General features: G+C 40.8%; 2 protein-coding genes and 1 pseudogene across 5 annotated transcripts; 1 reads left to right on the forward strand and 2 right to left on the reverse strand.

Annotated features, from left to right (window-relative positions):
- Positions 1 to 1,187: 1,187 nt before the first annotated feature.
- dus4l (dihydrouridine synthase 4-like (S. cerevisiae)) lies at positions 1,188 to 7,575 on the reverse strand. 2 transcript variants are annotated; one of them, XM_052118330.1, is made up of 7 exons: positions 7,537 to 7,575; positions 7,226 to 7,268; positions 7,023 to 7,144; positions 6,528 to 6,645; positions 5,480 to 5,602; positions 4,886 to 5,112; positions 1,188 to 2,038 (listed from the first exon to the last, which is right to left on the reverse strand). In XM_052118330.1, the coding sequence occupies exons 2-7, from the start codon at positions 7,240 to 7,242 to the stop codon at positions 1,788 to 1,790; spliced, it is 858 nt and encodes a 285-aa protein (XP_051974290.1). In that variant the 5' UTR covers positions 7,243 to 7,268; positions 7,537 to 7,575; the 3' UTR covers positions 1,188 to 1,787. The 2 variants fall into 2 exon arrangements, with proteins under 2 accessions (XP_051974290.1, XP_051974289.1); XM_052118329.1 differs by having other exon boundaries at positions 1,191 to 2,038; positions 7,226 to 7,564.
- A 233-nt stretch (positions 7,576 to 7,808) lies between these two features.
- Positions 7,809 to 107,495, forward strand: LOC127637518 (conserved oligomeric Golgi complex subunit 5-like; annotated as a pseudogene).
- Positions 22,820 to 27,228, reverse strand: LOC127637320 (G-protein coupled receptor 22-like). 3 transcript variants are annotated; one of them, XM_052118328.1, is made up of 3 exons: positions 26,950 to 27,228; positions 25,011 to 25,993; positions 22,820 to 24,736 (listed from the first exon to the last, which is right to left on the reverse strand). In XM_052118328.1, exon 3 carries the CDS (start codon positions 24,730 to 24,732, stop codon positions 23,440 to 23,442), a length of 1,293 nt encoding a protein of 430 aa, XP_051974288.1. In that variant the 5' UTR covers positions 24,733 to 24,736; positions 25,011 to 25,993; positions 26,950 to 27,228; the 3' UTR covers positions 22,820 to 23,439. The 3 variants fall into 3 exon arrangements, with proteins under 3 accessions (XP_051974288.1, XP_051974287.1, XP_051974286.1); XM_052118327.1 differs by having other exon boundaries at positions 22,820 to 25,990; XM_052118326.1 differs by having other exon boundaries at positions 22,820 to 25,993.
- Positions 107,496 to 115,473: the final 7,978 nt, after the last annotated feature.

The raw sequence follows: 115,473 nt of genomic DNA on the forward strand, positions 1-115,473 counted from the left end.
GGAAGGTGAAAATAGGGGGTTTTCCATAAGGCTACAATATTTTTCCAAAATACTTAACAGTGCTATGCACTGGACAAACACATAGCTCAATCACCTCAAAATTGCAACCTAAACACAACCCTTCCAAACCAAAATTGTTCCACTCACCATCACTGGTGTTTGAATACAAACTTCTCCTTTCCATGAACCAGCACTGGTGTTTGAACCCAGACCACTCATGTTTGAGCCAAGGTTGCTCATGTCTGAAGGTCATAGCATTACCCACAGAGCTACCACCATCTCCTGTGGTCCCCAAGTCTTTTTAATGATTTTGAAGAGAAAATAAGTAATTATTTGTCTCAATTAAGGTTTGAACCTTGATGTCTTTGGTTCAAAGACCATGTTTTTACACACTGAGCTATCAAGAGATCATGCCTCCATAATTCCATGTTTTGAAAGGGGTTTGAATCCAGACTTCTCTGGTTTAAAAGCCACACCCTTCCACATTGAGCTACAAACTGTCCATGTTGGCTCTTGTTCTGTCTGAAGATGAGATAAATATTTTGAACACTGTATTTTTTGGTCTAAAGGCACCGTCCTTCCACATTGAGCAAGCTACTGGTTCCATGTCTTGATTAAAAAACTAAAAAACAAGGCTTGTAGCCTATCATAACCGTTATTTGCTGGAAACTGCTGAAAGTACACTTATACACTTTGCAACTTTGGCTGCCGCCAAGTTTGTGTACAATAGATCTTATTCACCATATCTTTTATTTTTAATGGGAATGACAACTAGGCCGTGATGGATACTTTCCATCTCTTCAATGGCACGAACGACAATATACATCGCTGTAAAAAGCTCCTAATCACATCTTATTTTCCACAACTCATGTTCTTAATACATATATTTCAATGTTTTGTCCGAGGAACGATCCAAAAACTCTTTAAACATCTGTACAACCTATTGAAGAGTCTACGTCTATCCCTCGCAGCCTCGCTGTAATTCCCGCCAAAAATCAAAGATGGCGCTGCTGTGTACGAGGGCTCCAGTGAGAGGAAATCTTTGCATTACATTATTTTGCATTGATTTGAATAGATTTTTAACTCTGTGATTACTCTGCCCAACAGCTAAAAAACTTAAGAAACATAATATAAAATCAGCACATTTTAACTGTGCTGCTTTTTATTATATGTGATTACTTTTTCCAATAACAAAAATTAAATAAAAATAAATAAATAGCTACTTATTTCAGTGTCAAACTCCAGTTAAATAAAATAGAAAATGCTAAACATAGATTTAAAAGATTTTTAAAGTATCAATTACTCATTCAAATAAATAAAAAATCCCAAAATAAATATATATATATATATTTAAATAAGTTAGAGGACCTGTAGTGCTGTGTGAATAGAGCTGTTCAAATGTGAAAAAGTCTCATTCACCATGGGGCTTTTCCTTTGGGTTTTATAATGGGGTTTTGAACTAGAGTAAAATAAGGTCTGTGGTAAACATTACTTGATGATACACGGACGTTTTGTTCCACAATACTTTCATACCACAACCATTCATTTTTAAGCCGTATTGAATTACACTTTTTAAAAAAACATACAGTTGCTTCAAAATTCACATTTGAGGTATGACTGTGTGTAATTTATGTTGATCCAATTGGTCTTGACAAGGTAAATAATTTATTCAAATTCTAAAATCCCTCATTGAGCATAAAACAGGTCTGTTTTCAGGCAAATATAAAGATGGTTGTCATTTATGATTTTATTACAGATTTAAAAATATAATGCATTCATTAAAAATACTATGAGGAGCCATAAGTATTCTGAAGGTAGTCAATGACTGCAGCAGTGCTGGACAGGTTATTGAACACCCTCCGCTCGGGCTGAGACATGATGCGTTCTAGCATGTAAATTAAGTGATGGTGGAAACAGGTGAAGGGGGTCCCATGTTCTATAGCGATGTTCACCCAGTCCCACACACACTGCAGCGGGGTCTCCTCGTACCCTGCAAACATGCCAGGATTGGCCAGCAGTCCACGAGCGACCATCACGCCTGCAACAGATCAAACAGAAGACTAGTCCAGTGACATCACACTATAAAAATGCCCAGTGTGTGGGGGGTTAGCATTTATGTGGGGAAGTAAATCAACCAGATTGCAAATTATGGGGTGGTTTATGGTGGCCAATTAAAGCTTAACCCCACCCGGTGGACATCATAAGGAAAGGTAGGGGGGACTTACATTCACATACATGTGCCTTAATATACTACTGGTGCTTGGACTCCTAATTCTGCATTACAGAGCTTTGCAGATGCATTTATGAAACCCAAAATCTAGATATCGCACTAACCAAAGACCCACATGTGTCGCTTGTTCTTAAAAACTTGTTTTTTTATGCAAATAAATAAAAGGTGCATTTCTAGTTTCAACACTAATTGTACTTAAGACCTTTGTTTTGTTGGACAAGATGAACTAGCTTCTTTTCATGTGACCCATATTTGGTTTTCGACCATTGAAAATGGGTACAACTTAACAATTTACACATGGAGCCACATTTTTTTGCTCCCACTATTGGCATATAATGCAACAAAAGGTGCTTAAGTCAACAGATTTTAGAAATAGACCTACCTATCATCTCTGTGTATAAATAATTATAATGCTGCCACCTTTCTAAGGTTATTTTTTGACCTGCATATTTGCTCCTAAGTAGAGATGTCCCGATGCCCTTTTTTTGAGAATGAGTACAATTACCGTTACTTTAATTTGGTTTTTTACTTCATTTGGTAAGTTTACTTCAATTTTATCATCAAAATGGTGCTTAAATAAATGTATTCATTAATCTTAATGCATAAAACTAATCAAACATAATCAAATGAAAATATAACAACACCGGCTCCACACATTCACAAACACACACACATTTGTAGCACGCAGCACATGCAAACTATACATTTATCTAATTAAATCACCGCTTTTGCGATTAAATTCTCATTTGGACATAACCTGATTTTAATTAATGCGCTTATTATGTTATGACATTCATATGTCAGATGGTATCTGTTTTTGTATTTTTACGAGCAGAGGTGTAGTGGTAAAAAAAGAGGTGGGTAAACTATAAATTCTGGTGGACCACGACGTGGTCACCCGGTAAGGTGGGCCACTGCCTACCGGTGTATGTGTATCCTGATGACATCGCTATAGGCTATCATTTGATGGTACTACCAAGGGTATCACTGGTTGTTCCCTCATCATAGGTCACACAATCACTATTCAATTCATACATTAATCTATGTTCTTGTTAAAGAGACCCAAGAAGGAATAATATGGTTGAAATCTATAAAGTTTACTAAATGACAAAACAGAGAGAACAAAAATATTTAAGAGAGATAGAGAGGGAGGCTTATATCCAGGGCTTCCAATGCAATGCACTTGTACATAATGATTAGGGATTTGGGATTATTTTCATAGTCGTTTAATGTGTTGAATATTTTCTCGATTAATCAATTATTTGTTTGGTCAATAATATGTCAGAACAATGTGGATCAGTGTTTCCCAAAAGCCCAGGAGGATGACGTACTCAAATGTCTCGTTTTGTCCACAACTCAAAGATATTCAGTTTACTGTCACAGAGGAGAGAAGACACTAGAACATATTCACATTTAACAAGCTGGAATCAAAGAATTTTTTACTTTTGTCTTAAAAAATGACTCAACCCGACTAATTGATTATCAAAATAGTTTAGATAGTAAAATAGTGCAGATTAATGACAGAAGAATGAATCTGATGCCACATATTTTTAAAAAAATTGCCGGATATCCATTTTTACATGAGACGTTTGGGCTAGTGAGTGACGGATGAATCTTGATGCAGTCTGCTGCTTCCTGCTGATTGGTTAACACTGACAGTAATGCAGCCAGGGTTTCCCATACGTTCATTTATTTGTGGCGGCCCGCCACAATATCAACGCTGACCGCCACACATTGATTTTCGATTTATTTTTGATTTTTTACTAAGCCTATTTAAAATCGTATTTGATTGCAGAGAGCCGTAGCGCATTCGCGCAGCACTAGGCTACCTCTCGCTCGTCCCTCTCTCTCTCTCTCTCTCTCACCCGTACCTCTCGCGCTCTCTCTCCGTCATGGAACACCGCTGCATAAATCTGTCCAACACAGTACTGTCAGTTATTACTTATTAGCCAGCATGCAAGGAGCCTAGCTAATAAGGAGAGCTAAGTTATTGTTAGAATACAGCTGGATTTTTGAGGTCAGCACGCTGTATATAGCTGGTAGTAGTCAATATCGATGCACGCGCATGGGAAACACTGGCAGCAGCGCATTATGAAAGACTTCGTCTTAGGTTTAACAACCTATGAAACTAATAATGAACAATATGAAACTAAAACGACATAAGCTTAATTTAAAATGGCTTAGGAACTATCTATTTAGAGGTGGATAAACCCACTTTGGAGGTGGGTAAACGCTATTTCCGAATTTTGGGAGGTGCGTAAACGGCGTTTACATGCATTTAGCCTCCACTACATCCCTGTTTACGAGCACAAGTACATGAGCGTGATATCATTGTATTGGGGCATCCCGAGTGAAAATGGTCATTTTGACCCTCCTCTACAAAAATAATAGATTACTCAGTAAATATTGATAGGTGCCATTTAATATGTAGGCGTTTATCATCATTTATGTTTATCTTTCTACAGAAAAATTATTAACAAAATCTCAGAATTGTTTCTGAAATTTGGTTGATTTAACATTAAATAAAATAATTAGTTAAAATCTGTTAAAATCACCTTTACTAAAGCAGCACATTTTTCTTAAACTGAATAGAAAATAACTTATTTTAACACCAAAATTTTGGAACCTGACATCTGTCAATCAACTGACACACACCATCCACCCCTGTATGGTCACAGGTGGTTTCCACATTCTGCATGCTCTTGATGTCACCATTGGCAATGACTGGGATGGAGAGGCTGTCCTTGACCGTCTTAATGGCATCGTAGTGAACCGGCTGGTGCCTCTCGTCAGCTGTACGACCGTGGACTGTAATCCAGGAAACCCCTGCTGCCTCCACCTTCTGACAGAGGTCCACTGTCTTCCTCAAATCTTTATTAATTCTGAAGACAAGAAAGAAATCGATAACGTGAGGGAATGTGATGCTCCCTGCAAATATGAAGACTTCCGGCACACTTAGAGCAAAGAGTTTGATGTAATATGAAAACAAAATTGTCCAAAAGAGCACTTTTTGAAACCAAGATGCAAAAACAACTAGATCTGAAACAACTGGATTTCTGACATCAGAAAACCAAAACAGCAACACATTTCCACTTCAAAAAACGAAACTACTAAGAGTCAGCGAGGATAGAAAATGAACATGGACAATTGTATTATGACTGTCTTTGGGGCAAAAAACTTAAGTGGACAGGGAAAAATAAATGATGAAATGTCTTATAAGACCACTAAATTTGTCAAGCTTATGCTCACCTAATTTTAATGGACACCGCATAGTTGGGATTGTCTATTTGGTTTCGAACGTGTCTCACCATGTCTCTCACGAGCTCGGGTTTGTTGATCAGACACGCCCCGTAGCCTTCAGACATTGCCCACCTGCAAATACACGGCACATCAGCGTGACTGCTGTCAAAGGATTATAATGTTATTAAAAGTACAGGCCTTATGAAGAATATAAACCAGGCTAACATGGAATTTGCCCACAGAACTCTGGAATACCCATCATTCCCAATATTACATTTACTACATATTCCTCAACCTTTGTGTGTGTTTGTTTTTATAATATTTTGGCTAGTTTGAGGATACATTCAGCAAAAAATAACAGTGTAATAATAAAATCAGTGCAGACAAATCACAATAAATACATAAAATAAGATTGCTTCTGGGCCTGCACAAAAAAAAAACATTCTTCAGACAATTTTCATCCTTTAATAGAGCTCCATACCTTTCTAAAGCAGTATGTGAACTGTCATGCATTCATAATATTGTTATGTAATCTATGTACACAGTACCCTCCAATATTTTCATTCTTGAAAGAAACTGATGCTTCTCTTCACTTTGGATACTTTACATTTATCATGAACCCTACCTTAAATATTAGTAGTGTGGTTAATTATTATAAAATAACCATTTTATGTTTCTATTTATTTTAAAATGGTGCCCTACAAGTGATTACATCTTTGGGCAGTGTTGCACAAAGCATGGGATATACAATAACCTGACCGCTAGAATGTCTGTGGTGAAATAAAATATTGTAGAAATAGTCATTTTTTTAACATTATAAATGTCTAAACTATAATCCTTGATTAATTCAAAATATTCTTGGTTAATAAAATGATCATTTAATTTCACAAACATAAAAATTTTTATTGTTTCCAACCCTTTGAAGGGCAGTGTGTGTTTGTGTGTGTGTGTGTGTATATATATATATAGCTAATGTTTAAGACAGTAAGTGAAATGTCATGCAATGTTATGTATATTTTGTTTTGTTTTTGTACTGCATGCTGAATGTTAGTATTACCTTTGCGGACAGCCACAGTTCAGATCCACCCCATCTGAAAAAGGGGAGACAACGCACGCTGCATCTGCCAGTGTCTGTGCATCCCTGGCAGCAAACTGGACAATCAAGGGTCGATCAGCTACACGGCACACAAATGTTACAATTATACACTCGTATATAGTCATTAAAGGTGCACTCTGTCATTTTGTCAGGTTTACTCCTCAAGAAAATTATAATAATTAAAACAAATATGAGCACTTACATGAGATGAAGACTCTATTCATATCAGTAACCTTATAAAAGCTGTTTTAGTCTACATGGAGAGGGTCCCCTCATGGGGGCTGCCATGTTTGGATCACATGACTAACCGAAAATACTTGCCCTGTTATTGGACACTTTCACTCATGGAATAAATGTATCAAGGCTAATTACCTTACAACTTACATTTTCTTTGCCTAGTACCACATCTTTTCTACTCTCCCCTACAGTAAAACTCAAACGTGGAGTATGACTTACACTTGTTGGTGGTGAATTCACTGTCTCTGGCTTTTGTAGAACGCATGAAGTCAGCAGCAATGATCATGGGAGTGAAGCACATATCACAGTCATATTTCCTTACCAAACATCTGAAAGGCAACCTGAAAAGAATCGATATGATCGAGGAACCCGCTTACAATACACATACACTATAATGTTGAATTAGATATTGTTGCACTTACTTTGAGTAGCGAACCATCGGGGCACAGACCCTGACTGGTCGTCCTATATTAAACAAGTCCATGATATTCCCACAGTCCATTATAATATTAAAATCAGGCACTTTTATTCATGTTGTATGAACTTGTTAGTAAAGCACGCACAGTTGATGTCAAAGATAAAACTCCTTATTAAAGTCTATTCCATTGTCGCCTGTTAAAACATAAAGCTACTTGCTAATAATAACAAGCATTCCCTATAAAACACGTAAACCAAATAGTACACATTCCGTTAAATTAGGCTAAAAAGGGATTGTTTACAAACTGCTTCTTACAATTCACATGCACGCTAGATTCGCACTTCCGGATTAGCGTTCAGTGGGCGTGTTTAACCTTTGAACTCAATTCCGCAAGAAACTAAATTAATATTTATTTTCGATTAATTAATTTACACAAATGTACAGTCACCTGAACATCTTTATTAAACGGAATAAATCAACATTTAAATAAAAATTGTTCGCGTTAGCGAATTAGTCAGAGCAACGTCAGCGTATCTACTTAATATTCAGGAGCTACCACTTCGCCATTGGCTGTCTTTTCGTACAGCGACGTACGTTATACTCGTCACTGACGAAGTGGCAGCGATGGAGTCTAATGCGGAATCAACACTCCTGAAAGATGGTAAATCACTTTTGAAATATATTTTCTATCTAAGCTTGTGTTTTTACTGTGGGCAGACAGATTAATCACCCCGCGTGATCTTGATCTGCAATAACAGCACAGTAACACAGTAGTCTGTGTGATCAGTAACTGTTTCTAATGTAAGTGGATCTCTTAATGTGCTCAGCTGTCATGTGTTTTATAGATGCCATTTAACCTGTCAATTTCCAGAGTGCTATGCTGATTTTCTTAAAGAGGAATTCGATGTAAAGACATACACAGCTCAAGCTATTCATCATGCAGTCATTGCAGAGCAGCTGGCAAAGCTGGCAGAGGGCATCAGTAAGCTGGACAAAGAGTTGCACAGTCAGGTGAATTGCTCCTGTCACTTGGTGTCCTATCGGGACACTGGCGGCTTCAGTTCTCACCAATGGAAAAGAGCGAAGGGGCGTCGTCCATCTTTTTTTACAGTCTATGGTATGAACAGTTAAGAAGTTAAAAATGAGTTACAATATGTTTTTAGATTAAAACAATTGGGTTATGAATGTTTTATAAGCTTAAATTCCACCGGGTCAAAATTGACCCGCTAATGCACAAGGGTGTATGCTGATAGCGAATGCAATAGGAGGGTTAAAAAGTCAAATGTGAAGAATTGTCATATAGATGCAAATGTACATGCAACATCACAGCTCCCCAGCAGGGGGGTCTATTGCCACATCTATCATACTTCCAAAATGTTTGTGGTTTTGCTCTTCTGTCAATGGAATTACAGATTTGTGTTTTCACGCAGGTGTCTTACGAATGATGCAGACCAGGATTGCAGCTCTGCAGAGTGTTGTGGACAGGTAAATGACTCCAGTAATGATTTTTGGAGGTACTGTATTAGTCACAGTATAATTAAGGCTTGAGGATAAACAGGTAGGGATGTCCTACAGTAAGCACTTTATTATTTACAAAATAAATACATTTCTCTATGGTTTTGCTTTCTCAGGATAAGGACCAAAATCATCGACCCTTACAATAAGATTGTGGCACGGACTGCCCAGCTCGCCCGCTTACAGGTGATTACTGTTAAGTAAAGCTATTTGGCTCATCTCATCTCTTTCTAACCCTGGATATTCCTACAGAGACAATGAGATTGGCTGTCTGCCGAACTATTACCTCTCGATTGTCTGTCTTTACAAACACTGTGTGCTTTTGTTCAGAGACTTGATTTCCATGTTTACTGGCTCGACGTCTGATAGAGATACAGTCCGGCCTTCAGACATGTTTGCAGTCAAGTCAGATTTTGTAATGCATCCGAGATGGAGAAAATCATTCTGGCAGAATAGATGTTTTTGGATATTGATATATGTATGATACCCCGCTGCCACTGCAAAACAAACCAACAAACGAAATTGGTTTCCAGAACATTCTAAAGGTAAAATTAGCATAATCTTGGATTTGTAACCTGTTAAAGGAATAGTTCACCTCAAAATTCTGTTATTATTTAGAAACTCTCATGCCGTTCTGTAACACTCAACTGTTATTTTTGAAGAGTCTTCAAATGGCTCTTTTACATACAATGACATAGTTCAAAAAGCACCATAAAAGTAGTTCATACGACTTGGGTGCTATATATGTTTTCTGACGTCATGTAATAGCAAGTTGAGTCTTTAACGAGTCCCTCCGTAACTCTTAAATATATTTAGAAAAAATGTTGCACACAGGAATGCACATTGCACATATGTTGAGACCCAAGTTGCCTACGTTTCCGCAAAGTGCATTTGTTGGGTAATAATACTCATTCTCCAGTGTGGTACTGTATTATTATCTGAAGGTTGCATTAAGGCTCTCCAGGCAAGAATAATTATGCAGCTTTTACCATGTCCACATGATGTTGTCATGAGTAAAGCTTGAAACCTGGGGGGAAAAATAATCTTAAAATCAATTTGTCCGGAAAGGATGGTTCCCTATCACTCCATCGGTCACAGAGCTGTGTGAAAACTAGTGGCCCGCACGACACGTCCTGTGGATTTACAGTGTCTTCCGTCCCGGTTTCTAGTGGCTTTACGGAATTGTTATTAAATCCAATTACAATCCAGTCCTATCCCATTTGTTTCTATTTCTATTAATTTGTTTTAATATTTTTTTCTTATTAGTATCTCTGTATAGTTGTGCACTGGAAGCTCCTGTCACCAAGACAAATTCCTTGTATGTGTTCGCATACCTGGCAATAAAGCTGATTCTGATTAAATATGAATGAACTACAACCGTGGAAATGTCAGGGTGATTATCAAATACTCAAAACATTTTGCTACCACATTTGTTTTCATGTGTGGCTTTATTGTACGGATAAAACACATATTAACATTTGTTATCATAACAGCAGCATCGTCATAAGCTAGTGATTGGATAGTGGTTTGCTCACATTGTTTTAATGCAGTTGTAGTTAATCCATTTGCATTGAAAAATAGGTAGTTCTTTACTACAGTGAATATTTCTCCTGATGCAAAAAAACAAACAAAGAAAAATAAAGCGTTCATTTAACATTGTTCTTTGTGACAAAGATGTGTCCATATTGTAGGGAACCAAGAACTGGTTATTGTTCAGAATGACTGGATAGTTTTTAAAATACCAGACTTTCAGTAATCTGATTCCCGAATGATTTACTCTTAATGAACTGGTTCTTTTGAATATACAGTGCAAACATACAGTGCAACCAGTGTAGTCTGATTCCCAAACTAATGTCTCTAATGAATCTGTTCCTTTGAATCTACAGTGCAAACATACAGTGCGACCAGTGTAGACTGATTCCCAAACTAATGTCTCTAATGAATCTGTTCCTTTGAATCTACAGTGCAAAAATACAGTGCGACCAGTGTAGACTGATTCCCAAACTAATGTCTCTAATGAATCTGTTCATTTGAATCTACAGTGCAAACATACAGCACAACCAGTGTAGTCCGATTCCCAAACTAATGTCTCTAATGAACCGGTTCTTTTGAATCTACAGTGCGAAACATACAGCACAACCAGTGTAGTCCGATTCCTGAACTAATGACTCTAATGAATCTGTTCCTTTGAATCTAAAGTGCAAAACATACAGCGCAACCAGTGTAGTCTGATTCCCGAACTAATGACTCTAATGAATCTGTTCCTTTGAATCTACAGCACGAAACATACAGCACAACCAGTGTAGTCCGATTCCCAAACTAATGTCTCTAATGAACCGGTTCTTTTGAATCTACTGTGCAAAACATACAGCACAACCAGTGTAGTCCGATTCCTAAACGAACCGGTTCTTTTGAATCTACAGTGCGAAACATACAGCACAACCAGTGTAGACCGATTCCCGAACTAATGTCTCTAAACGAACCGGTTCTTTTGAATCTACAGTGCGAAACATACAGCACAACCGGTGTAGTCCGATTCCTGAACTAATGACTCTAAACGAACCGGTTCTTTTGAATCTACAGCACGAAACATACAGCACAACCAGTGTAGACCGATTCCCGAACTAATGTCTCTAAACGAACCGGTTCTTTTGAATCTACAGTGCGAAACATACAGCACAACCAGTGTAGTCCGATTCCCAAACTAATGTCTCTAATGAACCAGTTCTTTTGAATCTACAGTGCAAAACATACAGCACAACCAGTATAGTCTGATTCCCGAACTAATGTCTCTAAACGAACCGGTTCTTTTGAATCTACAGTGCGAAACATACAGCACAACCAGTGTAGTCCGATTCCCAAACTAATGTCTCTAATGAACCGGTTCTTTTGAATCTACAGTGCAAAACATACAGCACAACCAGTGTAGTCCGATTCCCGAACTAATGACTCTAAACGAACCGGTTCTTTTGAATCTACAGTGCAAAACATACAGCACAACCAGTGTAGTCTGATTCCCGAACTAATGACTCTAAACTAACCGGTTCTTTTGAATCTTCAGCACGAAACATACAGCACAACCAGTGTAGTCTGATTCCCAAACTAATGTCTCTAATGAACCGGTTCTTTTGAATCTACAGTGCAAAACATACAGTACGACCAGTGTAGTCCGATTCCCAAACTAATGTCTCTAATGAACCGGTTCTTTTGAATCTACAGTGCAAAACATACAGCACAACCAGTGTAGTCCGATTCCCGAACTAATGACTCTAAACGAACGGTTCTTTTGAATCTACAGTGCAAAACATACAGCACAACCAGTGTAGTCTGATTCCCGAACTAATGACTCTAATGAACCGGTTCTTTTGAATCTACAGTGCGAAACATACAGCACAACCAGTGTAGTCTGATTCCCAAATTAATGTCTCTAATGAACCGGTTCTTTTGAATCTACAGTGCGAAACATACAGTGCAGCCAGTGTAGTCTGATTCCCAAATTAATGTCTCTAATGAACCGGTTCTTTTGAATCTACAGTGTGAAACATACAGTGTAACCAGTGTAGTCTGATTCCCAAACTAATGTCTCTAATGAACCGGTTCTTTTGAATCTACAGTGTGAAACATACAGCACAACCAGTGTAGTCTGATTCCCAAATTAATGTCTCTAATGAACCGGTTCTTTTGAATCTACAGCACGAAACATACAGCACAACCAGTGTAGTCTGATTCCCAAATTAATGTCTCTAATGAACCGGTTCTTTTTAATCTACAGCAAGTCACACTATATGGAGGAAGTTGTCACAATTGTAACCTGCTTTTTACTGACACCTTTGTGTGAATATAAAATATTATAGTAACAAGCCTCTTCACATGTGACAACTTGCCCCCACTTGATACGCTCAGCCTTTCGTATTACTCGTCCTCGTGTCCTCTACTGTTAGAGGAGTTTTATGTTAGATGATATTTGATGGCACAGATAGATTCAGAAGTGTAGGACAGTGTATGTTCTTTGTGTCTGTCCCATCAATGTCACAAATTTAAATATCTATTTATTCACATTTGGAATAAGAGCAGACCTGTTGATTGGGACACAGCTGGATTTTTTTGGTGTAATTTTTCTGTCACAGTATCTGATGTTCTGTCACTCCCGGATAAAGTAATCAGACACACACACACAGTCACAGATGTGTCTGTACCTTTAGGACGGTTAAGCTGCACCTATTAACTGAAACCCCCCCCAAAAAAACCCTGACCTCTCTGAGTCCTTCATGTGACGGCTGTCTGCCCACAGGCTTTCATCGTCATACTATACTGAACGTGTGGCTTTGTGGAGTGTTTCAGGACAAATGCACTGGCAGAAGAGTGTTTCTCATTTCTTTTACAATATGGGAACTGCTAGTTTGGAAAGGGAACCAAATCTTAAACTCACGTTTATACGTCTGTGAAATGCCTTGATGGGTTATTCTAGAACTCTTAAAAGCATGTGATCGAGATTTCTCTTTGGTTTAATTAAGAAGTACGAAAGGCATATCAAATAAATAGTCATCCGACTTTGTCGCTGCAGGTCACCAGTGGCTGGCGGTGAAGTCGCTAGTGGGCGTTCCCACTACTGGTTGCCTAGTAACGTTTATAAATGACATTCCATTGCTGTTGACAAAACAAACATTTTGGAGGGAAAAGACTAAATATAAATGGAATCAGTACATAAAATGCTTAATATCAGATACACCTTTCCTTGTACGTGGGAAGAGATGTATTATAGAGCGCTGGAAAATTGCTAACAGCAAGAATTAGCCTTTCATCCATCTTTCCGTTACTGCAGGAGCTGAAAGAGAGAGAGAGAGAGAAGGATCATGTGAGCTCTCCCGTCTTCGCTCCTATTGGCTGTCGCTTCCGTTAGTCGCTCTTCATTTGAATAAAGTTTAACTTGTCTCAACTTTGTCGTGTCGCTGGACACGCCCACATCTAGTCGCCAACGGTCGCGACAACTCGTGTCGCCGGAAGTCGCTGTGCTCTCATTGAAAATTAATGGGATGGTGTCGCTGTCTCGCGCGATGTCGCTGGCAGTGTGTACGCAGCTTTATGGGGCTTTTCCACTGTGGATAGTACCTGATACTTTTTTTAGTACCACCTCGGTCGAGGTTCCAAGCGAGCCGAGCTGATACTAAATGTGATGTAAAAATCCTGCAGATCACTGATTGGTCAGGGAGAATCGTCACTAACAGCGCCACTGGATTCCCGACACGCGACATCAACCCGCTAGTTTTAAAGTTAGCAACAGCGATAACAGTATCATGTGTTTACTCGACTTTCGATTGTAAAAAGAAATGGCTGTGCGCAAAACCACGCCGTGGTCAATAAACGAGGTGCAGACAGTCCACTCTTTAGCGATGAGCGAAACGAAAACTCAGGAAGTGTCTCAGCTGTTGGCCGCACACGGCTACCACCGGACCTACCAACAGAGTAGGGAAAAGTTAAAAACTTAAGCGACTACAGAACCATGAAGGACCACAACAGCCGAAGTGGTTCAAACAGAAGACAGTGGAAGTGGTTCGACCAGATAGACGCCATCTATGGAACTAGACCGGCGAGCAATGGGAGGTAGAGTGCCCGGGACTCGGCCACGGCGTTATTTGAGTCCACGATGGAGGATGGTACGTTTTGTTATGGTAACTCTATAATCTGCTTGAAAGCTTCAATTTATTTAGTCGACCAGCTACTGGAAAGCTTCTAAAACAAACAGGCCAATTTAACTGTTACACTTGTGTAAAATCACCATCAACAACTGCTTTATGCAGCACAATGAGCTAGTAGCTAACAGCTAGCGGTTGTGCTATTGTTTATGGTCTGTAATGTTTGTGTCGCGTTTAAGATGATGTCACGGCAGTAGAGGCGGTGCAACTATGACCATCAACCTATAATCCCACCCACATTGAGGCGAACTAGGCAGTGGAAATGCAAGCTCAGAAAAGTAAAGCGAGCCGAGTCGATTTGAACCGTAACGTGCCGTGGAAAAGTGCCATTAGTGCCTTCCTGTCCTTTTTTTTTTTTCACCCAAAAAAAATTTATCAGATCTTTTTTTTCTAAAATGTTTTTTCCCCCGCTCTTTTTTTATATCCTCAAAAAAACACTTGATAATTTTTTTTTCTTGCTAGCTAACTAAATGTTTTGCTGAGAAGGTGACCGAATGTGAAGGTCATCAAACTAGCATAAATAACTGCAGTTGTGACAACAAATGCATTATGAAACATGTAATCTGAGGTATATTCATTCAATTGTGAGATTTCGTGTATTCGAAACCTCTCTAACATTAAATCTGTTTCTTAAGATTTGCAAAACATTCTTGTTATTGTTCAACATAGGAAGTACCACAGACATCTCGTCACCTTGTCAGCATAAGATTTCACGCCTGTTGATAGTGGCACACTTGGTGGCCAAGGTTGGTACAACATGCTAATTATTAGCTAGCAAGAAAAAAAATCTCAATTTTTTTCTTTTTTTTTCTTTCTTTCATGTACATCTGATGCCTTACAAGACGCCTAAGAAATAATTTTTACCTAGTGATTTTTTTCTTACCATGTGGTTCAGGGTTTCCATAGTTACTACTGTAAAACCCTGAAACTACAAGTAGTGGCTAAAACAATACATTTCCTGTGCTTTACTTGCTCCTGTTATGTTAGGCCTTTGACGAACATCTCATTCTTTCTGTCAGGTGGCGTGTGACCTGTTGAGAAGGATTATCCGCATTCTGTACCTGAGCAAACGACTGCATTGGCAACTGCAGGGGGGCAGCAGAGAGATCACCAAAGCGGCCCAGAGCCTCAATGAACTGGGTGAGTGATCCATCACGACCAGCGTCCACTTCACTGTCCCTCATGTCCTTCAAAACATTCAATCACAATAAAACTCTCGGCATGAGTGGCGGCACTTTAGCTCCTTTGTGTTTATTGGGATGTATCACTGTCACCATCTGAATGCAAACTGGTTTTGCCGATTGTTTTGTAGGCACTCCTGAAGTGCTACTTTTTCCAGGTCAGCCCGGTTTTTCTGGCCTAAATGTTGTGCTGAGTTCGCAGTGCAGGTGCGAGAACTGTCGGAAACTGGTGCCGGAATTGTCTGGCCTGCTTTGGAGATATTTTAGGTTGCGCTCCGTTAAAAACCCTCTTGATTAATGTCTGACCTGAATAGCGTTTACTTCAGTGCCGATAGTGACCAGATTACATTATATTAATCTCAGAGAGCTTAAAGTCAACATGACATCCAAATTGACTTTCTAAATACACATTCCTGTTCCTATTGTGAAATCTTTCATCCAAATAACTTTCAACCCTTCACCTCCAACCACTTGTTAATCTTCACCATCCAATCAATTCCCAATTGATAAAATCAAGCCCCTTCTCTAAATAGTTGAATATCCAGTTTCACTTGGGAATGCGTCACATATCGTGTTTTATGTTGAATTTAAGGGTGTTGAACTTAATGTTGCTCTGTAATGTCAGAATCGCACCAGGTCTGGAATTCCTGCTGTTGTGGACCTCATCTGAAATGCAAAACTTGTTTTCGGTTCTGGGTTTCATTGGCTGTAATATCAGATATATATCGTCCCATACTCTGTGACCCCAGTGTTATATTTGCTCAGATGCCGTACGGACCACAATGCAAATTCAGCATGCTATTTTTTTTTTTCTCCAAGCTGTAAGTCAATCAGTAAACACAAGGCTTCATTATTATGTCGCAGGCCCTCTAGGATAGATTCCAGTGAATATCGGCGAGGTACTTTTCCGTGGTTTATATTTGCATATTGTTCTCGAGTGAAGCTAAATGAGTGCAGACACAGTAGTTTCTCATTGTGCATTTGGAGGGCACATATTTTTGTGTCACCTACATGCATATGTATATGCTGTGACCAGAAATACCAAGTATTCCTGTCTGTTTCTATTATTCGTAAAGAGTATGTATATACTGTAAATAGTTACAGTGAGCTGCCTACCTAGACAGCATTTTTAAACATGCATGCTTCTGACGCAAAGGCTGTTTCAAAGTATACTTATATTTCCTTAAACTCAATATGAAAACAAAACTGACCCTATTATTTTTTCTTCATTGTCTTTGATCTAAATATAATAACATGCATCACCTCTGAAACATTCCAATCACTTCTCAATGGATAAAATCAAGTCCTGTCCTACACGTTTCGCTTGAAAATAGTAAAAGTGCTTGTGAATGAGATTTCACCTTGACATTAGCGACACTTTCTGATACATATAAAGTAGTCGAATAGAATTAAAAATTGACTATATTATCCAAACTCTATTTATTATTTATGATTTTATTTTATCCCCTTTTCTCCCAATTTGGAATGTCCAATTCCCACTACTTAGTAGGGCCTCGTGGTGGCGCGGTTACTCGCCTCAATCCGGGTGGCGGAGGACAAGTCTCAGTTACCGTCAATCCGTGCATCTTATCACGTGACTCGTTGTGCATGTCAACGCGGAGACTCACAGCATGTGGAGGCTCATGCTACTCTCCGCGATCCAAACGACTTACCACGGGCCACACTGAGAGCGAGAACCACTAATCACGACCACGAGGAGTTTACCCCATGTGACTCTACCCTCCCTAGCAACCGGGCAAATTTGGTTGCTTAGGAGACCTGACTGGAGTCACTCAGCATGCCCTGGATTCAAACTCACGACTTCAGTGGTGATGGTCAGCGTCTGTAAATGTAAACAATCAAAATGGCGGCCCACGTTGTAGCGGCGCTGTTGTTCACTTTGATAGCGTTGTTAAAAGGTAAAACTTTTTACAACATTCACATTGCATCATTGGCAACGGGAATTTTACGCGCTATCTGGCGACAGAACACAAGGATAATAGCGTTTCGGACCGTACATGGAACGGCAATTTTTCGCATGAGTAGTACAGGGATTTAAGAGTTTTCAAACATTTCTGTGGACAAGCAACTTTTCAGTGGTGGCTCAGCAGTTAAGGCTCTGGGTTACTGACCGAAAGGTCGGAGGTTCAAGCCCCAGCACCGCCAAGATACCACTGTTGGGCCCTTGAGCAAGGCCCTTGACCCTATCTGCTCCAGGGGCGCTGTTTCATGGCTGACCCTGTGCTCTGACCCCAGCTTAGTTGGTATATGCGAAAACAACTGCATTTCATTGGCTCTGTACCTGTACTCTGCACAATGACAATAAAGTTGAATCTTAACCATGACCGTAAAAGCCTTAGCAGCCTATGTAGTCAATATACAGCTAGGCTGCTCACTTTGTTTTGGAACAGAGCTGTAGCTCTATAGTCGTTCTGACACGTTAAGATTCAGTAAAATGTTTTCCCCATCTATTTAATTATTTATCATTTCAAAGTGAGGATCATATTTGGGTTCGCCTCAAACCGCTAATGGATTACGGAGGCATCTCTGCATTAGCGTCAAAGTCAAGACAATTAGACTGCACTAACAGCACCTGTCCTTTTCACAGAATGATCGCTTTAGTGCCTGCCCTTCCACCTTTTTAAGGCATAACATGAACTGCTCGAGTCTGATGTGGGATCATTACCTGTTTGTCCACCTTTCTACGGTCGCATTTAGTGTGGAAACTGTCTTACAGTTTGTGGTGGCGTAGTGGGCTAAAGCACTATACTGGTAATCAGAAGGTTGCTGGTTCGATCTCCACAGCCACCACCATTGTGTCCTTGAGCAAGGCACTTAACTCCAGGTTGCTCCGGGGGGATTGTCCCTGTAATAAGAGCACTGTAAGTCACCTTGGATAAAAGCGTCTGCCAAATGCATAAATGTAAAATGTCCTATTTCCTATTAAGCAACCGTGAATGTGTCAGAATTGTCTACACACTGCCTCAACCAAACACTGCTGTCTGTAGAAGGGCAGAAATGATTTTGGGCTGTCTCTAGGTTTTGACAGAATATTTTAAGACTCGTGCTAGATCACATTTGTCTTTTTCCAGATACAAAGGATGCAGCTTTGAAGCCGTAGAAGCAATTAAACGCCTTGCTTTGTTTTGAAGTCTAGAGCACACTGTCTTCAGATGCTGGTACGAGAAACCTGACATCACTTTGGATGCAGGACTTGAGTTTATGGTACCACTGATAGCATCATGTGATTTGGATTGTAAACAAGGCAATCAGTAAATGATAATGGATTCTTCAAGGTTTAATTGGCAAAACTCTTTCCTGTTTACCATGTGACATATCTGTATGGGGCATTAGCTGCAACATCATTATTTTGTGACAGTGTAGGGCTGATTGGATTGCCAGTATATGCTGTGTAATGGTATAAATTGGTGAAGCGCTTGATGTTTTCTTTACCATTTATACTGCGGTGGTCAACAACTTTGGGAGCGTGTTGAAGCAGGTTTCACCCAGGGTGCCAAACAAGCTAGAACCACTACTGGAAACAATTGTCCCTGTAATAAGTGCACTGTAAGTCACCTTGAATAAAAGCGTCTAAAAGCGCTAGGCACAACATGTAGCAGAGTTTCGTTGCTTACGGTTGCCGAGCAATGTCGTAACTTGCTGCGATATTATTGAATTCAATTATTGTCCGTCACAGATTTGCACATATCACCAATTTTACTATGGCTTTGAATGTGGATCGCCCAATTACAATTTAGTAATGGTTAAATTGGTTATCTAATTTACCAGTTGAAATGCCAACTGGTTGAGGGACGCCGCATAGTAGGTAATGCGTGTTCCATCAGAGGTTGCGCTTCAAACAATCGTTATATTATCATTATATTAGTTTTATGCAACATTAGTTACTTTGGCGCATTTTTGCTTTAAATGTTGCCCTTGGACATGAGCTTGCTTGGATTGAAAAACAATGCTGATTAGATCAAATAGATGAGTGTTTTTCTACCTTTAGTACTCCCACAGCAACATCAGGAAGACTCAAGTACCCCCTCATCGACACAAAACCAAGATGAGTAGGCTAAATATACTTTATCGTTATCATTAATATTGTAATATAGCAAAGTCCAAAATGAAAAGATGAAGTTGCCAGTTATGACAAAACGTTTTACCTAGATTATTTTAATATCTATGCATCATTTCACATTTTATTGGAAGTCAGGACCATAAAAGCAATTGTCCCAATCGGGAGCATCTGTTGCCTTTATGTTCTGTTTGTGATGTCACAATCTAAATGCGACAAAAGATAGGTTTATATTACATGATATTACAGCTTATAAAGTCTCAAAGGTATTTTTTTCTCAGAGTTGTTACTTGATATTTATTATCAAATTAATATTTGATAGTCTTGTGCACAGTAAATAATCATATTTCATAAGTTATGGAAATGGGACACTTCTTATTTGTCAGCTGATTAAAAAGCACCTGAGAAGAGTTGGTTATATTGCCTATATGTATATGTTAAGTCTCTAAAACATCACCCATTTATAGTGTTTGTCAAGCGAGGTATAGTTACTAAATCATTTGATGATTTGTTTTTCAGCATGGAATTTGAAAAGCATGCCAAAATATTTATTTATTATTATTTAAGCGCCTCCAGAGCAAGCATACAGTATTTTTCTAATGTATTTGCTCCCTGCAATACAGGCAGCATGTATAATAAATAATATGTAGCCTACCTAAATGTTCACTTCCTACTTTTCTCCCCAATTTGGAATTCCCAATGTGCTCTAAGTCTTCGTAGTGGCGTAGTGACTCGCCTCAATCTGGGTGGCAGGGCTGGACTGGGAAGAAAGTTCGGCGTTCGCTGTACTGCATATCGTGCCGGCGTTTTACGGTCCGTTCTGCATAACGCGACAGCTCATTTTTGCTTGTCACGGCCGACCCACCAGTCCGATCGGTTCTCCTGATGGAAAGTCCGGCCCCAAAGTGAGTCGCCCACTGGGAAAATGTCCGGTATGCCAGATTACCAGTCCAGCCCTGCTGGGTGGCAGAGGACGAATCTCAGTTGCCTCCGCGTCTGAGACCGTCAATCCGCACATCTTATCACGTGGCTTGTTGAGCGCGTTACCACAGAGACATAGCGCATGTGGAGGCTTCACGCTATTCTCCACGGCATCCACACACAACACGCCCCACCGATTATAGCAACCACGAGGAGGTTACCCCATGTGACTCTACCCTCCTAGCAACCGGGCCAATTTGGTTGCTTAGGAGACCTGACTGGAGTCACTCAGCACACACTGGATTCAAACTCGTGACTCCAGGTGTGATAGTCAGCGTCAATACTCGCTGAGCTACCCGGGCCCCTTGAACTCGTTTTTAATAGTACAATAATTTAATAAATACTTGTTTATTTATGAATGTGCAAATTAGCATTTTGGCCATGTAATCGCAGAACTGCAGATACCAATGCAGAACTATAAATGCAAACCGACGCGTTGGCCACTACGCCGTAGGTTCAACGCAGAAGCACAAATCAGCCTCAAATTCGCTGCATATGAGGTTACCATTGGCATAAAGCAATCTTAAGGACTGCCACATGATTTGTTTGCATGGTGCTCTGTAAATTAAAGCCAAAAATTTGCCTCTGGGTTTCTGGTCCTTATGGCAGTTGGGACGGATTAGTCTATGTGTGGGTTTTACCGGTGTAACTAACTATTTTAAGAGACATAAAAGACACGCATCACTCATGCACTCCACAAACGCCCACATGCTATTGTTCTGCCACGGTGTGTAAGTTACTAACCTGGCTCTCTGACCCTTTATCTATAGATAAACTCAAGAACGTAGCATTTTAGAGTCACTTGATGGTATGAACTGAACGTTTAATAATCAATAATATGTTGCTCCTGACAATAAGAGACTGCTGTTATCAGGAATCGACTGTCAGATGGTTTTTCAAACGGGTTTAAAGCGAACCCAACTGAGCTGCGCTTTGGATAACTGCCAATACCTGTGCATATAATTTGTCTTTTTCATTTTGAGACAGTGCTTAAAATTTACTGAAAGATTTAGTGTGTGAAAATGTTTTAGAGCTTAAAAAAAGCTGTTTAATTTGATAAAAGTATGTTCAGTAAGCAATTATGGGGTCTACCAGGGATGGATTACCGACCGGGCCAATGGGGACAGTGCCCTGTGGCCCTTGACTGCCCGGGGCTTTAAGGTTGCGCAACTTTTGAAGGGGGGCCCTTGGAGATAATTTGCCCCAGAGCCTTTACAAGTCCTAATCTGTCCCTGGGGTCTACAGTAGTCATATGTAGCCACTCTCAAGTGATCTCACTTGTATTATCAGGATGCATGACATCACAATGCTTTAGAGCTTTATTTAAAAAAGTGGTTACAATAAAGCACTTACAATGGAAGTGAATGGGGCCAGTCCGTAAATGCTAAAATACACACTGTTTCAAAATTATAGTCACAAGACCTACACATTATACATCTTAATCAAATTTTAGAGTGATAAAATCACTTCCCAACTTTAGTTATAGCAACATGGTGATTACAGGGTTTCATTGTCATAACAGCTAAATTGTAATACTGGATATAACTTTACACAGATAAGGTTAGTAAGTGCATTTATCACACTACAATCATCTTAACATGTATAATGTTAACGTCTTGAGGCTATACTTTTGAAACAATGTGTATTTTAGCGTTTAGCAACTGGCCCCATTCACTTCCATTGTAAGTGCCGCACTGTAACCGCTTTTTTTTTAATAAAGGAGGGACGAGTCTATATATTATTTTGTGGAAACCAACATTATCCCAAAAATGCTGTTAACTCAACTTGAATGTAAACGCACTTCATCTGTTCCTGAATTTGAGTGCGTTAACCCAATTGGGAATCAACCTGTTTTCAACACTGTGTGCAATGGTATGACTTTGCCTGCCCCTACTGCCAATCAGTGTTTGACCTTCCATTGCTGGAATAAAAGGGGGTGATTATTTATCATAGCCTGCCAAACGGGACAATTATCACCCTCTAATCCAGCCTTCCTAATCAAACACCATCAGCCTAGTGGGCATCACAAGGTCAAGTATTTAGTCAACACCCTCTCATTGACACTTGCCAACCACTTCAAACCCAAGCACCTTTATTGCACAATATGCTGCATACCCTCACCCCTATAAAAATAGATGATTATCATACCAGTTTGGTTTGGAGGGTGATTTTGAAAGGAAGCAGACCGAGTTTTGGCTTTGAAAGTCCACCTATGTTGACCCAGTTGTAGCATAGATGTCCTGTTCTCTGTTCGAGGGCAAAAGGTGCCATTGAACAGAGGGGCACAAAAGTGGATGTCCACTTAATCAGACCCATAGTTTGAATTCTGAACAGCAGTGATCTTATATCAAAACTCCCAAAGGAAAACAAAGACGTATAACCCCTCATCACAGAGTGAAAAAAGCAGTCTTTACTTCTGAAATGTGTTAGCATTGCTAAGCATTTAGGTAGGGTTCATCCTGATAACAAAAGAGCCCTTCAGATGTTTTGGGGTATTTAATACAAATGAGCAAAACCAGGAGCATCAATATCTATGTCTGTACATTTGTGGTTTATACTGTCCAGGACTACTTCAACTAAGCACATGCAGGATTTACACTTCATCGTCTATGACACCTAGTCACCATCACAATAAATAGTAATAAATTATTCCTCTTGCGGTATTGTACAGTTAAGACACTTAAATTCATTACTGCTTTGGATTAGTGGTTTCCCTTTTTAACGCTTTTGTACCCCCATAAGGATATTTGCTTTACAGTGTCTTAGTAGCTCATTCCACATCCTCCGACGAGAGACATTTTTGCCTGACCTCGGTCTCCTCAAAAGTCACCTTTTTGTTCCTTTTTGGGTCAATCCATGAATTGTGGATGACCACGTTATTAGGCATAGGGTCAGCCTCAACAACTGAAACGACACGTTTCTTCATTTTGCTCTTGAGAACCTTCTGAAATTTCTGCCGGGTGAAGGCGTAGAGCAGCGGGTGAAAAATGGTCGTTCCGTAAGCCATGACCAGAAAGCCCAGTCTTAGGCGCGTTGTGAAGTTGCTCGGCCCAGCACTCAATATGACCGTGTTGAGCACGGTGATTGGTGTCCAGCAAAGCAGAAATGTGGAGATGATTAGAAGGGACATGCGGAAAACCCTCTTTTGTCGCTCGCGGCGTTCCCTGTGCCGTTTGACTGCCCTGCGAAGGGCGATGATCACGGAGACCGAGGTACGCATGGCCAACGGCGGATTGCGGCCGGCACTGCTCTGCGAGGCGTCGGTGGACTCTGGCTGAGTCAAAGTCATAGAGATGGCCTTTTTCTTCTTTGGCTTCTTCTTGGGCGCCGCATGGAAACGAGTACCAATTCGGATGTTGAGCGCCTGGAGAATCTTGTAATAGGTAACCAACATGACCACGGCTGTAAAGAAGAAGATTGGGATCTGTGCCAGCAAGTGATAGTACAGGCCCGGTTCTGTAAAGTATTGGTTTGGAGGTTCTTCATCTTCTGTTTGATTCCTTTCATTACCCGCCTGGCTAAAGAAACCTTCTTCTATAAAGGGAACCAGAAAGCTAAAGAATGATAGTGCCCAAATGGATCCCAATAGGGCCACTGCCCGTCCCATTGTTAGAACTCGATTTGCTGGCCGTACTGAGATGTCGTAGCGGTCTAGAGTGATGGCCAGGACATTGGCAGCAGTAGCCACACTTGCAAAGGATACACAAGCCTCGTGGAAGCAGCAAATTAGTTCACTGTTGCCTTCCAATGGCAACAGCACCACTACAATCGTCAGTGGGATGCATCCCACGCACACCAGCACATCCAACACGTGCAGGTTCATGGTTACAATGTTGCTGACAGAGCTCACCAGGTTGGACTTCATGCAATAGAGAGCCAGCACAGTCAGGTTGCTGCTGAGACCCAGCACAATCTCCAGCATGAGGAACCCTGTTAAAGACACCTGGAAACTGACAGGATAAGGAGCGTCCAAGTCCATGTCGACGTCAAGGGGTTCAACGTTATCGAGGACAGTGACGTTGCTCATGATGGCCTGGAATCCCAGCACAGGAGGGGTATGCATTATCCTACACAAAATAAAACACATATGGCTATTGTTTAACATGTCTCTTGGAGGGGCATAAATTGCTTTTACCAGAAAGTTGTTGTAGAAGCATTTCCTTGGCCTGGTTTGTCCTAACGCCAGAGCTGATTAGCTAGTAACATGAAGTGAATTTTGCCGAATTCTTGCAAGAAGGTAAGTGGAAGGGCCCAAAGTTCAGGAGGAACCTCAGAAGGATGACATATTTGATCTGTACTTCACATGAACATAACAATTGTGCATAGACTAACGAAACTCACCCCTCCCTTGTGTTCACCGTCCTTGTTAGGAGTTTGTGTAGCAAGTGCGATCAAAGAGCTGATGTGTTGGCAGGATTTCATATGCGCCAACCATATTGCAATGCCTCTTTACCTCAGCAGTGTCCTTTTGGCCCTTCGACACATTCCGTTTTGTAGCTACTCCGTTTTTAGGCTTTGTGAGTTGTTGATTTAGTTGTCTCTGAAAGCAGTGATTTGAAATTGGCTAAAATCGAACCAACGCACCAGCTAAGGCTGTCCTCGGACCCAGCATGGTACAGACCGAACAAGGGAGAACACCCTGGTTTCCACTCTTTAGGGTTGATTAAACACCATCCAAACAGGTCATAACTCATTCCCTTGCATCCTCCGATTTCTGTGGGAGGGTGTGGGAGATGGAAACGCTCTCTGCTCTTCCTTCTCTGTGTGTGGGAAGGGGTTGTGCATTGTAATATCCACGTGGTCCTGACATGAAAGCTGTGTTGTATTCAGTCTTATCTTTAGCCTTTTGTCCTTTGTGTTGGCCAAACAGATCTTGCAAAATCGATCAGAGCCAGTGCCATGTCCCATCCTCGCAAGTGCCCTCTCTTTTCAGTCTGTATTCAAAGACTACAACCAGAAGTGCCCCTTCGTTAGAGGGGCCGGTAAGGACTGAGATTCTCTCCTTTTGCCATCGAACACAAGTTGTACCATTCCCATCCAATCTCTATGGCCCCTTGATAATATTTACCGCCCTTTGTATTCCAATAGAGTAATCACACTCCCACCTGCTGTGGCCTCAATACAGCTCCAGGAGACCAGGCAAATAGACAGAAGTACACAGTAATCACAACAAGGTCACAGGTTTCCAGAGGGAAGGAGGTAGTCAGGCTGGTAGATGTGGGCTTTCTGTGCACTGCATGGTATATTTTTGCTCACTTATTCACAGAGCTCATGTGGGACACCAAAATAAGAGCTCCATCCTCGGTAGTTTCACACTCTTGCTGCTAGTAGATACAAGAAAGTGAGAGTTAGATTTATTTTGCTTGTCTTACAACTGGAGTCCTATATGACCTTGAAAAATGTCCTTGGTGTCCATATAAGCTATTTTAAATAACCCCTCTTGCAAGTATAATACATTTGCATTAAAGGTGTCAGTTTTGTAAAGATTTAATAATGTCAGTAATGTTTTCTGGTTGTTCGTAGACCTTCCCGAGATTGTGCACCCCTCCTAATTCCCTCTAAAGAGAATTCTTATCCCCAGTGAATTAACTTTTTATCTTTAAAGGTGTCTCTGGTGTAATTTGTTAGTCAAAAAGCCTTTAGCCTAATAACAACTCATCAGACTAATGTTCTTTTGGTTTAATGGATTCCTACAGCTACAGTGAGTGGTCCTTTGCAGCGCAGATTTTCAGTACTCCCACACCATACTTGTAAGCTACATGGGCTGTACTCCATGTATGTAGAACAGAAATACAGTACTCATGAATCTCCATGCGTCTTTTATTCTGTCTCCCTTTTTCTGAGCTACGAGGCAGCTTTCAGTACTAACTAGAAGCTGTAAAAGGGGACAAGAGTGCTCACATCTTCCCTGTAAGAGGATAATGTATTACATGGCTTTCAATTACTCAGTTTTTCAAGATGATTTGCATCAAATGTGTCTCTTAATATGTTGACCACTGGAGGAAATACGCAAAATATAGCATGCATCTTTTTTTTGCACAATGCAAGTATCAAAGTAAGACAGTGAACAGCTTTTCAACGCATGCACAGACTGTTAAATCAATACTGTCACTTAGAATTGCTCACATAATCACAATTTGTTCAACCCTAACATTTATTTGCTTTATTTTTAAAAAGTTTGTTGGATTAAGAAGTTGTGGATCTGTTAAATAGCATGCATTCTACTTGGCGGATGCTCCAGTTGTATGTGTGCTACAATGTTGAATCCTGAAGCTTTTACCTCTCAGTGCTGCCATAAGAGTAAGTGACCTGGTAGCCCATATTTTTCCCAGTTTAAGTGGAGCCATGCCAAGACGAGTGATAAAGCACATGCTTCGTAGAGGGATGCTTTCTCGGAGTGCTGCCTTGTCTGTCAGGAGGGGCAGAAAAGTCAGATGCTCTAGGGTGTAGCGCCATGCATCTCGCTTTGAGTACTGCTCCTCTCCTCTTCCCTGTTCCTTCCTTCCCTCTCTCTCTCTCTCTCTCTCTCTCTCTCTCCATCCCTACAATCAGCGCTTTCAAAATGCCCTACCTACTCATCTCTCCCCTCCTCCTCACTCTCTCTCTTCCCCTCCCACCTCCCCTTTCTCACTCTCGCTTTCCCTCCCCGCTGTGGTTTATAACACTCTTCTAGTTCCCAATTGGTCTCCTGTAATAGTGGGTCACCCTTCCTTACCCTGTTGCTCCAAAAGGGCCTTCCTCCAGAGGGGAATTTTACTCTCTTTACAGAGTTGATATCAGACCTTGTCACAAAATACACAATTTCCCTTTCCTCTTAAATTCTCTTTAGATCCACGGTTACGGAGTGAGCGACAAAGGAAAGGGCCGAAATGTAATAGCCCTGAGCATGGATGTGGGCGAGTTAACTTTGAAAGCATGGGCTCTCTACGACTCTTCATAATGCAGACATGACAAACCTTGCATGAGGCGTGATTTAGGTTCAGTCTTTACTGCTGTACATGTGTGGGTGTATTGGTGCACACTGATGCAGTAGAGGAAGACTAGGACTAATTATGGAACATCACTTTCTTACCAAATTCAAGGATACCGCTTCAAATTACAAAGCTGAATGTACTTGTAAATATTTCAAGGTGCACATTAATATTTTAACTTTTAATTCAAACCCTGTCCCAAGACACTTCTCGGTAGATGCTTCGCGAGATGGAGAAAGAGTGTGTGCATTTTTTATTGTTATTTTTAGACAATTCCTCATGCCCCAAAGCTCAATTTCCCTTGTTTCAAAAAGCCAGCGAGCCTACAACGATTATGCTTAAGCCTACAACGTGTGGTCACGTATAGTCTGAAACATAGTCTGCTTTGTTATGTTTCCCATTTTAAGTTGCTTTGGATAAAAGCTTCTGCTAAATGTAAATGTAAACAGCTGTTTTTTATTGGCCAAAGGTAATAAATGGTTTATGCTTAAACTAACCGAACCCGTTTACATGCACACCAACACGCTGATCACTCTCTATATTCAGCTTATTTAAACAAGGCAAGAAATCCGGGTTAACGTGACATTTAAAATAATCGCATTATTCTCTACTTTTGACATCAAACCGTGAAGAGGCATGCGCTCAACACGTGCGCACAATGGATTAGCTGGTAAGGTGTTTACATGGCACGCGAAATCGGTGTAATGGGCAAAAATCTACCCTCATCGAGCAGATTATCCATAAGTTGTTTATGGCTTTTATGGCAATAAAGGAACCCAGTTTATTGCATTTACATGACCGCACGTGTTGCCGGCTTATTAAGCATAAACGTGCATGTAAACACAGGTAATTATTACCCATTATCCCAATTTAGAGTTGCATGTAAACGCCTTTACCAGTGTTCTTAACAGCTTATGCAACCCTAGCCTAACCCTAATGTTTGTAAGTGTTGTGCATCTTCTTTACGGATTGACATCAAAAGCAGAGAAAAACTCAATTATTTCAAAGTTTTCTTGCTTTGTCCGATTTTTATTTTTTTTATTAGCTTTTTTTGGGGGTGTTATCAGTGTATTGTTGTGCATGTTAACAGGCTCACTGTCTCATTCACCATCTGTAATATCTGTCTTTAATGACCACTTTCATTATGACGTTATCTCTCTCACGCTGTATCAACCGTCGCATTGAGCGTGTTTGTGTGCTGCTAGCTTGATAATGCCGCTGTGATTGATGCTCATTGAGTGGAAGCAGAACTCCAGTATCCCTGTGTGAATTAACGTGCGCTTAGCAACAGCAGGTTTCAGCAGCGGAAGGTAAGGCGCCAGGTGCCAGCTTGCGGAGAGAGGCGTGAGGGATGAGGGGTCATGGAAAATCTGCCACTGTGCTCCCTGGAGCAACCTCTAAGAAGCGAGCATGCCCGCTGGGTCACTGGCACGACGCTCTGGGATCTGGTCTTTCAGTTTGCCATTGCTCATCCGACTCCATAACTTTTTGGTTCTCTTTATTCTTTCTTTCTTTAATACCTTTCCATCAGGAGAAGTGTTATGGATGGTTGCTTACTGGCCCGAGTTGAAAGCCCACCCCCAAGTCTCTATGAAGTCCATGTATAGGAAATAATATGATATATATGATATAAATCCATAGATGAGACTTGGATCTCTTTGTCAGTGCCATAATATTTTGTTCAAGAATGGTTATTTGCACTTGAGTCCTCTTTAAAAAGAACCAGACTAAATAAAATGTAATATCTCAAACACCAAACCAGCACAAACGCTTGTTTTGTTTGGCAAAAATGCAGCACAAACTAATAGTATAGATTTGGTTATTCAATTATATGTTTTTGTTTGGTATAAATCTATTTGTGCAATTTAACGACCCCCCCCCTTTTTCACTATTGGGCCAGTTCGTCCCAGGGCTAACAAATGGCCAGCCGGAGCAAATAGCCTCGGACCTCAAGCCACAAGCCCAAAATCAATCTGCGTTACCACCATCGGGCTAATAGCCAATCCCAGCGTTGCCCTAAAACGCACCTTTAATATGCCGCCCTGGTGCCAGAGCTACACACCTCACCCATTTCACAAGCAAAAGGAAAGCACAAGCTGAGGTATCATGTTATCTAGTAATCTACAAAATCGAGTGTTTATATTGAATGTAAACATTAGCTAGCTAGCAAGATAAATTAGCGATAACAACACTCACTGACTGTAACTGCCTGTAAGGGGGTTAAGATGGGCAACAAGGAGGCGAGAACCGGCTTGTCAATATAAATAATAATTTAATGAAAACTTAAACCAAAAGCACAAACATAAACACACACATGACGGACATGCCCGTAATTCTCTCTCTCTCAAACCGTCGTCACCGGCCGACTTTATCCCTCGCGCGCCCCATCAGGCCGATTGGGGACCGGGCGTGCGGCATTCTAGCCTGGCCCCGCCCCCCTCCGCTCCACACTGCCATAATGTACCGAGTGCTCTGTCTACTAACAGTGGGACGATGTCCCAGCACACCATCTATGAAAGTTCACCAAACCATAGAAAGGCACCGCTTTTTATCCCGAACTTGTACCGTTATTCTTGATGCATATCCTGACATGTTCTGCAAAACACCGCTTTTGACATTGAACCCAAGCTGACCTTGTTTGGCCCAAGGCTAATTGGCAAAAAAGAAACAGAAAGCCCCGAGGAGGCACGATGAAGCCCCGGAAGTGACAGTGGGAACGCAACTGGCCCTGGCCAGTCATTTTTGGAACAGATACATTCTGTAAGATTTATAGTAGAATTAAATAATAAAAGTAAAACATGTTTCATTCTATGAACTCTGTGACATCCTAACGATGAGAATGATTGTTGATATTAATCAGGACATTTTCTTTGATTGTTCATGGTTTAATGGTTGGTTGGGACTTTAAATGTTATGTATGGAGACAGGTGTGTGTGTGTGTGTGTGTGTGTGTGTGTGTGTGTGTGTGTGTGTGTGTGTAGATCGGCTCTGAACATGGTTTATCCCATCTATTTTTGAGCCAGCTTTTGGACACAAGATTGGTGTAAGCCGTGGGTCATGCCTCTTTTTCTGGATCTGTTTTCAACTCTCTTTGTACTCTCTTTGGCACTGTTGCATCTCATCTGGGCCATGTGGCAGGTAGGACAGGCCTGGCAGCTTTATCACAAAGAGATTTGCTTTCCCTAGGCAGTTCTCTGATATCTGCCAGTACATTTAAAGATACTGTATTAGTACATGCTGCTAACTTTATCAAGCATGTTTGACCAGAGGCTTGAAGACTACGAAAAACTGCCACTAGAAACCAAAGCCAAACAGGAAATTCTGCTTTGCTTGTAATGTTATGTTTTCTTGGCTCACTATCCCCCTGTGCAGAGACCCTGGACACCATGGAAGATAGAAGGAGCTGTTCTTGGTCACGTTTCCAGTGTCCCTCAGGGCTCTCTTGCATGTGGACATGAGACAGACCAAGATGACAGAGCCAGTGGTTGTAGTCGCCTCTGGCAGTCCACATTCCCAAAAGACCTTAGCTGTTCCTTCTCGCCCCAGCGTTATCTGCACATCTGTTTAGGACTAGAAGAGCTGGGTATAAGTATGACCAGTTTTCCAACGCACTTCAGTAGGACAACATTTGGAGACATGGCTGAAGTGACTTTGGAGCAGTTTATCCTGTCAAACTTACTTGTGTTTGACATTCACAGGCCCAGAACGTGATGCAAGTACTCTAGGGCTGGTGCGATTATTACATAATCTCCTGCTTGTGATTATTTGATCTAACCGCGATTATTGTGCATTTAAAATTTGAATAAAAAATTGTTTTCACAAATGGGAGGATTCGGGAACCGGCTGAACAATCCGGGTGACGGTGGACGAATCTCAGTTACCTCCGCGTCTGAGACCGTCAATTCGCGCATCTTATTATGTGGCTTGTTGAGCACGTTATTGCGGAGACCTAGCGCGTGTGGAGGCTTCATGCTATTCTCCACAGTATTGACGCACATCTCGCCACACGCCTCACCGAGAGCGAGACCCACGAGGTGGTTATTGTGACACTACCCACGCTAGCATCCGGGCCAATTGGTTGCTTAGGAAGCCTGACTGGAATCACTCAGCACTCCCTTGATTCGAACCCACGACTCCAGGTGTGGTTGTCAGCGTCTTTTACTTTCTAAGCTACCCAGGCCCTCCAACCACCTTTTATTAAGAAAAGGAGGGATGAGTCGAAATAAATGTTTTTTGGTAATCAACATTATGCCACAAATTCTGTTGATGGAGCTTAACTTGAATTAAACCCGGAATATTCCTTTTTAAATGTACATTTTTTTCAGTATTGAACAGATTTTTGAGCCTTCGTGCAACCAAACGCATACTAAAAATAGTGTCCCAGCATGTGAGGTGGTAGGGTGCATTGTTTTTATATCATCAATTCTGTTTATCAGTAATTATGCACAATACTAGGCCATGATAGACTGCTTTTTCTCCAATCAACTGCTAATATGGTTAAAAGTCCCTGTGGGAATTGAGTCTGGCTTGCATTAATCAGATTCCAAAGGTTTTAGTTGTCCAAACAGTGTCACGTCCCCTCAGCTTCTACAGGGCTAACACGTCACCCTGTGATTCTGGGTAACACTGTTAATGTGAGTTTGGCTCCTCCACATCGAGTTTTCATGGTGGCAGACTATCGGGGACACCCTGACTGTGAACGTCTGCTAACGCTTGTTGCTCCAGCTTCGCTTTAGCTGTCCTGATGGGATTCTGTCCAATCCCAACAATGCATTCAGAGTTAAACCACTTCCTGCCGGTGTCCAGAGTGCTGAGATGTTACATGTGGTGTTAGATGGGGGAAGGGAAGGCATGGGAAAAAGCTGTCCCCTATGAGAGGGGTGACCTTCAGAACGATCTGTTGCCTCCCTTCAGTCTCTGGTCGGAGTCAAGGAGTCACTTTCATCTGATGCTGTTGGAGCCACTCTAATGCAAACAAAACAAATATTGTTCATCACTGGTTGTCTGTTTTGTTTAAGGGGCTGAAAATATGTGACAGACTGTTTTTTCATCGTCTTGCACTGTAACGGCATGCTTTTTAGATGTCATGTCTGGTCAAAAAGAACGTTAACTTTGAAAAGCTTGTCTCGGGACATGTACATTCTGTTTTAGGTGTTGCTAAAATTCATGGGATTACCATTTATCTTGCTGGAAATACTACACATACATACAGGAAAATGCAATTAAGATATAAACATAAGAAGCTGCATATGTCCTGCTCGTGCCTTCATACCTGTTCTTCAATTTTAGGATCTTTCTCAAGCGATTCTGCAATAAGTCTAATATTTTCCGCCACAGTAATAGACCTGCCCAATTAATAATAGATATACTCTATGAATACGCTCACCCAGTTTGAATGAACTTTTGAAATAATGTGGTATTATTGAGGGAAATATTAAATGTAATGGTAATAAAGTACAATAGGCTACCCAAAATATGAATGAATAAAATAAAAAAGGAAAAGTTGTGCAAGATATGCAGCCTAATAAAGTAACCAGCAAAATGTTTAATTTTACCTCTCAGAATATTCAGGCTGTTTTCACACGTTCACCCCCCTTTTCTATTCCTCGTCTAGCATGCACAAGGATGGGAATAATAAGGAATTGAACCATCCGGATTCCTCAACGGTTCCATTAACTATTCCATTAGTTATTTCGAGGAAGAAATATTTTAACATTTTTGACTTTTTGATTAAGAAAGCGGTTTTATTTATTCATTCCTTTTCAAATACCACTAAGTACAACAAAACTCAAAGGGCCTCATTCGTGAAACACGAGCAGGATGAATTGTGTTAAGTGGTCGTAAAGACGTTCTGACAAAAAAAAAAAAAAAAGAAATACAAATAAAATAAGCTTTTTAAATCATAGGCTATACTTGTATAGAAATGTTTGTTTGCTGCTTTTTTCCTCCAACTCTTTAATAATTAATAATAATAATTCCTTGCATTTATATAGTGCTTTTCTAGGCACTCAAAGCGCTTTACATAGTATAGGGGGAATCTCCTCAACCACCACCAGTGTGCAGCATCCACCTGGATGATGCGACAGCAGCCATAGGGCACCAGAACTTCCATCACACACCAGCTATTGGTGGAGAGGAGAGAGTAAAGTGATGTAGCCAATTCAGGGATGGAGATTATTAGGAGGCCATGATAGATAGGGGCCAATGGGGGGAATGACCAGGGTTACACTCCTACTCTTTACAAGAAGTGTCCAGAGATTTTTAATGACCACAGAGAGTCAGGACCTCGGTTTAACATCTCATCTGAAGGACGGTGCCTTTTTACAGTATAGTGTCCCCATCACTATCCTGGGGCATTAGGACCCACACAGACCGTAGGGTGAGCACCCCCTGCTGGCCTCCCTAATACCACTTCCAGCAGCAACCTTAGTTTTCCACAGGAGGTCTCCCATCCAGATACTGGACCAGGCTCAACCCTGCTTAGCTTTAGTGGGCATCCAGGCAAGAGCTGCAGGGTGATATGGCTGCCGTCAAGATATGTTAACGTTTAGTTAATGGAAAGACGCTATTTGCATTTGATCCTCCCGAAAAAAGAAATGCCCTCTAACGTGACTGGTTGGACGTTGAGCTCTATAATTTAGGCAAATGGCACTCTGTTGATAACGTATGGTCAATGCTAATGCTGTTAAACCTATAAATAAATACATTGAGTACACAATACAACCCTGGAAATAACAGAGAAAAAGCCCGCACACTGTCGTATAGCTTGCATATCTGTAATATCTTACAGTGTTTCAGTCAAAGATCTTCTTCAGGCATTCTGTTAATTTCTCTGAAGATTCTTCCAGTTGCAAGTACATTATATCACTATTACGTCATGAGAAATGATGCTAGCGATGCGCTGTGAACTGAACCAGTGTAGGTTAACGTTGGTGGGCATCCATCATCCTTTTTACACTCATTTCAAACCATTTTTATTGACTTCTTGAACTGTTTGATTCACAAAAGAGCAAAAACATGCTATGACAGTAAGTGCTCACTTTCTTTGAGGCGATATTATGCTCGCTAAATCAACATTTTACAATGTTAATGCACGTCATTCATAAAAAGATGTAATTACTGTTCAACATAGATGTTAACAGCATTTACTAGCGAGTCTGGTGACTTCCTTATATGGCGTTTTCATGGCCGTGGATTATGATAATTGTGAATGAACGTGCACATGCCCCCTATTATGAATATTTGGAATTCACTAACATACACACGTTTTACTAACATATATGGGCAGTACGAAGCATTTATGAATGGGGCTGCAACTAATGAGTATTTTGATAATCGATTCATCTAACGATTATTCGACGATTATTGCAACGATTAATCATTAGCTCTTAGCCGATTATTCAGCTTGTGCCCCAGCTTAAAAGGTTGTATTAAATGTGTTTACTAACAATAAAGAGGGAAAAATCATCTTTTAAAAATAACTCTAAATGACATTCACTGAATTAAAGGGGAAAAAATACATTTTATTAAGTTTAATTCAGTAAAAACATTCACTGTAAAAAAAACCCTATCATAATCAAGTGTTTTTGTCTTGTTTTCCATTTAATATTGCCAAAAATTCCTTAAAAACAAGATACATTTACTTGAGAAGCAACATATAAGATATTTATACTGCTTTAAGAGAATGAATCTTAAATATATAATAAGTGTATTTTATATATAAGTGTGTTTTTCACTTTGTTATACTTCTGCGAGTGCAGTAAAGACAAAATATACTTATATTCAAGATCTGTTCTCATAAAGCAAGTCTAAATATCTGATATGCTGCATCTCAGGTGAACGCATCTTTATTAAAGGATTTTTAGATCATTTAAAATATTTGTATTTTTAATATTATATTCAATATTCTCAGATAACTAGTTTGTTCTTCTGCAGTAAAGCTGCTTAAGTAAATGTACAAAGTTTTAATGGAGTTTTAGATATTTCTATTGGAAAACAAGCCAAAACAAAAACAAAATCATAAACATATTTTGTTGCAGTGTACAATGGGGCGAAGAGTTCCTCTCTCACCTTTCTGTTCACTTCAATCCATCTTTAACTCAAAAACAAACTCTGTCTTATTAATAAAGCTGTGTATGGACAATTTTCTTCATGATTAGAAATGCACAGTGACATATATTATGATTCAATAAGTCACGAGCAATCATGTTATAGTCTAGCTGCTCTAAGCGAGCGCACTCGAGGGACGAGCGTCCCGTGACAGAGTGCGCATCAGCAGGGTGCAGTTTCAATCTCTCCCCCTCAGATCGGGACATTTGCACAACACATAGAAGAAGTGCCGACTGCACTTTGAACTTTTACAAAGCTGAAACTGCATTAAAGATGTAATGACAAGTTGTTTCTTTTAAAAGAGCTCCATCTCCGCTTAATCCACAACGAGAGTGCTTCTGTATTTACCTATTTGGTATTTTTGTATATTCCCTCGTGCTTTTCGATCTGGTACATCTGGACTGTGATCTGTGTTATTCTTCCTCTCCTCTGTCAGGCGCGAGCTGCAGTGCTGCTCATCATTAGAGTTTAGCGTGATCTCGTTATGGTAAATGAGATCAAACGACTATTTGACAATGAAAATGTTTTATTGTCGACGTTGTTGATAACGTTGACTAATCGTTTCAGCCCTATTTGTGAATCCGACAGAACGTTTTCAAGAAGGTCCATTTTACATGCAAATTACTTGATTACATCTAGTCAGCAATTCTTACAAGCCCTAAGTACACACAACAAACCTTTACGCTAACTCTAATGCTAAACATAAATGCACATAACAAACCTAACCCCGAGTCGGACACGACAAAATCAACGACTTGCTAGTGAATCAAAACTCTCTGATCTGCAAGGACAGGCTGATAAGAGTGATTCGTTTGAGATTTATGCTACACAGTTCGCACTGTATGTTTCATGCTGCTGATTTAGTAGCGTTGTCGACGTGCCGCTGAGTATTTTAGCACGGTGTCATCTCTCGCATTGGCGGAAGAATGCACGTTCGAGAACCGTGAACGGAACCGAAAGACATGAAAATCGTACTGGAAAGGAAACGGTTCTCTGTTCCCAACGCCAAACATGCAACAGAAATGGTAGCTAGAGCGTGAGCACGGTTAATTCCTTTATCGGGACAAAGAGATGTGCGAGGACAACGATTGACCTTTTAAATGTTATTTCAGCGTCCATCTAGCAAGTCGGGAGTCCTATAAGAAGCCATAAGTGCGACGTTGTCACTTCTGACCAGTTGAATTGTTTGCATCGCATATCGTAGCACTGAAGCGTGCAGGTGAAAGGTGACGTTTGGTCTGGTGGGAGAGGAAGAAGCCTTTTGACAGAGACATGATCTGAGCTTGCTTTGAATCTGACTGACATGCAGTGGTGCTCTCACGTCCCAAGACACTGATTTAAGCATGATTGCAGAAACATTGGTTTGCAGTTCTCATGACAATGTCTAATGTGCTGTGCACTTGCTGGAAAAAAAAAACTGTAGGATCTGTGTGCATTTTTGGTTTTATTGGAGTCTGAAAACAGTTTCCTCCACCGCTGTATGAAACAAAAAATAATGAGGTCCTAAGTGCTACAGTTTTCTTTGTAATGGAAACCATCAGTCAGTGTTTTTTTGCTCTTCTAGTGTCATCATCCAGATTCACACTGCAAATGTTTTCAGTTGTCGAAAACAAACATAAGGCACCATTTCTTTTTCAAGAAAGCTGTTTCAACTCTTGCTGTCATTAGACATTTTCATGCTCTAGCTTGTAATTTCAGAGTCGATTCTATCTACGCCAACAGCAATTACCTTTTTTCGGTTTCCTTTAATCTCAAATAAATTGAGTGCCTCGCTTAGCTTAGCTCGCCTCCTCCACTCCTCCTCAGACGGACCCCATATTGAATTTACACTAATGTTTCTTATCGCTCTTCTTTTTTCCACCGTAATGGGAAAAAATAGCATTTCCAAGGTCACAGTTAGGATCATTTTACACTATATTGCTCACTGTACCTTCTCTCTGTGGATTGACCGTTGTGCTTGTTGTAGATATATGCAGGTAATAACTGTGATTGATGCCGAGCGAACGCTCCTCCAGTACCTCTACAAGACCGGAGAAGATAGAGAACGCTATTATATGAGCAGCTTTTTTCTGCTATTGCAAAAATGTTGGTTCAAGAACAGTGATTGAAAGAGCACCTATGCCACTCCACACGGTGTACCCGCTGACCTTCATGACCCTGACAGGAGGAGCTGTGGCTAAAGGGGCTTTTCCACTGCACGGTACAGCTCAACTCAACTCGACGCAGCTCGTTTTTTGGGGGTTTTCCACTGTGGATAGTACCTGATACTTTTTTTAGTACAGCTAGCTAGTTTTAAAGTTAGCAACAGCTATAACAGTATCATTTGTTCATGCGACTTTCGAATTGTGAAAAAAAGAAATGGCTGTATGCAAAACCACGCCGTGGTCAATAAACGAGGTGCAGACGGTCCACTTGTTAGCGATGAGTGAAACGAAAAAGACTTTCAGGAAGTGCATCAGCTGTTAGCCGCACACGGCTACCACCGGACCTACCAACAGTGTAGGGAAAAGTTAAAAAACTTAAGTGACTACAGAACCATCAAGGAAAAGTGGAAGTGGTTCGACCAAATTGACGCTATCTAAACTGGTGAGGAATGGGAGGGAGAGTGTCCTGGACTGGCGTTGATCCACGATGGAGGATGGTATGTTTTGTTACGTTAACTCTATACTCTGCTTGAAAGCTTCACTTTATTTAGTCGACCAGCTACTGGAAAGCTTCTAAAACAAACAGGCCAATTTAACTGTTACACTTGTGTAAAATCACCATGCAACAACTGCTTTATGCAGCACAATGAGCTAGTAGCTAACAGCTAGCGGTCGTGTTATTATTTTGGTCAGTTTGTTTCGTGTTTAAGATGATGTCACGGCAGTAGAGGCAGCGCAACTATGACGATCAGCCTATAATCCCACCCACGTTGAGGCGGCACTAAACTGGAGTGCAAATGCAAGCTCAGAAAAGTAACGCGAGTATAGTTGAGGTGACACTAAACAACCGTCATGACGCAACGGTCAAAATCGTCCATCTAGCGCATGTGGATATGAGTGGGAGGTCTTTGGCGGTTGTGTCATGACTATGCCTTGCTCTCTTATCAGCGTCTCCCTGCGTAAGCATTCGGCACGTACACATAAATGTTTTGAATGAACAACATTGTGTACTGCCGGTATTATAAGGCTCGAGTCTGTGGTATTAATACGGCACTGGTATAGGCTACTGTGCAACCTATACCAGTTGTGTAACTCTAAGAACCATATATTGAAGCGGTCATTTTCTCATTTTACTTTTATACTTAAAGGTGCTGTAAGCGATTTTAGCCAATCTACTTCCACGAGACTGAGCCGATGGATTAGCCACGCCCCCTATTTCCAAAACCCAGCACACCAATGATACCAAATGAGCTTTATCGAGACGGACATCGCGCAGAAACGGTTGTTAAAAACAACAGCAGCACAATAGCGCCCTAAACTGACAACGACATTGTCAGTTGCACGAAATCCATTTGAATGGGAAAAACATTTCCAGAACCAAGATGGCTAGAACAGTGAACAGTCAGTGTTGCGCACTATCGAGAGTCCCCCTTCAGTGTTGCGGTTTTCTAATTTAACAGTGTAATAATTCTCGCACTCTGGCACGGCAAAGCAGCAGAGGTTTTTGAGAGGGTGAAAATGAGGTGAAATAAAATTGCTCTGTGTCTCAGAGACTCCTGGCAGGCATCATGGATTTTATTCTGGCTTTGGGCCTACCTGTACGAACTGGAGACAACCTTCCTGTGTAGAGGCCACCTGTTCTCAAAACGCTTTTGTTCTCCCCAGTTTTTAGGCTATAAACTCCGGGTCGGATCTGAGCATCTGGGTGATACACAATGGAGTCATTAGGAGGGGTCAGATATCTTGCTTGAGGAACGTAAGATGGCGCTGGGTTATTTTGATATCTTTGCTAGCGGCCGACGAATCAAGTCATGGAGTAGTCAGCTGGTGTGTGTGTGTGTGTGCCCTCAGAAGTCGCTAATGAGTGGATCTATGTAGTGACATTGTTCTGCCTAGTGCCACTGTATCTGTATCTCTCAGCATCTCTGACTCATGTGCTGTCTGTTCGAACGGCTGTTCAATATGGTACTCTGTGTTTAGAGTCTCCGTCGTTTACTTGCAAGAATGTTTAGGGTATTTATTTTATTTTTATGGTATTGTTTTATTGCATATTTTATTGTTTGGATTGTTGATGTCCAGCACTTTGGGGTCTACTGTGTAGTTTAAAAGTGCTTTATTAATAAATGCCTGTAAATTAATGCAAATGCAAATGAGTTCATATTAGCCAAAAGTGAAAATTCTGTCATTATTTACTCACCCTCATGTCATACCAAACACTAAAAAATACATTTTTCTAAAATATTTACACATTTCTTTTCCATACGACGACAGGTCATGGGTGTTTATAGACTTCTAGATAGGAAGCTCTGGTTAAAACATTTTACACACTCTTACTGTTTTTTTTTTTTTGTCTGCTAACAATGTCCATCAGTGTGTGTACATGCAGCCCTGGAGATTTATAGTGTGGTATTTTTTTTCTCTCTCTCTCTCTCTCTGAACGTCCTGAAAATTCCCATCAGTGTCATTTCCAGCACATCTCAAATTCTGTATTTTGTCTATTTTTAACCTTTTCTTTCTTTCTTTTTTTTTTTTTTTTTGCTGACTGCTTTGTCTTGTTTAGGAAACATTTTATGTATCCTAAAGCCACACAATTAAACATATATTATTTCTACACTTTTTGCATAATTTGGCAAAAATATTTTGCACCCAAGTGATATACCTTTTAATTTTCTTTGTTTTCTTCAAACATGACTCATAACCATCACCTAGTCTCACATTTCACACTTTTGTCGACTTGGTTAACAAGTAGAATAACAAACTTATTTGAATGTAGAAATATATATATATATATACACATATTTCAATAATTTCAAATAATATATATATATAATTGACCTGGTTGCTAGGGAGGGTAGAGTCATATGGGGTAACCTCCTCATGGTGGTGATTAGTGGTTCTTGCTCTCAATGGGGCGTGTGGTGAGTTGTGTGTGGATCGTGGAGAGAAGCATGAGCCTCCACATGCTGTGAGTCTCCGCGGTGTCATGCACAACGAGTCACGTGATAAGATGCGCGGATTGACGGTCTCAGAAGTGGAGGCAACTGAGACTTGTCCTCTGCCACCCGGATTGAGGTGAGTAACTGTGCCACCACATGGGCATTCCAAATTGGGAAAAAAGGGGATAAAAGAATATATATAAATATATAAATTAGGCTGGTGGTTTTAATGTTGTGGCTGATCGGTGTGTGTGTGTGTGTGTGTATGTATGTGTATATATATAATTGTTGAAATAGATTTTATACTGTAATAATGAAAGTCTGGGACAAGGCTAAAACAATCCAATCGGTACGTAACACAAAAAAAGTTTTTAATATATGGCATGCAAGTTGACCTGTTATTGTATGGAATATAGACGTGTGTACATTAAAAACAAATACATAAATAAATGATACTCCAGTTATATTATACTACAGAAGAAGAAAAAAGAAAAGGGGAAAACTACATGAGGAAACTACATGAGGGTGAGTAAATGATAACTTTTCTTCAAACATGAATTTATGCATCATTGTCCCATCTCTTTTAGATTACCTGTCTCAAGGTGTGGATCTGTCAGGTATTGATGTCATTGAGAATGATCAGCTGTACATCAGTCGAGCACGGTTGGAGGTGGAGAATCAAGCCAAACGTTTACTGGAACAGGGCATGGAGATTCAGGTAAACGGTACACCAGTGTTTGCCAGAAAAATACTACTGGTTTGTTTTTGTTTATATATGTTATACATGACCTGATAATTATCTAAAATATTGTGTGTGTTTAGAGTCAAGTTATTAAACCGAGTATGCTTAATAAGCAGATGATGTGTAAAGTCACGTAAACGTGTTCCTTTATAACGATGAGGTCATAAACGGTTTTATTTACTATAAGGTTCTTTTTGTTAACATTATTTAATGCATCATGTATCAAGAACTAATAATGAACAATGATTATTTAAGCATTTTTCATTTTGGTTAAGTTTACTAATATAAATACTATTGTTCATTGTTTGTTACAGTAGTTCATGCTGCATTAACAACATTTTTTCAGCCACGGCACACTTTTTACGACTAAAAAGTTCTACGGCACACCACTAACCCACATGGGCTAACCATCATCAACATTTTTTCAGGAACTTTCAAGAACTTGTCCATGTTTTCTGTCTGTCTTAGTAGCATGTTTACTTGTTATGTTTGAAATTCGGCTGTGCAAAAAATAAATAGATAAATAACCAAATTACATAGGTAGGCTCAGGGCTGGACTGGTAATCTGGCATACCGGGCATTTTCCCGGTGGGCCGACGCACTTTGGGGCCGATCAGGGGCGGACTGGCCATCGGGTATGCGATGACCCTTTAAACGTATAAATATCACTCACTTCATAGACTTCAATGTGTTCTGCAGAGCTGACGCGAGTCATGTGATGACCATTTACTCGTATAAATATCACTCACTTCATAGACTTCAATGTGTTCTGCAGCGCTGACGCGAGTCATGTGATGACCCTTTACTCCTATAAATATCACTCACTTCATAGACTTCAATGTATTCTGCAGAGCTGACGCGAGTCATGTGATGACCCTTTACTCGTATAAATATCACTCACTTCATAGACTTCAATGTATTCTGCAGCACTGATGTGAGTCATGTGATGACCATTTACACGTATAAATATCACTCACTTCATAGACTTCAGTGTATTCTGCAGCGCTGACACGAGTCATGTGATGACCCTTTACTCGTATAAATATCACTCACTTCATAGACTTCAATGTATTCTGCAGAGCTGACACGAGTCATGTGATGACCCTTTACACGTATAAATATCACTCACTTCATAGACTTCAATGTATTCTGCAGAGCTGACACGAGTCATGTGATGACCCTTTACTCGTATAAATATCACTCACTTCATAGACTTCAATGTATTCTGCAGAGCTGACACGAGTCATGTGATGACCCTTTACTCGTATAAATATCACTCACTTCATAGACTTCAATGTATTCTGCAGAGCTGACACGAGTCATGTGATGACCCTTTACTCGTATAAATATCACTCACTTCATAGACTTCAATGTATTCTGCAGCAGCTGACGTGAGTCATGTGATGACCCTTTACTCGTATAAATATCACTCACTTCATAGACTTCAATGTATTCTGCAGCACTGACGTGAGTCATGTGATGACCCTTTACTCGTATAAATATCACTCCCTTCATAGACTTCAATGTATTCTGCAGAGCTGACACGAGTCATGTGATGACCCTTTACTCGTATAAATATCACTCTCTTCATAGACTTCAATGTATTCTGCAGAGCTGACACGAGTCATGTGATGACCCTTTACACGTATAAATATCACTCTCTTCATAGACTTCAATGTATTTTGCTTGCTCCATTTTTCAAATGTAGCTTGAAATGTTTAAAGGTATCTTAAATTATGAGAAGTGCGTCGCTTTGGCAAGCTACAGTTTCAGAGTCGCTTCCAGACACTAAAACATTTGAATGATTTAATGATCATTAATGATTTATTTGAATGTAGTTGATCAAGCCACAGCTGACCGAGAGCATTCACTGGATGAAAGCAGTGTTAATATTCTTGTTCTTCTCTGTTTCTCAGCATGTTTGTTTGTCACACACGACACACTCGCACACAGCAGATGGACCGCACTGGCCTTTTCTCACACTGAACTGTCCACTCATATTTCACAAATTCAGCTCCCACATGTGGTCGTCTGAGCGGATGAAAGATGCTGAATATGTCCGTATTTCAATAAACAACCATTTGAAATCCCTTCCCAAAATAATCAAGATCAAGATAGGCTTCCTCACGGATCATAATACAAATGCGGGTATGTTATCTCCTTATTTGTTTTCTTTTCGACTGACCATTTCATTTTACTATTACGATTGCAAGCTCTACTTTGAAATTGCGGCATAAGTGAAACGCAGACTGCAAGGTCCATCATTGATTGATTGATCGATCGATTTATACTGGTACCTCTTATGGGCAATCGAGTATCTTCAGAGCATGTCTGTTCAGTTGGTAAAGTTTTAGATATGAGCAGCTTTAGTTTGAGGTCATCGGCAGTCGGTCCGGCCGGCGGAGTCTCTTTGTACTACCTTTTATTTTAGCTGATTTAAAAAAAAATTAAATGTAAATTGGACAACAGCATCTTTTTTTACTGATAGTAAAACAACTGTAACAACAGTAATGAGAGTCATTGACGAAGTATAGAAAATCATCCAGATGTGTTGTGGTATAATGGCCAGGCTGGAATCATGCACGCCCCGGACCCCAATCGGCCTGATGGGGTGCGCGAGAGATAAAGGCGGCCGGTGATGACAGTTCGAGAGCGAGAGGAGAGAGAGAAGAAGCTCACTCACCTGTTCTCTGATGCGCCGTCGAGTGGTCCCCGATCACTCCTCCACACTCTCAGGCGGACGACAGCCGCTCCTCCCTGGGCGGACCGGAGTCAAACCTCCGACCCCCAGCGGACAGAAAGCCCCTCCGCTTTTCTGGAGGCACGTGGGGACACTCCTCCACCCATGGCCGCCAGGCGGTCGGGGAGCTGCTTCTCCTCCTCCCCTAGTGGACGGCGGGCTACTCTCGACCCCTCCGCATTTCTGGGGGACAACAGGGCACTCCTCCACCACTGGCAGGGGCTCCATCGCTCCAGGCAGTCGGGGATTTCCCACTCGTCCCACGGACGGCGGCCGTTAACCGCGTCCAGGCCGTCGGGCTACTCTGTCACCCGGAAGATGGCAGCGGCGCTCCCCTGGGTGGACAGCAGTGTTGAGGACTCTGCGACGGCCATCCCTCCACCTTCCCGGGATTCGGTACCAGTGTAAGGGGGTTTAGATGGGCAAGGAGGAGGCGAGAACCGGCTTGACAATATAAACAATATTTAATTAACTAAAAAGACACACAAAAACACATACAGGGCAGCTGCCCGTAATTCTCTCTCGAACTGTCGTCACCGGCTGCCTTTATCCCCCGCGTCTGTGATACATACTAAATACTTTGCAATTTAAAAATATATAATTTTACCATGTTGTGGTAATGAGAATCTAATAATGACCATCTTTTGAGCGGTAATGAGGATTGGGGGCTAAAATGTACATAATTGTCAAAAATATTGTAACATTGTAAAAAATCTAAATAAAATAGGCTTCATTTTCTAAATGCGAAATTTGATTTCTTATGTGTTTGGTTTGATTTTAGAGTAAAATAAGACAAGGACATTTTCTTAACTGGGTTTGTGAGAATCACCCATGTGATCTCTTTTAAAGGAAGATGAAAATACTTTCTTTTCATTTTCTATATAGCAAAAAGCATATAGTGACCAGGACATGACCGAGGTCCAAAAAAGCACCATAAAGGTAGTCAGTGCGACTTCTGTATTCCAAGTCATGTGATGGCTTTCTGTGAGGAACAGTCCAAAATGAAAGTGGTCTTGCCCTGTGCTGTAGATCTGTAACATATTCCATACAATACAAGTTGAGCTCAATCGACAGTATTTGCAATACGGATTACGTCAAAAATGTATTTTGACTTGCCCCTCCTTTTCTTTAAAACAAGAACAATCTGTGTTCCAGTGAGGCACTTACAATGGAAAGTAATGGGACCAGTCTGTAAACATTAAAACACTCAATGTTTCAAAGGTATAGTCACAAGACGTAAACAATATTTTACTGTGATATAATGACTTACTAACCTTTTGTGTGTAAAGTTATAGCCAATTTTACAAATTCAATGCCATGTCAACAAACCATTATATCCTAAAACGACTCCAAAAAAGATGATTCAAACATCTTTACAGCTCAAATAATACACAGAAAACTTTGTCCTTTTTTAAATTTATACGCTTCGCATTTCTGCCTTTTTAAACCCTCCAAAAACTGGCCCCATTGACTTCCATTGTAAGCATCTCACTGGAACACAGATTTGTGCTTTTTATTTTAAATCGCCTTTTCTCCCCAATTTGGAATGCCCAATTCCCACTACTTAGTACGTCCTTGTGGTGGTGCGGTTACTTGCCTCGATCCGGGTTGCCTCCGCCTCTGAGACCGTCAATCCGCGCATCTTATCACGTGACTCGTTGTGCATGACACCGCGGAGACTCGCAGCATGTGGAGGCTCATGCTACTCTCCACGATCCACACACAACTCACCACACGCCCCATTCTGAGCGAGAACCACTAATCACGACCACGAGGAGGTTACCCCATGTGACTCTATCCTCCCTAGCAACCGGCCAATTTGGTTGCTTAGGAGACCTGACTGGAGTCACTCAGCACGCCCTGGATTCAAACTCGTGACTCGGGTGTGATAGTCAGCGTCAATACTCGCTGAGCAACCCAGGTCCCCGATTTGTGCTTTTCTTTTAAAAGAAAAGGAGGAACGAGTTTAAATACATTTTTGTGGTAATCAACAGTATGCCACAAATGCTGCATTTCAGCTTAACTTGTATTGAACCCGGAATATTCCTTTTAAAGGTGCCACTTGATTATTAGGGTTTTTCTCTTCCTAGAATCAGAAATGTGACCCGCTATTTCAGCTTTATTGCTCTACTCTGTGCATCTCTAACAAACTCATTCTTTGCCGTCTCCCGTCTCATTTTAAACCCAAACGATGCAGATGTCCCCTGACCTCTGCTCATGCATTCGCTGTTTTGAATCTTATCGTGTAGTTTATTCCCCTCCTCCAAGGCCACGGTCCTGCATCAGTATATTTAGAATTGTGTGGGTTACATAAACCGTGCTTCCTGAGCTCATGTGGAGAGATGGCCCGCTTCATTTCGTTCTTTTATGCTCAACAAACAGATTTCAACCAAGACGTCTTTCGACCGCTCAGATGATTGGATATCTGTATATATCAGAATGTTCTGGCTTCAGTAGAGGTTGAGCTCAATGTACAGATTTCCACAGACATTCATTTCGACACATTTATTGTATTGGACTTGCATTAAGCACTGATTATGCATCCATAATAATAATATTTTTAGAAAGTTACATTTGCTAAATTATTTCCAAGATATGATCGATTCAAAGCTGTTTACAATTATTCGCCAGGTTACAAAGTGCATTTTTTAAACTTTAAATTTCCCTAAATGTACAAAACGTGGACAGTGAGGCACTTTATGTCAGTGCATTCTAGTTTTGAAACCATCATCGGTCCGAAACATTGCCGTATCATCAGAAGGGCTCTTGAAGTTAGAGAGCGCTTGAAGGTCACAATTAGAAATTGACAGGCAGTGAGGCAAAACAAAGGCACGCTCATATCAGATGGGGAGAGAAGAGGAGATCTCCTAAATTTTTTATCCATTGTTTCATTTTAAATCTGTTTTTAATTCCCTGATAACTCATACATTTATATATGCTGCTTAAGTGGAGTGTTTTCACACTGAAGGTCACGAGAGGTGGCACTATCGAGGGGGGGTGAAGGAAGAATCATGTTTTTCTTTCCTCCTTTTTTGCCATGGAGGACGGGGAAGAGGTATTTGGAAGTGGATTCTGATTACCGTTGTGATTATTTCTGGTTAATCAGCCAACTTTGGTTGGAGGACATTGAAAGGTCTAAATGTTTGGGAGCACATTGAAAATCTGGAATTTTAAAATCTAATTTTTTACCTGGAAATAAACAGATTTTACTTTGTAATGGCCACTCCAATACCTTGACATTGTCGTCCTTAAGCCATTTTGCCACAACTTTGGAGGTATGCTTGGGGTCATTGTCCATTTGGAAGACCCATTTGTGACCTAGCTTTAACTTCCTGTCTGATGCCTTGAGATGTTGCTTCAATATATCCACATCAGTTTCCTTCCTCATGATGCATCTATTTTGTGAAGTGCACCAGTCCCTCCTGCAGCAAAGCACCCCCGCAACATGATGCTGCCACCCCCTGTGCTTCACAGCTGGGATGGTGTTCTTTAGCTTGCAAGCCTCATCCTTTTCCTTCCAAACACAATGATGGTCATTATGGCCAAATAGTTTAAAATGATTTAATTAGACCAGAGGACATTTCCCCAAAGTAAGATCTTTGTCCCCATGTGCACTTGCAATCTGGCTTTTATATGGCGGTTTTGAAGCAGCGGCTTCTTCCTTGCTGAGCAGCCTTTCAGGTTATGTCGATATAGGACTCGTTTTACTGTGGATCTAGATACTCGTCTACATGTTTCCTCCAGCATCTTCACAAGCTCCTTTGCTGTTGTTCTGGGGTTGATTTGCACTTTTTGCACCAAACTACATTCATCTCTAGGAGACAGAATGAGTCTCCTTCCTGAGCGGTATGATGGCTGTGTGGTCCCATGGTGTTTATACTTGTGTACTATTGTTTGTACAGATGAACTTGGTAACTTCAGTCATTTGGAAATTGCTCCCAAGGATACACAAGACTCGTGGAGGTCCACAATTGTTTTTCTGAGGTCTTGGCTGATTTCTTTTGATTTTCCCATGATGTAAAGCAAAGAGGCACTGAGTTTGAAGGTAGGCCTTAAAATACATCATTAGCCTATCAGAAGCTAACTGGCTAAGTGTTTAAATGCTTGACATAATTTTCAGGAATTTTCCAAGCTGCTTAAAGGCACAGTTAACTAAGTGTCTGTAAACTTCTGACCCACTGGACGTGTGATATAGTCAATTAAAAGTGAAACAATCGGTCTGAAAACAATTGTTGGATAAATGACTCATGTCGCGCACAAAGTAGATGTCCTAAACGACTTGCCAAAACTATAGTTTGCTAATATTAAATCTGTGGAGTGGGTAAAAAAATGGGTTTTAATACGTCAACCTAAGTGTATGTAAACTTCTGACTTCAACTTTAAATCATATAATTATGTTTTAAGTGCAATTACATACCACCTACATAAACAATCCGAAATGTATGTAAATGTTATTTTCATTTACAATTTTTATGCTGATGGTATATTTTTTTTTTGTAATTTTTTTATTATTAAATTTAGAATAATGCACAAGAGAAGCATTTTCACCAGTGGTCTCAGACTTTTGGAGCCCACTGTTTGTGCTCTGATTTCAAGATTAATAACCCTTTAAGCTCTGAAGGTGTATTTAAAGAGTCCCTGTTTCAGTGGCAAACCCAAAACTAAAGACTTATAACACAAAAAAATATTAATTCATCATTTGAAGACGATTTGACATTATATATTTCTTGGTGTAAATAAGGTGCCTCCGAAAAACTGCCTTTCTGTTGTTCCCAATCATGTAAACTGTATCTGGGGAATTTGTTTTGTTGATACGACAAAGCAATAAAAAGTTATATCATTACAAATTATTAGTGTCCAAAAATGTCTCCATGTGTCCAAAAGCCTCACCAAACAAATAAAACATAATAATTGTCCATAAGAACTAAATGCACATGCAAACACAACAATGACTAAAGGTTTGCATAGCATGCAGACATGATTTTAGTCATGAGATTTCACAGAATGAGTTTCATTCTGTGTCATTTGAGTCATTATTGAGTCTGTGTCATGTACTTGGCGCCATCTGCTGGTGGTCATATGTAACATTGTACCTCATGTGGATTATCTAATGATCTACATCTGATTATCTTGTGTGTGGACTTGTTTGAAAGATAATCACCTCCTCTAAGTAATGGTATGCGAAAACGTGGCATTAAAGTAACACCAACATAATTGTGAAATAACTCTTTTGTCTGTGAGCAAAACAATTAGGCTGGTTGTTTTCGACTCTTTGAGAGCTTTCCAACAACATATGACACATGGCTATATGATAAGTTTGCTGTTTTTACTAATTGCAATAATATGTACAGTGCAATTTGTGTTATAAATGATCAAAACGTAACACTTCTGATTTGTCGGCAAATTTCAAAGCAGTTGCTCAGTTTTGGTCATAACGCCAACAAGCATTGGAAAGTAGAGCTTCTAAGTTTCACCTGCGCATTTTGTTTTGTCCAAGACTTTAGTTAGTAGTATTTTGACAATTATTGACAATTAAAGTTTTCTTTTTCTTTTGGGCCGGCAGGCCAATCCGAGCTTAAAGGGTTAAACCATTCATCTCTTAAAGGGCTCTGAATTAACTGATTGGATTTTGCAAATTATTGTGAAAATTAGGACAGAATATTAGAGACTTGGCTCCTACCTACCGGACCCAGAAAAGCAGATTACTCACTGGGCCAATGTTCTGTTTCACATGCTCGTGAGGGAATGGACAGTGTTGCAGGCTTCTGAAATGACCATCTCACCACCCAGAATATGCCTAAAAATACTTATGCCGTCTCATTTTAAAACCAGGGCTTGGGGCGAAAGTGCTAAAACATGCCCGATATTTTCTGTAAATGCATTATGTTATGTTATTTACAGCAAATTTTATATTCAATGTTAATTAGATTTTCATTTAGGTGACAAAAACGTTCTTGTGAAATCAGGCGATGAGTGTTCAATCAAAACATTGAGGCATGAACTTAGGAAATAACTGACCCGCTACACATATGTAAAAATGGTAAGTTCACTAAAGTATACACTAAAAACGGGGGGTTGATGGTACAATCAATTACAGGAAGGGAAAGAATGAGTCTGGGTCAAATTTTGCCTCCACATATTGAATTTCAAGGGAAGTTTTGTCACTTTCGGTGGCATCTAACCCTGGTTCAGTTTACTGTTAGCTTTATTCCCTGACTGTTAGTCAAGATTCACTTTTATTGCTTTTTTGGTTTTGACTGAAGTTGTTTGGATGACACTTCTTGTCTTTTGTTCGCCTCTGTCCGTTTTGGTCTGCAATGTGTTTCGTTTTGTCCAATATCACGGTGGGACGTGATTTTGTCATCCACAGCCTAATAGACCCATGCTGTGTGGCATGCAATTGATTTGTCTCTCGCTCGCCGTTGAAAAGACGAAACAAAAATATGTTGCCCGCCTTGGGCCAAACAAATACTGACAAGAATGTTAAGTGAAACCGCTTCAATTTGTGTCTTTTGTCTTGTCTCTTTTTCCTACCACATAACAATTTTACTCCATTCTAAGTGCCTTTAGCGTATGCTGGTTTACTTACAGTATAGATATCCTGACATCGCTAATACCTTCAGTTTTGAACTAAATGCATGACTCAAAATCTATGCAAGATGGTGGTTGCCATTCAAAAGTGTCTTGTTAGCATTGTTGAAATAGCCTGTCACTTCATTATTGCTGTAAATTGCAGGGCTAAAAGTGTGTTTGGCATTTGTAAACTGTCTGTGTGTTTTGAATGGCGCTCTTTTGACCAGTTTTTGCACGCTGACATTCTAAGGTGAGAGGAAATGGTGTTGCCCTTTAAGGGTGTGTGTGTGTGTGTGTGTGTGTTGTCAAAGATCTGATCTGTGTAATATTGCGCTGGGAAAAGCAGGATGCTCTGTATTGTTATCTGACAGATGGGCCTTTATCTGGAGAATCTGGCGCTCTGTCAGCTCCTCACGCTGTAGTGTGTGTGTTGGGTTTTGTGCCATTCAGACTTGAATTAAGACTGCCTTTTAAATTCCACTCAGCAAATAGGATTTGGGGAAGTAGAATTGAAGTCGAATGATTTTAAAGGAATGTTCCAGGTTCAATACAAGCAAAGCTGAATTGACAGTATTTGTGGCATAATGTTGATTACCACAAAAATAAATAAAAAAATAAATGCCCCTATTTATTTAAAAATGAAATGTGGTTGTTGCAAGGCACTTTCAATGGAAGTGAATGGGCCTAGTCCATAAATATTGTCAAAAGTATATTCGCAAGACAAACATTATACGTGTTAACATGATTTTAGTGTAATAAAATAAGGGATTTTTTGGCATTACAGCGTTTACCAGACTACAGGTTTTACCAGCATTAAGTCGGCATGGAAACAAAGTTGTAAAATTGGATACAACTTTGCATAGTGATGTTAGTTAGTGATTTTTTTCACACTAAAATCAAGTTAGCATGTATAATGTATATGTCTTGTGGCTATACTTTTGAAACGGTGTGTATTTGTATCAAATTGGGGGAATTTTTGGGCTGCCGTCTGCAATTTTTCACACCAAATTGATCAATATTTTCAGAAAGCACCCCAAATAATAATAATAAAAAAAAGAAAGACCAATAATTCATAAATAATATTGCATATGATAACAATCTTATAAATATAGCTGCAAGCAGCAATGCGGATTCCTCCTCAGCATAGCAAATAATTAAAAAATTGATCAGCAGAGGGTTTGGGTTAAACCCTCCCAATGGAGAAATCCTAAAAACATGTGTTTCTGTCTGAATCCTAAACGAAAATGTTTTAGTGTACAGGAAAATCCATCATGCTGGACCTTTGTTCCCCATGAGAAATGAGGCATGCGCACCAAGTTTCAGAAGAATTGGGCAAATGGTGTGGAAATGACATCACTTTGAATATAGGACATTTGGGCGTGGCCTGTAGCGCCCCCTAAGGGCGAATGTGGGCCATTCTTGGTGTGGGGGTACCAGTTGGCATGTAGTATCAATGTGCCAATTTAGAACATTTTTGACCAGTGACTTTTTGAGATATTGGGGCTCAAGGAGAATAATAATAATAATATTACAAATAAACTTTTTTAACAATGTGTTGTTGTCCTAACATTGTAAGCATGTAATTCTGGTTCTATTCACTCTATCGGCCTACAAAAGGTTTTATTTTATTCCAAAAGTGGGCAGCAAGTACTTGGACTAAGATTTGTATTTCTGTCACCTTCCATCACAATATACAGATCTGAAAAGTAGGTGGTGCTCTAATGCATTTTAGCCCTCACAGATCTGCTCGTCCATAGACATTCAGTCTAATTTTCAGTTCACGCACCACCTTTATTGTTTCGTCAAATATCTCGGCCTCTGAGTGGACTATAAGCTCAATCTAGGTGTCTTTGGAAAGCTGAGATCCTCCCCTTGGTGATGATGTAAACAATAGTTAATAACATATTTGGCCGATGATTTGTTTAGCATGCTTTTCCTGATGGAACGCCTATTTTGTTTTGGACATCTAAGATATATCATTGGAATATTCTCCTCACAGACAAGTGAAAAATGGCTCATTTTGTAGAAACCTGCCTAAGGTAAGAGCAGATATTAGGTTTTAGCAGCAGTTATTGCTGCATAAAAGATACATTTGTATTTGATCTCATACAGTCGCATTCCTGAGATTAAGAGCTTTCATTTTATATTTAACTTGTCAATTTAAGTGCTACTTGAAAGACTTGATCATTCATAATTCATATTAATATTGCTACTTCATTACCTCTAGGTGGCGCTGATTTGCGACATAAAAACATAAATGCAGAATTGATGGTTATCAATGAAACGTTCAGATCCTAAGGTTTCAAATGATACCACATATGCCTGAGTTATGTGTCCGAGGACTTATTTAATAAACGTATTTCATGACTTGGTACCCCCTTTGGGGTGTTCAGTGTAGTTTTAAAAATAATACAGAAGTTTTCAGTGTGAAACTCCATTTTAATTTTCTCTTAATCAAGACACTCCCACATTCAGGTGGTCACTCATTCTCTCACATTCTGCTGGTCACATAAAGATTACTCCGTTTTTGGAGCCATATATTTGTGTAACCTTTACATGAAAGAGAAGGTCTCTCCGTCTCTCAGGAGGAAATCATTGGCTTTGTGTGCGCCAAGTCTTTTTTTCTCACTTTCCTTTCCTTTGCCACCTCTCTTTCTGAAGCTTTGTGCCTCCCTGTCCTTTGCCTTCTTTCTACCTTCAGATGTTACATCTCTCTCTCTCTCTCTCTCTCGCTCTAAAGAATATTCCCATGAATACAGAATATAGATGAGCCGGATTGCTCGTGTAGTTGACAAGCTCTCAGCAGGTGTGGCTTGTTCCAATCCAAGACCTGACAATATGGCTGCTTTTGCCTTCATAATGCACTCTCAGTGGAGAAAAGGCCAAATGTATGCTTGAAATGGCTTACTACCATACTACGCATAATATTTTTGCAGTGAGCAGAGCATGTATGGAATACCCGGATGACCTTCTACATTTTCCAAAACTTGTATACTGTATCCAAAAATGCAATGTGCTCAACTTGACCTTCCATTTCCAGTATGATGAATGAACCGGTAACCATATCAGACATGATGTTTAACATTTTATTTTTGTTCCCCTCATTTATTATGCAAATAAAATTATTTATGCAAAAGAAACTGAGATGATAATAGAGGGCAACAGTCTAGTTCCGGGGGTAAAAATACCGTTTATTTTCTCCACAGTGGAAAAGATATTTAACGATTGCCTATGAACCGTAAAAGACCGGCCTACCGTGAGTTTCCTGGTAGTTAATTGATGGTATATGCCTCTGTTGATCAGTTATATGTGGTACTTGTTTAACGCTTAATACTGGAATTCCTGGTGAAGAACTACACTACCCATAATCCTGAAGAAAACGATCCACCAATCAGAGAATCGCTGTGAACCGAGTGCGCCAAAAGAGCTCTGCAGCGACCGCCCACTTCTATTGACACTATGAATGATGCAGTCCCTACACTTTCCATTTACTTATATATTTGTATATGTCAATATTTTGCAATTGAATTATGTTCGATATGTATAATGAACAACTTCATGGGACCCCTCGTCCACATGCGTGGCTTCGTTTTACGCGTCTCATAATTTAAATGAATAAAAACTGACTGAATACTCTTCACAAGACTCTAGACTGTCATTTAAGTGTTCAACTACTGCCGTACCGAGTCACGTGACCCAACATGAATTATTTATACAGCTTTTCGGTAAAGCTGAAATGTCTGTAATGTCGCTACGCTTCAAGGGATTGTAGTTCATTCCTTCATTATAGATGTTAAGTCTTGTATCTTTGACTAATTATCAAATACTTTTTTTGCTTGAAATAAAAGTTTGTAATGTTGCGATTCACCTCGGAGCTGGTTGGTTCGGGTCATGGCTTACAACTCTCTTATAAAGGATTTTATATAATTCAGATGAGATGAATTGGTTCGCGACGTCTCGTGTACTGGTACAGTGTTGCTGATCACAGACCAGTTAGCGACTGCCTCCCATGTGTGCTGATTAGCGCGTCTCGTTCTTGCATCTCGATTCCTGTCACCCATTACCAATCAGTGGCACAGGCACCCACCTGACAAACTGCTGTTACCATGGAGACCATATGCCCATGCTTTTTAACATCCTTTCTCTGTGATGTTCGTTCTTCACAATTAAAAGAAAGTCACATAAAGGTTAAAAGCACAATAATACAACAGTATTTATATTAGTTGCTGTTACTATATTCGTATACCATGAAATATATGATCATCTAGGTCCAAAATAACATTGTTTATATTTTAAGGTAGTACCATGTAATTCTTTTGTAATGGTACAGCTTCCTGTTGTTTTCAGCATCATTGTACAAATAACTGAATTGCACTGAACTTTCATCATTTTTTTGCTGCCATCCCCCCCCCTCTCTCTCTCGCTCCACCTTTCTCTCTCTCTCTCGCTCTCTCCACCTCTCTCTCTCTCTCGCTCTCTCTCCCCACCTTTCTCACTCTCTCTCGCTCTCCCTCTCTTGCTCTCTCCACCTCTCTCTCTCTCTCTCTCTCTACCTCTCTCTCCACCTCTCTCTCTCTCTCGCTCTCTCTCCCCACCTTTCTCACTCTCTCTCGCTCTCCCTCTCTTGCTCTCTCCACCTCTCTCTCTCTCTCTCTCTACCTCTCTCTCCACCTTTCTCTCTCTCTCGCTCTCCACCTTTCTCTCTCTCTCACTCTTCACCTTTCTCTCTCTCGCCACCTCAAGCTCTCTCTCCACCTTTCTCTCTCTCTCCATCTTTCTGTCTCTCTCACTCTCTCTGCCTTTCCCTCTCGCTCTCTCTCCACCTTTCTCTCTCTCTCACTCTTCACCTTTCTCTCTCTCGCCACCTCAAGCTCTCTCTCCACCTTTCTCTCTCTCTCTCTCTCTCCACCTTTCCCTCTCGCTCTCTCTTGCTCCACCTTTCTCTCTCTCTCTCTCTCTCTCTCGACCCCTCTCTCTCCACCTCTCTCTCTCCGGTTTCTCTCCTCCCTGTCTCTTGTAATCTCCCAACTGGCTAAATATGTTTTATTGGAATGACATTGTTTTCTTTGCATAATTTCCTTTCATTTTGTTTACTTGTAGTGTGTCGGCCAATTTAAGAGCTGGTTTCTTTGTTAAAAAAAAAAGTGTTTTGCATGAACAGAAATTGGTTTTCTACCTTCACAGCATTGAATAGACATTTGTTGTGTTGCTTAAAATAAGAATGGTTTTTATTCATAGTTATGCACGTTGTCCTATTTCTCACGAGGTGAACGTGCACCCTTGATTTTTAATATTTGACTACCTTCTGTACTGGCTGCACAAGTACAAAGGCTCATTAAATAATGATTTATTCCATCTAAGAATGACTTACAGTTGATCAGTAAAAGATATTAGTTGACTTTAGATTTCTCTTTCGCCGGAGTAGTTCTCACTCATTAGTTATGCCGAGCACACCTCATCTCTCACCTCTCTTCCCATAATCATCAGTTCCCTCCTAAATTGAGTTCATTTCTTCCTTGTCTGGCATTGCATTGACATTTACAAAGTGCATCTTTAAAGGCTTTAATCGCTCGACGTCCTGTTTGTTTTTGGGTTGCTTTGGAAACACGGCACGAAATTGAAGGTCTACGTGATCCATCATCTTTTCACCTTCTCACACTCACTGTCTCACTTTTGCCGCATGGCCACATGACACTTCAGTAAGTGTGAGCAAACTAACTCTTCGTGTTCTGATTGGCGAGTACAGGCTGTGTTTGCTGTTGTTTTTGCTGTGGAATCATGACTGGACAAAGACGAAAGATTAAAGGAATATATAAAAGTTGAGCTCAATCGACAGCATTTGTGGCATGACGTTGATTAGCACAAAAGAAAACCTGCAAAATATCGAGGGTGCAGTGAGTCACTTACAATGGAAGTGAATGGTGGCCAATTTTTGAATGTTAAAATACTCTCTTTTTCAAAAGTATAGACACAAGGCGTAAACAATATGCATGTTAACATGATTTTAGTGTGATAAAATCGCTTATTAACCAAAAGCATTTTTTGAGTTTTTTCTTGATATAGTCGTACGGGGGGTTTTTCCATTCACCGCCATTGTTTCCTCCCGCTGATGGTCACAAATATGGCGGCTGCGGGGAAAAAGTGCCGTCACTGAAACAGGTCAATTGGTTAGGTTTCTGTGTTTGTTTAGGGTAAGAATGTCGGTTTTGTTCATCTTTTAGGATACTATCGGTGAGTGGTGGTGGTGGTGTAGTGGTCGAAGCACATAACTGGTAATCTGGTAATCAGAAGGTTGCTGGTTCGAGCCCCACAGCCACCATCATTGTGTCCTTGAGCAAGGCACTAACTCCAGGTTGCTCCGGGGGGATTGTCCCTGTAATAAGTGCTCTGTAAGTCACTTTGGATAAAAGCGTCTGCCAAATGCATATATGGTTAGGTTTAGGTTAGGAAAGTACCTTTTACTCATTAAAACGTCCATCTAATATTCTCTAATAAAACCTTGTCCGATTACAACATAATTTCAATCGCTTTTGGCGCCCCCCAATGGACATTTCACTGGGAAACTGCACTCAAATGTGTAATGAAGTTAGAGGTCGACCGATAGCTAATTTTGCGCATAACATTGGACTTTTAACTATTAACAAGCTCGAAATACACCAGGGACTTGGCTCCATTACAGTGCTTTATTTACAAGTATTAGCAAATTTAAGCTTTTATAGCCTCAAATTTTCACCAGTTTGTTTGTATATATATGTAAAGGGAGCCAGCTGGTAGATAACTGTGCAGTGTGTAAACCTTAACTTTAGCCTCCTTGTTAGAGCACCCGCCTCCCACGCCGGAGACCTAGGTTCGAGTCCCGTACGGAGCGGGTAGAACAAGAGCGTCACATTGGTGCCGTGACCCGGATGGGAGTGAGGTTTAGGGGGGTGAGTGTAACGGGAGCCAGCTGGTAGATAACTGTGCAGTGTGTAAACCTCACTCTCCTGACCTCAAGAGGTGCACTAGCGACTGCTAGAGGCTGTGACCTTTAGCCTCCTTGTTAGAGCACCCGCCTCCCATGCCGGAGACCTAGGTTCGAGTCCCGTACGGAGCAGGTAGAACAAGAGCGTCACATATATATACACACAAAACTGATAGTTCCAAAAGGAAACTATCAGCACCGATTAATCGGTAAAACCAGCGCTGGACTGTTAATCTGGCATACCAGGCATTTTCCCGATAGGCCGACGCACTTTGGGGCCAATCAGGGGCGGACCGGCCATCGTGAGAACCGATCGGTCCGGCGGGTCGACCGCGAAACGGGCCGCGATAAGCTAAAATGAGCCGCTGCTTTATGCAGAACGGACGGATACGCAGAAAAGGCCAGCAAACCGATATCTTGGTCAGCCTCTAAATGAAGTGCATAATTGCCATTGCCACGTAAATTTAATGAGATCAGTCTGCCTTTGTTCGTTGAAAGAAATGTTCCGGGTTCAGTACAAGTTAAGATCTATTGCACAAACAATACAAGACACTCAATACAAAAACATTAAAATACACACTGTTTCAAAAGAATAGCAAGACGACATAAACATTATACACGTTAACATGATTTTAGGTCGATAAAATCACTTACTAGCCTTATCGATGTACAACTTGTTGCCATGACTACGTAAAGGCCGGTAAGCAATTTTACCGCACTAAAATCACGTGAAGACATATAATGTTTGCATCTTTTGGCTATACTTTTTATACATTTATGGACTGGCCCCATTCACTTCCATTGCAAGTGCCTTACAGTAACCGCATATGATGGGACGTGATTAAATAATTTCTGTATTAATCAACATTATGCTACAAATGCCATCGATTGAGCTTAGCTTGAACCCGAAACCTTTAAAAAAGTTAGTTTAGTATTTTATTGAATATATTACATCATGTATGGGATGTTGAATATTGTACTGCATATTAGGAATGACTTGGGCACAGTATGTTGGCACACAGACCCCCGGTGTCACCTTCTTACTGGCTATTGGTTTGGTTTGACAAATATCCGAGCTGAGACTTCCATATGGTGGCAAAACAAACAGAAGCAGAAGCTAATGATACAGTCTTGGTGACCAGGTGTTCGTATGAAAGAAAGCAATTGGCTGGAAATGACAGTGTTGCTTTTCTCTGTAAGGTATTGCATACCTGTGTGATGGACCATGATCCCGTCAAGGTGACATATTTAAAGGAATAGTTCGCCCAAAAATGAAAGATCTGTCATCTCCTTCTCCTTCACTAGTCCTCCTTTTCTGTTCCATGGAATAAAGAAAGTCATACAGATGCAGAAGGACATGATTTTTGGGTGAACTATCCCTTTTATATCATTGCCAGCTCCCTCTTTGGACAGTGTATTTCTTCTTTTGTTATTGCTCAGGTAAAAGGACATCTTGCCAGAGCAGTCATGCAGAACGAGGATTGACCGAATTGAATTCTACCAAGCAGGAGAGAATTTAATCAAGCCCCACACATCACTTATAATAGAGGCAATACCATCAGAGCGGTGAAGTTATTACAGGTCCAGGCGGGACACATGATGCAGGCTGATATAACTGTGACCCAGGGATGATCACCAATATTCGCCCGTAATGTGACGCATAGGGCTGTCAATTAAGCAGAGAAACAAAATACATTTTTTTAACTTAAACCTTTTAAAAATTTGAATAATGTTCTAATTTTAAAGTCAGCTGATTTTTAAATTGACATTGTTTCCATAGTCCACAAGAGGGCGCAATAAATACATAAACCATACAGAACCGTTATATTATTGCTAAGAACATTCCTATCCTGGCTGTTAAAGAAGAGCATTTCATTTTCAACTAATGTGCATAAAATAAATAAATACAATTTTTTAGTCGGTCCTTATTCTCAAATTCTCAAGTATAATGAGGGGGGAAAACTCTTGCACTGATGCCACAGTATACTACCCCAGACACAAGCTATAATAACAGCGAAATGCCACATTGTTTTTTTATTCAGTACAGTTGTATGTGGAGTAGCAATAGTCACAGATAGCAAAGGTATTTGGCTGAACTCGGTGGTGAAGTGGCTCAGATTATGAGCCCAGGCAAGGGGCTGTTCAACAGACTGGAACCGAACGCGAGGATCACGAGACACATTTCCAAGCTGAAGATCTTTCCTGACAAAGTGTTTAAAAAAAAACTCAATTGCTTAATCTGAGAAATGCTTATAAGAGAGCAAGACGCAATGGCCAAACCCCTGCACCAACAGTAAGGGGCTGTTCACTCCGAACGCTTTTGCAACCATCCATTTATTTTTCTATGTAAACGCACGCTAGACGTACGTCTTTGTTTCGTTTTGTTCGCGCTGTTTCTTTAGATGCCGTGTCTAATTAAAAATAACTTTAAAACTCCAGCCAGGTCTCCTAAGCAACCAAATTGGCCCGGTTGCTAGGGAGGGTAGAGTCACATGGGGTAACCTCCTCGTGGTCGTGATTAGTGGTTCTTGCTCTCAATGGGGCGTGTGGTGAGTTGTGCGTGGTTGCGGAGAGTAGCATGAGCCTCCACATGCTGTGAGTCTCCCCGGTGTCATGCACAACGAGTCACATGATAAGGTGCGCGGATTGATGAAAGACAATTCCACACAAGTATGCCTGGTTATAATGCTCTTTTCTATCATTTGATGAATTACTTCTGCTATGATCAGTAGAGAATGTAAACAGCCATCTCTTTCCATAGGCAGTAATTATGCAATGTTAATTGCAAAAGGCGAATAGCGCTGACTTTTGTGAATAAGGTGCATTCTCACCAAAACAATCCTCACTTGCACAGAAAGTAAAGGGTGTTATGGGGGTGGGGTATAATTGATTTTGGCAGTTTTCTGCATATTGATGTGCATGTAAACACATTAGCTGAGTTTCCATCAAAGTGTTAAGCACATTTTAAAAAATGTGACTAAAGAAAATAGGAATTGTTGTGCGATTCCATCCACTATGACATGCGCGTTGTCGTAAGGGAGCTTCTGGGAGAGTTTTATCTTCAGGATTGGAGCAGTTGTACCTCTTTTATTCAATGCTGCCAGGAGACGCCACAGAATAAGTGTAATATCTGATATAATACACCACAAGTCTTCGTATACCAGCGAGCGCCCATGCTCAAATCTGTTCTAGCGGATTGTGAAGAACCACTTTAATGTCCAGCTGTGAGTTAAACACTTCCGAATGTCAAGGGCTATGTTCGAAGAATTGTGTGCCAAGGTCTGACCTTTCATTGGGCCAGTCACATCAAGCTATCACAGACACATAGCACGTGCAAAAATGGTCAAAACAGGCCACCGTTTTGCGAATAAACTATTTCCATCACCTTAATGTGCATTTTAACTAATGCGTAACTCGAGCGAATTTTGAGAGTTTATTCACATGTCAAGCGCAATTTCAAAATGATCAGCAAAATAGTTGGATTGAAACCCAGCTATTGACTAAATATGCATGGTGCAATTCTAAGTTCCATGGTGCCTTCATTACCACAATCGTTTTGTGAATTCACCCCCAATTTTGCTATTATAAACGTCCTATGCCGATTCTGTGGAATGCAAAAGTTACCCGTGCATTAAAAGAACAAATAGAGAAAGCCTTAAAATGCCTTTCCCATGCTTTTTGTCTCCTACGTTCCCCTGGAGAAACACATCTAACTCATTGGCATGCCCCAAACCTCCATGTACATATGATCTTCAGGATTCACAGTAAGTATTCGACAAGCGTACCAAATGCCATTTGCAATTATGTAAGGATTTCTTGGCTACAATGAAGTGCAGATGATGTGCGTATCGTTTGTGACCTTGACTGCTCCAAATGTGTCAGATATTAAGCTTGAGGGGTTATCTAATATAAATATATTCATTTCTCAATCTTGAAACATAATGCTCCCAAGAAACAGATCAAGAAATAGTGCTACACTGTCCTCGAGTTCATACAATCCCTTGGACAGAATAAATTTCACTTGTGATGGACTGGAGATGCACTGAGACTGTCAATGGGGTGACTAAACCGACTGTATAAAATGTCTCACTTTTTGCAACACAAGGCCAAAACTCTCAAGCCAAACATAATCAACATGGAGCTGGGGTGTATTTTTATATGCGTTTCACCTTCATCATAGATAACGGTCTGTTTTTCCCTCAAAAATTGGCCTCCTCCAGAGTTTAAGCTTTAAAGCATTAGCTCAAATATGCTTTTTCTCCCATCTTGCCAGTAAAGAAAACAATCGTTGGCCACCTGTTCCAGCTAAGTGCTAATTCTGGGAACAAAAGCACGGTGCTCGTCTGGATGTGAATAATGCGAAAACACCTCAGTCGCAGTTGGCGACTGGCCATCTTGGGTCAGCGGCTTGCTCTGAACTGATCAAATCCATCTCCACGGTGACTGTGCATGTCCCTGCTAAACCATTATCTCTCCGCAGCTCAGGGTAAATGAGGGCTAGTGCATTACATGCTGTGAGTGAACCTGCCACAAGCAATTAGCTCTGTCTCAATCCTCTGTTGTCCTTCGCCAGCGATTCATATCTGTTTTTTGACAACTACACTCAACTGTTGTGTAAGCGACCCCCCCCCCCCATGGACCACGCAGCCAATCATGGCAGAATGCAGTTTGTGAAAGCTGTCAACTAGGGATGGGTGCTATTAAAAATGTCTTCATATTATTCAGGCATTTTACAATGTTCAATAAGTAAAGGATAATGTACCGTTAGCCGATCGTTATTAGGGCCCCCATGTGGAGCGGAGGTCTTTATTTTGCGATAATGATCGGATGACTAGATTTTCCTGCTTATTACACAGCTACAGTGAGGGGAAAAAAGTATCTTATCCCCTGCTGATTTTGTACGTTTGACAAAGTGACAAAGAAAATACAAGTCAAAAATGTTATAAATTGAATTGCATTTTAATGAGGGAAATAAGTAATATTCGACCCCCTCTCAATCAGAGATTTCTGGCTCCCAGGTGAAGGACTGAAATCCTGCAGCGCCCGCAAGGTCCCCCTGCTCAAGAAAGCACATGTACCGTCCCGTCTGAAGTGTGCCAATGAACATCTGAATATTCAGAGGAGAAATGGGTGAAAGTGTTGTGGTCAGATGAGACCAAAATCGAGCTCTTTGGCATCAACTCAACTCGCCGTGTTTGGAGGAGGAGGAGGAATGCTGCCTATGACCCCAAGAACACCATCCCCACCGTCAAACATGGAGGTGGAAACATTATGCTTTGGGGGTGTGTAAAGTGATCAATGGAAAGGAGGCGAGAACCGGCTTGACAATGTAAATAATATTTTAATTACCCACTTATACAAAAGACAAACACACACATATGACGGACGTCCGTAAACGATCTCTCTCTCCCGCACGATCCTCTGCAGTCGACCTTTATCCCTCTCGGGAGGCTTGATTAGCCTAATACGGGACCGGGTGTGTAGGATCACGACCTGGCCCCGCCCTTCGCCCTGCCACATTCCTCCCTCGTTCTCTCAGGATGGGGAGCCCCCAGCATGACGTACACACCCCCCTTTCCCTGGGGGAGGGTTGTGCCTTAAGCCCTGTCTGCCGGCAGGTCATCCCCGTCTACCTGGAGGGAAACAGAAATAATTAAAATGGGGGGTTTGAAGGGGCAGAGAAGCGGAAGGGTCCTCTGGACCGGGGTCGGGGTGGGCCTCCCCACCTACGAGGAGCCGGAATTGGGTGGGAGTGAGGGGAACGGGGAGAAGGGGCGGGAACAGCAGACACAGGGGGTGGACAGAGAGAGAGAGAGAGAGAAGAAATACTGCCTTGCCGCCTCCTGTGAACGCCGCCATGTAGTCCCCTGCAGTCGACCCTTATCCCTCTCGGAGGCTTAATTAGCCTAATACGGGACAGGGTGTGTAGGATCACGACCCGGCCCCGCCCTCCGCCCTGCCACAGGGTGTTTTTCTGCTAAGGGGACAGGACAACTTCAACGCATCAAAGAGACGATGGACGGGGCCATGTACCGTCAAATCTTGGGTGAGAACCTCCTTCCCTCAGCCAGGGCATTGAAAATGGGTCATGGATTGGTATTCCAGCATGACAATGACCCAAAACACATGGCCAAGGCAACAAAGGAGTGGCTAAAGAAGAAGCACATTAAGGTCCTGGAGTGGAACGCACAACATGAAAACCACCTGCCTAATATTGTGTAGGTCCCCCTCGTGCCACCAAAACAGCGCCAACCCGCATGCAATTATCTAATCAGCCAATCGTGCAGCAGCAGTGCATCAAATCATGCATATACAGGTCAGTAACTTCAGTTAATGTTCACATCAACCATCAGAATGGGGAAAATTTTGATCTCAGTGATTTGGACCGTGGCATGATTGTTGGTGCCAGATGGGCTGGTTTTTAGAAGTTCTGTACCTATTTTTGAACAACATTACAACTCAAATAATACACAAGCTCAATGTGCTTTTATAAAATGATAAGCTTCACGTTACTGCCATGAAACCCTCCAAACAAATGGCCATTTGTTAGTGTCTCACTGTAACACAGATTTTGTTTTTTTAAAGTTAGGTTTTTGATTCTGTCGATTGAGCTTAACTTTTATTGAACCTGGAATATTCCTTTAAAATCCTGGTTAGGTTTTGGGGTTTAGGTCCTAATAACATTATTTGTTGTTTGGTTTATTTTTCTCTATAGGTGTAAAAGTCACGCGTTTTTATACGTGCCAACTTGTACAATTTCTTATGATTTTCTCGTACTATTATTAGGACATTGAGTCCGGGTTGGCAAAATACTGTAGTTTGATTTGGACGCACGTCCTTTGACGTCATCAAAGTTGATAAGCCTATTTATTTTGCTACTCTAAATGCATAACTGGATTGGTTCGTTGCATATATCTATATATATATATATATCAGTACCCCATTTTTGGGTCACCACCCACCAGTTGAGAACCACTGGTTTAGAGTATAAGAGTGGAAAGACCTTTTTCAGAATTGGCACATTTCGTTATCTATTTAAGTAGAGGTTGCAGCCCTGGCCCCATTTTGCCTTCACGTCAAGTGTTTTTGGAGAGCGAAAAATGTGTGTCCTTCACTTCCGTGATTAGCGCTGGAAACCGCTGATTGCTGCAAGTACTTAGCCACCACCAATGGCTTTTATCCCACCATCCCTGCCTAGTGCACTCAATCTGTGCACCATTAGTCAAGCACACACAGACAAGAAGGCTAGATTTGCTGGATTATCGCTTCCTCTTATCTGCCTTTTTGGTTTTGCTTTGGTTTTACACATCCGCCGCATGCATATCCATTCACGTGTGGTTTTCCATGTGCCGGCGACTGATCCTGATCCTCTTTGATCCACCCAGATTAGATTGAAGTTGGACGGGGTCTTGAAACAGGTGTAATGCTTGGCACTTACATCCTGCGAGATTATATTAAAAGCCAGATCACGGATCAGGACGGTCTGGTAGAAGTCGCTTTACATGCAACACTCTAGAGCCCCGTCCCGTAGACATTGCTAAGCTGAGACAGTCAAATTTGAAGAATGTGGATTTGACATGATTCTTTAAACATGTGCTCTGGCATAGAGCACACTGACGTCAATTGGTAGCTCTCGCAGGAAGTGCTGCACACAGTCTGTGAACCTGTCAATCAGAGAAGTCTCTAGAAACTAGTCTCGGGTGTAAATTTGACTTGGAAGCGGAGATGCAGACTTTATTTGATACATTTGGACTTGATTGGATGGAAACATGTTTGGCAATAATATTAATACTGGTCAATAATATTTTTCCCGGGACATTTAGTAAGAAAGTATAGTGACCGTTTTTTATTTACATTCATGCATATTGAAGAGGTTGCCAAAAGTTTATCATACTGAAAAGGGAACAAAATCTTCATGTTGTTTACACTATATATGAAACTAGTATTTTCTTTTTTAGTGACGTCACTTGTTGTTTTGATTGATGTTTTTGTTTGTTTATCCATCAGAATCCGTCTCAGGTGGGCACGGCCCTACAGGTGTTATATCTCGGCAGTCTGAGAGGAACCATAAGACACGTTGTAGACGGGCACCGGGCATCTGTGCAAGAGAACGTTTTAAAAGCTCTGGACATTAAAGTTCTCACTCAGCCTACCAACACTAGAGGTGTGTAATTTAGCACATTTACAGCTGTGTTGAAATATGTGTTGTGTTTTAGCGTGTGTCTTTTGTGTCTACTGCATTCAGGTGCCCCGGGCCGAGCCGTCGTGCCCACTCCTGGAAACACGGCTGCGTTTCGCGCTGCTCTATGGACAAATTTAGAGACGTTAATGGACCAGATCTGTGCCGCTTGTGGTCAGGTATGCAAACATTAGCAAACTAACACAGATGGTCTATTTGATAAATGCACTAAATTCCATTAGGCAAAGCAGCAATAACTCACAGATGTCCCTGGCATTAACATGTTCCTATCTATTATGTATCGTGTTTACCGTTAAGACTTTTTAAAGTGTATAACTATTATTCAGAGCTGTGCACTGGTTGTGCATGTGCTTCAGATGTTGAGCTGTGGTGCTCAAGAGGGTCATGCATGTTCAAGTTCAGTTAGCGACATAATTCCTGTCTGTCTCTCTTTCTCTCTCCAAATCCACCAAAATTAGGAAACAAGTGTATACATTTGTTCAGTAGTGTGCAAATGGTCAGCTGATATTTTGGCTGATTTTCTGTCATGTTCCTGAACAGGTACAGCACCTGCAGAAAGTGTTAACCAAAAAGAGGGACCCAGTGACCCATGTGTGCTTTATTGATGAAATCATCAAGGTGAGATGAGATTTATGACATGGTGTGTATTGTCGCATTCATTTTTGCATATCGGTTAATCTCACAAAGAAATGCATGGGGCAAAATTCAAATTTCATCACATTTTTATCAATAAAAAAACAACATTTACATTTATGCATTTGGCAGATGCTTTCATCCGAAGCAACTTACAGAGCCCTTATTACAGGGACAATCCCCCCGCAGCAACCTGGAGTTAAGTGCCTTACTCAAGGACACAATGGTGGTGGCTGTGGGGCTCAAACCAGCAACCTTCTGATTACCTGATTACCAGTTATGTGCTTAGACCACTACACCACCACCACATTATATAGTTATATTTTTGTACTAAATGTAATTGAATATTACGCCTGTATTAAACCTAACCAATCAAACCTGAAAGGAGGCTTATTTGCCTTAATGCAACATATGATTTATTATTTTGCCATTAGATTTTGGGGTGAAATATGACCAGAGCATTTTCTTGACAGTTTTTGTGAGATTCACCCATATAATATGCATATGCATAAACAGCAGCATGCACGTTTTCCAAAGAATGTGTGTCAAGAGCTATCCCATGTGTAATTGGTTTGTCCTTGATGCGTAGTCATTTATTATAAAGTTAGTGTGTGTGTGTGTGTGTGTGTGTGTGTGTGTGTGTGTGTGTGTGTGTGTGTGTGTGTGTGTGTGTGTGTGTGTGTGTGTCCTTGCCTCTGTCTGGCTGGTGTGTGTATAGCCCCTGCTGGTTTACATGCTGCTGGCACAGTAACAGTAAATGACATCCTAATTGGTGTCTGCAGGTGTCTGGACTCTCTGTGACAAGGTTATCAACACCACACACACACACACACACACACACGCATATCCAACATCAGGCATTTTCGACCATACAGTGATAGGGCACTTTTATCTACATTCTCTGACTGACTCTTGGGGAGTTTGTGATGGAGCAGGAGTGTGCGTACATGCACTCGCTGTCAGAGGGACAGGGACAGTGTTAACAAAGACATATGGGGTGCGTTTCTCCTCTGGTGTCCCGGTATCTACGGCTCAGCATTCCGTCAGTGGTGAGTTTGGCTAATTGCAGCCGGTAATTGAGGCGTTATTTTGTGCTAAATGAGGGCTCAAACTGTGAGAGATCAGAGGAAAAAGTAGTTTGGCAGGGTGCTAAGATCTTACAGATGGGTTTCAAAGAGAGCTCATAATGCTGGAAATTAGAACTGGACTGTTCCCTAATGTGTGGCATAGATTAGGATATCTGAAGCAGAACTGTGATGTAGGGTATTTTAAAGGGTTAGTTCACCCAAAAATGAAAATGATCCCATAATTGACTCACCCTCAAGCCATCCTAGGTGTATATGACTTTCTTCTTTCAGCCAAACACAATCAGAGTTATATTAAAATATATCCCATCTCTTCCGAGCTTTATAATGGGAGTGAATGGTACCTTAGATTTTGAAGCCCAAAAAAGTGCATCCATTCATCAAATGGGTAATCCATACGGCTCCAGGGGGTTAATAAAGGCCTTCTTACAAAGTGATGCATTTTCGTAAGAAAAATATCCATATTTATAACTTTATAAACTATAATCACTGGCTTCCGGTAACGGCCGTCCGCACGTGCACAAGAGAGTCGAGTTCCGGTATATGACGCAGGCGTAGCGTAAGCTCTGGTGAGAAGTGACGAACTTTGTTAGTATTTGGTAGCATTGCCTTTAAATTGTTTAATTTGTGTCAAACATTTTGGGTATCCTTCCACAAGCTTCACACAATAAGTTGCTGGAATTTTGTCCAGTTCCTCCTGACAGAACTGGTGTAACGGAGTCAGGTTTGTAGACCTCCTTGCTCGCACACGCTTTTACAGTTCAGTTCAAATTTAGGTCAGGACTTTGTTATGGTCACTCCAATACCTTGACTTTGTTGTCCTTAAGTCATTTTGCCACAACTTTGGAGGTATGCTTGGGGTCATTGTCCATTTGGAAGACCCATTTGTGACCGAGCTTTAACTTCCTGTCTGATGCCTTGAGATGTTGCTTCAATATATCCACATCAGTTTCCTTCCTCATGATGCCATCTATTTTGTGAAGTGCACCAGTCCCTCCTGCAGCAAAGCACCCTCACAACATGATACTGCCACCTCCATGCTTCACGGTTGGGATGGTGTTCTTCGGCTTGTAACCCTCACCCTTTTTCCTACAAACATAACGATGGTCATTATGGCCAAACAGTTAAATTTTTGTTTCATCAGGCCAGAGGACATTTCTCCAAAAGTAAGATCTTTGTCCCCATGTGTATTTGCAATCTGTAGTCTGGCTTTTATATGGTGGTTTTGGAGCAGTAGCTTCTTCCTTGCTGGGCAGCCTTTCAGGTGATGTCGATATAGGACTCGTTTTGCTGTGGATCTAGATACTCGTCTACCTGTTTCCTCCAGCATCTTCACAAAGTCCTTTGCTGCTGTTCTGGGATTGATTTGCACTTTTCGCACCAAACTACGTTCATCTCTAGGAGACAGAATGCATCTCCTTCCTGAGCGGTATGATTGTTGCCTGGTCCCATGGTGTTTATACTTGCGTTCTATTGTTTGTACAGATGAACGTGGTACCTTCAGGCATTTGGAAATTGCTCCCAAGGATGATCTAGACTTGTGGAGGTCCACAATTTGTTTTGTTTTTCTGAGGTCTTGGCTGATTTCTTTTGATTTTCCCATGATGTCAAGCAAAGAGGCACTGAGTTTGAAGTTAGGCCTTAAAATACATCCACAGGTACACCTCAAATTCAGTGCACCTCCTATCAGAAGCTAACTGGCTAAAGGCTTGATATCATTTTCTGGAATTTTCCAAGCTGCTTAAAGGCACAGTTAACCAAGTGTATGTAAACTTCTTGCCCACTGGACGTGTCATATAGTCAATTAAAAGTGAAACAATCGGTCTATAAAAATTTTTGGGGGGAAAATGTATCATGTCATGCACAAAGTTGATGTCCTAAACGACTTGCCATCAGTGGATTGGTTAATAAATTAGTTTAAATACGTCAACATAAGTGTGTGTAAACTTCTGACTTTAACTGTGTATATTTATATAATAATATTTATTTTTCGCAGAACAGTAATGAAAATGGGATTATTTTGCATTAGATTAATAAGAATAATGGGGGGTGCTTGGTGGGGGGTCATGAAAATATTATCACAATGCAAACAAAAACTAATATATATATATATATATATATAATTTATAAAATATTTTTCATTTTCGTGAAAAATTACCTGAATATTTACCTTAATTTTTTGTGATTAGTTCAATATTTTTACACAAAATGATGATTTAAAAACTCAAAATAACTATTTCAGAGATCATAACGTGATGGTGCTCGGGGAATTAAACACCATAATGATGTAATGTGACAACAAAGTAACGCACTACTGTACTGTTTTAAGTGGTTATCGTTGCATCATACTATTACATGCACGTTATTTTTGTTGTATGCTAGTGTTTCATTCTGAATGTAGCCGTGTCTGTGTCAGAGACAGAAATGGTCGGTCAACAAACCTACCATCTCTCTCTCTCTCTCTCTCTCTCTCTCTCTCTCTCTCTCTCTCTCTCTCTCTCTCTCTCTGTTGGTTTTCCTCTCATTTTCACTCAGTAAACAGTTTCGGCGGAGATGAGTTGAGCGGCTTCTAATCACCTCTTGAAAATAGAGATTTTTGGCCAGAAGATTGAGGTCTGCAGAAATGGAGAGGGCAAGTGTGGGCGTTCCCATGGCAACACCCCCCTCCTTCCAGCACCTCTTCATTTAAAAAATGAAGGAAAACAAGTTAGATCTGCAAGATGTGTCCACTTTTCTCATACTATAATTATGTAAGAAAAATGGCATCTCTTCAGCGTGACGAGGAGAATAAAGACTGATGAAATAGTGTCACATCATTCTCATACTTTAGGGACTGTTATTTTATCATTTTCAGGGTCTAGAGAAAATGCTCAATGACTGTCACGGGGGACAATATGAAATTGAAACCACCCTGAATGATTGGCAGAGTGTCACCAAGCACACAAACAGCCTTCAGTTGTACATGATAGAGTCGCCCGTCGTTTAAAAGATATTGCAGAGTGAGAACTTCTCTTTAATCCCCAGAAAGCCTGCAAAAAGCAGTTCAAATTTCCATAGTGCCTTTGAGGATTCGGAAAGAGACGGGGCGCATATGCAGTATAGAAAAACATATATACAAGACTTCTGTGCCCGCGTAATTGTATAGCTCCACAGAGCAGCGGTCGGGTTCCCTGGAGATGTGAAAAGGTGGGTGAATGCCATGTTTTGTGTTTTCTTTCTCTGCCTCCGCTTCAAAAGCTGTTGTTTTCAAACTCCCACAATTTCACACCTTTTATTTGTGGCACAACCCCCCCCCCCCCCCACACACACACACACACACATAAACACCAGTTGAAAAACAAAACTGCAAACAGCCACATTTAACAGTTACACAATTAAAGCAGACATTACAGCTCGATTCCCAGCTGCTTTCATGGAGCAAACAAACCTTCTGGCTCACAGGTATGAGAGAGCTCCACAGAGCCCCACTTGTTCACTTCAAGTGTCATAAATGTGAAATAGAACTAGAGAGAGAGAAGTACTGAATTATATATGAACAAAGAAAGAAAGGGAAGCCAAGATTGGTTGCATTTGACAATCGTATGTATACACACACACACACACACACACACACACACACACACACACACACATACACACATATTCAAGTGTTTCTTCAACTTCTGCATTTTTAACTCTGGTTAAAATGACAATCCGGGCCATATCTGCCCTAGACCGTACCCGAGATGAGAATTAGATTGTAGTATGTGCAAATGAGTGACCCAGAGTTGACCGGATGGTTTACTATTTCTGGTATTTTTTTAAGTATGGCTCTGTGAGGTAGCCTGGGTATCTCGGCGAGTATTGACGCTGACTACCACTCCTGGAGTCGAGGGTTTGAACCCAGGGCGTGCTGAGTGACTCCAGCCAGGTCTCTTAAGCAATCAATTTGGCCCGGTTGCTAGGGAGGGTAGAGTCACATGGGGTAACCTCCTCGAAGTCATGATTAGGGGTTCTCGCTCTCAATGGGGCGTGTGGTGAGTTGTGTGTGGATCGTGGAGAGTAGCATGAGCCCCCACATGCTGTGAGTCTCCGCGGTGTCGTGCACAACGAGTCACGTGATAAGATGCGCGGATTGACGCACTCAGAAGCGGAGGCGACTGAGACTCGTCCTCCGCCACAAGGATTGAGGTGAGTAACAGCGCCACCATGAGGACCTACTAAGTAGTGGGAACTGGGCGTTCTAAATTGGGGAGAAAAGGGAATAAATAAAAAAAATACTTTTTCGGCTAATGTTTCCCACAATACCTCGTTTGACCGTTCGCTTCAGAACTACAATTGTCACACTTGAAAAACAACAAACATGGCGGTCATCATGTTTTTACAACATAAAACCACATGGATAGCGATATTTTGCAACTTACCAATTTAGCTATTTGCTTTACGCCACCACCACTCCAAGTGGTAGTGGGCTAAAGCCCTGAGCTGGTAATCAGAAGGTTGCTGGTTCGATCCTCACAGCAACCACCATTGTGTCCTTGAGCAAGGCACTTAACTCCAGGTTGCTCCGGGGGGGATTGTCCCTGTAATAAGTGCACTGTAAGTCACTTTGGATAAAAGCGTCTGCCAAATGCATAAATGTAAATGTACTTAGGAGTGTTTAAAAAAAGAGGTAAAAAAGCTTTTTTACCGTTCAAACTCTAAATAATGTTCTTTAAAAATCTGATCTGTTAAAGGACAAAGAGAGCCACAGTGCAAGATAAAAACATACAAAAGATCCCCAAAATGGCTAAACATGATAATCGATATAGGTTTTTGCATTTTAAAACAGTCTTAGGTTTAGCAGTCGCACAAAGCCATATTGTGATTTCAATCTTAATTCAATCAATCGTGCAGCATTAATGGATATCAAACCGATACCTCAGAAGTTAAAGTCGGCTGGTTTCAAAGCGTCTTGGATCATGTAGTCTATAGGTAAGTGCCGTTCTCATTAGCCTGAGAACGAGACAGAATAAACGTAATATTACATGTTCATAATAAATGGAAACCCTTCAACAGATTGTGGCTATTATTATTTTTGGATTATGCATTTGAATTCACAGTTCTTTCATCCTTATAACCAATATGCCAATGGTTTCAATTAGGTTAATAATTGGACAATAAATAGGACAATTGGACAATTCCCAATAGGTCAGATATCAACTGCAACACATTGTGAACGTCTCACACTAACGATATAGAGATAACGATAAAGTTTGATTTGCATGAACTACTTCACGTGCATCAGTATATCAAAACATCAGTGGCTCTCCACACAAAACACCTGCGACAGAACGACACACTGTTGCTTCTCCAATCAAGTAGGAAGCATTGTAGGGTACACAAATGACATGCAATGAATGAATGATGGTCAAAAATGTAATGAGGAGCATGCATGTCATCATACATCTGTAACGGGATGATTGACAGGCCGGTGCATGGTGGCAGGATACACATTGCAATGCGACAGAAGGGTCTTTTGTTTCAAGGGGTGATTTAATGAGGTTATGGTCCCAATACTTGCACTTTGTTTTTATACACACTAATAAATAGACACTTTTCCAATACAAAAACAGTGTGTACTTTAAGAGCATAGTATAAGTAGGCAAACTGAGACGCAGCACATTCAATAATTGTTTTAATTGGTTTAAAAGTCTAATAGTGTATGTACATGCATCACTGAGATTTATGTCACAGCGTCATTACCGGCACATCGCACATTCTGAATAGTGTATAATAGAAGACCGTGATGGAAATTACATTTCTAATGTTCTTTTTTAATAAATTGTTAGATTTCTTTCTTGCTAAGGCTAATTGCATAAGTAAATACACAGAATTAATTCATATTTTGGCTCAGAATAATAATGGCAATACTAGATAGGTACATTTCCTGAAGAAAATGTGAGTGGTGCTTGCCGTGGCAAAACTCGTTAAATAGTATTTTCTAACTTGTTGCTAAGCACTAAAATAATGGTCATAGAATGTTGCTATCATGTGTTTTTCATGATGGTAGCATCTAGGTGTTATGTTTGTGTTAGCATGATGCTAACATGTTTTAGTACGTTGCTAGGTGATGCTAGCATGTGTTAGCAGGATACTAGCATGTTTTTAGCATGTTTTAGCACTTCGCTAGGTGATACTAGCATGTGTTAACACGTTTTTAGCTTGTTTTAACACTTCGCTAGTTGATGCTAGCATGTGTTAGCCTGATGCTAGCATGTTTTTGCACTTTGCTAGGCGATGCTAGCATGTATTAGCATGATGTTAACACGTTTTTAGCATGTTTTAGCACTTCACTAGGAGATGTTAGCACGTGTTAGCACGTTTTTAGCTTGTTTTAGCACTTCGCTAGTTGATGCTAGCATGTGTTATCCTGATGCTAGCACGTTTTTGCACTTCGCTAGGCGATGCTAGCATGTGTTAGCATGATGTTAGCACGTTTTAGCATGTTTTAGCACTTCGCTAGGAGATGCTAGCATGTGTTAGCATATTGCTAGCACGTTTTTAGCATGTTTTAGCACTTCGCAAGGCGATGCTAGCATGTTTTTAGCATTTTTAGGGTGTGGCTATGAAGATTTTAGGTCATTACTTATTGGCTGCTTGATAATATAAATCCGCGCCAAACTTTGTGTGCAATAATAATAAAAAGAAGAATAATAAGTATGCAAGAGAACAATAGTGATGCCTTGCCTTTGGCAAGCACCACTAATTACAGCTTGATTGGAAATGACTGCAAGTAAAAATCTGCTCAAGTAATATTTAACTTGATTTGTTCGGTTTTTTATTTTCCCTTCAAGCTTATATTTCATGTCAAGCAAGCTCTCACTGAAACTTGGTGAATAAGTATGCTAACTTTATTAGGGGCTACATTTTTGGCATAGAAATGACACCACAACTGTGGGACAGTCTGAATTTTTAGTTCGTTTTAGTAGAAATCAACCCCTTGCACATGAACGTACCCGAGGTTGAAGAAACAAACGTTTATGTATTTTAATTTTAATTTAAAGGGACAGATCACCCCCCAGTAAAAATGCGGTCATCATTTACTCACCCTCATGCCGTTCCAAACCTATATAAGTCACGTTCTCCTGTCTTGTTGCCGATTGACTTTTGGTCCCCGATGTATGTATATACTATTAATATGTTCCACTTTTAATGTTCTCCTCTGAAGACATTCTTCATCTTGTCACATTTTTGTTCATTGGAGGATTCTCACATTTTGTAGCGACAGAAATTGAGTCATAATAGACAGCCATTGAATCACAGTACAGTCACTGAAAAGCCCTTTAGGCTGATGTACGGTGAGTCATCGGGGACATACGGCACAGGTGATTTGTGAGCTGTATGGCAGACGCTGTGCCCTTTTCTTTGACAACTTAAACACTATTACTGGTTGATTTTGTTCTCTCCAGCAGTACAGCAGAAGTGATGAGGTAAGGAAAGTGTGAAAGGGTCAGGGTTAGGGGGAGAATGACCTTTAATGACCTTTGAAACGCCTACTTTTTACAATCCAATAAATTCCAAATGGATACAATTTAGTCCCTACCCTTACTGAATGTCCTTCACCCCAAAGTATGTCAGATTACGGAAGTAAAATGGGTTGCCAACGTTCATGATGTCATTAAGAGTCGGAGAACCCATCTATTATACAAAACATTGATTGATTGTTTTGTGTGTAATAGCTGTTTATTAAGAGGTGAGAAGGGCTGTCCTAGCCGGTCCTGCGTGTTCACTTTTGACGGCTCACTTTCACACTCAATGCTGTCGCGTAACACTTACACACTGACAAAAAAAACACAAATTGTGCGTCTTGATTAGCCTAGGGAAGAACAGACTTTATTAAAACACCCCCCAGTCTAGCCGAGTGGTGACAGGGTGAAGATCGGGCGAGAAACCTTCACTGCTGCTCTAATTGGCTTATTCAGAGACACACCAGCCTCCTTACACACACGCACACACACTACACACGCACACTACGCACACACTACACACACTGCATGCACACTACGCACACTGCACGCACACACACTACATACACACTACGCACACTGCACGCACGCACACTACACACACACACATACTACACACGCACACTACACACACACACACACAGACACACACGCACACTACACACACACATACTACACACACACAAACTACACACACTAACACTACACACACACACACGCAAACTACACATACATACACACGCACACACCACACACAATCACGCAATACGCACACACAACGCACGCACACACACTACACACGCACACTGCACGCACACTACACTACACGCACGCACACTACACACACACACATATACTACGCATGCACACTACACACACACGCACAATACACAGTCACACACACACATACTACACATGCACATTACACACACGCACGCACACTACACACACACACACACGACACGCACACTACACACACACGACACGCACACTACACACACACACGACACGCACACTACACACACACACGACACGCACACTACACACACACGACACGCACACTACACACGCACGCACACTACACACACACTACACGCACGCACGCACGCACACTACACGCATGCACACACACACACACTCTCTCTCACACTGACACACACACAACTATACACACACACCCGCACACATTGTAGGTCCGTACAACTTTGAAGCTCCAAAAAGCACATAAATGCAGCATAGAAGTAATTCATCAGACTCCAGTGTCATCAGAAGTGATCACATTCATGATTTCAAGCTTGATTACACTTTCTAGTGCTTGACGCATGTGCAGAGCACTAGATGGCACTAGGAGGTGTAATCAAGCTTGAAATCATGATTGCCAAGGAGACAGCAGATGCCAAGATTTATAGTGAAAAAGGAGTTATATTATGGTCTGTTCTCTTCCAAAACCAACTGGATCGCTTCAGAAGAAATGGATTACACCTACAGGAGTATTATGGGTTACTTTTATGCTGCCTTTATGTGCTTTTTGAGCTTCAAAGAGCTTAAATATTCTTCTCAACAGGGCTTTCAAAGGATGCCAGGGGGGCGCTGAGAGCAAATTAGTAGGGGGGGGGGCGTTTATAAGTCATAATAATCATATCTATCGTCAAGTTCCTGTTTGCATTCAAATGTTTATCTAAACTCCATTATACGGGTTGTCCATCATCATGACATATGGTAAACTTCAGCTATTGCAGGTGAGTGTAATGTGTGTTAAAAGCGTGTCCTCTTTCTGCCTCTCTTTAGGATGGGCGGCCTGACATCTTGCACACCTTCTGGAGTTCAGTCACTCAGACGCTCTCAGAGGAGCTGAAGAAAGCCACAGCTGGTGAGTCTCAGTCTGAGGGTTTTGTTTAAGACACTGCCCCGTCATGCATCTCAAAAGCTCATTTTGTTTGCGAATGAGTTACACATCCTCCCCTCCTGCGCCGCGTCTCTATCCTTTCCTCCGCTCTCGCTTTCATCACACTGCAATCGGATTGAATCTCTTATTACCCATGTACAGTATTCTGCCTTTGCACTATTAACCCTTTCTCTTTCCAAGCCTGTAAACTCTCTGATATATTTCTCTGCAGTCTGCACTCTCAACACTTTACCTGGGTCTCGGTGGCTCCATGGAGAAACGATTACACTCGCCTCATCTCCAATTATTTACAAGGACGTGCTGTGTTTCATGATATAGATTAAACAGAATTTGGTCATTAGAGACATTAGTTTGGGAATCGGACTACACTGTCACACTGTATGTTTTGCACTTTAGATTCAAAAGAACTGGTTCATTAGAGACATTAGTTTGGGAATCGGACTACACTGGTTACACTGTATGTTTTGCACAGTAGATTCAAAAGAACTGGTTCATTAGAGACATTAGTTCGGGAATCGGACTACACTGGTTACACTGTATGTTTTGCACTGTAGATTGAAAAGAACCGGTTCATTAGAGACATTAGTTCGGGAATCGGACTACACTGGTTACACTGTATGTTTTGCACTGTAGATTCAAAAGAACTGGTTCATTAGAGACATTAGTTCGGGAATCGGACTACACTGGTTGTGCTGTATGTTTTGCACTGTAGATTGAAAAGAACCGGTTCATTAGAGACATTAGTTCGGGAATCGGACTACACTGGTTACACTGTATGTTTTGCACTGTAGATTCAAAAGAACCGGTTCATTAGAGACATTAGTTTGGGAATCGGACTACACTGGTTACACTGTATGTTTTGCACTGTAGATTCAAAAGAACCGGTTCATTAGAGACATTAGTTTGGGAATCGGACTACACTGGTTACACTGTATGTTTTGCACTGTAGATTCAAAAGAACCGGTTCATTAGAGACATTAGTTTGGGAATCGGACTACACTGGTTACACTGTATGTTTTGCACTGTAGATTCAAAAGAACCGGTTCATTAGAGACATTAGTTCGGGAATCAGACTACACTGGTTACACTGTATGTTTTGCACTGTAGATTGAAAAGAACCGGTTCATTAGAGACATTAGTTCGGGAATCAGACTACACTGGTTGCACTGTATGTTTTGCACAGTAGATTCAAAAGAACCGGTTCATTAGAGACATTAGTTCGGGAGTCAGACTACACTGGTTACACTGTATGTTTCGCACTGTAGATTCAAAAGAACCGGTTCATTAGAGACATTCGTTTGGGAATCAGACTACACTGGTCGCACTGTATGTTTTGCACTGTAGATTGAAAAGAACCGGTTCATTAGAGACATTAGTTCGGGAATCAGACTACACTGGTTGCACTGTATGTTTTGCACAGTAGATTCAAAAGAACCGGTTCATTAGAGACATTCGTTTGGGAATCAGACTACACTGGTCGCACTGTATGTTTTGCACTGTAGATTCAAAAGAACCGGTTCATTAGAGACATTAGTTTGGGAATCAGACTACACTGGTCGCACTGTATGTTTTGCACTGTAGATTCAAAAGAACCGGTTCATTAGAGACATTAGTTCGGGAATCAGACTACACTGGTCGCACTGTATGTTTTGCACTGTAGACTCAGTAGAGGAGTAGCACTGCCACTGAATTGTGATGCAGGAAACATTGTCAGTATTTTACTATGATGGTCCATTTCCGTTTGTGGAAAATTGCATATTCTTGAACCGTCACAGGACCGAAAGTCATGAACAATCAATAAAAAATGGAACAGGTTCTCACTTCCCAACCCTATTCATGTGTGAAGTGCATTTGCCTCCAATGAGGTTCAACCAAAGCAGAGGCTTTTATTCCTAAAAAGCATTCAAATTTTGTTGGGATGGATTTCATTGACTGTCCTGTACTTTGTTATTGGCTATATTTAATATTTTCCATAGTCTATGGAATTTGTCTTAGCAACTTTTAAGCATTGTCGTCATAGAACAGCACCATGAATCTATTATAGGCTTAGTTCCCTGTAGCAATCTCCACTTTGTCGAAAGAGCCCATCCCAAGACAAAACGTTGTTGTAGATAAGCTAATTGCTTCTGCCAAATGAATACATTTGAATAGCATTTCTGACTTCATCACTTTGGCACTTTTGTGTCCGTATTATAGAGTGCATTCTCAGATACAAAAGAGCCTCCTCATTTAACCCCTGCTCACTTGGTGCCCATCTTAATTAGAACCGAAGGATCTCAGTTGGCATGTCCTCCCTTCAAAAACGCTGTAATTTAAACCCAGGCCTCGAAGGTACAGCCCTATTGATCGCTGCCTGTTATTACAAGCTAATGACGATCTGTGCTTCTCTCCCTCGGATCAATAGGAATCAAAAAGGGGCTTTTACATTACTTTCATTATCCAAATGTTTGTGCATTATTCTCCTCTAAGCCTGTATCAAGCCCTGTTTGAAAAATGATATTCACCAGACCCAAGTGGGCTTGCATTGCACGACTTTTAAAGGGATAGTCCACCCCAAAATGGAAACTCTGTCTTTATGCTGCGTTTTACCAAAGAGCGACTGTTTATAGTGACCACGGCTCCAAAAAGGACCATAAAAGTTGCCCATATCACTCATAAATTACAAGTTTTCTAAAGCCATACGGTAACTTTGTGCGTGAATCAGGAATAGACTTGTGGAGCGGAGGGGGGCGGGGCCGGGCTAGAATGTCGCACGCCCGTCACCAATCGACCTGATGGGGTGCGCAAGGGATAAAGGCGGCCGGTGACGACGGTTCGAGAGAGAGAGAGAATTATGGGCATGTCCATCATGTGTGTGTTTATGTTTGTGTGTTTTGGATTTGAGTTTAATTAAATATTATTTATATTGACAGGCCGGTTCTCGCCTCCTTCTTGCCCATCATTAACCACCTTACATTGGTGCCGAAACCTGGGAAGGAGGAGGGATGCCCGTCGCAGATTCCTCGACACTACCATCCACCCAGGGGAGCGCCGCTACCATCTGCCGGGTGACTGAGTAGCCCGACAAGCCGGTTCTCGCCTCCTACTTGCCCATCATTAACCCCCTTACAAGACTATAGACTAAAACTGAAGTTGTTAATAACAGCATACAGGCTTGTACCGAAATCAGGGTGATTTTGATCATAATGACAGAAATGTCAATATTTGGTGCACTATTCATATACCTGCCAAAGATGCTCTGCTTAGAGGCCGCCAGAAAACATTTTAGTTTTCGGTCGATTGTTATGGACTCAACTGCTCCCCAAGCCATCGAAGAAGATCTTAAATGATTTATCTCTCCCTCTTTGTCCTAAAATACTTTGTGACTGCTGAGAGCTTCCTTGCCTCTTCCCAGAATTCTTTCCCGAGCTGTTTGCCTTTCAAATAGCAAGTCAGAGTCAGAGCAAAAGTCTCTCTGAATGTTCGATATGAAGCTGTCTTTGCCTGTAGCATTGTTTTAACCCACGGGACCCATATGAATGAAGTCGATAACAGTCAGAGTGCTGCTGTGGTTTATTTTATTTTATAGCTTGAGTTTTGGCTCTTATAACCTTATGTTCTCCCAACTTTAGCACGTGGCTCATCCTGCACCGCTTGTGCAATGAAAGTGCATGATCAAATCTCACTTTTTTCCAAGTTATATGATTTTCACCTGACAAAAACATCCCAACACTTATCTATAAGCCATATCTAGAGACTAGAATATCACAGAGACTTTTCTCCGTTCTGCCACATCATATACGCACCTCACCTCCGTCCCTGAGGAAACGTTTCCTGACAGTCAAACATGTTTGAGTAGTTCGGTTTTGAAACATACAGTGCATGACCGTTTTATAAAGTGAGGAAAGTTAAGCTTCACTCACAGATATATTTTATAAACGTCCTTTTAACTCCTAGTTGAACGAACGTTCCTGTGGTGGCGTAACAAAGGTTGAATCCTATTTTAAGAGGCTTGCGTGCTGAACTGCTCAATTATGCATTAGTCAAATCATCTGCGTAGGGAACAGTGTGCATAATATATTTGTTATGAGCATTTACTCACCGGTAAAGTTATTACCATATTAATGAAAATGCATTTTATTATATTTCACTCTGTCATTTTGCCATTTGTATTCTCTTTATTTGATGATGTTATTGTCAGAGTGGTTGGAGATTAGGGATTTGTGCTTTTTAAGCTCACTGAGGCTCAACGAGAGGATTTCATAGCTGCAACAACTTGGCTCAATTCTTTTGCAATATCGATTTTCTTTTTCCATTCATTGTTCAGAAACCCTTGTTGTTAGTGACACCTGTGGCCGTTGCGTGAACTGCAGCAGCTACCTGTTGCTCGTGCTCGTGCACACACTCCATAGTGACGCGAGCAAACGTGCATCGGACAAAACAACGACTTAACGTTCAAAGAGGCTGAATGTGATTCACCGGCATCATGCTGACAGATGAGGTAGCATAATTAAAATTACACAGTTATTATTGTTTTACTACAAACTCTCCAGTGCTGGAACAGGGCTAAAACAAAGTGTGGATATCGGAATGACTATGCGAGACTGTAGTTTGAAGTAATCACTTTTCTTTGCATGATGCATTGACTGCATTTATACGATAGCCTATGTCGGCGTTAGCTAGCTAGCCAGCTTTATCAATAGCGGTTAGCTAAATCTGGTGGATGATGACAGTAGCGGTTTATAAAATAAGACTGTACATTATAAATATGTTGACACAATTCAGTATTGATGTGATTCCTTCACAACTGTCTTTTTGAGATATTGATGCACTATTGTTTTATAATAACAGATAATTGTATATATTTCCTGTATAACCAAGTTACGTTCCACTAATGAATGGAGCTTTTTGCATTATCTTGAACATTGTCTAGTATTCATTTAATGTATTATTCTAGTTTAGCTTGCTGAATAATTACAGATTAACATTGACATTAAACTGACTTTTAGTATAAAGAGAAGATCGTTGAAATTATTTGAAAGTTACGAAGCAAGGTAGCTTGCAATTCATCAGCGTTAGCAGGCAAGATCTAGTTAGCTAAAATGACACAGATCCATCCTAATGGCACTATATTTCACACGCTTTGCCGTTATCTAAGTTTACCTGTCCAATAAGATTCAATTCAACCATGATCACGTTTCCACTTAGCCAGACGGGATTCAGTAGATACATTTTTTTTGGCTAACTCTGAGTTTGTGTAGGAGTCGTGTTGTTCTGGGAGCCGGACAATTGCTGGATTGCATCTCTAAGATAATGTTATGTAGTGTTGCAGTTTGTTGTCGCTGTTGAATAGCGGAAGAGAAGCTACTGTCTGAGGCTCTCGGGAGCATAAACATCACATCCTTTGGATTTTCCCGCCAAAAGCGACCCGCAGCCTTCACATGAAAATCAGTCTACAGGCTTTAATAGGCAACCTAGGAAGTCCAGGAAGGGCTCATTTTTAAGTTGCATTACAAGCCGTTCACACATTTGCAAAAAAGAGACAAATATTACATGAAAATGGTATACATAAAATATGGTCAGTTTCTCTTTAACCTCTTCAACTCTGCGGACACACTTCTATATTTATGTTACATAAAATAACAAAATAAGGCCTAAAAACATTTGTGTCCCAAATCAGCGCCACCTAAATGGCATGTCTTTCAAATATCATGTAAATAGGCAAATCATACTGTATAGCAAAAGAAAGCTCTCATTCTCATGAATGCGACTGTATAGTTTATTCTGTTGCACTAATACAAGTTAAAAGATGAAATATGATATTTGTAAGACATAAAATACAAGCGTCACTTTAAGGCGCTGATCACTGCTGCTGTAAGCACCAAATAGCTAATTTTACCTTAGCAAGTTTTCAAAAGAATTAGCCATTTTTAACTTGTCTGTGAGCATGCTTGTGTGAATAATCCAATTTTATATCTTACATGTCCAGAACAAAATATGCAACCCAGCAGTAAAGCATTTTAAATAAATCATCAGACATATATGTTATCGACTATTGATGATGAACTGTTGTACATCATCACAAAGGGGAGGATCTCAGCTTTCCAATGACACCTAGATTGAAATTGTAGTCCACTCAGAGGCCGAGATATTCGATGGAACAATGGGGGTGTTGCGTGAGCTGAAAATTATACTGAATGTCTATGGACGAGCACATCTGTGAGGGCTAAAATGCGTTAGAGCGCCACCTACATTTTAGATCGGCATTTTGTGACCGAAGGTGATAGAGGAAATATTATTTCTTCTATAACTTGCTGCCATCTAGTGGAATGAAATAAGACTATTTGGAGAGAGATGGAGTGAACAGAACCAGAATTACATGCTTGCAAATAAGAAAAATAAAAAGTTTTTCGCATTTCCCCCATGCTGGCGTAGCACTGTTTGGTCGGAGAAAGGTTTACATACGTGTCTTGAACAGCCAGATGCATTTATGCTAGACCGAGTAAACCTCTGCAGGTTTTTCTATCTGTCTCGAATCCGTCTTGAAGGGTGTTTAAACCAAGTCTTTTTTGAATGATCGCATTTCCGCCAGCATGGGGAATTTTCTACCTGTTAGCGAGCTGAACGTTGCATCAGTGGACCCTGCCCTGACAATCGCGGTGGCCAAGAACGCCGCCAAGACAGTTCAGCTCTTCTGCGTGAAGTCAGAACAGTTGGTAAGACACACAGAAATAATGAGCTGGGCTGAACCCGAGACTCTGTCGGCTCTCATGGCCCTCAACCCCGCCGCGGAGGTGACACACACACACACACACACACACAAACGACCAGCGACTGAGCTCATTATGAGAGCAGGGGAAGGGCAGGGCTTGTCTAAATGAACGCAAGAGAATCAGAGCGCCTGCTGAGAGCCGTGACCTGGACAAGAGGCAAGGATGAACCAAACCTAGCTAGTTAAAGTCGCTAGTTGATTTGGACTCAAAATAGCGGCTCAACCGATCAGGCGAAGGTGAGGATAAGGAGTGAGGTCACATCAGAATGCAGCGGTTGGTCGGTAGATGCTCTGTGACATTATAAGTGGCGTTTGCTACAAACCGCTTACCCCAAGAATTAAACTTCGGCAATGAACTCAAATCGTCTGGCATGTTGAGGATAGGTGTGCTTTTAATTTTCGAAGTATTCAGACTTTTTCTTGATAAATGTCCCTAAGGTGTTCAGAGTGTTTTTACCCCTATTGAACTTTCAAAGAGATGGTTTTGCTCAATGTACAGAAGTTAAATGCATAATTAGTGCTGATTTTTTTCTGCTCTGCTGTTTAAGTTAAATGTCCCAGCTTGTTCATCCAGGGCGATCTTCGTTCTCTCTGAGCTGGAGGTATGATTGATTAAGGCTGGCCAGTGAGTGTGTGTGATTGCATTAGACCGGTGTCTGTCCTAGACTCACTGCTACACTCACTCTACCTGTCTTGTGTCAGCAGGCGGATGAAAAATGAGAGTCTGGTTCTCATACAGATGTGTGTGAGGGCCAATCCAAACCCTGTGAACTGCATTAACAGTCAAACTCAAAGGCAAACCTTGAACTTTCTTGAACGTCCTGACTTGACATGACTGTATTAAAGTAGCATAATGCATAAAACTCTTAGTCAGAAATTTGATGAGGTCCTCACAACAGCAAAAGTCTCTTAAAGCCCTGTTATACGTCCGGAGAAGTTATTCTGCATTCGTCTTTCAGGGGTAAAAACACGTTCTAGGTGGGATGCGTTTAGAGGAGCATTTAAATATGAGGACGCTACATGTAAAACCTTAAAAATGTGTTATCCTTAATGCCTCATTCTATGCATATAACTCACATGAGGTCAGTAAAAGTGTTGTTTTCACCAATCTATGATGATTTCAAGTAATATATATGCTGTAGAAAATTTGTAATTTGTCTTGTTTACATTTTTAATTGATGACGCTAGTGCTAACACGCTATATGCGCCGGTTACAATTCATGATGACACCAATACTACTGCAAAGATGGGTGTAAAAATGACTTTTAATGTTCAGAATACAGACAAAAGAATGATGATTGAGGCACATCTTAATTTGGGCAGATGTGTGAATGGGTACTCGAGTATTTCAGTAGATTTGATTACTTTTAGACTCATTAAAAATCACATGACATGGTCTTGAAAAATGTCTCTATGTGAACGATTGTACCGATGTAGGTACGTACATTTGCACCAGCTCGCTAATACCTCTGAATACTGACTGAACGATGTAAACAAATTAGTAGGCGGAGCTTGAGGGCACACCTACCGATGATGTGGACCAATAGCAATAAGAAGGTGTTTAGCAGCCGGTTAGAAGTTTTCCTAAAAGTTCACCCAGGTGAGATGTTACGAACCACCGAAATGAATGCAAAAACCCCTTATTTATGGCCAGATTTTGTTCTAAATGACGCCGATTTCGTATAAAGTATATCTAAGCCTTATAGTCTTATATATCTTTGTTCAAGGGGTAGTTCAATCAAAAATCAATCATTTGCTCACCCTTCTCATGTCGTTCCAAACCTGTTTGTAAAACACCAAAGGAGAAGTTTAGCAGAATATCTGAGCTGCATTCTTCCAGACAATTGCAATTGATGGGGACAAAAAAGCAAACTAAAACATCATAAATGTAATTTACATGACTCAAACACTATGGGGTAATTACACTTGGTCACTTCATGTTTTTTAACAGATAGGAGAGATATCCCATCATTCAAAAAAGACTTGGTTTAAACACTCTTCAAGACGGATTCAAGACAGATAGAAAAACCTGAAAAGGTTTACTCGGTCTAGCATAAATGCATCTGGCTGTTCAAGACATGCATGTAAACAGTGCTACGCCAGCATGGGGGAAACGTAACAACTATTAGAGAGTAATTGCATAGGGTTTGTGTTGTGCAATAAATAATAACAAATCAAGAAAAGGATGTACGTTGTAGGAGAAACCGAACATTTTTAATAAGCACAGCTATCATGCATGGACATATGTAACCTAACCTAAACGAGGGACAAAATGCACAGCACACACACGCACACGCACACGCACACAGACACACGCACACATACATGCACACTGTGCAAAGTCACTTGTAATAAAATCACAACTTTTAAATTCACTGCCCTGCATTTTTTGCATAATCACAGAAGTGAACTCTGTTTTATTTGCATATAGAGCGGGAATTGAAGATCTGATTTATATCCGTTTGGAGAGGATACATTCATGTAGCCAAGAGTTTATTCAATCAGTTAGCATTAGATCAGTAAATACAGATGACCAAGTGCAAATACCTCCTACATGGTACTTAAAAGATACAAGGGAAAGTAAATGATGACAGCGTTTTCATTTTGGGGTGAACTATTCCTATAACCCAGATTTTAGCTTCTTTTAATTTAAAGGAGGGACGAGTTGAAATTACTGTAACTCACTGTAATTTCAACCCCAAAAAAACAGTCAAATTTAAAAGAGAGGGAAAGGCCAATGCAGAGCGGCACCGAGAGAGAGAGAGAGAGAGAATAAAAAACAACACTTACTCGCCAGTTCTCCGATACGCCGTTGCTTGGTCCTCGGCCACTCCTCCACCCTGTAATGGACGACAGACATGCTTCCCGGGTGGATCGGAGGCAGTCCTCCAGCCCTTGGCGGATGGAACGGCCCGCCTCTCGGGGAACAGGAGAGTCTCCATGGCAGCAGTTCTTCCGCTCCAGGCAGTCGGCCGGGAGCCCCTCCCCGCTCGTGGTCGTCACGACCCCACAGCGTTCAGCGGCTGGTAGGGGTCTCCTCCCGCCCCTGGCAGTGGTCGGCTAGGAGCTCCTTCTCCCCTCGTGGCCGGCGGCCATTCATCTGCTCTCAGGCTCCTCCGTCCCCCGGCAGATGGCCACGGCCACTCAGTTGGGGTGGATGGTAGTGGAGAGGACTCTACTACGGTGCATCCCTCCTTCTTCCCATTTTTCGGTACCAGTGTAACGGGATTAATGGAAAGGAGGAGGCGAGAACCGGATTGACAATATAAATAATGTTTAATAATAAACTGAGACACAAACACACACACACACACACAGGTGTCGGACAGCTGTCCGTAAATCTCTCTCTCTCTGTCGCACTGCCGTCTCCGTTCGCTCTTATCCCTCTCAAGGGCTTAATTAGCCTGATTAGGGGCCGGGTGTGTAGCATCTCAACCCAGCCCGGCCCTCTGCCCTGCCACACACACACACACACATATATATACATATATATATATATATATATATATATATATATATATATATATATATATATATCAAAGGCAATGCTTAATTTAACCATCAGGTGTGAGGGAGCAGCCCACCTCGCTAGCGTTACTTCACCTCGCTTGGCATCTCCACACCTGCCACATGAAAAGTTAATTAAGCGTTGCCTTGCCATTTTTAGACTGTTGCCATAGTACCTCTTATGCCACTATCCTAGGTGGCTTTTCCTCGCAGACAGTGTGTGATTCTCCTTCAATTTGATTTCCCCAACCCCCCCCCCCCTCCCCCCTCCACCACCTACTGTAAGAGGTGTGATCTCTTGATGATTGTGTTTCTTTTTTACAATTTAGTGTTTTGATTTTGGGTTCTGTTTTAAGCTGTCTGTAGCAGCAGTGATATTGATAATATATATTTTGTAGTACATTGATTGTACCAACTTTGGTGGCTGTGGCTCAGGTGGTAGAGCGGATCGGCCACTAATCGCAGGGTTGGCGGTTCGATTCCCGGCCCACATGACTCCGAAGTGTCCTTGGGAAGACACTGAACCCCAAGTTGCTCCCAATGGCAGGCTAGCGCCTTGCATGGCAGCTCTGCCATCATTGGTGTGTGTGTGTGAATGAGTCACAGTGTAAGGCACTTTGAATACCGCTAAGTTTAAAAAGGCGCTATATAAGTGCAGACCATTTACCATTTACTTACTCCACCATTTAGTCAGAGAGCAGTGCATTCACCCCAAAATCCAACGAAAAAATGAATGATTGGCTGTTCTGAGGACCATTAAAGACCCTGTTACATCACTTGACAAGGGCATGCTATGTTCAAAATAGCATGCTACTTTTAAAGTATCATGACATAAAGACAGTGTTGATGTACGGCTTCTCCTTTCCATAGTCTTGCATCTGTGGATGCTGCGGCGAGTGGTGTTGACTAAGAAAGGTTTACTAAAGTAATCCCAAGCCCATGTTTATGATATCAGTTACAGATGAATGATGTTTTTTAAGACAGTGACGTCTGAGGGATCAGAGGTCACATGCATTCAGAAATGTTTTTTGTCTTGCCCTTTTCGCACCAAGATTTGACTAGATTCCTTGAATCTTTTAACTCTATTGTGCACTATGGAGGGTGACATGCCCAAAATCCTTCCAATTTGTGTTTGGGTAACATTGTTTATCATTGATTATTTGCTGAAACATCTGTTGGTCATTATCCAAGATTTACTGCTTGCTAAAGTTGGAGGGAGAGGAACAATCTCATTCTAAAGAGCATTTGATTGGATAAAAATCTGTTTAGTGCAACATGAGTCATCATCAATATTTTTGGTCTGCTTTCTCAGCAGAGAAAGAATGTGCATTTTAAATCTGGTAAAAGTGAGTTTTGTCAGTACATATGTCTTTAAAGCTTTTAGACATGGACCTAAAAGCCACAAAAATTTTTTTGCATTGTGCCATATATTAAGCACAATTTCTTAAATTCTGTAAATTCTTATTTGCATCTTACCATGATGCATTCAGACATTTTTATAAGTTTTTTTTTTTTTTTGCTGTATTACAGCTACAAATAATTCAATTATTTTTTCATTTAAATTACCAAAGGCAGTTCAGCCAATAATAATAATAATAATAATAATAATAATAATAATAATACAGCAATTAAATTATTTTAATTGTATTAATTTATTTTTATTTTATTAATTTAAATTACCAAAGGGAGTACAGCCAATAATAATAATAAAGCAATTAAATTATTTTAATTGTATTAATTTATTTTTATTTTATTAATTTAAATTTCCAAAGGGAGTACAGCCAATAATAATAATAATAATAATAATAATACAGCAATTAAATTATTTTAATTGTATTAATTTATTTTATTTTATTAATTTAAAATACCAAAGGGAGTACAGCCAACAATAATAATAATAATAATAATAATAATAATAATAATACAGCAATTAAATTATTTTAATTGTATTAATTTATTTTATTTTATTAATTTAAAATACCAAAGGGAGTACAGCCAACAATAATAATAATAATAATAATAATAATAATAATACAGCAATCAAATTATTTTAATTGTATTAATTTATTTTATTAATTTAAATGACCAAAGGCAGTTCAAGTTTTTTAATATATATATATTCATTTAAATTATGAAAGGCAGTACATAACATAAAACGTAAAAGTACAGTAAAAAATAATACTGTAAATTTTTTTTTTTTTTTTAGTATTTTAATTTAAATGACCAAAAGGGAGTACAAGAAGTACAAAAATACTGTAATTCAATATTTTTTATTAAAATGACCACTAAGGCAGTACAACACATGTTCTGTATTACAGTAAAAACAATACTGTAATTCAATGGCTTTTAAAATGTAAATGAACTTTAAGGCAGTACAACAAAAATACTATAATACATATTATACAATTTAAAATGTATAACAAGCATTTAAAAAAATAATAATTTAATAATAGTGTATTGGGATGTGCTTAATTGTAATGAAAATAATGTTACAATGCAAAAGAAAAAAATCATAATGTCCAAAAATTGGACTTTATATAATTTTTCATCTTTTGATTTTGGGATGAAATATGACCCGGACATACCTGGTCCAATTTAATTTCCTCAGCTGTGCCACTTCTTTACAATTCCGAGTTTAGTATTATTTGTTCTTTGAGTCGTTTGGGCTGTTTTGTGGACAGTGTTGCAGCATCAGAGCTGCATGAATACGTGTTTGTTTGCGGCTGTCAGCTCATGACCGAGACAACTCTCTGCTTGTTAGTTCCTGTGGTTTTGCACTGAGCTAGACAAATCCACCTTGTTTCTCCTCTCCCCGTCGCTCCCACAATACCAGCTGCCTCTGCTGTCCGAGCTCCATGGCGACAGTCATGTCCCAGCACGCTGACCGCTGTGCCACCACTGAGCCCAGCGCCTCTGTCCTCAAACGAACGCCAGGAGATCAGAGGAAATTAGAGGCAGCCTGCGGTCGCCGCGCATTTGATGTTTACTCTGCATTTATTTACTCCAGTTTTTAGTCTCGACTCTTAAAGAGATAATAAATCTCAGTCTCGTAAATCATTTACCCACCTTCATGTTGTTCCAAACCGGTTTAGATCAACATCAGGATGAGTACACGATTACAAAGTTTTCATATTTTGCCGAACGATTCTTTTAATCTTGTTAATCTCTCCTTTTTTCTCCCTTTGTCTCAGCTGTGTATGCAGGGTGATGCCAGTCAGGTGATCGGGCCTCTCACGGAGGGCCAGAGGAGGAATATTGCGGTGGTGAACTCTCTTTACCGTTTGCAACAGGCCGTCGCTAAAGTAAGGACGCCACCTCTCATACAAGACATTATAGTTCTAAAAACTGGCTATGTAGCACCGGTTGATGTAGTTCCCGAACTCCCCCATTAAAAAAACATGTCAGCCAACAGTGTCGGTGTGATTAATACGGTAATAAAAAGAGATTAGTCTGTGATTAAATATTTATACTGAACGGGATCAAAGTTTTACTGGTGAAAAGTGGAGCCGCTTGTTTCAGTACGATTATTTTATAGGGCCTTTACGGTGATCTTAAAGAGAAATTACCATCCAATGTTCTGATGGTGTTTAAATATGCTGACTTGTGTGTTTTTTCAGGTAATATCTGGGATGGGCAACATCCCTCCGGCCGCAGAACAAGCGCTCACTGCATCTTTAGAGGTAAAACGCCGTTCAACAACAATAAATGCACTTAAATTAGGGGTTGAAAATCGTTTATCATGGTATGGGTAATTTTATGTCTGTGGAGCAGCACTGTATATGTCATGAAATGGCTGAAAATGTAACAAAAAAATAGGTCACATTTTAATATCCATGTGGTAAAACAGTAAAACTAACATTATTAAATGGATGTTACTAACACGAAATTCTGATTGTATGAGCCACATTTAAAGATGTTGTAAAATAGCTTATAAACGCACACCAGCGACCACATGTCAGTTCATTTGTTATATATATTAATGCTTGTTTGTTGGTTTTATGGTGCGTTCACATACAACGCACAGCGAGCGTTTCGCACGGCGTGATTACATACAAAGTCAATGCAAAGATGCGAATAGACTCGGATTCACCAGGCGGCACGAATGAAGCGAATGGTGCGACTCGAACGTATTCGTGCGAGTTTACATGTTTCGACTCGAGCGAAATATCCGCATTGTCGCGAAAGCCTATCAGCATTGAGATTGTCCGGATGTCACTGACGTACTGATGTAGTACCAGAAGAAATCTGGAAAAATAGATGAATGGTCAAACATGTACAGAGATGAAAAAAGACATCGCTTGGAGGAACGTGAGCGAGGAAGTTGGACTACCTGGTAAGTTCTGAAAATATGCGCGTCTACTTGATTCCAGCTATTGGTTGAACTTTACCATGAACCAAGTCGTAGAAGCCCCGCCTCCTGTCCTTTTCCGGAAGAGAAGGGGGAATACTCGCGGATTCGCGTTACTCGCGCGAACGCGAGTTTAAACAAAAGTTTATAATCCAGCGGTCAAACTCACGCGAGCGATGCAAGGCGAACATTTTCTTTGCGTTGTGTGACGCAAACCTGAACAAAATGTGCCTTTTCATAAAAAATTTTTAAATATTGACATTTAATAAATCAATCAATCAAACTTCACACACAGTTTTGTAAAGAGATTTTCTCTGATTTATGATTTTTGTCACAACAAAATTTCTGCCTAGATGTTGGTTGCACCACATATTGTGCCACCATATATACAAATATACATCCAACGAGCGCATTTCGCCCTGCAGCCAGCATTGTTTTGGATGTTCGGTGAGTTGCATCAAGAAATATACGTCATAAAATATGTCCAATCAGGTCGTGACTTTTCCCTGATTCCTTTGGTTTTGTATCATTAGTTTTGGTGTTAAAAATGCCAGTGTGAACATCAAGCGAACCAGGACTAAATAAATAATTTTAATTTTTGGTCTTGACCAAGTGTGCCGCACAAGCCCTCAAAAGTGAAGCCAAAACGTCTCGATCGCCCCCCGGTGACTGGTCCTAGTATAGATCATAAACCCCGCCTCCCCATGTTATTCAACGGGACGTGAGACCAACTAAACAATTAAATTACGCTTCACATATCTTTTTTCCAAAGATAGTTTCTGTCATTTACTGTCGTTTCTATCACGTTGATGTCATTTCAAGTGTTTGTTTTTAGTTCGTTATTTGATGCTATAAAAACGGTGCTGTGACATCATGATTGACAGCTGTGATTGACAGTTTCTCTGAGCGAAGTAGTCACTGAAGCACCAACTGACTTTTTTCGGTATCTTCAGAGGACTGAGGAGATTGGAGCTTTAAATTTAATATCTAAATTTCTATCATTATTTCACACCGTCAAAAGTCAAAAGTGCAGGGGCGTGTGCTTGCGATTGATTCGGCGAGAGTGAGGGCGGGGCCTTGATTTCGCAGCTTTATTTCCTGCTCACTACTGCGCAGGTCTGGTCCAGAAATCGCAACTGCGCAGACTCAAGTCCCAAGATGTCAGCGCCATATCGGGACACTGGCGGCTTCAGTTCTCACCAATGGAAAAGAGAGAAGGGGCGTCGTCCATCTTTTTTACAGTCTATGGTCTTGACCAAGAGAACCGAACTACAAGTGTGAACACACCCTAAATCCCTAAATAAATCAATAAATTCCTAAATAAAGTTTAGCACTGTTCTTGAGTGATAGCCATTACCTTGAAATTGAAAAGACACAAAACTCATGCTTGATTTGTAAAATCAACCACAAAAAGTGCTAAAATTAAATGCAAGCTGCATTAATTGGTTTATTTAGTGATTTAAGGATTGAATCGTTTTTCTATGATTTCATTATGTATTTGTTTTAACATTTAAGGATTTAATTTGGAGTAATTTGGCCCTCCATAAATATCAGGTTGCAGCAGGTAATGTCCTTCACATTCAAAACATTTATCAGTGTTGCCTGATGCAACACAAGGTTTTTGGTTTTTGTTTGTGATGGAGAGTTTAACAGGGGCGCACAAGGGACATTGAACAGACTGAGGGGCAGAATTTTGATATAGATGCTGCTGACACACACACGCACACACACACTGAGTCTGGAGGTGGTTTTGGAAAGTAATTGGGTAAACATTGAGCTGCTCTGAATTCAGCGCTCTCTCGCTGGAGTTAAATTGGCTATCAGATGAGTAAACCGGTCATTCTGTTCCCCTTCTTCGCTTTTAACAAAAACCTGCCAGCTGTATAGAGCAAAGCGCGCACACACACACTTTAACCCTTGATCTTTGAGTGTAAGCACAACAGTCCAATGTGAAAACATACTGCCACACTTTAATGGCCAGCGTCCTCCAGGAAGTGTGTCGGTTCACTCCTCTGCCATGGGATACTTCATCTCACTGGCCTGGTCCAAAATGGCTCACTTGATGAGGACAAACTGTCTTGTGGCCTTCGCTCATGCATTACCTCAGGAGCGCCCTCAATGCACCAATTGGCGAAGGCAATGCAAAATTCATCTTGACCAATCTGCATAAGTAGAGGGCGAATGCATGCACACAAATATGCTAATAACTACCAAAATCATCTGGTTGTTCTCTGCTTTTCATGTCAATGCGTGAACTAGCATTCGCACTACTGCTACCCAGTTGCCGCACTGGGCAAGGAATGTTGGTAAACGTTGAGTCTGCCAAGGACGCCAATGTTACTTTGTTCTGAAGGAGTTTAGAGCAAGAGATGAGTGCTGGAGATTCATCTTTATCTCCTGCTCGCAGGGAGTTTCGCAGATGACCTGCGATGATCGCTCCCAGAGACCTATTGTGTTTGCATTGATGTCGCGCAGATATGGAGAGCTTGATAAGAGGCTAGGACGCGGAGGGGGAGGGCCGAGCAGACTGCTCCGCTCCCGTGACACGCGCGATGGTCAGACTGATGTCCCATCAGCAAATGTCAGCCAATCACATGGAAAGAGAGTCCATGAGAGATGATGATGATACGAGTCAATGCCCTTCAAGAAAGCATGAACTCCATCATACGAACTTACAAAAGCGTCTGACTGACTAAAATCGAATTGGATGAGCCACGTTCAAAGATGTTCTAAAATAAGCCACTCAAGACCATGTGCTACTGTAAGGCATGGCGTCTTTTATGGCTTATTTCTTTAATCAGTGAGCGTGTTTACATGCACAATTTTAAACCAATTATGCTTAGTAAGCCGACATTGTGTAAGGTCATGTGAAGGCCTTAAACGTTGTTCCTTTGGCATAAACCTGTGCCCTGTGCTTCTCGCCTGGTGTGCAACCGCTTTAACGGAGTACATCTAACAGTGTTACGTATTCAGAATAACCAAGGGTGTAGATTTGGCTTAAACATTGGGGGGGTTGCAGCACGAAGCATTTACATGTTTCCATTGATCATGGTATAAATAATTGGAGGTTCATATCATATGAATTAATTCACTAAGAAATCTAAAATTGACAATTAAAAATGAGTAAACGAATCAAAAGCACTCAAAAATGGGCCTGGGTAGCTCAGCGAGTATTGGCGCTGACTATCACCCCTGGAGTCGCAAGTTTGAATCCAGGGCGTGCTGAGTGACTCCAGTCAGGTCTCCTAAGCAACCAAATTGGCCTGGTTGCTAGGGAGGGTAGAGTCGCATGGGGTAACCTCCTCGTGGTGGTGATTAGTGGTTCTCGCTCTCAATGGGGCGTGTGGTGAGTTGTGTGTGGATCGTGGAGAGTAGCATGAGTCTCCACATGCTGTGAGTCTCCGCGGTGTCGTGCACATCGAGTCACGTGATAAGATGCGCGGATTGACGGTCGCAGAAGCGGAGGCAACTGAGATTCGTCCTCCGACACCCGGATTGATGCGAGTAACAGCACCACGATTAGGACCTACTAAGTAGTGGGAATTGGGCATTAAAAATTGGGAGAAAAGGGGATAACATTTTTCAGATAATCAGATAATCCATAGATTTCAAGTCTCATGTAAACACAGGTTTCTTGCGTTGTCAGTTTTTTTTAAATAAGATGATTTTTGGTAGTTATCAGCATATTGGTTGGTGTGCATGTCAACAAGCTCAGTGTTGGTTTTATCCATCCTTTGTTTATCTTTTATTGTGTTTGTCTCTTACAGTCAGTTCTGGCTCTGATGAGAAGTGCCGTTCAGCCCCTGCTCAATTCGGTCACTGACTCTGTTGAAGCTATACTCATTACCATGCACCAGGAGGATTAGTCTGGGTAAGCAAACAACATACACACACTATGGTGTGTCTGTGGAAATGTAATACTAGTCTACAGCTTAATGCATTCTGTGCAATATACACATTACAGTATGCAATGATAAACAACAATAATAGAATGGCACATTTGTCACATGACCTCAACATGTTTAATTGGAAATAAATCTCCCCCAAATGTGTATAAAAATGCTTTCCCTTTAGTCCTATCATAGATCAAGTCAAAAAGGTCATTGAAATGGAAGGTTAAGTGGTGCGCATTGGATTGGGGGAGACAAATTCCACACAATGTGGACATATGTATTTTTATATGCTATCTTCACTCATAAGTAGATCATCTGACTAACTCATGATACGGTCACTTGTGTGTCCGCTGGTGCTGCGTCTATTTTCTGACGGTCACATATAAGCAGCGTGCATGCATGCCAAAGTTTGTGTGTTCTCCCCTCATGGGCTTTTTCACAAGCATTAACGTGACGTTTACTTTCGTACCATGTGAGCACTATTTATTATTGTTACTTTCCAGTTATGTCTTTCTTGTCTCACCTTATTTCAACATTCAATGCATTCAGAAATAATTAGTTTTGTCTAGTTGTTTTATGCTATTGCAGACAACTTTGATTGAAATGAAAGTTTTGCCGGAGCAAAAAATAGTAGCTACACAAACAGTAGCTTATAAATAAACCGTTGTTATCGTGCACCTGTACGATGGGATATTTTGAGTCTTGGGTACCACGACACTTGAGTGGCATACCGTGCAACACTAGCGCAATTTGTTTAGTTCAGTTTTCAGAGAAATGGCCCACAGATCTCAGAGTCATCAGTAAAAATGTTATTCTTGTCAATTGCATGTTTGGTGTTAAATGCATTAATTTCCATTAAACTACAAAACTTGTTATAAACAAACTTCTAAACTGTACTGCTGAAAAACTAATGTATTTCTGATGTTATGAGCTAATATTGCGATTATATCATACTGACAACAGGAAGTGTGTGTGTGTGTGTGTTTGACTGCTATAAAGGACACATTTCCCAGTCCTCTGTCCTTCATTCAAGTCTTGTTTTCTCTCATTTTGTTCTGCGTCTTTCAGTGGTCTGGGTTGTCTGGTGAATAGAACAGGAAGGGCTGTGCCAGAGTTTGATAACATTTAACCCTTGTGTGTCAATAAAAAAAAAAAAGGTTACTCAGAGGTCCTTCGAGGACAAAAAACTGCCATAATAATATTATAGATTAATATTACTTTCCACTTTCATTGTGTTAATTTTCTTAACCAACATCAGTCCTGATCAAACCAAATATGCATTCATTTTCAGGATTTAACCCTTTAAATGCCAGTCAGTTTACATAATGCCACTGTTGTATCACACACAGACACACTCTGACATCCATACCAACACATCCACACAATTTTAGCTGCATCATTTATTCTATTGTCCTGCAGTGCTCTATAATACAGCAATCAGAAAATAGGGAAAAAGCTTGTATTTGCTCCATAGGTGAAATATGAGAAAAATGGCGCCATCTGGTGGAAAATACAAAAATTGCAATTTTGAAGTCAGGGCTCCGGAATGAAAAGCATAAAATCATAGAATACATGATTTTAATCTTTAATGGCACTGGGATCAAATATTGCCGTTTTAATGGGTTTCAATGGGGACATTTTTGTCCTGAAGGTCCCGAGTGTGACTATTTTGTGTGCACAGTGTATTATAGCTGTATTATAGGAACTGAGGTTGAAATATCAAAATTTATGCTGTGGCATTGACACAGCCAAAATGGTGACAGCCAGGTCTCCTAAGCAACCAAATTGGCCCGGTTGCTAGGGAGGGTAGAGTCATATGGGGTAACCTCCTCGTGGTGGTGATTAGTGGTTCTCACTCTCAATGGGGCGTGTGGTGAGTTGTGTGTGGATCGTGGAGAGTAGCATGAGCTTCCACGTGCTGCGAGTCTCAGTGGTGTCATGCACAATGAGTCACGTGATAAGATGCGCGGATTGACAGTCTTAGAAGCGGAGGCAACTGAGATTCGTCCTCCGCCACCTGGATTGAGGTGAGTAACCGCGCCACCACGAGGACCTACTAAGTAGTGGGAATTGGGCATTCCAAATTGTCCATCTTTCCCAGCTTCCTCAGGACACAGCGGTACTGTTGGACCCCAACATCTAATGGGTTAAACATATGACATGCTGGGAGAACTCGGAGAGGTTGTGGGTGGGAAATGAAAAAGACAAATGTCCCGAAGGTCGCACAAAAGGTTAAACTGTCACCCCTGTGATTCAGCATTGTCCACATCTCTCGTCCCTGCAGGACCGCTGGTGTCCTCAGGCTCCGAGTCAGGCTTGGTGGGCTTGCTTTATTTATGTCCCCTCTGAAGGGCACTCCTGAGGGAAGACAGCTGAGGAATAAACAAACTATTGAGTCGTCCTAGTCTGGAAACACTCTGGTGTTCATCATGTCAACAGCAGCTGCTCAGATGAAGACTTGGGGGAATTTTTTACTCCTTTGGAGAGGAGTTAAAAGTGTGAATCTCAAGAGACATGTCTGGGTCACATTTTGCCCAAAATCACAAGAAAATAAATAAGAAATTATATTTTCCATTAAGAAAATAAAGCCTCTTCCTTAAAATGATTGTCCAAACAAAGTTTGTGTCCTAATATTTTTAGTGGTGGTGGTTTAAATGGGAGATGCAAATTATCTGAAATTATTTGAACAATTGCAACTTTTGCAAGTGATTTTTCGTGATTATAACTTGCTGTGATTAACAGTGAATAACAGTCAGCACAATAAAACCCTCTGCAAGAAGTTTTGTCTCTTTAATGTTTTAGGTTTAGTCTTTTTATATACTTCAAAATGATCTCTGTCAATTGTTAAATTACCTGCTGTAAGCAGGCCCGCCAATAAGGGGGGAGAATTGGACCTTTTGGCTTGAGGGGGGCCTGGACAGTAGCCGTTTTAACCTGTTAAAGCTCTGCAAAAACCGCTTGAGTGATATTTTGTTCTGGGTACACACAGAACTATGCGTTTACGTTAGAAGCCGCCGGGTTTGGGTCAGTTTTTCATGGACGACTCTGGGTTCGGAAAAAACATACAGGCCTTCCGAACTTGTTTCGCCCACGCACTCTCACTCCCAGATACGTGCGAACGGATGAGTTGGGGGCCGTTCACACAGAGCGTGTTTTTGCGTGAGTCTGCTCAGTTTTTTCATTCTTTTCCTTTGTAAACGCGTTGGACGAACGTCCTTAACTGCTGCGCCGCGTCTCGCTGTTTCTTCAGTGTCTCATGCAGGACCGGCACATTTTTAGACAACGTGTCACGTTAAAAATGACTTCAGGTCTCAGAAACACATATCGAGACACCTGCGTTCCGTTTCATTTGTTGTGCTGCGTCGAGATTGTTTTTAGCGTGTCACAAAGATTTAACCTTCTGAACCAGTTCAGGTTGCAAAGAGGTGATTGTTGCAATGTTTATCATTATTCCAGATTCTTCTGCACCAGTTTCAGCGCTTGATAAACGGCAATGTTGTTATTCCTTCTGTGTACTGAGAATCGCCGTGCCTTGTATGTTTACTGTTACAATACTGTTACAAATGTTACCTATGACGATTACAAAAAATACAGGCTTTTGCAACATGGTGAACAATACACTGCAGCATCAGAAGATAAGCTCCAGGTGAAAGTGAAAGTAGTTCTGTGTTTGTCCACAGAAAGGGTATTCCATATTGAGCAGGAGACGTGGATATAAACACAGAGACAGCGTACAACCATGAAAGGCATCAGAGTAGCACAAGTTGATGGGATAACCCAAACTGCACCCCACGCCCCGTCAGACTATGGAGTGGAAGGGGGCCTGCTGAACCCATTTTGTACCGGCCCAAGAATTCCTAATTGCAGCCCTGGCTTTAAGTAATATTCCCGTATTTGTGAAGTGTTGTGGAGGGATTAAATAATTTTTTGGATTCTGTCTGACACTGCTTAAAGAAATAGTTGAGTTTTGAATGCGCTGCGAGGATCGCCCTGAAGCATTCCAGTTACACTGAAGCGTGTCATTTGGGTTGTGTCGCTCTGTATTGGAGCCTATTATTTCTTACTTTAATAGTGTGACAGGGCGGAGGGCGGGGCCGCGTCGTGATTCTACACACACGGTCCCTTATCAGGCTAATCAAGCCTCCGAGAGGGATAAAGGCTGACTGCAGATGGCGGTGTCAGTGAGAGAGCGTTTACGAGCAGCTGTCCGTCATATGTGTGTGTTTGTGTAAGTTTTTCATTACACTGTTATTTATATTGTCAAGCCGGTTCTCACCTCCTCCTTTCCCTTATATCCTTTTACACTGGTGCCGAAACCCGGGAAGGAGGAGGGATACGCCGTAGTGGAGTTCTCGCCGCTACCATCCACCCCATCGGAGCAGCCGCGAGGAGCCTGGCCGCCTGGAAGCGGAGGAACGGCCACCGACCACGAGGGGAGAAGTGGCTCCTAGTCGACCGCCTGGAGCGGTCAGGGCCACTGCCAGGGGTGGGGTAGACCCCTACCAGCCGCTAAACGTGGCGGGGTCAAGAGAGGACCGCTGACCACGAGCGGGGAGGGGCTACCAGCTGAACGCCTGGAGCGAGAGAATCACTGCCATGGGCGGGGGAGACCCCTTCTTTCCCAGAGAACGCGTCGGGGTGTTCCATCCACCAGGGGCCAGAGGACTGCCTCCGATCCGCCCCGGGAGTCGTGGTTGTCATCCGTTAGAGGACTAATATCTTTTATGTCACAAGGAACAATGAAAAGACACATCTGCGCTGCTTTTACACTTTAGTTTGGAATGCCACGAACACAAGCGGAGTGATATAAACAGTATTGCATCCGAGTGCTGCTATTCTGAGATATCAGCACTCTTGCAACGCATCTCGTCCAATCAGATTCGAGGATCAGAACTAACTGTTGTATGACATTAAATATTTTCTGATTGGCTGTGATTGTCACATCATGAAGCAGTTCTGATGGGAATCGTAAGGAATGATAATGATAATGGTTTAAAATCCTCTTAACGATTACGGTACCGCAATGATTCATTAACAAATCTTTAAGTCATTTTGAGGAAGACATTTTTGGAAATAACAAATGCAGTCCTCAATGCATTAAACGCCTCAAGTAGCCTGTTGCTAAATGCTAAATTTGGTTCCCAACAACAAGTATGGACAGACTAACGTCTTGCCGCTGGAAACATTTGTATTGCACCTGATTAGGACTCAATTGACATGAAAATTGTGAGATTAATGAAAGGGCTTTCCTTGTGTGATATAAGGCATCTGGAACAGGCTCTAACCGTGTGTGTGTGTGTGTGTGTGTGTGTGTGTGTGTGTGTGTGTGTGTGTGTGTGTGTGTGTTTTGTATTTTTTTCCAGGCAGTTCCAGTAGCTACACATCTATGATATTGATTATATGACTAAGGAAATCAATGAAGCTTGTAACTGTTGTACACGGTCACATTACAAGATAACAGTACACTACAGTTTCTCTGTGTGTTTGTGTATAGTCCTCTCCTGGCGGGCGGGCGTCCAGAAGTGCCGTGTTCTCTGTACATGCGTGAGCTGCAGTATTTCATCACACGAGTCATGAATGACTACTTCCGCCCACTGCAGTGTCTGGACTTCCTGTACGACAGCACAGAGAACATCGCCCAGCGTGCCATCACCCTGTTCATTCGCCACGCCAGCCTCCTGCGCCCGCTCGTGGAAGGAGGGAAGATGAAATTGGCGGCCGACTTCGCTCAGGTGAGGAAGAGAAGGCTATTTTCCGGCTTCCTCGTTGTTTACTGTATCCATCTTTCTCTGCCTCTTCATCGGTTCATGCTCGGGTTGATGTTTTTTCTTCACTCAAATCAAATAGAAGCACAGCACTCTTTCAACTCGACCCTTTTCTCGCCATCTTGGATGGCATCACTTAGAACAAATGGCCTTTCCGTCCGTCTGCATGTCCAGCGCTAAACTACATGTGTTGTGTGTGTGTGTGTGTGTTTCAGATGGAGTTGGCTGTGGCTCCTCTCTGCAGACGGGTGTCAGATCTGGGGAAGGCGTATCGTCTGCTACGATCCTTCAGGTGAGTCTTTCTACAATTTGGATGATGTCAGGTGACTTCCTGTCCCAGAGTGACAGCATACAGCTTCTGATGGCAAACACTGTGTGTCTATTTCTCACACAAACCCTCTCGATTTGTTCTACTTTTGTACTTATCCTCTTCCTGCTGAGACAAAGGAGCGTTCCTGCTGAAAATTACTGCTAATTAACGGTGAGAGAGACAAGATGAGAGAAAGGAAGGTTATTAATGGAGCTGTTACGATTAGATGAGAAGCAGTCGGTGTGTCAAATATTCTGTCCGTTTAATACTCAAATTGCTTTTTAGACTTTGTTCTCATGCTCACTTATGAAAGCTATATGTTTCTGGGCTTATTGTGGACGATTCATCATTGTGATAATTGGTAACTTGATAATTGCTGAAGCGTTTATCGTGCTATGCGGTTTATCCCTGTACTGTTACTGTTACAGGTCTGTAACCCAACCCGGGCCCGACGGGACCCATTCATTTTTCAATCCCTCTCCTCCAACCACCTGTCATATAGAGACACTTTTTTACAATCCAATCAATTCCTGATTGATCAAATCAAGTCCTAGTCTGATATACGAAATCGAACCATTTAGGAACAAGCTTGTTTTGCAGCTTTGATGCAGTAAACTCAAGTTTACAATTCTGAAAGGTACTGAACACTTTCGTTTTTCCTCATGATATGACCCCTTTAACGGTCAGGTTTATTGGAGGGTGTGATTCAGATGGTCTGCATTCTCAGTACTTCCTCCAGGCACTGTAATAAACACCAGTGAGATCTCATAGGACGGCTAATCAAATTAAACCCCTGGCATCTATACCAGCTCTGGGAGTGGCTGCCATGCCTGAGTCCCTCGTGAACAGGACCCGATTCCCCACTAACAGTCTGTTGCTGGAAAAATGCTGGATGGATGCACCAAGAAATCAATAAAACGGACAAAATGCACATAAAAATGCTCACTTGAGGTGGACACGTTTTTCTGTCGACACGAAGACGTGTGCATACACTATGATGTAATCGCATTTATCAAATATATTCCCATATAATTTACATGCACATCAAGAAGTCATGTGACTTTGCCTCATCCATGTAGGTAGAATTTATATTTGCCTACAAAACCTAATCCTTTAGATCAATCATTGTTTAAGATGAGAAACACAAATTAATTTAAGTGTTTCCAAAGGTTTGACTGCTGGTGTGTGCATGCCGTGAAATGCTGTGTGAGGTCATGCAAGTCCCACATTAAATGTTTTTTATTTAAATCCATCCATCTCCCCAATCTTCAGCTTTCATTTCAGGCTAGAATATGAATATTATTCTCTCTCTTTCAGGCTGTTGCTGTTCCAAACGAGTGAGCACATCGCTAGCAGTCAGGCGCTAGGAGATCTGATTCCGTACAGCCCCATATTGCATTTCCTGTTCACTCGCGCCCCGGCTGAACTCAAATCACCACACCAGGTACACTCATACTCACACTAATGCAGAGAGCCTCTGGGATTGAGGGCAATTCACCTCAAGTTGCCCCATCCCGACTGTCGCTGTGATTGACCTACTGTAAGCAGCTTTAGATGGAAGCATCTGCTAAATGACACTTTCATTGTGTGATATATTATTGGGACATTTTTATGAAATAGGTTTTCCTAAAATAGCTTTAGCATGTGTGGATTTGTCGAGCTCTTATGCAGTGCCTGATATACGGCTTTCTTTTGTGAACACACACAAAAGAGTGGTCAGAGTGGTCAGTCTCAAGTTATTCTCAATGGTTGGATGACCATCCATCGGAGAAGGACCGTCTCGCACTTATTAGGTAAGATTCATGGCTCAAAACTGCAGCATGATATCACCAATGTCGCTGATTTTTAACCATTTTCCTTTGAGTGGAATAACAGGGCAAATCTGCCAAAAACATGGCAAAGTCACATTTCACCCCAAAATCTAGAGAAATAAATTATAATTTGCATACAGAAAATGAAGCAGATTTCTTACAATTAAGCAAATTTTAAGCACGTGTCTGGACATTTTACTTTTTAAAATGTTTGTAATTCTCATTATTATTTTATTAAAAAAATTACTAATAAATAGTTGTTTTTTTATTTCATCAGTGACCGCGTTTACATGCATGTTCTTACACCAATTATGCATAACCCTGTAAAGCCTGACATATGAAAGAATTGTCGAAAAATTCTAATTGTTTGACATTAAACTGGTTTTAGTACCATTAGACAAACTATAATAAGAAATCATATTAAAAAATTGCATGTTTTTTTTGTTGTTTTTTTTTTATGTATCATATGATGCATTAGGCTTTAAATGTCATTATCCTAAATTTTGTGCAGGATATTTATTATTGAAGTTTTTCTACAGTGGTAAATATTGGGGTATTATCAGAGGACTCCCTGGACTTTTCAGATTTGCCAAATATTTGAGAGTTTGGCCATGACAACTTCCTCTACTTGCTCTATAATATGGATTGAAATGTATCACAGTTCAATTCAGTGCATCAAATATAAACAACAAACACAATCACATGCATTTAATGCACAAAACACTATATTGACTTTTAAAAAAGGGAAAATGTCAACTTGTGAACTTATGGTAAGATGACATCATAATATATTATAATAACGGAGCACGTTGCATTTATGAAATCACACAGAAATATTAGTTCACACTTTAAATATATGTTATAAAATGTTTGTCAGAATTTCCAAAGCTCTGATTTTGTTTGTGGTGTACATGAATTTAATAATGATTGAGAGATATTCCTCAAAAGCCTGTTGAATCATATGATACATGGATTTTAAAGGGGGGTTTTCAATCAAATAATATACAACAATTGAATCAAGCACAAGTTGCTTATATTCAGCAAATACTCATTTTAAAATATCAATAACAATATAATCATTAATGTCACTTTAACTGTATTGTTGTGCACTGGAAGCTCTTGTCACCAAGACAAATGATTGCATACCTGGCAATAAAGCGGATTCTGATTAAAATCAGCTGTCATTAATCCCAACATAAGAGTCACTTTTCGTTCAAGTCCACCACCATTTTAAATAGATCGATATAAACATTGAAACCCCCTTTTTTCACAAATAACTACTAGATTGTGCCATAAACATGTGAAACTTACATATCATAGGCTGTTTGGCTCATCAGCCTGAACAGAGAGAGAAACAGGAGCCGTCAAACGTTGCGTCTCATATTTGATACACACAGCGTTATTGGGTTAATAGATCGATCAACGTGTGTGGTCATGTAAATGCACTAAACTGCTTTCTTTTATTGGTGTAAGGTCATAAACGGCTTAAGAATATACCAATCAACATAGGACGTTTTTGCCCTGATTTTGCATTGCATGTAAACACCTTTACCTGCGTTCTTACTGGCTTATCCAATGTGACTAAGCAAAAACAAATTTTTGATAACTTGGCAAATTTATTAAAAAGAAAAAACTGAAATATCACATTGACATAAGTATTCAGACCCTTTGCTATGACACTTGAAATTTAGCTCAGGTGCATCCCGATTCTCTGGATCATCTTTGAGATGTTTCTACACTTTGATTGGAGTCACCTGTGGCAAATTCAATCGATTGGGCATGATTTGGGAAGGCACACACCTGTCTATATATATTCCTAAGAGCACAGTGGCCTCCATAATTCTTATGGCCAAACTGAGCAATCGGGGGAGAAGGGCCTTGGTAAGAGAGGTGATCAAGAACCTGATGGTCACTCTGATTGAGCTCCAGAGATCATGTGTGGAGATGGGAGAAACTTGCAGAAGGACGACCATCACTGCAACACACCACCGATCTGGGCTTTATGGCAGAGTGGCCAGACGGACGCCTCTCCTCTGTGCAAGACACATTAAGCATCTAAAGGACTCTCAGACTGTGAGAAACAAGATTATCTGGTCTGATGAAACAAAGATTGAACTGTTTGACCTCAACTTCAAGACTCATGTCTGGAGGAAACCGGGCACCGCTCATCACCTGTGCAATACCATCCCAACGGTGAAGGATGGTGGTGGTGGCATCATCCTGTGGGGTGTTTTTCAGCCACAGGGACTGGGGGACTGGTCAGGGTTGAAGGAAAGCTGAACAGAGCAATATACAGAGATATCCTTAATGAAAACATGGTCGAGAGCGCTCATGACCTTAGACTGGGCCGAAGGTTCACCCTCCAACAGGACAATGAGCCAACGCACACAGCCAAGACAGCACAAGAGTTGTTTAGGGACTGTGAGTTGTGAATGTCCTTGAGTGGCCCAGCCAGAGCCCGGACTTGAAATATGACCCAAATGTTCTTCACACCTTTTTTTTATAAATTCACCCACTGCTCAAACTATTAACTGGTTTGGTTTGTTGTTTATGTTTCATTGGCTAGACGTTGCTTTTTTGTGAATGCAGTCACTATAAATGACTTGCTCAAAAGCTGTGGAAACCCTGAAATGCACAATGCATAGCTGGCGTCTGCACACTTTGCTGTTCAGTTGTTCAAGTCTTGAATTAAATTTCTCAGTGCATCATCAGCATCCTCTAGTGGTGATATGGAGAGACTACAGCTGCTTTTGTGTGTCCAGTGAAAAGCTCTTCTCTAATGTGTTATCTTGCCTTTGTTTTAGGGGTGCGCTGGAAGCATACGTGCAGTCTGTGCGAGTCAGACAGGGGGAAGGAGTTTGCCGGTGTGTATCCCATCATGCTCCAGCTGCTACAGAAGGCCACAAGTGCATCATAGGACTGATATATGCAAACGGAGCCACGACTCAACTGCAGTCTGAGTGATGGAAAAAAGTGCTGCATAATGAAATAGATAAATTACTAAGTGCATTATTTAAATGTGAAAATACTGACTAAAAGATTGTCATATGCTTTTTTCTTTACAACTCTGAATGATAATGTGAGTTTTGTTTATAAAAGACACTATCACAGGTTTATATATCTGTCTGTTATCTCTGTTGCGTAAATGCCTACAGAAGACCGCAAAGAGATGAGAATGTAAACTCATCTTCAGGATTGGGAGGGGCCAAATGCATTACGAAAACATATATTGGTCAATCACTAACCTCAATAACCAAATGACTAAATCAGTTGTTTTCCTGTTTTCATAAAGGGTTCATCATTTGGAACCAACCAACAAAACAGTAATAGTTACGTTTAGGAATGCACCGAAATTAACATTTTTGGCCAATACCAATTTTAACAAAAACCTATAGGCTGATACAGATAAAAAAAAAATTGGTTATTTGTATGTTTGTTTGTTTTTGTGTGTTTATTTTGGACGTTTAAACACTTCTCTTTTTGCATTTTAATACAACAGAACATTACAACATAAATAAAACATTACAAATTCATACTATACATATGTTGGGCATATGTCAACCACATCATGGAAAAATAAAAAAGTTTTAACCAAAAGGAACAAAACCCCCCTTTTAGATTCTGTTTTAAAGTGGTATAATGGACAATGGATAATGTTGTTCAGACCGCTAGAGGGCGCCGCTTGCTCACACAGCACTGACTGAAGCCCTGAATGCAGACTATAACTAGTTACAACGATTAATTAGTTTTTCATATCAGTATTTTATATAACCGATATGTTTGATAGCAGAACACCTGGTGAACAACTACATTACCCATGGTACAACGGAGAAAGATCCACCAATCAGAGAACCGAAATAAGTCAGGAGCAACCGCCAACTCTCATGACGCACTGTGAATAACGTAACTGAGTCACAGTCTTGTACCTTTTGTCTTTTTGTCCAATTTTCAAAAACTTTTTTGCCTCCAAACAAAGTTTGTTATGTTGTGATTCACAGCAGAGCTGGTTGTTTTGGTTCATGGCTTACAACTCTTTAACGGTGGATTTTATGAGAAGCCTATGCAAAAAATTAATGGGAAAAATACTTCCGGAACCCAGACGGGATTTTAGAAGAATATCTCAGCCCTGTAGGTACATACAATGCAAGTCAACAGGGTCCAACATGTTTTATATAAATACAACTTTGACTTGCAATGTATGGACATACAGAGCTGAAATATTCTTCTAAAAATATTCGTTTGTGTTCAGCAGAAGAAAGAATGTCATACACATCTGGGATGGCATGAGGGTGAGTAAACGATTTTTTGGGGTGAACGAACCCTTTAAGTGTGCAAATGCTTTTGGAGCCATTGTAGGCACTTATTGATACTCTGACCAAAAGAAAATATGAGAAAAATAAATGTATTTATCACATTAACATTTGATCATTTTAAGGGTCTTGTAGACAAAGGAGCATATGTAAATATTAAGATGGGAGCGATCACTTTACTGTATTGCTGAAAGCAGGATTTGAAGTGGCCTCTTAATATTCATCGGTGGTTCTGGTTTGAGTTCCTCTGCCTGTCTCTGAAATCTCAAACTCTCTCTCGCTTGCTCAGTAACCAGGGAATACTTAAGTCTCTCTTCAGAGACATGACATCCTCTTTTCATCTGCTTCCAGCTCACACTCCTTTCACAGTGTTTTTTTCTGGACTTATTTGACCTACATGACATAGTGATGGATTCTGCCGTTTAATATATGCGGTGTGCAGTCATGCCAGTAGAATGCAGCTCTAAAAACATCCTCCAACTTTTTGTATCTCTCTGCTGCTCTTATTGTGCATATGAACGGTCCTATTGTGTTTACGATCAAAATCAAAACTTTCAAAAAGTGCATAATAATCGCAGTTATCTCAGATAATCATGGTTATCTAAAATGGTCGTGATCAGGTGATGTAATAATCGCAACAGGCCTTTAATAACTTTTATTGTAGGACTACTATTTTATGTTTATTTTGCATACATTTTTTATATAAAAATAATTAAAGAAATATTCCGGGTTCAATATAAGTCCATCTGGGTTACAGTGAGGCATTTACAATGGAAGTGAATGGGGCCAATTCGTAAACGTTAAAATATACAAAATGTAAACATTATGCGGGTTAACATTATTTTAGTGTGGTAAAATCACTTACTAACCTTTTCTATTTAAGCTATATCCAATTTTACAACTTCGTTGTCATGACAAGGGACAGCGTAAACCCTAAAACGACCATAAAAATAATGATTTAAACAAATTAGCTCAAATAATACACACGGTTTAACATAAGAATTAATGTAAGTGCTTTTATAAAAGTTTCACATTTCTGCCATTAAACCCTCCAGAAATTGGCCCCATTCACTTCCATTGTAAGTGCCTCACTGTAATCTCATAAAAAAATAAAATAAAAGGGGACGAGTCAAGTTTTTTTTGGTGATAATGAACATTGCGCTGTCGATTTAGCTTAACTTTAATAAACTTAAATGTATTTTATTTTTGTGTCTATTTATTTTTGCATGCCAACTGCATATTCAGTTATTATGCACTAAATTATTTACAGCTAATTACACTAATACCATCAATGGTACTTACAGCTGAAGTCAGAAGTTTACATACACTTTGTTAGTATTTGGTAGCATTGCCTTTAAATTGTTTAACTTGGGTCAAATATTTTGGGTATCCTTCCACAAGCTTCACAATACGTTGCTGGAATTTTGTCCTCCAATACCTTGACTTTATTGTCCTTGAGCCATTTTGTCACAACTTTGGAGGTATGCTTGGGGTCATTGTCCATTTGGAAGACCCATTTGTGACCGAGCTTTAACTTCCTGGCTGTTGCTTCAATATATCCACATAATATTCCTTCCTCATGATGCCATCTATTTTGTGAAGTGCAATCTTGACTGATTTCTTTAGATTTTCCCATGATGTCAAGCAAAGAGGTACTGAGTTTGAAGGTAGGCCTTAAAATACATCCACAGGTACACCTCCAATTGACTCCAATAAGCCTATCAGAAGCTAATTGGTTAAAGGCTTGACATAATTTTCTGGAATTTTCCAAGCTGTATAAAGGCACAGTTAACTTAGTGTATGTAAACTTCTGACCCACTGGAATTGTGATATAGTCAATTAAAAGTAGTGCCCAGTTGGTTGTATATGTTTACCGGTATGCGTAGATATGAAAACTTTTTTCCAGAACATATAATGCAGAAATCAATGCATGAATTGGTGTCATAACATAGTTTGTCCAGCAGAGCGTGCTCCGACGCCACTGTTTACAGAGCTGAGCTGACGGTGGCTCTGCAGAAAGGTGCGACTGGCTGGAGGGCTTCTGGTGGTCCACGACGGCGAACTGTTTTCAGAAAGCAGAGAGGGACTATGAGGCCCAAGGTGGTTGGCAACAACTGAACCGCGAATGATCAGGAGACTGCAGAGGGATGTGACGGATCAGGAAGTGAATCAAGAGAGATGGTAGTAGATGTCGGGAGTTTAGAAGAGTAGGATATGGTTAGGAATAATAAATGCAAAAAGAAATGGAAGAACAAATCGGATGATAGTGATTGCGACGGGATCAACTATAGTGGAAACGAGGAGAGAGAATTACAAGATAGCTGGAAACATGAGAATGCAAACTGGGAAGCTTTCCAAGGAATTTGTGGAAAAGGATGCATGACACTCCAAGAGGAGAACAGGATAGATGTAAATACATTCAATAATGAGCTAGTTAATTAAATAATTCAGTCTGCTGAGGAAACAATTCCTAAGAGTACAGGAGTTAGATACACTAGAAATGTACCCTGGTGGAATAGCAAAAGCTATAAAAGCCAGAAATAAAACATTTAGGCCACTCAAAACACTTCTCAGGATTCTCAGGATGCTATGATCCAATATAAAAGGGCCCAAGGCAATAGTAAGGAGCACAATAAGGGCATAAAAACTTATATTTTGGAGGTAATATTGCAGTAGCATTAGAGGAGAAGTACAGCTGTCAGATGTATGGGGCATGATCAGAAGAATGGGGGGGGTCAGAAGAAATTGAGTTACCCGTGATGAACAGTGGGGACAAAATGGCTGTTAGCAACATTGAAAAGGCTGAACTCCTTGCACAAACATTTTGGAAAGTTCACAGCTCAAATAAGGCCAGGCAGTGTAGAAACAGAACCTTTAATGAAGCCCCTAGAAAAAGGAGGTGTCAGAAGATCCATTAGACCTACCTTTAAATACGTTTGAGCTGAGAAGAGCAATCATTAGTGCTCATCAGACTGCACCTGGGAAAGATGGAGTATGTTATTAAATGTTGGCACACATGACAGGTAACACACTGGACATAGTGTTAAGACTGTTTAAGTTGGGATACTAGACAGCCTCCTTCAGTGTGAAAAAGTACTTAAACCAGGGAAAGACCCATCAGACCCTTCTAGCTACAAACCTATTGCATTAACTTCCAATTAATGTAAAAAGTAAATCTCTTTTACCTCCCTATCAAAGTGGGTTCTGTAAGGGTCAGAATACAATGGACTCTGTATTGTGCTTAGAATCAGACATCAGGAAAGCACAGACTAACAAAGTAGTAGTGATAGCTGCCTTCTTTGATGTGTGTGGCAGGGGGAAGGCTGGGGCCAGGATGTGATGCTGCACGCCGGGCAATATTCAGGCTGATCAAGCCAAAGGCAACCGGAGGCGGCAGTTTGAGAGAGAGAACTACAGGCAGCTGCCCTGTATGTGTTTGTGCCTTTTTGTTTAAGTTAACCATTAAATATTATTAAGTTGGCTTGTGAGAGCCAACTTACTGAAATCCTACTTAAACTTATTATTATTCCGATCCTTATTCTTCTTCTTATTCTTCTTGCAGTGAAAATTTCGGTATCTAACTCCTCCTAGAGCTTTTAAGCTACAGGCACCAAACTCGGCACAGACCTTCAGACTAATCCCAAATAGTGTGCTATACTCTTTTCTAACTGATCGGACTTACGGTTTTCCCACAGCGGATGAACCATGAAAAAGGGCCTGTCAGCCCTGCATCTCTCCCTCTCTCTCTCCCTCAGAGGATTTATGTCATCAAGCAGCCAAAAAGTAATGACCTAAAATCTTCATAGCCACACGCTAAAACATGCTAAAAACGTGCTAGCATCATGCTAACACATGCTAGCATCACCTAGCGAAGTGCTAAAACATGCTAAAAACGTGCTAGCATCATGCTAACACATGCTAGCATCGCCTAGCGAAGTGCTAAAAAATGCTAAAAACGTGCTAGCATCATGCTAACACATGCTAGCATCGCCTAGCGAAGTGCTAAAACATGCTAAAAATGTGCTAGCATCGCCTAGCGAAGTGCTAAAAAATGCTAAAAACGTGCTAGCATCTATCTGTCTTTCTATCTATCTATCTGAGGGTCAATATCTATCTATCTATCTATTTGAGGGTCAATATCTATCTATCTATCTATCTATCTATCTATCTATCTATCTATCTCTCTATCTATCTGAGGGTAAATATCTATCTATCTATCTGAGTGTCTATCTATCTATCTAGCAACTAAGTTAAACTAATTTAAACTACAAACTAATTTAAACTTCAAACTAATTTAAACTTCAAACTACTTTAAACTATAAACTACTTTAAACTAATTTAAACTTCTTCAAACTTTCTGGTCCAAACTTTCACAAGCCAACTTAAAGTTTGTCTCGATGAACTTTTTCTAGTTTATATTGTTAAGCCAGTTCTCACCTGCTCCTTTCACTTGAACTTTGTTATACTGTGCCGAGACCTAGATGGGAGGAGGGATGCGCCGTAGTAGAGTCCTCGCCACTACCGTCCACAGAAATCGGAGCAGCCGAGGCCATCTGCTGGGGGACGGAGGAGCCTGGCCACCTGAAAGTGGAGGAACGGCTGCCAAACGCGAGCGGAGGATGGGCTCCTAGCCAACTGCCTGGAGCGGTCAGGGGCGCTGCCAGGGGTGGAGGAGACCCTAACCGTCTCATGGGGTCAAGAGAGGACCACTGACCGGGAGCGGGGAGGGGAACCTGGCCGACCGCCTGGAGCGGAAAAACTGCTGCCAGGGGCTGGAGGACTTTCTCCGATCTGCCCAGGGATGCATGGCTATCATCCACAAGAGGGTGGAGGACTGGCCAGGACCAAGCTACGTCATATCGGAGAACCTGAACCTTCTCTCTCTCTCCCGCTGTCGCTCCGTGTTGGCCTTTCCCTCTCTTTTTAATTATTAGTATTTATTGTTATTATTGTGGTGTTTCCCTTGTCCCCTCCCAGATCCAGAGAAGCGGGGATGACCTGCCGGCAGACGGGACCGGAAAGGGGGGTGAACGTCATGCCGGGCCTGAAAGAACAAGGAAGGAATGTGGCAATATTCATCTGGATAAAGTTGAGAATAAATGTAAAAAGGTCTTCAACGCCTTTAAGGATCAGAAGATTGAAGTTAATGCTGGCATACTGGGTTAACCTCCAGGGACAATGTGATACACATCTGTCAAAAGGGTTTAAAAAGACTGCTGGGGACATAATGAGACAAATTGTACAAGTTTTGGGTGGATAGGTGATGCGAAGGCAGGAAACCTAGGATTACACCAATTATAGTACAGCCATACAGTCTCAATTTCTTCCTTGCCAATTGTTGATCTCAACAGACAGCAGGAATTGAAGGACAAATCTAATCAACTTCCATTTACATTTACATTTATACATTTGGCAGACACTTTTATCCAAAGTGCACTTATTACAGGGACAATCTCCCCGGAGCAACCTGGAGTTAAGTGCCTTACTCAAGGACACAATGGTGGTGGCTGTGGGGATAGAACCAACGACCTTCTGATTACCAGCTCCGTGCTTTAGCCCACTATGCCACCACCACACCGCATAAGATCTGGCAGGACATCATTTAGGATGGATATTATCAATGAAATATAATATAGAAGTTAAGGGCATATATATACATGCTTCCCTTGGGTCCTTGCTGATGTTGGTGTGGATGGAAATGAGCAGGAGGATATTCTGGACAAACAAACTCTATGAATTAAACAAGTAGATCTACCATTAGTCCCATTAAGCAAAGCTGAAGCTACGGTACACATTAGGACATATGTACAATCAGTATGGCAGAAGTATTGGGATGACAATGAAAATGAAAAACAATACTGAGAGATATCACTTTCTTCAGTCACTAAGGAAGGCAAAACATTTAGACTTTTCTTTATCAGGTCTCTTAAGTAAAACAGCTGACAAGATATATGATGACCTTATCACATTTATAAATGAAACTGAATTAGTTAAAAGAATATAGTTTTTTTTGTTTGTTTGTTTGATTCTCCTGCATAATCCTGTACCACACTCCAGTCCAGTAGGTGGCGGTAATGCACCTTTAAACTGGTTTGCCAACCGCCAATAAACACCAAAGAAGTAGGCGGCTCTGCAGACAGGGCAGAGTTAAGTGGTGTGGAGTTAAGCGGTGTCTTCTCTGTAAGTTGCTAACTAGTTTGTGAAATACATACTGCAACATTAACAAACAATGACCCCATTGTTTTCCCTTTTCGATATAACTAATATAAAGTCAACCCTGTCCCTGACAACCATGTCACTCATGTTGATCACATCTGTTTGCCGTTAGCCAGCTATAGGTTGTCAGTGCAGTCAGTAACGTAGCAGATTGAAAGGTAAACATCAGATCATCTTTCTGCAGCTCAGTAGACAATGGTGCGGTGGTGGATTGTGTCTGTTGAGTGTTGATTTCACACTATATTGTTAGTTGGTGAGATGCAATGCAGGAAAGTAAATAAACAACGTCCATCTTTACTCTCCGTGGCAACGAGTTTATAGCTAACTAGCTAACCTCGTAGCTACTTTCATAGCTTGTCAGCTGAGTGGAAGCTATTCTCAGTGTTCATTTCTAGAATTTGTTGACTATTATAGTCAGCAATTATTTGTTAATATGTCAAATATTCTTTGCTAAAAATATTTTTTAAGAAAGCAGCATTTTGAGTACCTTTGCATAGTCATATCAGTTCAACATAGTTTTCATTCCAGCTCAAAAATTAGCAATACTGGCCACCATATCAGTAATCTGTGAATTTTAACCCTCTAAAATCGGTATTGTCTCAAAAATCCCATATCGGTCAGGCTCTAATTAAAGTTAAGATAAATTAAGTGTCTTACCGTAAATCTGGTTTCAACCCTTTAGCTGTCCTGATGGCAGGCCAGAAGGTCATGGCCTAGAACATGACAAACAAACAAATAAGTGGCTTGAAATGATCTGTAATAACAAAAAAGTATGTATTTAATGATCCCTCCTATAAAATACTAAACCCTGAAAACATTACAAATGATTAAAACATTAACAGGCACTGTACTGAAATGCAAAATAACTGAAAATAGAGATGCATGCTGTATTAAAAAGCCAAAATCGATGTTACAGTGATGCACTTACAATGGAAGTGGATGGGGCCAATTTTTGGAGGGTTTAAAGGCAGAAATGTGAAGCTTATAATTTTATAAAAAGCTCTTATATTAAATATTCTGTTAAAACTGGTGTATTATTTGAGCTGTAAAGTTGTTTAAATCATCATTTTAGGGTTTGTTTACATTACATCGTTATGGTAATGAAGATGTAAAATTGTCATCAATATTATGTAATCAATATTATGCCACAAATGCTGTCAATTGAGCTTTGTGTCCCATTTAACCTGTATTCCTATTATAATTTTGACCGTTAAATATTTTAACCGGTGATTTGTCTTCTTTAAAGTCAGTTTTACATTGTGATGGCTAGTTAAATTGTAATAGATATTAAATTAAATAGATATTATTTTATAACTAGGACTGTGAGGGTGAATTTACCCTTATCTGGGGGTAATTTGTGGGTGTGGGGTACATCCTGAGGGCAGACCTTATGGAGTTATACATGT

The sequence above is a fragment of the Xyrauchen texanus genome, chromosome 45 (genome assembly GCF_025860055.1).
Source record: "Xyrauchen texanus isolate HMW12.3.18 chromosome 45, RBS_HiC_50CHRs, whole genome shotgun sequence".
Taxonomy (NCBI): Eukaryota; Metazoa; Chordata; class Actinopteri; order Cypriniformes; family Catostomidae; genus Xyrauchen; species Xyrauchen texanus.

Coding starts and splice junctions, on each gene's coding strand:
- LOC127637320 (XM_052118327.1), bottom strand. CDS start 24,774: ATGTTAAACAATAGCCATATGTGTTTTATTTTGTGTAGGATAATGCAT.
- dus4l (XM_052118329.1), bottom strand. CDS start 7,305: ATGGACTGTGGGAATATCATGGACTTGTTTAATATAGGACGACCAGTC. Junction 5,113..5,479: donor GCGGTGTCCATTAAAATTAG/GTGAGCATAAGC, acceptor TCTTGTCTTCAG/AATTAATAAAGATTTGAGGA. Junction 2,039..4,885: donor TGACCATACAGGGGTGGATG/GTGTGTGTCAGT, acceptor GATCTGTTGCAG/GCGTGATGGTCGCTCGTGGA.